Consider the following 144,179-nt stretch of genomic DNA (forward strand, 5'->3'; position numbering starts at 1 on the left):
TTGTTTTCTAGAACAGGTATTATTGAAGAGCTTTTTAAAAGCTATATATATATATATATATATACATATATATACACATACATATTTTTACTTTCAAAGGAAAATGTGTTCTGAGTGTGAATGTGTGATTGGATTTATTTAGGAGCCATTGACTGATGCCATAATTTGCATTTAAGGCTAATTTTTACATATTGAACAGCAAATTGACATCCTTTTCATTTTTCTTTAGTAGTAAGAACTAGGTCCTATTAAGAGAAATGTCCTCTCTTCTGTTTCTTAAATAATAAGAGTATACTAAGCAAAGGGAAAAGTCATATTTCAGGTTGTGAAGTTTTCTCTAGATACAAACCATGGAAAGGTCAAGCAGATGAGTGAAACATCTTTGACATCAAAGTATCCATCAAGGATTCTTGTTTCATTTGATAAAACTAATATTATAATAGATTTTTAAAAATCAGTTATCACTCCATTTATTCCCTGTTAACTTTCATTTTATCAGTGGTAGTGGAAATAATACTGATTTTCAATTCTCTAGGAGAGACATTTTCATCCAATTATACCATTAGTATCCAATTACATCATTAGTGGCCTCTTTCAAATTTTGCCTAATGACCTTATGATCTATACCTTGTTTTTAGGAAAATTGGGTCTCCTTTTATATTAGCATTCCTATTACCCTTTTAAAAGTGAATTAACATGCTGCCCAAAGAACATGAATCCAGTAAGTGGATTTTCTTACACAATGAAAAATTGATTGTAGGTTCAGACCAAGTGATCCTGAAGTTAACCTTGAGGTATTTTCAGAGAAAAATAAAAAGATGTCAGTTTACTGTCCTCAAAGTCAGTCATGTATCTCAGTTCTTAAATTGATGTGGGACAGAAATGTACTTGTCTGGGGTACAGCCAGGCTTCTTAACTTCTTTCAGGGGTAGAGGGCATTTTAATTTCAATTTTGCCTCTTTATCATACATGTTTTATTAAGTCCCTGAAATTCTATGCATCCATTTCCCATTTATAATGGGCAGGTATGTACTGTTTACAGGTTTAAGAAGCTTATTCACTTAACACCTTGCTAATTGGCTATTTTGAGCCAGAACTTCTCTGTGTGGCCGGCTACTTTTCCACACTTGAATATTAAATGAAAGCATCTGAATAAACTTAAATGTACTTTATTTTGTTATATCTTATATTTACATTACCATAAGTCAAAATTAAACAAATTGCTCATCAAGTCTCTGGAAATACTGACGGATGAGTTGAGAAAACGAACACATAATAAAGAGGAAAACCAGTGCCAAGCAGTGAAGTGGCTCTATCTCCCACCTCTTATAATCTGAGCCTAAACAAAGATAACCAAGAAAACAGTCTAGAGTGCCCTTTTAAAACTCTACATTGCTTTCAGACCTTAAAATTACTTAAATTAATGTAAGTGCAGACACGACTTATCTCGTGACCCATCAACAACGTTTGGGAATGGAAACACGAGTTGACTCGTGACCGGTCAGCAACGTTCGGACACAGAAACACGAGTACACTCGTGACTGGTCAGCAAGGCGTAAGTATTTGCTTGCTTACTATGTAAGCTAATGGAGGGGATACAAAGATGAATAAACGCTGATTATGAATTGCTTACTATCTGATATGTCACAACCATTCTCATAAGCCTTAAAGAATTAGACTTGAAGTTTGATCTTTTCTAAATAGGAAAATGATAAAAATTCCCACATCTTTCATTTGTTTCTTTAAACAGCATGATTCTTCATACTATTTACTCTTCAAACATTTAGAGTCCTTTGGTGAAATATGACACATCACCAGATTGATTTACACCTTGGTAAAATCCTTCCAAAGTGCAATCTGGCAACTACAGTTTAACTTTACTTGGTGCTATATATATAGAAAAAAACATGACCTTTAGTGAACTTAAAAAGAAAAAAAAAGAAAAAAAGGCAGTCTACGTAGAGTAGGGTAAGAACACTGCAACGCACACTGGCTTTTCCCAAAAGCTTTAAGCACAGCCAGACTTTATTTTGATTGTGTTTTAAATTTTTTAAACTCTAACTTCCAAAATCAGAATCTTAGATTGTGAAAACAGTAAAGCTATTTCTGCAGTTTACTAGCATCTGGGAATATTTTCTTATGTCAATGAGAAGACAATTTATAAACATGTTTTAAAATACAAATTTATTCTTGCTGTTGGTTGCAAGTATTACAACAATTTAATCTGAGGTCTGTAATTACCATAATTTGTTATTAACATAGGTAAGTTTTTTCTCAAACTATGAGTATCTAAAATATTTTTCTTTGCTGGAATGCCATTGTAAATAGCCGGAGGGAAAGTAGGTATGGGCTGGAGTTTAGAAATTTAAGCCAGTATTTAACATATTTCAAATGGAATTGAGGAATAAAATTTCTGATGGTACTAACTGCCGATTTCCATTTCCCACAACACTGCTTATGTAAGGTGCACCAAAATAACTATGGTATTTCAGAAAATAGGGTAATGGGGTTAAGTACTGTTCTCATTAGACTTACTAAGACAGAGTAGCTTCTAGCCATGGCATTCAGCTCCAGACATATTTCCATGTGGCACATAAACCATAATGTCATTACAGCATTATTACTATTATTTTTTTAGCAGACGCACATCTCAGCAATGAATAATCTTCATCAGAACTGTCTATGACATTAACTCAGCAGAAAACAAGTTCTTTTAGGTTGCTTTAATAAAGAAAAAAGCAACAGTGCAGGTGTTTCCCAAAGTAATGGATGGATGTGCAAACTTTGGGTTAAGTGTTTTTGGGGTGAGGAGAGAATGGTCACAGGGAAGAAGAGACTTAAATTTCACAGCCATGTTCTTCTACCTGTTTTTGATTCCAAACTTCCTAATGGTGTCAAAAAGGCCAGTATGGCTGCAATACTATAGCAGGAGATAAAGTATAACATGAAATGAAACCAGCCTGTGTATTGTTTTAAGACAGTTACTACAAACCAGTTACTAATTGAGAAGCCAGTGAGTCATCAGGGCATCAGAATGGAAGGTGGTGGGATGGAGTGAGCCCTGTGAACTATAAGAGGAAAAATGAATATCCACAGTTCTTAATGGAATTGTATTCTATATCTTAACACTAACATATGCCTGATAACCTAATGATAATTCATAAGTTTAGTATTTACAACATTTTTAGAAAGCACATAATATTAACATTCAAATAAGGCATTATAGAAAGTTTTATAAAGAATGGAATGTTTACTGTAACCGTTTTTAAAAGCCTTGGTCCATTTTGAAAAATCAAACAGTTTTTAAAACAAAAGAAAGGGAAAGACTTTTTTCTCCACAAGATACATAAGAACCACTTATTGGTAGTTGCATTTTAAGTGCCTAGAATGAAACGGAACAAATTTTCAAAGGCAGTTAATAACAGCTTGTACAAGGCCTTGTTTCATTTGATTTGGCACCAAGCGAAGTAAGAGTAAATATGCCGGTGGGGAGACAGTCAGGTTTCTCCACTTTGCATACTGCTCCACTCTTTCTGCCCGGCCACACAGTACATAAGCATGAGCATGCATCCCCCTGCCCCGCTACGGAATCCAGTCATACTGACTTTAAAACGCTGCTCAGGTTACGTTCACCAGCAGAGCTCTTTATACATAAGGTAGGACAGCAGTGAACGCCAGCAGGTGGCAACTGCTTTGATTAGGAATAAACTCCTTCAGCAAACTCCATGCGTCTCCTGGTCCTGGCTTGTAAATCCTTTTCATTGCCATACCTGTTTACTAATTATGACTGCTGTATTTGTTACGGGAATTTTCCGCAGGCAAACCTGATCTATTTCCTAATGACAAAGCATGCTTGCTTCACCTAGTGCCATGGGGTTTTTTAATTCTTTTTTTTTTTTCTACTTGAAGATGTTACTCATCAAGGCAGATCATACATTTTGATCAAAAAGAGAAACGCAAATAGATCCAAAAGCACATCTCTTAACCCAAGTAACATCTGAAAACATAGGTCTTTACATTTTTCTTTGAAAATTCAATTCCAGTCTTTTTGCAAGACTTATAATGTCAACTTCTAATGTAAATCATATAGGAAAGTACTTTCCTATATGCTAATTATACATTTTTATAGCAAACTGAAAATTCTGAGTAACCTGAAGATACATTTAACAATAAAATAAATACAACATATATGGCTAGCTTATAAATTTCTTAGAGTAGAGGCAGCACTGAATTTGCATCCTGCAACTAATCTGTAAATCCAGTTGTGTTATTTTTTTCCTGGAATTTTATAGACACTCTACCACAACACCGTGTACCATGGTGCTAGATATGGCTTTTGTTGGCATCAGTCTAAGCTAAAGCCTCTGATAAGATCCTTTTCCCAAATGACATGGAGTTTTTTTTTTACTTTTCCAGAAAAATAGGGAAACTTTGTCAACCACTTATTCTTCTGAACAAAAGTTAGATTACTATCAATTGCTCTTTTAATCATGCTCTAAACGATTTTTCAGAAGTTTCGTTAGACCTCTCTGATGTTTTTAAATTGCACACCCATAGAAGATAACTGGATAAAACATACTACATGATTTCAAAAGACGAATCTTAGTATCTGACTCATTTGGCACATCCTTAATTTCCAGAATAAAATCAGTAGAAATGAAACTAATATAATTTTCAAAGAATTTGTACATGCCCGAGTTAGGACAAGGAGCTTCCAAATGCACCGACCAGGAGCTTCTGCTCATCTTACTAGTTATGCATGCTTTTCTTCATGGAGTAACTGATGATTTCTGGTTTATTTGTGGAACTTTTGTTTGTAGGAAGGCATATACATGGGGCCAGATCTTGTTGGTTTCTGTTCCGGAGAATGTTTCCAACACCCCCTTTTTCCTAAAGGTGACAAAATAAAAACACAAGTCTGAGTCTTCCTCATAAGCTTTTCAAAGTGATTCTTCAAAGATGATCATGTGCACTGAGGGTTTCAGTAAGTATAGTTCCGTGTGATCCAGAGAGAAAGGCACTTGGCTGGGCACTGGAAAAACCTGGATTTTGGTTTCAGTTGTGTCCTCTGGCTTACGGGAGTTGTCACTTAAAAAATAATACCATCTATCATTTATCGAGCATGGAATGATGCTTTACATGTAATAGTTCACATAATCCTTTCTAAAGGTCAAGTTCCTTACTTTACTGATAAAACTGTGTGTTATAGATGTAACAGCCAAATCACGAAGGTTCTCAAACATAGGGCCTGCCAGACACCAGTATACCCCTTGGCTTTCTTTGTCTACTACCCATTTGCAAAACAGCTTCCTAACACTTGACTGTGTTTCCTTCCTTTCACCTACATTTATTTTTTCGTGTGAATTTTAGGGGAAGAGGAATACAAGTATTGTTTTTATTGTTTCCTATTGTGTTTCTCCATTTCTCTGCAGGCAGATTTGTCTGACTAGTCACCAGACCAGCAAACAAAGTCTATTTACTCCAGTTTTCTGGGTGGTAAAATGGTGAGAGGACACTCAGAATCCTGGGGTTGCCTTTCAAAACACACAGGTTCCCCCACAGAGACTGATGTTCCTCTGGCTTACCCTCCTCCTCCAAGCAACTCATACACACCGGCTTAGAGGCTGCATAAGAGCAACTGAGGAACTCGGGTTTTTTTCCAAAAAATGGGATCGGTCATGCCTCTGCAACCTTCTTAGTAAATTTTCAGAGGTTACGCTAGGGACAAAAGCATTCCTTTTAGATACCTCATAAAATTTGCCACAGTTAAGACTACTGTAAATAATCCCCACTGTGTTCTTGGTAAGAAACATCTGCTAAGGGGAGACATTATGCAAATACAGTACTTTGCATATTAGAGCCCTCCTGCTTCTAAATTCACAGGCATCTTGTAAAGCTTTCAGGAGAACAAGCTTCTTAACAGCCTTAAGCCTCTAGAAGAGCCACTTTAAAATCAAGCCAGTGTCACAAGTGTGTTCATTACTGAGGACACAACTACAAGCACCTATTCAATCCTAAAGCTGTACCCTGGATAAGCATTTTAACTTTTATGTCATAAAACCACTTCACCTATTGGTCCTCTAAAGAGTAAGAGCAACGCCCAGCCTGCGTGGCTCAGCGGAGCATCAACCTATAGGCCAGGAGATTGTGGTTGGATTCCTGGTCAGGGCACATGCCCAGGTTGCGGGGTTAATCCCTAGGAGGCAGCTGATCAATGACTCTCTCATTACTGATGTTTCTATCTTGTTTTCTACCTCTCTCTGAAATCAATAGATATATATATATATATTTTAAAGTGCAAGAGCATCATGTTGTTTGTAAACACAGATTTAATTACGCTATAAATGCCTGCAACTGAAAGAGTTTTAAGAACAGCAATATAGCTGTATTTTAAAATAATGATGTTGACTATCACTAAGGTTGTTGCAAATACCAACTGTGAATTTTTGGTTAAGTCCAGCCCTAGTTCTGTGTGCTGGAATTGGGAAGGGAAAGCTTCAAACAATGACAAGAGGTAGCAAAAGCCAGAGGCCTAGAAAGACTAGGGTACCTCCTAAGATAGGGACCCGGGTCGTATCCTTTATATCTACAGTCTTCCCCAGCTTCCTTTCCCACATTTTGACAGAATTAATCCCTACTTCCATTGCACCTAGTGATTACCTCTAATAGTCTTACAGTGTTATCAGCGCAACAGCAGTGCACTCTCCCTTCTGGTTACTTTTAAGTGAATAACTGCTTTTGGGAAACAACTTCTTCACCAGGAGAAACTGGGTCCACGAGATTCGGGTGGGACTGACCCCACTTCCCAGCTTCAAGGATGGACACAATGAGCTAATCAGTGCCAATTCCAGGACTTCTGCTGGCAAACAGGCTCTCTTTTCTGCTGGGGTAACTGAACTGGTAGGAGGTAAGCACGGTAAACTGGAGTGTTAAGGGACTTACACAGGGAGAGCCCACCTGAGATTGGAGCCAACATAGGACAAGGGAGCTGAGAATGAAGAGGCCTGAGGACACTAAATACCTGGGCCTAGCATCTACCTTTGGACATTTTAGTTACATGACCAATAAATTTCCTTTTGCTTAGACTAGTGTGAATTAGGTTCCTGATTGGTATAAGCACATTTTATGATACATATTGTTTACCCAGCTCTCTGACTCACCCACAGACAAGGCTAATATCTTGGGGTTAGGCAGGGACTGGGCCTACTTATCAATGTGGACCAAGCACAGTGTCAACAGGGTAAATAATAGCTAACACTGAGTGATTTAATAGTGCCAGGGCTGCTCTAAGTCTTTACATGGATTCTCTCACTCAATTCCCTTTATGACCCTATAAAGTAGGTACTATTCAGTATTGCTCTGATTTTACAAATGAAAAATTTGTGGCACAGAGGTTGAGTCCCTTGCCCAGGGCCAAGGTGCTGGCAATCTGCAGAGCCAGGCTCATCATATAAGTCACAAAATTATAGTAATAGCTACTGTAGAAAGTGAACCACCAACTCCCTTATAATTTTACCCTCCAGAAAATAACTATTAAAACAGTCGGCAGACTATTGCTTTAGTTTCACTGCATACTTGCCCTATTACAACAACAATAGCTGATAATTATAAAGTGCTAATTACGTGTCCGAAACAATTCTAAGAGTTACGCATATTAACTCAATCTTTCAATGCTCTATTCTAACCCCCATTTTGCAGAGAGAAAACAGGTTAAGGCCAGTTAATAAATGGTGAGCTGGGATTTGCACTTGGTCTGGCTCCAGAGTCTGTGCCCTAACCACACACTGTACTGTCCTAAATCTGTATCATTACTCAGTAAGTGAATGAACAGTGAATGAAGAAAAGGAAAGGGGTTGTGATCAAATCCTCTGTAAGGAGAAGGAAAAGGTAAGAAAACTGGATTGTTTCTTAGCCTGAGTCAAATATTAATTCAGTATAGATCCCATATTTTGTTGTGGAATTCCCTGAAGAGCAGAAAAAACTGTTAGAATATAAGCTTTTAAAGATGATTAGCCAAATAAATGATCTGAGGATTGGTTGCCATTTGAGTCTTCTGTCCTATCGGCAGGGTAGTAGGCATTACTAGGTTTGCCATGCTGGCATTCATTCTAGCCCTTCCTCCACCAGACAGCAGAGTTTGGGTGAAGCTGACCCACTCCCAGCTCCAGGTATGGACCTATCAGTGTACTCACTCCCATCCCAGTGACTGGCTCAGGAAAGGGCAGTAACCTAGGCCTGCAGCAGTTAGCACAGGGCATTCTCTGACCACAGAGCTGTTCCAGTAGGTTCCATCTGCATGATACTCAGGGCTCTTGTTCACTGGGGAAAGGTGACCCCTCAGCCCTTCATGAAAGGGCTGTTCCTGGCAACTGTCAAAGCCAATACAAAGTTGAGTATCAAAATTCTGATCAAACTGAGGGGTGACTGAAGCCCAGCCTACCCTCAGACTTCTCTATTACATGTGCTAATACATTTCCTTTATTGTCTAAACCAATCTGAATGGGATCTTGTGATGTTTTAGCATTTCAGCTGTAAAGCACGGACGATTGAAAAACACCTTAGTGCTTTAGCATGCAAGAGAAGGTCTGAAAAGCAACAAACTCACTGGTAGTATTCCAAGACTGGCTCTGTTTGAGCTTCATAAGCCTTCAGTCTCTTGGCAACTGTCTCTGGTTTGTCATCCTCACGCTGAATGAGAGGCTCCCCAGTCAGATCATCAATGCCCTAAATGGGAGTTAGAACAGATATCAAACATCTCATTTTTATGAGCAGTTCCATGATTTTTAAACAGATAACTTCTCTATGCAAACACCAAGCACACAAATGTGCTTTTAAATAAATGGAGCCAAATCCAAACCCAGATCATTGCAACACAGGGCCATGCAAGCCCAGGGTTGTTTCCACGGTGTCAGTTACTTTTTCCTTAGAGTAAAAGGTTTTCTAAGTAGCCTCTAAATAATTTCATATTGTGGATGAAAAAGGAGTCTTACAGAAAGCAACCTCACAAGGTAGCCTCATCATAAATTCCTAACTTGGCAAATCATAGTGGGTAGTCACGCCCCAGGCATATGGCTTCTTTAGTAAAAGGCTTCTCTTTGCCTGAAGCAAACCCTATCCATTGTTTCTGTGCATCTTGGTTAACACACCTTCGAAATGCCTTTCAGACCCCTCAGAAACCACCCTCAAGAGAGCACATAATCTTGTTACCTATCCTGTAATCCAATCCCTGCCTTGCCGCCTCCCACCTGCTTGTAATCATCCTTGTGTTCCCTCCTTAATTCCAAATGCATAAAAGAAGCTGCAAACTGCCATTCTAGGGAGCATTTTTCTCAGTCTGGTGGGATCTTGCTTCCAGGCATGTCCTCTGGCTCAAATAAATTTTTATAGAAATTCTCTACAGGTTTGGACATTCTTACGTCGACCTAAATAAACCAAGGTATCACTAGTCCCTATTGCCCCAACTCCTAACACACCCCCTGGCACACAGCAGAAAAATCAATAAACGCTTTTGAAGGGATAACAAACCCCCGTCAATCCTGGGGACACCTTTACTAACAAACCAACTACACCAAGTAACCTGAGAATGTACCCTTAGGAGTCTGGGTCAGGCAGGACTTCCAAGGTAATAAAATTTCTGTCTGTGAGAGCAAGAGGACTCGGAGGCTGCTGTATGTACGGCCAGTTCCACCACCACTCACCACAGTTTTGGGAGGGTTGAATTCGATGTTGTAGACTCTGCCACTGGCTGGATGGATCCAGCGAGCTGTGAGGCGTTGCTTAATGACCTCAAAGGGCACCTTCAGATTAATCACAGTGTCTATCTGGTAAGCTCTATCCAGGGCTTCTGCCTGAGGAAGAGTCCTTGGAAACCCTTTACAAAAAAAAAAAAAAGAGAGAGAGAAGGGAGAGAGAAAGGGAGGGAAGAAGGAAGAGAATTAATTAAAGTTGAGCAATCTGAACAGAAGCAGTACACCAGGAAGCAAATCCCAGCTGTAGGGCAACCGTGATAGTTAATTTCATGTGTCAACTTGATATTTGGTCAAACGTTCTTCTGGGTGTGTCTGTGAGGGTGTTTTTGGATGAATGAGAATTAGCATTGAAATCAGTAGACTGGGTAAAGCAGATTTTTCTCCCTAATGTGGGCAGCCCTCATCCAATCCACTGAAGGTCTGAATAGAAGAAAAGGGCTGACCCTCCCCTGAATAAAGGGAAACTCCTCCTGCCTGACTGCCTTGGAGCTGGGACTCTTTCCTGCCTTCAGACTCAAAGTGAAACAGCTCTTCATGGGGCTGGAGCCTGCTGGAAGTATGCCATCAGCTTTCCTGGATCCCCAGCTTACCAACTCACCCTGAAGACCTTGGGACTGGTCATTCGAGCCCATTCCTTAAAATAAATACCTCTCTCGCTCTTCAGAAACTAAAAGCAACCCATTCCGCCACACCTCTGCCAGCTTACAGCTGACTTTATGTTTCCCTCCAGCCTTCCTTCTTCCGTATATGGTAATCCTTCCTCGTCATAAAGTATTCTCAAAGGAGGGGAAGGAACTAAAATCACATCTCAAGGGACCTTAGGGATCATGCAGTCCCTCCTCCCATGCTGATGGAGAAGCAGGCCTAGGAAAGACAACTGGCCTAAGGTCTCAGGGTGAGCAGTGGCAGAACTTGGGCTCCCTGCCCACCATCCGTGATGTCTCTGTAGCCCGGGAATTGCTCATTCTCCTGCCCACACGCATTCTGGGCAGTAGAAATGCTGCTGATACTTCACTTACCATCCAATAGCCAGTTATACTGGGTGAGGTTTTTTAGTTCATGAAAGGCCAGCCGAGTCATGACATCATCTGGGATGAGCTTCCCTTGTTCAATGAAAGTCTTGGCTAATACACCAATTTCTACAACAGAATGAGGAGGGAAGCAAATCAGCAATTTACATTTGTTTTATCCCATTCCAGGCCCCTGGGAAACGGGTTGCCTGGACCTCTGGCTAGCACACTCATATGCAAACATGCATCATCAACTTTATGATAAGAACAGAGGTCACAAAATAATCTATGCCTATTTCAAATTCTCCATTATGTAAAAATATATAATTATGTCAACAGAAAAAAATAGAAAGCTATAGACCAATATGTTAACAGTAATCATCTCTGTGATAGAATTAAGTGATTTTTTTTACATATTTGTACTTTTCTGTATTTTCTTTAACATATAGACATTAATCTGAGAGATGAGTGTTTGTAACATATAAAAAGCCATTTTTAATTCTACACCTCCTTTTAAAGTTTGGCCCTTCTTATAATATTATCCAATCAACCACGCCTCATATCTGAATGAGCTCTAAACAATTTGTATGGAAAATAAAATAAAATAATAAAATAAAATAAAATAAAATAAATAAAATAAAATAAAATAAAAATAAATAATAAAATAAAATAAAATAAAAAAATTAATAAAATAATAAAATAAAATAAAATAAAATAAATAAACAATTTGACCAGCTATGAAGAACAAAAGAGAGCCTGGCCAACCTGTGGATAAGAGTTGTTTTTAACATATGCCAAGAGAAAGGGCTATAGAGAATTAACCTAGTTCCTGCCAAAATTACTTTTAGCAAAGTACATAAAACTTTACTCTAAAAACATGTCAAAAGAAAACAAAATAAAACTACCAGAATGACAGGGAAATGAGACAAATGATAGGTTTACACTCAGTCAAGGGCTTTTTATAAAAACTTTTCTCAAATAATACTCAAGTAAACATACTGGTTACCTCTGGGGGGGGGAACAGGAAGAAAATGATTGGGGGGTTAGAGTGGGTGGCCCCAAAAGTACTGGTTTTCTGCCTGGGGTAAACGGGCATTCATTTTATTCTTCTTCCAACCATACATAAAAACTATAATATCTTCATACATGGGATACTTCACAAGATTATATTGAAAATAAAAAGCTCTCTTGACCACTGGTCCTTCCTCCAGCCACCACCCAATCTCTCTCCTCTTCAGTGAAGCACACCTAGAAAGAATTCCCATCCCAGGTCTGTACTCCTCCCCTTCACACTCTGCTTCAAGATAGAATCTCAACTCAAGAACCGTATAAGGGCCCAGGGTCTGGCCTGACTGTATCTCTCCTCCACCTCCCTCCCCACCGTTAAAGGGACCTTCATAGTGAGAACCTTCAACCTCCTAGAAAATCGAAAGTTCCTCTTCTGGAATTCCATGCCGCAGACTTGTCTCTGTTGGCACACTTATCACACTGCTGAAACTAGCTTGTTTATGTATTATAGATTGAATTGTGCTCCCCCTCGCCCCAATCCGTATGTTGAAGACTTAACTCCCAATGTAGGTGCATTTAGAGGGGGCCTTTAAGGAGACAATTAAGGTTGAATGAGTTCATAAACATGGGACTCTAATCCAATCTGACTAGTGTCCTTATAAGAAGAGGAAGAGACACCAGGAATATATGCAACAGAGGAAAAGCCATATCAGGACAGTGAGAAGGTGGCCCTTTGCAAGCCAGGAGGAAAAGCTACACCAGAAACCAACCCTGTCAGCACTTTGATCTTGGACTTCTAGCCTCCAAAACTATGAGAAAATAAATTTCTGTTGTTGAAGTCATCTGGTCTGTAGTATTCTATTATGGCAAACTGAGCAGACTAATAACATGGCCACCTGCCCACCTGCCCTCCATGCCTACATTCCAAATGTGAGCACCCCCAGTGAAATATACTTGTCTCTGTATCTCCAGCACCTGGCACACATTTGGTGCTTGATGGATCCATGGATGGACGGATGGAGAAATGAGCTTCCTGGATTCCCCTGGATTCCACCAATGGAAATTTAAAAGGCCTAACTTATTTTGTTAAAAAAAAAAAAAAATCTAGCAAAACTCTACTTTTTTTGAGATGGTATTTATCATTAGGTTCATTTTTTAAAGTGCTCTTTAAACTATTTAAACAAACTTTAGCGACCCATAAAATAACAGAAAAGGGCGAAACAACCCAAATGCCCATAACTCAATGGATAAACAAAATTTAGTACCGTATATCCATTCAATGGAACATTATTCGGCAACAAAAAGGAATGAAGTACCAATACATACTACAACACAGTGAGCCAGGAAAACATTATATGTTAAGAGAAAAATGACAGACATGAAAGACCACATATTGTATGATGCTGTTGGCATGAAATGTTCTAGTAAGAAATGTTCAAGCATGAAATGTTCAAGACAGAAAGTAGATTAGTGTTGCCAGTGGCACAGATTGGGTAAGGTGAGGTGGGAATGTGAGTGACTGCTAACGGATGTGAGGTTTCTTTTGGAGGTGATGAGAATCTTCTAAAATCAATTGTGGTGATGGCTGTGCAACTCTCTGAATAGACTAAAGTCCATTGAATTATAAACCTTAAATGGATAAATTATATGTAAATTATATCTCAATAAAGCTGTTAGAAAAAAGAAATGGGTCAACCCTTATGGAAAGCAATACTGTTAAAGGCACAAAATAGTATGTACAGTTTGCTATCATTTGCGTGAAAAGGAAAAAAAAACGAAGGAAGATAGGGTAAACAGTTGTATGTGCATGAAATAGCTCTGGATGGTTTTTTTCACTAAATGTTGTTTTATATTTTTTGGAATTCCAAACCAGGTAATGTATTGCCTATTATAAATCAAAATTTTACCATTATAAAAATAATTTGCCTTACGGTCAATATCATTTAATTAGGCACACCTATGCTAGACTGGTGTATATAATAAAAGGTTAGACATACAGAATCTTGGGAGCTTAAGTTAAAATCTTGATTTTAACTTCCCCAATTTATAGATGAGAACATTCAAATAGGTTAGCCATCTAGTCCAGAGTTACAACTTTGAGAAGCACTAAGCTGCAGTACAGTCTCTCAAACTTCGGGCAATACACGTGGCAACCTTACAATTTCTGCCATAGCTAAACTATTATTTACAATATACTTTTCTTTAAAGGGGCTCGGCCTTTTAATTTAATAAGTCATCATATTCATGAAATTAAATTACTAGTGATTTTTCAAATACACTTTGAAATAAAATTTTTATTGGTTTTTAACTCTGAATTTTCTTTTTACTTAAGATAATATTTTGTTTACCTAAAATTATCTCATGAGTCCTTTTGGCCGGAACTGCCATCTTCCAGTAATTGGCCAAAATGACCAACACAAAGGGAAAGAGGAGAGACACCCACTATATGTTCTCTAGACCTTTTAGAAAACATGGAGTTGTTCCTCTGGCCACATACATGCACATCTACAAGCAAGGTGATATTGTAGACATCCAGGGAATGGGCACTGTTCAAAAAGGAATGCCCCACAAACTGTTCCCATGGCAAAACTGGAAGAGTCTACAATGTCACCCAGTACGTGGTGCGCATCGTTGTGAACAAACAAGTTGAGGGCAAGATTCTTGCCAAGAGAATTAATGCACGTATTGAGCATATTAAGCACTCTCAGAGCCACGGTAGCTTCCTGAAACGTGGGAAGGAAAATGATCAGAAAAAGAAGGAGCCAGAGAGAAAGGTACCTGGGTTCCCTGAAGCATCAGCCCGCTCCACCCAGGGAAGTGCACTGTGAGGACCGATGGGAAGGACCTTGAGCTGCGGAAACCATTTCCTATGAATTCATGGCCTGATAAGTGTTAAAAAAAAAGACCTCTGTACTGATAAAAATGTTTCTCTTAATTGGGTAGAAGTATGGTGTCCCCAAAAATAATTGAAGAAAACTTTGTGTCCTAAAACAATAAAATAATAAAAATTATCTCATGAACCTCAATTTGGGAAATGCTGCATGGGAAGCATAATTTAATTGGCACACAGGAGACCTGGGAGTTCACCTTTGTTCCCCAGTAACTGCTGTTTTTTATTGAGCAAGTTCTTTAACCTCTCCTGAACTCACTTCCCTCATCTTTAAAGGAGAGGGAAGGACTAATAATGCCCAAGGGTCAAACTTCAGTTTCCTGACTCCAGGGTAGGTGCTACTCTAAGCTACTCCAGGTTTGCTACTGTCAACAGGTTGCATGGTGTTTCCAGGGTCTAAATCACATCTGCTGAGATGACTTGAAACTTTAGCTATAAAATGCAGTCAAGGGTATAAAATACCCTCATGAAATGGTGTTTGGAGAGTTAATTGGCACCATCTTTTGTAGCACTATTTGATGGTACCACATTTATAGAAATTCCACACTAGGGAATTTGTTGGAAGGAAATACGCAGAGATGCTGCCAAATGTTCATGTACAAGGCTAGTCATTACAGTATTTATTATAGCAAAGAATGGTTAACAACATAAATGTCCAATAACAGGCAAATGTTTAAGTTAATAATTGTGCAGTCTTGATGAAACTAATAAATATTGCTTAATGATGTGTGAACATGCTCACAATAAGTGAGAAAAAAGGTACCTAAGGGATAATTTAGAATATAACAAAATTGCAAACACGTAAATGCAACAAGGAAGAAAAGAATATTAAAAAATTTAAAAAAGGTTCATTACAATTAAATCCAGGTAGTGAAATTACAGAGGATTCTCATTTTCTTTTTTCTAGTCTCATGACATGTTTTTCTTCCTTTATAATAAACACACTTTACTCTTAATATCAAGAAACACTAAGCAGTATTTTTTTTAAAAAATGTGTTTTTATTGAGAGAGGAAGAGGGAGAGAGAAAGAAAGAAACATCTATCAGCTGCCTCCTGCCCACCCCCTCCTGGGGATCGAGCCCAAAACCACGCACGTGCTCTGACCAGGAATCACACCGGCCACACCTCTCGGTGCATGGGATGGGATGACGCTCAACCAACTGAGCCACACTGGCAGGGCAAAGCAGTATTTTTTAAATAAAGGATAATATCTCTCTTTTGGCTCTGATCCTGTGGGAGATATCCAATTCATTCATAAATATTTACTGAGAGTATATTCTTAGCGCTGAAATACAAAACATCTGTAATAACAATCTCATGGCACCTCCCTAAACCCCACTTCTGTTTTCCTTCTTAAAGAATTGCCTGTAAAGACTCCAGAAAAAACAGATGCCTGAGGTAAGCTGACATCTTTCCCTGTGATCCTGTCCTCCATCCCCCTAGCCTCTCTTTTCATGGAGTGGAGGCTGAAAGAGGACAGCAAGCATGTTAGGGATGTTAAGGATAAACAAAGAGCACTGTTTCTGAATTTTTTCAAAAGTTTATTCACTTAAAATTTTTTTTTAACATTTTGTGCTTCACAAATTAACATATCTTTAACTCAGCTGAAGGTGTAGTCTAACCACATGGTTATGCACACTGCTGACTTACTTTTCAGAGAGTTGCTTAAGGATTCTCTTTACTCCTTTCCAACTGGGTGCAGTGCTGGAGACTGTTTGTTGTTACCTAACTACTTCAGTGTGTTGCATCAAGAACACTTAGCAAGTAAGCCAAACAATTTAACCTTTTGAAGAAGTAGAATTAACTACAAAATACTTTATGATTTTTTTTTAAAGATCAATGTTAGCCATTGCCTGCATGGCTCAGTAGAGTGTCTGCCCGAGGACCGAAGGGTCTCAGGTTCGATTCTGGTCAAGGGCATGCACCTTGGTTGAGGGCTCGATCCCCGGCCCCAGACACCAATCGATGTGTCTCTCACATTGATGTTCTCTCTCTCTCCCCCCCTTCCACTCTCTCTGAAAAGCAATGAAAAAAAGGTCTTCGGGTAAGGAGTAAATAAATAAATAAGTAAGATCAGTGTTAGAAGAGAAAAATAAAAGCAGTAATTCACCAAAGTAGGGGCTGAACCGAACTCTAAGACACAAACTAATAACACTGGGGTGGTTCTTTTCTTCATTTAAATGTCAGTATTTTGAAACAAACAAACAAAAAAACCCACCTGGAAGTAACCTACATGCTCATCAATAAGGGATCTGTTAAATAAATTATAGTAGATACAGCAAATAGATATTTATAGAAACATTAGAAGAATGAAAGGGATTTCTATGTTTTCATGTGGAAAGCTATCCCAGATATAAAGTGAAAACACACTGGTGCAGAACACATATACAGTAAGATTACATTTTACATAAAATAAGATATATACAAATGCGTGCTTGTACAAACATTTGCTAAAAGAAAACACAGGACACTGTTCCCCTGGGAAAACTGGGACCGAGGCGGGTCACGAGAGAGCTTTACTTTTATGTACTTCCCTCTTGTTTCCAATTCTTTTTTACCTTGTGCGGGCATTACTTCCGTGATTTTTTTCAATGAGCTTCAAAAGGAGTTCTATTTTGGAAAATAAAGTTCAGCACTTTTGAGGGAAAAAACCACCACTTCACCATGATGTTTACTTTTGGAAAACAGCTTTCCTAAGATACAATTTACATAAAATCGACCCATTGTCAAGTGTGCAGTTTGTTGACTGGATTTCGTGCTGAGTTATAAAAATTTACTTGGCATGAGAACAAAACGATCTTTCAGATAACCACGCACAAGAACAGCTTTTGTGTCTAAGAAATCTCTGGGGGCACCGGCGGGCTGAGGGCCCTGCGGCCAACTGTGTGACTGCGACGAGGGCAAACAAGGCCAGGCCTTCGGATCATGGGGGAAAGGTCAGAACCAGAAAACCCCACGGAGGTAACCAAAAAAGAAGCAAGCAATAAGAAAAAAAGGAAAAAGAAAAAGCGAGCTCACAATTCTTCAGGTGCCAGGGCACGTGGAGAATGAGCCGCAGCTCGATGGCCTCTTAGGAGCAGCTGCGACCGGGGCTGGACGTGCCTCTCGGAGCCAGAGGCTTTCCTTTAATCTCTGAACTTCGAAAGCGTCCGAACTTCGTAGTTCCCTCCCCGGATAACCCGCCAGAAGCTGTCCGCGGGGGTCAGAGGTTTCTGGGAGCAGCCGGGCGCTCGGCAGCGGGGAGCAGATGCTCCACCCGCATCCCCGGCCCCGAGTCCCCGAGACGCGCGCCCCCGCCCCCAAATCCCAGCTCGGCGACCGCGCACCACGCCCCTCCCGCCCGGGCTCCCACCTGTGCCCCGCAGGATGTTGCCTCGGAGCAGATCCCCGCTGGAGAGGTGCTTCAGCTCGAAGTGTTTGACAATGCGGGACGACACGGTGCCCTTGCCGGAGCCCGGCGCCCCCAAGATCACCGCGCGCAGCAGCCGCGTGGACGCCCCCATGGCCGCAGGGAGAAGCCGGGAGGCGCCGACAGAGGGGCTTCGGCCTGGCTGCGCGTCCGCCGGCTCCGCGGCCCCGCGGGCGGGCTGTGGGCAACTGCCGGCAGGCGGCGGCCGCAGGGCCCGAGCGCTCCCGGAAGTGAGGCGACGGCCGCCGGGGCCGCCCCCCCGCGCCCCGCCCGGCGCAGCGCCCGCCCCTCGGCGGCCCGAGCGCCTCTTCCCCACCGCCCCGCCCGCCGGCCGCGCCCCCGGCCGCCTCTTCCAGCCCGGGGCTGCCGGGCGCCCCCCTGCGCCCCCACGCGCCTTCCCCGCCTAATTGCTTCCGTCTGCTCTCCTCAGCCGCCCCTCCGAACCCACTTTGCTGTCCTCCGCCGCCTGCCCCCACCACCGATGCCCCCTGGGGGACCCCTGGTTGCCCCCCACCTTCCTCAGACACTCCCCCCCCCCCCCCGCGCCCTGTCAGTGCCCCGCCCTATCCTGCCGGGTACAAACCCGTCACTAAGAAAGAAAGAACGAAAATAAATGAATTGAACATTCAGTCCACAGAGTTAGAAAAAGAACATCAAAATAACCCAAGGAAAGCAAAGACAGGGATTAAGTAAAAAAGAAAAACAAAACAAAAAACAAAACCAAAAAAAACCCCTAAATGAAAGAATTAGAAAACTTAAGAAACAACTAAGGAATGAAAAGGTCTGGACAAGTCCCAGTTTCGAAACACTGGAAAACCTCACAGGCTGGAGGGAAAGTACTTCTAATCTCCAAAGGTGGGGACGTTTGTGGTTTTCGCCACAAAGGAGACCTGAAAGGAGATCCTGAGGAAATCTGGCGTAGAAAATAATGTTGCCACCAACACCACTAGCTGAGGAGTCACCCTGTCGTTGGAGGGGAAGGTGGAGTGTCGCGGTCGCATCGCCAGGCCGCACGAAGTGCCCACGAACTGCCGCTGGGCTGGAGTCTGCCGATGGCGAACGAGCGGGCAGCTGCCAGGCCGGGGCCCAGCCACTCCGCAGTCGCTTCCCCGCACGTAGGTGCGTGTTCGCGCGGGTTCTTAACCGCGTCGCTTGCTCCAGCGGTAAGGACGCTGGATTCAAACGCGCACGTTGAGAGAATGTGAGTCGGGAGGAGACTGACGCGCTGCGGGGCTCAGAAGAAGCCGGAGACAGGAGGCCGCGCGGAGCGGCCCGGCCGGCGCCTCACTCCAGCTGCTCCAGCTGAGCTGCCAGCTGTGGCCGCGCGAGTGAGCCCAGGGACCCGTGGGTTAGCGAGGAGAGAGGCCATTCTTCCCTGAGCTGCTAGAACAGAATCGGCCTTAACTGAGACTGGGAGGACGATAAGGAGAAACAGGATGGAAGAACATTAGAGCTGTTTTTGGAGTAAGTTGGAGATACCTTTGGGACATCCAGAGGGAGGTGATAAGGAAGCAGTTACATGTACACATTTTGTGTACATAGAGGTCCCTGCGAGAGATAGAAGGTTTGGGAGTTGTTGATATGTTTAAATTTATGAGCGTATGAGCTCACTCGAGTGAGTGTAGATGAGAGGAGAGGTCTGAAATCTGACTGCTGGGGTTCTCCAACGTTTAGACCATAACGAGGACACACTGAAGGAGCCTAGCAGGAGAGGCAAGTTATTCAGGAAGAAGAATGGGCGGGTGGGGTGTCATGGAAATCAGTTGAAATGTGTGTTTTAGGGCGGTGATTAAATCAGTCAAGTTCTGCTGATAGGTAGGACTAAGACCTGACTGACAATTTTTATTTATTTTTCTTTCTTTTCTTTCTTTCTTTCTTTCTCTTTCTTTCTTTCTTTCTTTCTTTCTTTCTTTCTTTCTTTCTTTCTTTCTTTCTTTCTTTCTTTCTTTCTTTCTCTCTCTCTCTCTCTCTCTCTCTTTCTTTCTTTCTTTCTTCTTTCTTTTCTCCCTCCCTCCCTCCCTCCCTCCCTCCCTCCCTCCCTCCCTCCCCCCCCTCTCTCTTTCTCTCTCTCTCTCTTTTTCTTTCTTTCTTTCTTTCTTTCTTTCTTTCTTTCTTTCTTTCTTTCTTTCTTTCTTTCTTTCTTTCTTTCTTTCTTCTTTTATAGTTTATTTGAACTGCAGCAATTTGGGTATAGAGGATGTTTGGAATTTGCAAACATCCTGCTGCAGTGGTAAACGCAAAGGACAATGATTTCTAACTGTAAAAATAACGACGACAAAAACCCCACAAAACCTATGAAATAGATTCTTTTCATTTACAATGTATAGATGAAGAAAATCTGAGGATAGTTTTGACCAAAATCCCATAGCTATTTAGCAACTGAATTAGTGATTCCAAAAAATGCCAACTGAAATATAGAAAATGTTTTCTCTAAGAGGAAGCTTCTGGGAGGGGGATTCAAACTGTCCAGAACAAGGCTATTAGGAGAAAAAGGAAGAGCAGGTCAAGACAAAAGTTGGAGAGCAGAACAGAGGAGGCTGAAGTCAGAAAATACAAGGCCTTTTTTTAAAAAACACTTTGCAAAAGCAACAGAAGAGGGAGCCTTAGAGTTAAGACAGTTTTATTACAACATTCATTTAAAAAGGATAAATAAACAAGAATGACTGGGAAAGCCCTGCAAAAGAAGAAAATGAGCTAGCCCTACCAGTTAATAAGACATTATAAATCCAGTATAATAACAAGATGGTATTGGCACGAAAATAGAAAGAACTGCAAAACAGAATAGAAAATCCAAATATAAACCTAATTGCACCTGGAAATTTAATATGTGATAAAGGTGGCATCTGAAATCAATGGAGGAAAAGACCTTCTTCATAAATAGTGTGGGAATGAAAGTATAGCCAGTGGAGAAAGACACAATCATATGTTTCTTCACACAAGATGAATTACAAATGGATTTAAGATTTAAAATTTTAAAAACTAAATAAATAGTAGGAGAAAGTATGAGCAGATTGCTCTATAACCAAGGAGCTGGGGAAACTTTTCTAACTCACAATCCAGAGGCAATAGAGGAAAAGACTGAAATTTGGATATGCAAAACAACAGCAGCAACAACAAAATATTTGCATAGCAAAATGCATCATAAGCAAAATAAAAAGACAAATTACAAACAGGGAAAAAATATTTCCAGCTTATATTGTAGAAAAGGGAGTAATGTCCAGTGGTGTATTCTGGTGAGGAGGATGAGGAGGAGCCCTGATTCATAGCATTTGCTAATTACCATGGTATAAATACTCCTGCCATAGCAAGTTTTTTAAAAATAAGTTTTTATTTTTCAAATACATTTGATTTACAATATTAGTGCACAACCCAATGATTAGACATTTATATAACAACCACAGCAACTTTTAAGTTGCCAAGAAGACACCAACTGTACCAATATGACATCCATTGGATGACAAAATTCCTAAAAATTTAACAATCGGCACTTGTAAGCTGGCACTAGCAAGCTTTAGCACACTATTGTAAATATCCCTCATATATATAAAGGACTTCAAAAGATGGAGAAGAAAAGGAAAACCTTCCTATGGAAAACAGGCAAGAGATAGAAACACAGTTCACAAAAAAAGAAATGAAAATAAAAGGCCCTTAAATATATGAAAAGATGTTCAATCACACTTATAATAAAACAAATGCAAATTACAACTACAGTGAGATATGATTTTTCAACTACTAGATTGGCAAAAATCTAAGTTTAACAACATAATGCATTAACAAGGAAGTGAGGAGACAGGCACTTATATTTTGCTAGTAGGAATGTAAAAGATGGTACAATCCATGGGGAGAGAAATTTGGCAATATCTAGCAAAATTTGTATACATGCATCTATTTATCCAGAAATCCCATTTCTAGGAATCTTTCATAAAGATACACTGGCAAAAATACAAAAAGACATATACATAAGGTTATTCAATGAACACTATTTGTAATAGCAATAGACTGGCAACAACCCCAGCAATAGACTGGCCACATCCCTCACAGAATGGTTGAATAAACAAAGATCTACAGGTACTGGAAAAACTACAGAGCTGTAAGACGAATGAGGAATATCTCTATATACTGCTAGGGCATGATCTCCAGTGAAAAAACTAGGTGGTAAAACTGATGGTAATACAGGGAGGGGGAAACGTAGGTTTACAGCTGTATGTGTTATTATTTATTTATATTACAACTGTAAACCTACTTTTGCTCCACTCTGTATATTATCATTTAACTAAAGGGGGAGGAGAATATGAATATATTTTTATGTTTTGGAAAAATAAAAGGATAGCCCTAGCCAGTTTGGCTAAGTGGTTAGAGCATAGGCCTTCGGACTGAAGAGTCCTGGGTTCGATTCCAGCAAAGGGCACATACCTCGTTTGCAGGCTTGATCCCTGGCCCCGGTCAGGGCTCATGTGGGGGGCAACCAATTGGTGTGTCTCTCTCACATTGATGTTTCTCTCTCTCTCCCCCTTCCCCTGGCTCTGAAAAGCAATGGAAAAAATATCCTCAGGTGATGATTAAAAAATAATAATAATAAAATAAAAGGATAAAATAAAAACAAAATTTAAAAAATACAAATATAAATTTTTGTTTATTTAAACAAAAGAAACTGATTACCTCTTCGGAGGAGGGCATGGGGCAGAGGGATAGGAATGGAGGTTAGACTTCTCTTTGTTTTACAGATTTGATTTTGTTAGTTGTGCAAAAAGATTTCAATTTTAAAAATGTTTTTGAAAGCAAGGCCTAAAAGTCAGAGGCGAAATGAAACCAATGAACCTGGTTGTATAATGACCTGGTTCTATTTTTATAAATTGTTACTGCTCATTAAATACTTTGTGGAAATCTGAGTAGCTTCCTTTCTTTGGTACTGAGGTAGCCCATGTTCTAAAGTTTTCTCCTGGGATTCTCCATACCATCTAATATATCTAACTTTGGCATTCCTGCCAGACAGCAAATACCATCACCTTGGCCATGGAACATACTTGCTTGCCTATTTTTTCTAGGTGGAGGCATCACTTGTCCTTTGAGACAGAATTACTCCCATTATAGCACTGACTCCCCTCCAGAAACAAGCCACCATGTTGCTTTTCCTAATAACCCCCGTTCAATTCTGAGCTGTGGTTCAGGGGGGCTTTTCTGTCCCAGGACCCAGGGACAGGGTCATCATATACCCCCGAGGGAACTCTTCCCCCTTGAAATGCAAGAGTTTTCTCTGTCACAGGACTTGGAGTTACACACAGCTAAGTTTTACCCTCACAAGCTGAATGAATTTGAGCAAAATAGTTAACCTCCCTTAGCTTCCATTGCCTCACGTATGAAAAAAGGGGGAGAGTAAAACCAAAGTTACAGGGTTGTTGTGAGATTTATATAAGACAATGTGTGTAAAATGCCTGGCATAGGCTCCTCTTCCCCTTGCTCTGCTTCCCTCCTCTTCTCGTCTCCCTACCTTCTTGTTCTTCAATCTTTCCTCCATCTCCTTTCACTAAACAAAATGAATTATCTATATATAGACATAGATATATTCATATATATGAACAAACAAACTTCTGCACAGCAAAGGAGACTATCAGCAAAATGAAATGACAACCTACTGGATGGGAGAAGATATTTGCAACCTATATATCTGATAGGCGGCTAATATCCAAAATATAAAAAGAATTCTTACAACTCAATGGCAAACAAACAAACAATCCAAGTTAAAAAATGGGCAGAAGATCTGAATAGACATTTTCCAAAGAAGACCGACAGATGGCCAGCAGGCACATGGAAAGGTGCTCAACATCACTAATCATCAGAGACATGCAAATCAAAACCACAATGAGATTTCGCCTCACAAGTGTTAGAATGGCTATTATAAAAAAGACAAGAAATCAAAAGTGTTGGTGAAGGTGTGGAGAAAAAGGAAATGTCAATTTGTGCAACCACTATGGAAAACAGTATGGAGGTTCCTCAAAACATTAAGAATGGAACTATCATGATCCAGTAATTCTACTCCGTATTATATATATTATGTAAATGTAAGGCTCTGTCTACAAATAATCTCTTCAGGCAAATCTTGTAATTTGAAATTGAAATTTTCTTTCTCTTTACCCTTCTCCCTCCACTTTGGCTCAAGATTTTAAGTATCTTTATTAAAAAACAGACATATTAGCAAATTAAGATACAATCACTGAAAAACTGTAAAGGCAGGCCTGAAACGGGTGGGAGGTTAAATGTGAGATGGAGGGGATCAATGGGGGAAAAAAGGGGACATCTGTAATACTATCAACAATAAAGATAATTTTTTTTAATCCTCCCCTGAGGATATTTTCTCCATTGCTTTTCAGAGTGGAAGGGAGAGAGAGAGATCGATACATCTGTGTGAGAGAGACACATCAGTTGGTTGCTTCCTCCATGTGCTCCGACCGGGGAATTGAGCCCTCAACTGAGGTACGTGCCCTTGGCCAGAATCGAACCAGGGACCCTTCAGTCTGGCGGGCTGACACTCTAACCACTGAGCCAAACCTGCTAGGGCAATAAAGATACATTAAATAAAACTGATAATATCACTGAGCAGATAACTTTTTAAAAAGTTAGTTACTCAAACTAGTCCTAGGACCTAGCAGATAACAGATAGTCTTGGGGCACAGTGAGGATTTGGATGTAATGGAAAGGGCTTCAAGGATAACCTGGGTCCAGGCTATTGGTGGTTTTAAAGAAACTCCCTGGCCCTGGCTGGTTTTGCTCAGTGGTTAGAGCATCGGCCCACAAACTGAAGGGTCCCGGGTTCCAGTCCAGCCAAGGGCATGTACTTTAGTTGCAGGCTCGATGCCCAACCCCAGTCGGGGCATGTGTGGGAGACAACCAATTGATGTGCCTCTCTTGCGTTGGTGTTTCTCTCTCCCTCCCTTTCACTCTCTGAAAAAGCAATGGAAAAAAAAACATCCTCTGGGGAGAATTAAAAAAAGAAACTCCCTGTACAGAAAGCTGGGTGGACTAACCCTGCCCATCGTTACAGTTTGACCTTGGGCGTGTACGTCACTAGTCCTGAGAGAGACACAGAATATGTGGATAAACAAATGAAGAATATTTCTCAACGAGCACTAATTGATAAGCAAAAAAGGAAAACGATTAATGCTGTTAGAATCTAATCTGTTCGAAACATCTCACAAGTTTTCTCCAGGAAAGGCCCACGGTGATGAATGGCCCTGCTATGAGATAAGAAACTATCACAGGTCACGGGGAGAATTCTAAGCTGCTGTGAAGAGCCCATGCCCAGACTGATATCAAGTTGAAGGAAGGGAGAGTGGTGCAAATGCAATCAGGAGGAGAGTGAATCCCAGAGCAACTGACAGAGGGAACCTGAAATAGGACAAAACCCAGTGATGCCTGAGACTCTGGCTACCTAATTCTGGATTAAAACTGCCCCTCAGTGGTGTGTTGCAGTTCTTGAAATGAACAGAAGGGGCGCCATTCCTGTATTCTTCCTGCTCATTAATGAAGCGCCTAGTAATAGGACTTATCACCTATATTTCATTTCACAGCTTTGAGAGTGTTTCTCATTTGATCTTTACAACAGCCAGGTAATGATTGGGGTCAGGTCCTATTCTCTTCATTTCACAGACAGAAAACTGAGAGGCAGCCAGTTTAAATGACTTACTCATCAGCTCCCTTCTCTTCATTTTCTGCCATTGCCCTGCCACTTCATTTTTAATTTAAAAAAGTATATATGTCTTTATCGATTTCAGAGAGAGGAAGGGAGAGGAAGAGAGAGAGATAGAAACATCATTGGTGAGAGAGTCACTGATTGGCTGCCTCCTGCACTTCCCCTACTGGAGAGGTCAAGTCCACATTCCGGGCATGTGCACTGACCAGGAATCCAACCATGATCTCCTGGATCCTAGGTCAATGCTCAACTGCTGAGCCATGCTGGCCGGGCACCACTTTGTTTTTTAAACATTTTTTAATTGAATTTATTGGTATGACATTGGTTAATAAAATTATATAGGTTTCAGGTGTACAATTCTATAATACATCATCTGTATATTGTACTCTGTGTTCACCTCCCAAAGTCTAGTCTCCTCTTGTCGCCATTTATCGTCCCTTTACCCTTTCCTACCTGCCCTGCCACTTCTTTCCAAAAAAATCCCCTGTCCTTAGTCCTGCCCATTGCAGATCTGGGCAAGTCAATCTCCTGCTTAAAAGCTTCTGCATTTCCTGGAGCTTTCAGGATGAAGTTAGCTTAGTATTCCAGGCCTTCATTTTCTGACACTCGTTCACACTTCTCTCTAGTTTTCCACACTACCTGCCATTCCTGTGCCGTTTCATACCCTCTTGTCTTTGCATAGGCTATACTCTCTGTCTGCACCCCTGCTCCCCTTCTTCATTTCATCAACTCCCATTTATCTAGAGTCTCACCTCTGGGAAGTCTTCTCCAATTTTCCCCTGGTCTGATTAGATGTCCCTTCTCTGTGCCTCCAGCAGAGAGAAGTCCTCACTTTGTGGCATTTACATTGCAATAATGGATTCCACTGTCTGCTTCTCCATCACTGGCTTTTCTCAAAATGTGATTCATGAACTCCCTATTTCAGAATAACTTGTGATGTTTATTTATAATACAGCCTCCTGGGTCTTATCCCAGACCCACCAACTCAGAATCTTTGCAGGGCAGAGCCTAGGAATCTGAGTTTTAAACATTTCTCAAGATGATTCTGACTTGTATAAAGTGTAAGAACCACCACACTAGACAGGGCAGTGGCCATACTTTCTTGTACCCTTAGCATCTAGCACAGTGTCTGGCACAAAGTAAGCGCACAATGAATGTGTCCTGAATGAAATGAGTTAAATGAGCAGCACTGGTCAAGGGCAACCCAAACAGGCTGCGAATATATTCAGCTGCAGAGATTCCAGATGCCAGCAGACGGCGCTGTGTCAACATAAATGCTTTTCCGTGAAGGGGAGGCGGAAGACAGGAAGTTTTGTTTTACTGGAATTCAAGCCTCAAATGCTGCATAATTGAACTTATTTTTTCCTATCCAGTTTGTCTACCATTGTCCTACTTGCATAAATAAATTTATTTCTGAAGGCATGAAGACTTCTAGAAGAAACATAAGTGGAAGGAGACTGGTTACAGAGGAGAGCTGAGCAGGTAATGAAAGAGACGGGAAGGATACTCTAATTACTCCTATTTCCAGAAAGCTGCTGCCAGTCAGCACTAAATGTTGTAAAATTACCCAAAGCATTCAAAAGTCTATGTCATTTCAGCCAGAGGGTGGAGCCATCCTGTAATTTCGGTTAGTCATCCACTGTTACATTTATGCACTGTCAGTGTCTGAGTGACTAACCTTTTAAAATTATTTCCCTTACATAACAAAGTCTGAAAGCCCAAGTCTTCCTCCAGGGGTGAGTACTTTTTTCTCCTGAGGTGTTGGAAGTGAGCTCACAGTCTAAAAGCCAGGGGCCCCATAGACAACTCTCCCTCCCCCTTCCAGCCTCCCATCTCACCCCTCTCCCCATGGGCCCTGTGCAAATAACTGATAGGGCTGGCGTGGGGCATTGGGAAGACTATCGGGCAAGGCCAGAGCTAAGGCTGAGCTGTTTTCCTCCCAAGGCGGAGCTTTCAGCCAGAGGCCTTGTGAAGGGAACCCAGGGAAGGGCTTGCAGCCTTACCACCTCTAGGCAAAAGGCAAAGAGTGGTAGACACAAAGAAGGAGGGGGCAAAATGCCTGCTCTCAGCCCAGTGCCACTCTTATTGGGAAGGCATAATTTAAAGGCATTATAAAAATTAAGGACAATACATGGTAGAAATTACTGTCAAGTTCTGAATGACCATAAAGTAGATGGAAGAACATAAAAGTAATGAGAGAAGACACAGGATACAGTTCCCTTTCCTTTTATTTCTTGAACAATCAAATTCAAAAGTCATTAGGTGGGGACCAAACAAGGCTGGGACTTCATGGCCTGCTCCTGGTCACAGATGCAAGTGAGGGCATCCTCCCAGGTTCGTACATGGGGTTTGATTGTCCTCATGATGAGGGAGTGGCCCACAGCTACCTCTGAATGGGGTCAGCGGCCAGGGGTTTGGGGAGCACCAAGCAGGAGTGTGCCAAGTTGCAGATGTTCCTGTCTTTGTCCAATGTTCCTTCTCTCAACTTGGGAAGAAGGGCTGCCTTGGGTCCGAAAGAGCTGTCCCTGGAAGCAAGAGAGCCGAGCCTGCCCCAGCTGCGGACAGCACCCATGGTCTCTGGCCAGACTGAGCACAGAGAGAAGGCATTTTGCACGTTCTGGGCAGCCAGCAGTAATATCTCTCCAAGAAGTCGAGAGAGAGCCTCACATGGGTGTCTGAGGTGAGAGAAGCTAGCTGGGAGCAGGTTACAGGGGCCATAGAGCACATGTTGCATGACCAAGGAGGCAGATCAGGTTCAGCTTGTCCAGGAAGGGCAACGTGGAGGGGAGTGGGGAGCAATCCAGCCAGAGGCCCCACTCCCCATGAGACCAGCTCTGGCCCACAGTGCTGGACTGGACAGGATGCCAGGACCCAGCCTCAGAATGGTGGTGGAGGTCGGGGGCTGATTTTGCCTCTCTGCTCACAGTAGGGAGAACACACCCTCCAGAGCAGAGAAAGGCAGGTCTGTTTCCTCCTGACCGGCAGAGAATTGTGGGGGGCAGTGTGTTTTTTTGGAAGGGATCCCACTGTTGGAGGGATGGAAGAGAGGCACTCCCCTACTTTCAGGCTGTCTAGAGAGGGTGGCCCTGCAAGATGGGGAAGTGCTCAGGAGAAATCCCCTTCTCTCTGTCCCTTCTGCTCAAGCCAGGGGAGGTTTAGGAGTGGGTGCTGCTGGGGAAAAGCTGTGGCCAGACTTTTGCTGCCCTGGAGGCTGTAGAAGATAATTCAACAGGCCAAGGTCAAAGGTGCTCTGGGCTGGATCCCCAGCTAGGATTAGGAGGGGCCACGGGTGCCGGGAGGGTTCAGTTCTCTCTGGGGGAGCTGGGTTTAAGGGGAGGGTCAAGGGAGCCTGCTCTCTGGCTTTGTTACTATTGCTGTGAGCCCAGGGCTGGTTCCTCCTCCTTAGATGTTCGGTTAGATCCAACATAGAACTGTTTTCAATTCCTCAAATATACTCTTCTCTCATACTCATTTCAGAACTGGTCCCACCATCTACCAATTTGTTTAAACCAGGAAGTTGCATATGATCACAGATTCAGCCCTATCCCCACCCTTTCATACCAAATCCATTAGCAAGTCCTGCCATTTCTACTGCTCAAGTATATCTCTAATATGACCACTTCCCTCTCTACTGCCACCACAGTAATCCAAACCATCTTCATCCACTGCCCAAAGGGGAGAAGTCTTTTTATTGCTCTCCCCACTTCCTCTTTTAGCTCTCTCCCTCCAATTTACACGTCACCCACCAACCAGTAGACCCTCCTTGTGATTCTTCGGTGAAGCACCCTGGTTATTTCCTTCATCGTACTTGTCACAAGTTACATGTTTATTTTGTTCATCTTATTGTCTGTCCCCCCCACTAGATTGTGGCACTGTGGGGCAGGGAATCTTAAGTGCATCATTGCATACTTCCTGCCTAGCACAGTGCCTGGCAAGAGCAGATAACTAAATAGTTTTTAGATGAATGGCATTACACAGAGTTTGGGTTTGAGCGAATAAGCAATGAGGATTCTCACCCATTTAATAAAAAGGTCTGATAAAACATAAGGACATGTTGGGGGAGGGGGGAAATGGAGGCAGCTGGATGGATATTTATTAAAGTCTTCCTTTATTAGTAGCTTCCCAGTTGACGAGTCATAAGGTAGTGTCATAAAATTCAAGTGGAAGGGGTGGGATCCTAGAGAGAGTTTAAAGGAGCAATTGATATCTTCACAAATATATCAGGAAGAGGTACTGATGTCCTATGTCTGGTGAACCAGAAAAGTAACATTACTTCATCTCTTTAAAAAAGAATTGCTTCACCCTGGGCAGTGTGGCTCAGTTGGTTGGGAGTAGTTGCATGTGTTGAGAGGTTGCCTGGTTCGATTCCTGATCAGGAAACATGCCCAATCAATGTTCTGCTCTCACATCGATGTTTCTCTCTCTAAAAATAAATAAAGATTTTTTTTAAAAAATCTCGACTAGAAAAAAACTTCAGGTTTGAGTGGAAAATGAGTTCAGTTTTTAGACACGTTGAGTTTAAAATGATAAATATTTCCTATGAGCCACTGAAAACAGCCAAACTGGGAAACTTCTTTGACAATTTGATCAGCCATGAAATAGTCATGAGGTTTAGTATTCTTGATTTCCTTATCTGTAAAGTCAAGGACTTGAAATAAATTCTATAATTGTAGCAGAAAAGAGAGAGCTAAAGCTTTAAAACTCTGAATCCTGTTAAACAAATTTTAATGACACAGCCAAATAATTTTGAACTACAATTATGTTACATCATACATGACCATTAATAGGTATGCCATTACCTATTGAATATGCAAATATTTTAATTGAACTAGTACCTGTCAGAGCTGACTTAATTTCTACTTACGTATATTTTTCCGTGTTTTCCAAATTTTCTGTGGCAGCATGTAGTATTTTTACAAATGAAAAAAAAGTAGGACACATTTTTTTAAAACAAGAAAATGAAAGACTCACTGTCAACTTTTGAATGAATACCTTTGGGGTAAGCACTTGCCTTTACACACCAAACATATGTAAGGACAGAAGTTACTAAATGTTCCCAGAAATCACTGGAAATTTCCCTCCAAGAAGTACACACATGTTGATGTTTCTTGGAATTTCGTGCAGCTGGTTTCCCTTCTCTGGTTTCAGACTGTCTTCGTCCCAAAAATCACTGGCCCACAATTATACAATAAGCCCATTGTTCCAATACTTCTCCCTGAAGGCAAAACTAGGGGACTTGTCCTTTTTTGTTGTTATTATAGTCCCAGACTAACTGTTGGCTGTTCTCCTCTAGGTTTTGATCTCTTGGAGGATTGTCACATCAAAAGTGTCTTTTGTGGGTTTATTTTTACTGTGGCAAGGCTTTCATTCCAGCAGGAAACAGCTTGGGAAGGTAGTGGTGGTGGGTGGGGAGAGTATGGCAGGGGGAGGGGAGTAGAAAATAGTGCATGCCAAATTCAGAGTCCTCTTGGTTATTAGACTGGCCCAAAGGTGAGTGACTGGGAAAGAGAATGGTCTGGAAATAATGACATTGAGGAATAGGGCAAAAACTGGGTTTATTTCACCACAAGAAGAAGGTGGTATGCTAGGTCCTTGTAGCAAGAGAGATTAAATTTACTCATAGAACCAATGCATTTCAATAGGAGAGAGAAAGAAGTCAACCTGGTATACAAAGAACTTTTAAATGATTAGAGTGATCGGGAAATGGAGCATGCTGCTTTCATTTGACATATGCCATCTCTCTGTGTGGGTTTTCAAGAAGATCCTGGAAGACTACTTTCTGGGAATGGTACAGGGGGCTGTGTGTTGGCTAGAGCATTGGACTTGGTCATCTCGAAAATCCTATCAAGCTCTGAAAACCAGTGATTCCAAGAATAATTAATTACTTAATTAGTCTGTAAAGTGATATTGATCCTGAAGATGATATACATTGTTCTTTTAGTTATGTAATCATTTGGTACTTCTGTGTGATTTCAAAGGTACATTTTTCCAATGTCTTCAACTGCATTGAAACCTCAGGTCTCCAGAATATAGAGCCACCTTACATTCTTTGACGTAATAGTCAGGTCAGACTGGGTTATGTTACAATAAAAAGCAATCCCCAAATCTCAGTAGCTTAAAACAACCAACTATTTCTCACTCAGGCTACGTGTCCGTGGTGGATTGACTGCTGCATCATATTTGTCTTCACTACAGGATCCAAGCTGATGCAGCACCTACAGCTGGAAAAATACTGGTCACCATGGCAAAGGGAAAGGAGCTTCAACTTGAAAGTGACACAGGTAACTTCTGCTCACATTTCACTGGCCAAAGCAAAATGCATGTTCACACCTAAAATCAGGTGGACAGTGAAATGCATATACCTTGTTTTAAAGGGCAAATCAGAATGATTTATAATATAAAGAGCATATAATTTATAATTTTAAAAAACTTAGATGTGGGTAGAACTTTTGAAATGCTTCACTGGAATTGGGAACAGTTTGTTCAACAGTAGTTTCAACATTATTTCATGTAGAGGACAGAAGGCTATAGGCCCCAGAGTACGATCTAGTTCTGACTCAATGGTTAGGGAAAGGTAACCTTCTGAGATGAAAACTAACAAGAATCCATGTATCATTACAAGGCTAGTTTTCCAATACAGGTATGGTTTTCAAGTGTATGGAGATACTAAAGACCTCGTCCTTGAGGTAGCTGGACAGAGTCTTGGGGTGGTGAAACTCCTGAGCCTGTTGCCTTTGGTAATGACCAGCATCACTCTTCTATTCCTGAGTGCTATTTGCAATAATAATTACAAATATTATTTTATATGTGCTGGCAAGAAACACTGGCTAGAGCAATGGTTACTATATTCTGGAGACGAATACTGGTTTATGAGAAAGTCTTTCCCCACCTAGAGAAAGTATGAAAAAGAAGTAATATTTAATGAGCACAATGGACTGAATGTTTATATTCCCTCAAAATGCATATATTGAAATCTTGATCCAGTGTAATGGTATTTGGAGATGGTGACTTTGGAGGATAATTAGGTCAAGAGTGTGCAGCCCTGTCCTGGCCAGTGTGGCTAAGTGGTTAGAGCATCTGCCTGTGCACCAAAGGGTCACAATTTAGATCCCTGGCCCAAGTAGGGCCACGTGGGAGGCAACCAATTGATGTGTCTCTCTCACACTGATGTTTCTCTCTCTATACTCCCCCCCCCCAAAAAAAAAGAGTATGCAGCCCTCAGGAGTTAGATCAGTACCCTTATAAGAAGAGGCCAGAGAGCTAGCTAGCTGTCTTTTCTACCATGTGAAGACAGAACAAAAAGACGGCCGTCTGTAAACCAAGAAGAATGCACTTACCAAGAACCCAACCATGCTGGCATCCTGATCCCAGACTCCCAGACCCAGAACTGTGAGAAATGAATGTTTTTTGCTTAAGCCACTCAATTTGTGGATTTTTTTGTTTGTTTGTTTTAAATTTTTTTATTGATTTCAGAGAGAGGAAGGAAGAGGGAAAGAGAGATAGAAACATCAATGATGAGAGAGAGTCATTGATCGGCTGCTTCCTGCACTCCACCTACTGGGGATTGAGCCTGAAACCTGGGCATGTGCCCTGACCAGGAGTTGAACCATGATCTCCTGGTTCATAAGTCAACACTCAAACACTGAGCCACGCTGGCCAGTCAATTTGTTATAATTTGTTAGAGCAGCCTGAACTAAGGACAGTAAGATTTGCATAAAACTTTTTAATTCAAAGGGCTGAACCTTATTTCAAAATTATGTCCTTACTGTTTCTGAGAGAAAAGAGATTTTTTGTAAATTAAAAATACACCGAAATACTGCTTGTTACCTATCAAACTGGCAAAAATTCAAAAGTTTAACAATATACTCTTTTGGTGAGGCTGTGGAGTGTCAGGTACTTTTATATGTTGCAGGTGGGAATGTAAAATAATAGGATTTGCATGAAAGGGAATTTGGCAATATCTAGAAAAATTACGTATGTATTTACACTTGAAGAAAATTGTGTGTGGTATGCTACTAATCTAAGAAAGCTGAAGGGAGAGGGGATAAAATTACAGATACATGCTTATTTTTTAAAAATAAGATTAACCCAAAACTTTTAAAAAAAACAGTCCTCTATAGGGGGAGAGAATGACAGGGTAGAGAGCACAGGGATAGTAGCTACATTTTTTTCTCTATATACTATGTTTTGTAAATATGTCTTGTTTTGTAAATGTTACATAATTATCAAATAAAGTTAAATTGAAAATAAATCCTTAAAAATTGGAAGCAAAATGAAACAAATGAGTCTAACTCTACGTTGAGTAGATGACATAACCACACAGATAGGAACTATTTCAATTACTTTTAAAAAACATGCCCTAGTAGGTTTGACTCAATGGTTAGAGCATCATCCCTCAGACTGAAGGGTCTTGTGTTCTATGCTGGGTTTCGAATTCAATTCCAGTCAAGGGCATGTACCTTGATTGCAGGCTTCATCCCGTCATCCCTTGCGGCAGGCAACCAATCAATGTGTCTCTCTCACATCGATGTTTCTCTCTCTCTCTTTCTCTTTCTCTCTCTCTCCCCTCCCTTCCACTTTCTCTGAAAAGCATTGGAAAAAATATCCTTGGGTGAGAATTTAAAAAAACCACATGCACACACACACATATACACACACAAAACTAGTAATTTCCCTATATATCCCTTTTGGAGTATATCCTAAGGATAAAAAAATACTGTAAACTCTTTTCTGTAATCATATTGTTGGTGGTAGTGTCAGTATTATTGATCTAAAACTATTTTTTGTATATGTGTGTTTTATGGGATAAAGCAATTGAGCAATTATATTGGGGTATTTGGGAACCAACATCTTTTGCTATGAGAAAAAAGAGATACAAATGTAAGAACAATGAAGTTAAATACCTTGAATTCTGAGTTTGAATTGGAAGTACCACTATGAACTCACAGTGTATTTTATCTTAAAAAAGAAGAAAGTATTTTCCTGCTCTGTGTACTGAAAAAGCCTCGAAACAAGAACAAAATAGCAAAGAGTGCCCAGATTATGGCCTCTAATTACCACTTACCACTAAAAGAAATCAGAGCTTCTTGGAAAAATGATTGATTCCAGATTAGAAACAGAAAACATACAAGTTGAGCCTGGAACATCGTGACATCCAAGAAAGCAAGAAAGTTATCAGGGAATCCTTGAGTCATGCAGAAAGGCTCAGCAATCCAAGAGAAAGACTGAGCAGGAGGCTGCGTTGCCTTTTGTGACCTAGTCTCAGAAGTCATACTTTTACTTCTGCCATATTTTATTCATTAGAAGTGAGTCACTAAGTCCAACCCACACTCAAGGGAAGGGAAATTAGGACCCACCCATTGACTGGAGTTTCAAAGATATGGTGGACATAGTCTAAAACCACCACAATAAGTCTCCTTTATTTTTTCTTTTAACTTTACCAGTTTGTCCTAAAGTGATAGAAAGTCTAGTCTCAGAAACTCATTCTAGTATAAAAAAGCCTGCAGAGTCAGTTTTCAATATATTGAGGGACTGTACCTACATTTTACTCAAGAGATTAAGGTGCCTCCTTATTATCAGGAGAGTCAAACTAAATGGAACACTAATGGTATATGAAATAAATTATTTTAAAATATTTTTTATTGATTTTTAGAGAGAAAGTAAGAGTGAGAGAGTGAAACATTGATCTGAGAGCGCAACATTGATCAGCTGCCTCCTGCACACCCCACTGGGGGATCTAGCCTGCAACCGGCATGAGCCCTGACCAGTAATCGAATCAAACTCTCAACCTCTTGGTGCATGGGACAACCCCACACGGACCAGGGCTAAAATAAATTATTTTTAAAGGTGAAAATGATATATTGAAACAATTTGAAAGAAACAAGGATGAAGATTTTTGGTAAGAAAATACTGAAGAGTAGGATAAATTCTGAAGGGTAAATTCATTTTCAGTATCACTAAGGATTCTCAGTGGGATTAAAGGAGAGCAAAATATGTAAGATTGTTAAGGGCAAATGAACAAAGGCCAACTCTTGCTTCTTATGTCCCAAATGTCCCCAGGCTCATCGTAATCAGAAATATTCATAGTGGGCTGGATATAATCCTGCAGTTTCCTTTACTGGAAATCATCTCTTGTGCAAAATGCATGATATAAGCTAAACAACAATACTTTTCCCTCCTCACCTCCCAGACAATCACACTGGTCTTATAGCAACTCCCAGATGCACTGTGTCTTCCCTTTTTTGCAAGTGTTTCTTCTCCATCATATCAGAGAATCTCAGAGTAATTGTCGGACCCCTTGCAGCATGGTCCTCTCGGGTGTTTACTTAAAGACACATTTCTAGGGCCAACCACACACGTACCAAATCAGAAAGCCTTGGATTGTGGCCCAGGGATACGTATCTTTAAAAAGATCCCCCAGGTGAATTTTTTGTATGATAAAGCTTAAGAACCACTGGATCAGGCTGTGAACAAACTGAGATCAGGGTCTGAGTCGTACTCATCTCTGCATTGTTAGTCTCTCACTTTGTATCCTTGTACTTTTACTGACACAGCCAACCCTAGCACTCTCATCAGTGTTAGATAAATGTTTATGGAATTGAATTGAGTTGGAAAAGCATTCACATATTAAGGTTTAACTCCACAAAAGTCATGATGTGATGAGACTCTTTGGGTTTGGTGAGTGGTCGTGTATTGTTTTTGCCTACCTCGCATCTGCTATCTCTAGTAATAATTAATAAATATTTATTTTCCTTGGAAGAGCCACTCCTCTCTCATACTCCATTCTTGTAGTTTGAGAAGCTCTGATACTACTTTCTCTGCAAAGGAGGTGAATATGTGACACACGTCTGGCCAAGTCGAGCACATATTCTTCCAGGCTATTGCCATTAGTTCAGAAATTGGTACGTGATCCAATGAGAGCTCAATTCCAGATTTATTGGTGCTGGGTTTGCTAAGCTTGTAGAACATGACTCTGGATTTTCTAGTAACCAACTTTGACTCCACCTGATGCACTTTCTGTCTCTATTGATTTGCGTATTTTGGACACTTCATATAAATGGAATCATACAATATGTGGATATTTTCAGATGGCTTCTTTCACTTAGCATGATGTTTTCAAGGTTTATTCATCATGTAGCATGTACCAGTGCTTCGTTTCTTTTTATTGCCGAATAATATTCCACTGTACAGATGTACTCCATATTGTTATCCATTCATCAGTTAGTGGACATTTGGATACCTTTTGACTTTCAATGCATCAATAAATTCCTTTTTATGGTTTAGTATTTTAAAACAGTGAAAGAGTTGTAATAAAGATGGTTCTAAATCAAATATTGGAACATGTGATTTGATGAGTGATGAGTGTGACTTGATGGAGACAGTTAATAAACTATGGGAACTTAAGACAGTACCAGAAATCAGAAATGTAACATTTATATAACAATTAGGCTTCAACTCACATTTGAAGTTTCATGATTATAAATCATAGTGTTTCATAACTATGATATGATGGCCGGGCGTGGCTCAGTGGTTGAGCATCGACCTAGGATCCAGGCGATCGGGGTTCAATTCCTGGTCCAGGCACATGCCTGGGTTGTGGGCTAGGCAGCCGATCAATGACTCTCTCATCATTGATGTTTCTATCTCTCTCTCTCCCCCTCCTTTCCCCTCTCTGAAATCAATAAAGATATGTTTAAAAAAAAAAAAAAAGGAAGTATCTGTGGAAGTGATTACAAGGCAAGGTATATGTCATTTACCACTCACTATGAAAGAACATGAGGAGATTAAAAATATTTGTAATGGATAATTTCAAATATAAACAAAAGTAGAACGAATTACATAAAAATTCCTATGTACTCATAATCCAACTTTTGAGCTAGTTGGCGTGAAGATCAAATGGGATCATGTATAGAAAGCCTTTAGCATAGAGCCTTAATCTCAGTTGGCTTTCAGGAATGACTTCTGCACCAGTCAAGGTTCAATAGAAGCAGAACCACTAACTAGAGATTTATGATAGGGATTTGATCTTATGCAATTGTGGGGGCTGGTTTCACAGCCTGTGAGGCTGTCATCGTTGTGCCTGGTGATGAAGCGCAAAGTCAGTAGGATGAGCTGGAACCTGCATGTCTATCACTGCATCCAAGCCTCCAACTTCAATGATGTGAGTGACCAGCAGAAGATGGTGTTCTTTGTCATGGGGATAAATGCATAGCTGGCCCAGCAGTTGGAGTTGCTAAAGTAGAATCGGGAGTTGGAGGAGCTATGGGCCTGGCTGCTTCCCTATGCTAATAAGATCAGCGTGAGATAAGTATGTGAGCTACAAGAGAGCCTGGTACCTTGTAGTGACTTTTCAACATAAAAAAATGTGGCTGTGACTTCACTTTTGCCTTTCAAATCTCATGCAAGATGTTTCTTGTGGCTTGCTAACCCAGAATTATGCAGGGAAAGGAGTTCAGGGATATGTAGTTTCTGTTATCTATTACTGTGTAACAAACTCCCTCCAAAACCATAGGTAAAACAGTAACAATCATTTATTTAGCTCAGGAATATGCAATTTGGGCAGGGCTCAGTTAGGACAGCTCATCTATGCTCACTTGGCATCAACTAGGGTGGCTCCAAAGACTAGTCAGAGGCTGGCATCTGAAGGCTTGCTACTTCCATGTCTGGTGGTTCATGCTAGCTGTCAGCCGGGACAGCTGGCACTCTTCGTGTGGTCTCTCTGACATGGCAGCTGCATGGTAAGCAGACTTTTTATTGGAGGTTCAGGACTCCAAAGATATATGACCTGAGAGACAGAATGAGTGATAGAGGGAGAAGGAGAGGGAGGAGAGAGAGGGAGATAGACTTTCTATTCTGGTTCTGCCATTTATTAGCTATGTCACTTTGAGCAGGCCATTTATTCTCTCTGAACCTTAGTTCTCAAATTTTAAAAATCAGGACTTATTTTGGGTTGCCCGGAAGAAGACTGTAGGGTAATAATTTGGGAGTTAACCCCAGGAATTATCAGAAGGAGCTGCAGAGGATACAGGGGAGGAAAGGAAGCCAGTAAAAGGTACTTAATCAAGCAAGTTACCTCTGCTGGCAACTGGAGCTAAAACCTCCGAGGAACCCCTGGAAAACACCATGAATCCCAGAGCTGTCTCACCGAAGGGTTGAGGGAACTGGGATCCTTATACATCAACTGCCATCAGTTATTGGTTACGGACTTGGGAGGGGGGCATTAATTCCTCAGTCCTTTTGTCCTGCTAAGTTCCATGCAAGTGGGAAAAACTCTCAAAGGGATATAGGTACTGTTAGGGAAAACTACGCAGATTCGTACTGAAAATAGTAAGAGCTGAAGGGATATGAATGGAGCACTGACTGGCTTTGCTACAAAGGATATTAGTTGCTTTTTTTAAGGTGGTTGAATAATTAAAATGAGGTGATATACCAAAAAAAAAAAAAAAAAATCCTCTCCTAGCGGGATGGCTCCTCTGCTTGCTTTGGCATTGCCCCACAGAGGGATTCAAGGGAGGCCCTCAGAGGTCCTGGAGCTTTCAACATCCCCACATGACCACCGCCAACTTCCTAAAAGGCAGTCTGAAGAAATGGCAATAATAGACACGGATTACCTCCCTTCCTCAGTGGACTTCAGGGCTAATTCTCTTAAATGCTGCCTATAGCTCTATTAACCTGTCACCCTGTAGGAGCTCAGACCTCCCGTTGGTTCCTCATTACTGAGACTTACCCACGTAAGGCTGGCTACGTTCCTCAGCCTTACTCAAGCTCCCAGCCATTCTAGATCCCCCCCAAATGCGTTCTGGAACCTGTGATCTGGTGACTTTGTCCAAGAATGGCTGCAAACGCACGATATTGGACTCCTTACATTTGTGGTCATTTGATAGTTAACTGCGCATCTTTGAAGGTTCTGAACAATGGCCTGACATAAGCCAGTCTTTGGTGAGGCTTTGGTGCGTAGGATTAGACGAGGACAGGAAAGAGGGAAGAGCAGAGTGTGGGTATGTGCGTGTGCAGTTATTACAACCACCCGTTTTGCGGTACGTGAGATGGGAGCGCCGACGTGGTGCTGTGGCTATAAAGGAAGGGACCGATGTGAAAGGGGCAAAACTTGGTGCCTCACAATAAGCTAAGCAATGGCCTGGTGTCCGAACACTGGAGATTCCAGGGCATGCTGCCCCTGCAGCTTTGCCCCACCTGTAAGGTGGGAATGGCAGTACCCCGCAGGGTTACGGGGAGCGAAGGGCCGCGCCAGCAGCGCGCTCAGAACGGTGTCTGCAACAGGGTAAGCGCGCCAACGCTGTTTTCGCCTCTATTAAGAAAAAAGCGGGAGAGATAATACCGTCTATATCCCAGTGGTTGCCAGTGCGTAGTGAGGCTAAGTAGCCGGCATGCAGTAAGCACTGAACCCGACCGTCACCTCCCCTGGCTCCTGCTCAGAGAGACCCGCGCAGGCCGCCGGGGAGCGGGAGCTCTCCCTCCTCTGCTCCCAGGGCACCCCCACCCCGCATTCCCCCAGCAGAGGCAGCGCACTGTTGCCGGGGCTCGGGCACCGCCCAACTCCAGTGCGGGCCAATGGCAAGGCGGCCCTAGCTCCGCCCTGCTCGAGAATCGACCAATGGCGAAACGGCGCGGGCACCGCCCTGATCAGGCGCCGGCCAATAGCGGCATGGCCCGGTACGAGGCCGCCCTCAGGCCGGCGGGGAGGCGGGGAGGCGGTCACCGGCTCCGCCCCGCTCCCCTCTGACCCGGTGTCTCGTTTCTCCGTCTTCCTGTTCCAAACCACGTGGACGCGCGGGGGGCTGCGGGGCTGCGGGAGGGAACCCCGGTCGCTACTGCCGCTGTCGCCGCCGCCACCGGGGTTGCGATCCCGCGCCTGTCTGAAGTAGCCGCACCCCGGCCGCCCACGCCTTGCGCAGAGCGCGCACATGGCGACTTCGGCGCACTCGCTCAGCTACGCGGGCTGCAACTTCTTGCGCCAGCGTCTGATTCTGTCGACTCTGAGCGGTCGCCCGGTCAAAATCCGAAAGATCCGGGCCAGAGACGACAACCCGGGCCTCCGAGGTAATTTGGGACTGGCAGCGCGCGGGGTGGGCGCGGGAGCCAGGGGGAGACTGCGCTGATGTCCTGGGGGCTGGCGCGCGGGAGCCGCCGGTTTCCGCGGGCGCTCCGGGGAGGGCCGGTGGCACGTCGCCCCCCTGCCCGAAGGCGCCCGAGGCGGTGGCGGAGGCGGGGTCTGCCCGGAGGGGTGAGCTCGGCTGCGCGCCGCGCTTCGCGTCTCCAGGGCGCTGGTAGTAAACAGCTACACGTTTTCCAGCGTTACGTGTTGCAGCAAATCCCAGGGTTCACCCCCTCGCTTGTCTTCCGACCCTCTTGCTCTCTCCATACACCTCTCAAAGGAGAAAAACAGTTTGTAGGACCGAAATGCGGTGAATGGGCAGATGTAAAGATGGAGGGAGATTTGGAGAGAAAAGTACCACTGGTTGGTACCGTGCCCTGTCCCAAAACAGGTCTCGGACGCAGCCGCCCCCTTGGACAGCGGCTGTTCCTGTCGCCATGATTTCTCGGCTGTCCTCACACCTCCCCTTGGCTGTGGATTAAAGAATCTTTAAAAATTCTATCTGTTTTCAGCCGTGACTGTGATTGATGTGCACAGGACAGGAGCTTTGAGATAAATTTTAAGCAGTCATGGGCCTAATTGCCTTAACTTGAGTAAAGTGTTGGTGACAAGCGCTAAACTACAGGCTTCCAAGCTCCCTTTTTGCCTTACCAAGGTAGATAGATTAAAAGTAGGCCCCATTTAAACACACATAGATTAAATGGCTCCGATTTTCAGCTGGTCCCCTGGAATAAGACACGTGCACTTAAAAGCTTCTGTATGGTTATCCCAAATTGGGAGACTCAGTTAAAGAAAAAAAGGAAGAAGAAAGAAACACCTATCTGCAGATTGAAGGAGACAGTTTGTGGTTGGCCCTGGAAGCTTTCTGGGTCGTGTTAATGTGTTTTATTTTGCACTGGCTTGTGTACTAGGTGGCCAGCTGGTTTCATCATCTGTCTGCATATTCTGGACAGTTATATTTGTATCTCTTGGATGGCGATTGGTTGCACATTAAGGGGAAAATGCCATGTCATTGATGGAGATACAAGGTTAGGAAAGAAAGAACCCGAAGACCTCCATACCATGGAGAGGAACCTGGTAACAGTACGAAAGGCTTGTGTTGGTACATGATTCTTGCTCTTACTGTAACGGAAGAAGTTAAGAAGAGACTGCTAGCCTGGTTTATGTCAGGTACTCTTCCCCTCAACATCCCTTGCCCTTATTTTGAGCCTCACCCTTGGGCAAAACAATTTCTTGATTGCTCTACTCTGGTATTCCCAGCCGGCTCTCCCCTCCCTTTCACGCTCCAAATTAGCCTAGAGAACTCACCACTAGCTGGATATGGTAAGAAGACAGGCTTCTACTTCTATGAATACTGGGCATAGTTTTTTTTAGAAAAGGAATATTAGTGCTTTATCCTGGAGATTGCGCTTTCTAATGGAAATATAGTGCCCATAAGATAAAATTTAGTGTTTGTCTCTTGACAGGTGGCCTCCAAACTAATGTTTAATGTTCCGAAGGATGCTTTTCTGCCTCCCTTCTCCACTGTTTGTGAGCATCTCCTCACTGCCACGCACACAAACGGGGCTTGGCCACTTGGCATTTCCCAGAGAGGATGCCAAATTCTGGTACCTGCAAGACGTAGTACTGGTTGGCAAATGTGCTCGTATTTTTTGAGGAACACTATGTATAGCATTATTTGCCCTATCTTATTAATATACTAGGGGAAGAGACCCCTAATTTAGACCTTGTGCTGGCTTTAAGGTCTCAAAAATCTTATAGGCATTGCTTAATTTCTTATAGAGGGAACTGAGATATAGGCATATACAGTTGGCCTTCCGTATCCATCCATGGTTTTTGCATCTGCATATTTAACCAACTGTAGGTCGAAAATATTCAGGAAAAAAATCTCAAAGTTTCAAAAAGCAAAACTTGAATTTGCCATTCACCAATTACTGTGCTGAATCAACGCAAATGAAGTGATGTGTAGGCATACCCTGCTGTAGCTTACTTGCAAATACTGCAGCATTTTATGTGGACTTGGGCATCCACAGAGTTTTGTATTTGCAGGGTCCTGGAACCACTCCCCCATGGATGCCAGGGGATGACTGTACATGCATTCATAGATATACACAGATATGTGTGTATCTATATATGCTCATGTAAGTGCATATGCATACACATAAATACATGTAGCCCCTGACACATGTTATCTGATCATAGTCAAGCAAGTCCTTGTGAGCTTGATTGAAGATGTAGCCAGTGGGCTGTGTTACCAGTCATCTTTCCCTTTCTGACTCTTCCTGAACTCAGACTGAGAGTTGGAAAAAACTCAGAGCATTTCCAATAAAATCTGCAGCTTGCATGTAAGAATTACATCTCAAAAGTGCTTGCTTAAAACATTCCTGCTGGTGTGGGCTTTGGAGGGTGGAGGTGACACAGTCATTCAGAAAAGGTTTATTGAGCCCCAGTATGTGCAAGGCTTTGTGGGGGTGTAAATGTGAGAAGCAGGTTGCCCCACTCTCAAGGAGTCTTCTAAGGAAGAGCCTGACAGAGTAGCTTGAGTAACTTGAAGTAGGAAGAGCTGAATGTTGTAAAGGGGCTCATTGGAGTAAGAGCGAGACTTCCCTGGAGATTATGAAGGAAGGCTTTCTGGATCTGCTTCTGATCTGGACAGATAGGATTGACATGGTGGCTGCAAGGAACATTATAGGTGAAAGACAAGCTTTTAAGTCAAAGAGTTCTTTTTTAAAAAAAATTATTCTGTTGAGGTAATTTGTCATAGTTGGAGTAGCTTGGTGGTTAAGAGCTTGGGCTTAGAATTAGACCTCAGTTGGAGTCCTTGTCCTGCTTTTGCTATTAGCTCTTGGACCTTGGGCAAAATCTTTAACATTTCTGATCCTGTTTTTTCATCTGTAAAGTGGAGCCAGTACTACACACTGCATAGGGTTGTCGTGAGGATTAGATGAAATAACACTTCAGAGTGCACTGAACAGTGCCTGGCATATAGGAAGAATAAGTGTTAGCTGGTTTTATTATGCATACTTCTACACACTGTGAATAGTTCTGCTCTCCAGCATCCTTAATCTTTTACCTATCTATATGAAAACTTTTCAGATATTTAAAGAGAATTATGACTTCTTTGTTTTCTCTTTTTGGTCTAAAGGTTTCCTTTTTGGTGATGGCTTCCAAATATTTGTGTGTTATGTGCATAATGTAATGGTTCTTTACCAGGAGCAATTTTGCTCCCCAGGAGACTTTTGGCAGTGTTTGGAAACATTTTTTGTTGTCACAACAGCATCTAGAGGGTAGAGCCCAGGGATGCTGCTAAATATCCTAAAATGCACCAGATAGCTCCCTACACAAAGAACTATTCTATCCAAAATATCAATAGCACTGGTGTTGAATAACCCTGACCTTCTAGACTTAATTATTAAACCTTTTCTTTTCTCTAGTCCCCAGTGGTTGGGAATAGCAGTATGTGGTCCTAAGAAAACTGTACAAGGGTTCAGAAGAGGGTGAGACACAGCTCACACTCTGTGACTTCCAGCAGATCAATTAGTCTTTTAAATAAAACTGCCTTCTTCCAATGCAGAGGGATTATAAATAAAGAGAAGAATTTGAATCCTAAAGAAAGATGATCCTGGAATGGTTTTTATTATATAGCCACGTGTAATTTTTTTCTTCACTCTTGAGGAACATAAATAATTATTGTCTCATTAGACTCTTCCTATCAGTGAGGAGGAAAAAAAGGTTTTTTTGTTGCTGTTTTACTAAAAGTAAAAAAGTCAAGATGGTTAAATAAAATAGCTGGTGAAGCTGAACATCCCAAGTGACAGAACTGGAAAGAGTGTGTAGCCAGTTCCAGCTTGGAGGGTGTGTTCTCCCATCAAACTGTGTGATGGACTTGGGTGTTCCTCATGTTGTAAAGCAGCTGTCCAAATGACTCTGTCTCTGGATTTCTCAAGGGCTGTGTCTTGCAGAGTTCAGATGAGTTAACATTTTCTTGGTAAGGTGAGGTCTAAATGGGGAAAAAATTCCCCAGAATGATAATTGTTTAACGTGAGAATACAGAAATGATGGACTTGGGCAAGAGTGCTGGTTTAGTGTTAGGGCTGCTACCACCCAAGTTCCTGACCAGGTCATGTGACCAAGCCTCACTGTCTTCCCCAGGGAAATTAGAGGAGTCTTTTGGTCCCATAGGAGTGCTATACTTGGCTTAACCAGACGAGATTCTGAAAAAGGAGGGGTAAGTGAAGTTTTAATCAAAAGAATTCTTTAAAATATGCTGAGGAAACATGCTACATAGAGGTTCTTTGAAAAGTAAAACATCTTTTGGTTAAACTGACGCATTGTTTTAGGGATCAATGTGGCTGTTCATAAATTGGATCTTCTAAAAGTAGAATTGTAAGGAAAAACTCTGTTTTTCTCCTCTACTCTCAATACTTTTGACACCAGGTAGTGGCTCTCCCCGCTCCTCCGCCCATCATGCAGTTCTCTAGTTCTCAGCAGATACCAACTGGGTGTCCACAAATTTAACTCAGCTCTTACACTTTCTGTATGGTAATAGCATCAGATCCCAAAAGTTAAGGACTCAGTCCCAGAAGACGGCCCCCTACTTCAAATGCCAGTCACAAGTCCTGATTGAAAGTCTGGGTCACTTGTACTTCTGACCAACCAGCTGTAAATTGGGGAATTCCACAATTCCCTCCTTGGGTCTGATAATTTGCTAGAATGACTCACAAAGCTCAGGGAAACATTTACTTACATTTATTTGCCAGTTTATTATAAAGGATATTAAAAGGGATACTGATGAACAGCCAGATGAAGAGTTATATAGGGCCAGGTCTGGAAGGCTCCTGAAACAGGGCATGCTGCCTTCCCAGAACTTGGATTCCTTCCCTAACCTGCAAGTTCTCTCTTTGTTCAAGAGTTTTTATAGGCCTTAATCTCTGTGTTTGACACCCTGCCACCCTCTACTCCGGTATCCACGCAGGTCAGTGGGTGAGCCTGAAAGTTTCAACCTTCTATCACTTGGTCTTTCCAGTAACCAGCCCCATGCTCCATTTTGAGGCTGTCTAGGGCTCTATCCTAAGTCACCTCATCAGCGTAAACTCAATTTCCAAAGAGACTCCTTATGAATAACTTTTAAGTCTTTTTTTTAAAACTATATCTTTATTGATTTAAGAGAGAGGAAGGGAGAGGGAAAGAGAGATAGAAACATCAATGATGAGGGAGTCATCATTGATTGACTGCCTCCTGCATGTCCCTGACTGGGGATCGAGCCTGCAACTAGGGCATGTGCCCTGACAGGGAATCGCCTGGATCCTAGGTCGATGTTCAACCTCTGAGCCACGCCCGGCCGGGCCTTATGAGTAACTTTTAAACGACACTCTACCACTCTGGAATTTCCAAGGACTTTCTGAGATGTATGTCAGGAACTGGGATACAGACTAAATATATTTCTTGTTATACCACAAGGCTGTACCAGTATGATCCACAACTCAGAGTTATTGATAGATAAGTGGATTTGAGGAAGGCCTGTCACTATACTTATGATAATTGTAGATTGAATATTGTCTTGTTACTTAGGAAACTGCCCTTTGTGTCTTTATTGACTAAAAGTTTGCTCCCTTGTGATGATTATTAGCTGCCCAAAACAAGATGCTCATCTTTTAAAGACAGATGCCAAGAATCTTAATGGACTATGTTCAGATCTGCTGTTGCTTGGAAGTGGTAAAATGCTGTTCCAGATAGAACTATGCAGCATCTTTTTTTTTTTTTAACTAAACTTTTTATTTTCAGATAATTGTACATTGTCACGCAGTTGTAATAAATAATACAGAGAGATCTGTCTGCACTTTACCCGGTTTCCCCCAGTGGTCACATCTGGAAAAACTATAATAATGATATTATAACCAGGATATTGACATTGATAAGAGTGAAGATATTGAGCATTTCCATCACCACAAGTATTCCTCAGGTTGCCCTTTTGTAGCCACACTCACTTCCCTCCTGTCCCCACCCACTCCTTAACCCTTGACAATCATTAATCTCTTCTCCATTAGTATAATTTTGTCATTCTTTAAATAGACTCATACAGTAAGCAAACATTTGTGTTTGACTTTTTTCTTTCAGCATGATTCTCTGGAGATTTATCCAAGTTGTTTTTTTAACCAAGTTTGTTCCTTTTTATTGCTGAATAGCATTCCATGGTATGAAAGTACCACAGTTGTTGTTTTTAAAACCATTCACTTGTTGAAGGACATCTGGATTATTTCCAGGTTGTTTTTTTTTTTTGTTTTTTTTTCTATTCTGAAAAAGGCTGCTATAAAAATTTGTGTATAGGTTTTTATATGGGCATAAGTCCTTCTTTCTCTGGGATAAATGTCCAGGAATCGAATTGCTGGGTTGTATGATAGTATGCTTAGGAAACTGCCAAACTGTTTTTCAGTGTGGCCTTACCATTTTATATTTCCACCAGCAATATATGAATGAGTCAGTTTCTCTACATGCTTGCCAACACATAGTGTTGTTACTATTTTTATTTTTTGAATTTTTAGGAGTTTATCTGAGCCAAGCTGACAACAACTGCTAGGAAGGAAAATCTGAATGGATTGAGAAAATGCTCCTATGTTGTCACTGTTTTTAATTTTAGCCATTTTGATAGGTGTGTGGTGATGTTTTGTAGCTTAACGCCTTGCTGATGAGCTATTTTGAGCCAGAACTCGCCTGTGCAGCCTGCTATTTTTCTGCACTCAAATGCTTGTGACCTGTCAGCAAGGTGTTTAAAATTTCTTAAATTAATGTAAGTGCAGACACGAGTTAACTCGTGACCAGTGGGCTATACATATTCCTAATGGCTAATGATGTTGAACATCTTTCCATGAGCTTATTTGCCATCAATATAGCCTCTGTGGTGAAATGTCTTTTCATATCTTTTGTCCATTTTCTAGTAGGACTGTTTGTTTTTATTGTTAAGTTTTGAGATTTCTTTACATATTCTAGTCCTTTGTCAGATATGTGATTTGCTAATACTTTATCAAACTCCATAAGTTATTTTTTCATTCTCTTAACAGGGTCTTTTGCAGAGAAAAATATTTTAATTTTAATGAAATGGAATTTATTAAAATTTTCTTTTATTGCTTGTGCTTTTGGAGTCAAGTCTAGGAACTCCTTGCCTCATCCTAGATCCTGATGATTTTCTATGTTGTCTTTTCCCCTAAAGATTTTATAATTTTATATTTTACACTTAAGTTTTGTATGAGGTTTAAAACTTAGGGGGAAGTTCATTTTTTTTTGCTATATGTATATGTGTCCAACTGCCCTAGTACCATTTATAGAAACGGCTATCTTCCGTTTAATCACTTTTGCGTGTTTGTAAAAAAACCTGTTGGACGTATTTGTGTGGGTCTCTTGCTGGTTTCTCTATTCTCTACAACTGATCTATATGTATATCCATTTGCCAACACCCTACAGTTTTGATTACTGTACCTATAAGTCTTGCAATTGGACAGGCTAATCCCTCCAACTTTATTCTTATTTTCCCGTTATTGCTTTAACTATTCTAGTTTCTTTGCCTTTCCATATAAATTTTAGAATAATCTTGTCTATATCTAAAAAAATCTTGCTAGGATTTTGACAGGAGTTGTATTAAACCTATAGGTCAATTTGGGGAGACTTGTCATCTTTACTATATTGAGTCCTATAATCCATAAGCATAGTACATCTTTCCATTTATTTAGATCTTTGATTTCTTTCACCAGCATTGTGTAGTTTTCAGCATACAAGCCCTCTTTATATTTTGTTAGATTTAAACCTAAATATTTCACTTTTTTGAGCCATTATAAATGGTATAGTATTTTAAATTTTGTTTTCCATGTGTTCATTGCTAGTATATAAAAATACAATTCAAAATTTTTGGATGTTTTTCTTGTAACCTGCAACTTTGCTGAATTTACTTATTAGTTCTAGGTGCTTTTTTTTGTGTGTGTGTTTTTTTTTGTGGACTCTGGATTTTCTATGTAGGCAATCATGTCATCTGCAAATAGGAACAGTTTTATTTATTTCTTTTCTGAACTTCATGCCTTTTATTTCCTTGTTGCACTCTCTAGAACTTCTAGCACTATGTTAAATAAGAGTGATGAGAGCAAACCTCCTTGTCTTGTTCCCTATCTTAGAGGGAAAGCGTCCAGTATTTTTCTACTAATTATTTGTTAACTGTATGTTTTTTTTAGATGCTTTTTAGATGCTTTATTGTCAAGTTGAGGAAGTGCTCTTCTATTCCTATTTTTTGAAGAGTTTTTAAAAAAAATTGTGATTGAGTATTGTATTTTGCCATATGCTTCTTCTGCACCAATTGATATCTTTTCACACTCTTATGGTGTCCTTTGATGAGCAGTAGTTACTACTTTTAATGTAGTCCAATTTATAAATCTTTCTGTGCCCTTTTAAAAAATTCTTAGCCTACCATGAGGTAGGCTAAGAGACATTCTCCTTGAACTTTTAAGGCTTCTATTTTTATATGTAAATGTTACATTAAATCAGTTTATTTTTAAACTTTTAAAATAGAATTTTACTGGAAAATAGATGTTGAATTTTAACAGATGCCTTTTCAGTAGCAACTAAGCTAGTTACTTGATTTTTTTTCCTGTTTATGTATTTAACCATGTATTTAATTATGTTGTAGTTTTCCTTGCGCTTTATCTGCAGCCCATTATTGGGATGCGCCCTTCTGAATTATAGTGGATAATCAAAAAATGTGTTCTGATTTCTTTCTAAGATTTTATTTAGGAGTTTTTATTTAGGAGTTTTGTTCTCATTAAATGAGGTTAATTTGTAATTTAACTTTTTGTGTGTGGTGCTTTTAACTGTTCTATAATTGAAGCCATCTCTACACATTTTTGTTCTTTGGCATGTGTACTGTAAGAATTTTTTTTTTTTAAATGTTGGAAAAAATTTTCCAGTAACTTCATCAGTGCTCTTTCTGTTTATTACTTCATGAATTTTCTCATTTATTTTGTTTTGGGCTTATCTTTTTTTGACTTTTTTGTTTATCTATTTTGATTTGTCATTGTTTTACATAGCTATCTTAATTCCAAATGTATCTGAAAATAATAGAGAATAATTTACCACAAAAGCTTGTAATATTTTATATTGATTATATTATTTTTGTTTCTGATTTTATTAATTCACTTTTTTTCTTTTAAAAATGAATAAGGCTGTTGAATTGTGTTGTATTTTTTCAACGAATTAGCTAATTTTTTTCTTTACCACTGTATTTCTCCTTTTGAGATTTTTTTTTTTTTTTTAAATACATCTTTATTGATTTCAGAGAGAGGAAAGGAGGGGGAGAGAGAGAGATAGAAACATCAGTGATGAGAGAGTCATTGATCGGCTCCCTAGCCCGCAACTCGGGCATGTGCCCTGACCAGGAATCGAACCCCGATCTCCTGGATCCTAGGACGATGCTCAACCGCTGAGGCACGCTCGGCTGGGCATCCTTTTGAGATTTTTTAATTTAATTTTTGTTTTGTAATTTTGCTGCATTTCTAAAATCTCAGTTCATTTCCTCATGCTTTTCTTTTAATTACTAAGGAACTTAGAGTGGTAAATTTTTCTGTGTTAGATTCCCATATATTTTGATAAAATTGATATTTTTGTTTAAGATTTTATGTTCTGCACTTTTTTTCTTGACTTGGTCGTAATTTAAGAAAGATGTATTTCTTTAAGTTAAAATATAATCTGTTGTTGATCTCATTATGTGTAATTACATATTATACACAAAATATGTACATATTTTATATGTACATTATTTCCAAGTGAGTTGTCATCTTTTAATTTATTCTGAGAATTGGGTATATGTTTGTAATTTCTACCTTTTTGATTCAATGAGGAAAATAATGATTCATAATTTCACATGTTAATATATAGTATGTTTTCTCATCTTTTAGTTAACTTCTCTAAATAAATTGAAATAACATTTTATATATTACTTTTTAATTGTTTTCCTTAGTATAATATGAGCATTTCCTTATGTAATTACATAATTTTTAAAAAATATTTTTAATGGCTGCATAGTATTATAAAGATCTTTTATAGACTTTTTTTTAACCCTCACCTGAGGATATGTTTTTCTTTTTTTAAAAAATTTTTAAAATATATTTTTTAAATTGATTTCAGAGAGTTCAGGAAGGGAGAGAGAGAGAGATAGAAACATCAATGATGAGAGAATCATTGGTCGGCTGCCTCCAGCACTCCCCCTATTGGGGATCAAGCCCGCAGCCTAGGCATGTGCCCTGACTGGAAATAGAACTGTGACCTCCTGGTTCATAGGTTGATGTCCAACCACTGAACCATGCCTACTGGGCTGTTTTTCCTTTTTTCAATTCTTACCCAAGGATATTTTTTTTCCATTGATTTTTAGAGAGAATGGAAGGGAGGGGGAGAGAGAGAAACATCAGTGTGAGAGAGACACATTGAGTGGTTGCCTCCTGCAGGAGCCCTGACCAGGCTTAGGGATTGAACCTGCAACCAAAGTATGTGCCCTTGACTGGGAATCGAACCTGAGACCCTTCGGTCCACAGGCCGACACTGTAACCACTGAGCCAAACTGGCTAGGGTCTGAGGATATTTTTACTGATTTTTTTTTTTTTTTTAGAGTGAGAAAGAGAGAGAAGAACATCAATGTGAGAGAGAAACATTGATTGGTTGCATCCCATACATGCCCCAACCGGGGACTGAACCCACAATCTAGGACTGTGTCCTGACTGGGAATTGAACCCGAAACCTTTTTGTGAATGGGACAATGCTCCAACCACCTGAGCCACACTAGCTAGGACTTTTCTAGACTTTAATGAGAGCAATTTTGTTGGCTCTTTAAATTGTGTTATAGTACCTTTATTTGTATCTTTAATTTAAATTTTATGTATTTAAAATGTTTAAATTTACTTACTGATTTTTAGAAAGAGAGAAGAAGAGAAAGAGAGAAACATCAATTTGTTGTTCCACTTATTTGTGCATTTATTGGTTGATTCTTGTATGTGCCCTGACCTGGGATCAACCTAAAACCTCGGTGTATCAGACAGCACTCTTAACCAACTGAGCTACTTGGCTAGGGCTTATGTACTGTATTTTTAAAAACACATACACATGGCATGAAATTCAAAGGGAACAAAAGGGTTTATATAGTCTGTCTCTGTCTGTCTGTTTCCCAATCTTCCTTCCCTGTGAACCAACTAATGTTACTGGTTTGTTGTGTTTCTTTTCAGGGTTTCTTCTTTTTTTTTTATTAATCAACAAATACATATACACTCTTTCCTTTTTCACACAAATGACCATCTGTATCTTACATTTTTCCCCCACTCAATATACCATGGAGATGATTCACATCAGTATATAAAAAACCCTCATTAATTTTAAGGCTGCAAAGTGTTCTGATATATAGATGTATCGTAATTTATTTAAGCAGGCTAGTATTTCTAGATATTTAAGTTGTTACAATACTTTTAAATTAAAGCTGTAATATATTGAGATTTTTTTCCTTGTTTTTAAAGTACAGGTCTCTAGATTGTATTCTTTCCTTTGCTCCCTTTCTTTGACATGTGGTTCTGCTTTTCTTAGTGAGGAATGGGTCAGGCTGATGACTGCCACCGTCTTATAGGAGTCACCAGCCCCTTTAAAGAAATGACCTCACTTCCTTAGGGGATTGAGGAGGGGGGGATATTAGACATTAGAGTTGGTATCTAAGGAATCCTAAGATTGAAGGTTCTAACAGTACAGATTGTTTAAAATGTGAAATATAGCCCTGGCCAGTTTTGCTCAGTGGTTAGAGCGTTGTCCCTCAGACTGAAGGGTCCTGGGTTCGATTCTTGCCAAGGGCACATACCTCAGTTGCAGGCTTGATCCCAGGCCTCGGTTGGGGTGCATGTGGGAGGCAACCAATTGATGTGTCTCTCTCACATTGATGTTTCTCTCTCTCCCTTTCACTCTCTCTGAAAAGCAATGGAAAAAATATCCTTGGTGAGGATTAAAAAAAAAACAAACTAAAATGTGAAATATAATAACATGAGAAATTCATAAGACATGAAAGTAGTACTTAAAGGTTTATAAAGTGAACACCTGCGTGACCCCATCCAGATCAAGAAATAGAACATTGCCTGCACCTCTGCTGCCTTTTTCATTTACAACTCCTTCCATACCCCCAGTGGTGGCCACTTTCCTGACCATTATGGCATTCATGTTAATTGTCTTCATAACTTTATAACCTAATTATGTGTTCTTAAACAATGTAGTAAACTTGTGCTTATTTTTTGGAACTCTCCTCTAATGTTTTTAGATATCTGAAATTTTGTACCCCCAGGAGCAGCCCTGAAGAGGAGGAGTCACAGAGGGGTTGTGGGGAGTGAAGGGGCAAGGAGTTCTACACATCTTTTCTTAATGAAGCTTGGGGAACTTCAGTCTTACTGTTATTAGGTGAACTTGAGATCTTCTTTGTACCAGGTGATGGAGCTATATCTTCACTGTTGCTAGGATTCTGGAACTAGCTCTGTGTTTGGTTCTTTGAAGCATTACTTCCTAAACACTTATTGCTTTGACCAGAGCATAGTCTTGCCTGGAGATCTCCTTATGTGCCCATTCTGTTTCTATTCGTGTTCTCTAATGGACATTTTATACTGTGTTCATGCTTAAGAGCTCCTGTGGATTGCCAAAAAAAGAAAAGAAAAGAAAAAAGAATTTTTTTCTAAAGTCATGCTTTTTTTTTTCTTTCCTAATCTGTAAAAGCTTTGAAGTTCACTATAGGGCTTCATTCATAAATGCTTGCTCCTTTCTCCTATTTAGGGACCTTGGAAGCTTGAGCAAATCAAGGGTTTTTCTTTTTTATGCCAAGTACCCTGTGTTTTCTATAAACATAAGTAGAAAGTGGTATTATGACATATAGATCATGCTTGATTTTAAAAAAAATAATTATTCTGTATAAAAAGACCATGGAAATAATTTCTAGTTAATTTTTCTTGTTAACTTTTGTAGTTGAGTTATTTTCAAAATTTGTGATGCTACTTACACCACAACCTAATACACATACAAATATATATATGTATGGTAAAGTTTCACAAACAGTACCTTCACTATGTACAGTTACTCTGATCGTTTATTCTGTTCTAATTTCATTAAAAATAAATGGTGGCTGCAGGATCCCTCAGTTGGTCACTGCTTGCAGTTGAAAAGGTGCCCTGATTTTCTAGAGGAAAAGGTTGGCTCCAAGGGATTAAACTGAGTTAGGTAAACTAGAGTCATGGTGTGCTTAAGAGCCTCAACTTTGGAGAAGAATGAACTTGGGCTCAGCTCCTGGCTCTGCCCCTTGCCAGTCACAAGCTAATAGGCATTCTTCAGCTTAAGCCTTCTATAAAATGGGAATGGCATCTCCTGCCTTGGGGTTTTGAGGATTAAATGAGAGAATGTATGGCTGGCTGTAAGGTAAGCATTAATAATACAGCTGCTGTTATTGGCCATTATTACTTGTTTCAAGAGAAATAGGAGTTTCTCTGATTTTAGCTCAGTGGTCTTTGTACAGATTGCAGAATCTACTATGACAGGAGTTATGGAACAATGTTAAGTAGCAGAACGGGTGGGAATTGCTTAGTTGATTTGCTGACTCTCTGGGATTGAGTTCAGGTGACTGCTGGGGTCTGTGCTCCCAAACTCTGCTAGTTCTTTATAGGAGTGGGAGCTGCATGAAGGTGTCAGACAGTCACAATGCCTTCAGTGCAGAAAAGTTGGACTTCTTGTTCATGGGCAGGAGGTCGAAGCTAAAGGGGTGTGTGTGTGTGTGTGTGTGTGTGTGTGTGTGTGTGTGTAAACATATTCTCCTGAGTTTTCACTCTACATCCTTCCATATTTCACATTTAAAATCAGTTCCTGCCCTTCTCCCTTTTTAAAAGAATGACCAGCTTCTATATTTTAGATAATCTGTTCTTAAAAGGAATTGAAGTCAATTTGAATGTTAAAATTTAAACAAGAAACTTAAATTTGTATAAAGTCCTACCCTGAAGAGATACCCATTTATTAACATTTGGTGTTTTTCCTTTCAGTCTTCTCATGCATTTAAAAAAAAAGGTGGCAGTGGTACTGTATATCAAGCACCTTTATAATGAAATTAAAAACTGAACTTGTTAGATAGCTCCAGATCAGTAAGATGGTAGAGGAAGGAAGAAGGGACACTTTGTTGACTGGGAGAGACAGTGACCTTGATTTAATCTGCCCTCTCAGGTATTCTGTAACAAGTAAGAATTTGACTTTAAAACTCTTCCCTTCTTATGGCTATTTCTCCTTATTTGGCATGTGCTCCTAGGTGAGAAGAATGTGTCTTATGGTTGTTATGCTGCTAAAATTAATATCCCATTGGATTGCTGGTAGAATTTCTATTTTTTGTGGAATATGAAAGCTGAACTCTTTCTGTTAGTTCTACTAAACATATATATGCTAGTCAGTGCTTTTCAACTGCTTCAGGTTCCTCAACCAGTGATCCCACCCAGGTCCTGAGAAAAGCCCAGCTGTGATGCAGGAAGTAACCTACCCTCCATGGCAGTACTTGAATGGGACGTTTTGTCTGGAAAGGGTGACTTAACATGAGGCCTGTCTGTTTTCTCTTTTTCCCACAGATTTTGAAGCCAGCTTCATAAGGCTGTTGGACAAAATAACAAACGGTTCTCGAATTGAAATAAACCAAACAGGTAAGCTCCTTTTCTTCCCATTCTGGAAAGCACCCACATATGCACTACTTAAACATTCTTCTGTTTCTCACTCCTTTTGATGGTATAAATATTCTATTCAGATGGGAAAATCCAGTTTCCTGTCTATGGTAACAATTGTTTAGAGATATGTGTGAACTCTGCCAATTTAAGGGACATAAACTTGATTTAAGGAAGTTAGAACACTGAAAATTTCAGATCAACAAACAAGCTTCTCCTCTTTTTTAACAGTAAAATATTTTATGCCTAACATTTGCATACAACTTTTCAAAGTCCATTCACTTATATTGTCACAGTGAAACCTTAACAACACTCTATGAGGTAGTTATATGTGCTGAATTTTTTATTTTTGTTTTGTCTTTGAAAAGAAATTTAAATAAGTAAATACAGAAATCATAAAGGTCCCTTCACCTATTTCCTGTTCCATTCCCTCCCCAGCTGCAGCCATGGCCACAGCTTGGGGGGGTGCCCTTATCTCCTCTGCAAGCATTTGCTTACATGGGCACTTCTGTGTCTTAGACGAGTGATTTTCAACCAGTGTGCTGCAAGAATTTTTAGAACATGCAATACTTGACCATTTAGTCAGGGCACTGACCTCTTTTCCCTTAGATGGTCAGATAGAAAAATGACAACAGCCAATACAATAGCTGTCTGGTGTGAATGAATCAAAGTTATACCTTTTTTTTTTGTCAGATTAGCAAAACTTTAATATATTTTTCAGTGTGCCTCAGAATTTTAGTAATTAGTTTATGTGTGCCATGAGATGGAAAAGGTTGAAAATTGCTGTCTTAGACCATCAACAGGGTTGTGCTCTTTGTGTGTTCTACAGCCAGCTTTTTTCTTCACTAGCACAGATGTCACAGGTTAATCTCATTTATTTCACTGGGCCTAATAAAATAGTCTGTTGTATGGATGCATGATAATGTGTTTAACTGCTCCCTACTGATAAACCTTTGGTTGTTTCTAGCTTTTTTGTTGTTTTGCTATTAGCAACACTTTTATTTACGTTGTATAGGAGACCAGGCAAACGTCTTTTGGCAGGCTCCGTGAATGAACTATGTACCTTTTCATATGTGCTCAACAGAAGAAACTCTGAACTTTTCCATATGTTGACTCTTTGTTTTTAATCCTCACTAGAGGATATGTTTATTGATTTTAGAGAGGAAGGGAGAGAGAGAGAGAAACATGGATTGGTTCCCTCTTGTACATGCCCCAACTGGAGACTGAACCCAAAACACAGGTTTGTGTCCTAACCAGGAATTGAACCTATGACCCTTCGGTGTATGGGGGGACACTCCAACCGAGTGAGTCATACCAGCTAGGGCCCATATGTTGATTCTTTAAGAAAGAAGGCAAGCTTGGATTCATAAGTGGCAACACATGAAACTTATGGATCTGTAGCTGCATTCAGCCATACCTTTCAGATGCCCTTTGCAAGCTATGATTCCATTATCTTTGGCTTGTTTACTTTGAAATTGCTGGAGATTTTTTTCAGCAGTTTATATTGGTGATTCAGAGGGCAGGTAATTCTGTTCTAGTCACACCTGGAGCTTAGGTTAAGAAGTAGACATTTACACGATCCTGCTTCTACCTCATATCTCTCCTGTCCCAACACAAAAGTGTCATGTCGCCCCCCCCCCCCCCCCCCAGAATAGAATACTTCATTCCGATGATCTGGTCAATTTCTGATTTGGTTAATTCTCAGACCTAAGCAGATTTGCAGCGTTTAGTGGTTATATAGCTTTTTTTATGGCTTTTTGACCTACAGGATTGGTTTTGTGACTTTTGTGCAGTGTTTAGAATAACTGATATAAAATCTTTCCCTTTGAGAAGTGTGGGAGGGATATGGTTCTGATTTTGATTGATTCTGATTGTGATTTGGGGATTTTGGTTTTTAATATAGTAAAACCTAAATTTATTCTATGAAATTTCCAAGAACTGCTTTTCTTTTGAATGACTGAACATATTCCCTTCCTCTGTTGCTAAATTAGTTTATTGGTAAATTGTGCCAGAAGACATTGCAAATCATTTGAGCAGCAAAAAGACCTTGTTCATCCATTTATATCCCCCAGATCATGCAGAGTACCTTACTTTGTTTTTTCTCCAATATGTTAATCTAGTAAGAAACTTTTTGGATAAATACGAATATGTGAAAAGTGAATAAAGATAAAAAAAGTTTCTAATAAAGCTATTAAGTAAATTTAGATATTTTCACTAACTATTATAATAGATACTATCAGTGGAATTGCCATGAAGTACTTGCCTCTTCTAGGCATCTTGTTAAGTGTGGTATTTGGAAAATCTCATTTCAAGGGCCTCGAAGAGGCTGATTGCTTGTGTGATGGTTTCACAGCATCGTTTGTGAACCCCTTCTTCAGCACCATCCTTGGGAGACTCAGATGCCTGATAGGATTTTTTTCTCTGTGTCCTGCCATGACTTTGGCAATTCAGATGGCTTAGGGAGAGGATTAATTTATTACTGTTTATTAAATAACACTCACCGTTTATTATTATTACTGGGGCTTGACAGTAATGAGTCAATTTTTGGACTGAGTGTGGGCTCTTAGGAATGGTATTTTGAACTCTCTTGGATGCTTGTGTCAGACTTTCCCTTTGGGACTTCACTGCCTTTGTTGCTTTTGTAACACTGTTTTTTTTCCTGCTGAATGTGGCTCTCTTTCCTCTTGTGTAAGGAACGACTTTATATTACCAACCTGGCCTCCTGTATGGTGGATCCGTGGAGCATGACTGCAGTGTCCTTCGCGGCATTGGCTATTACCTGGAGAGTCTCCTTTGCCTGGCTCCATTTATGAAGCACCCTTTAAGAATAGTTCTGCGAGGAGTGACCAATGACCAGGTTGACCCTTCGGTGAGTAGTGACGCCAAACCGTGGTGTGATTTTTGTTTTGTCTTTTGTTACAACCCAACTTTTGAGAAACAGGTTCCTGATAAAGCACAGGTTTATTGTTGAGTGTGTTTGTTTTGTTATTTACCTTGAGATGTAGAGATTAATCACTCCAGGATGCAGATGAACCAGGATTCGTAATCGATCAAATTCAGTGACGATTGTTACCATTCATCAAGGTGCCTTGCATTGTCGTGTCTAAGAACCTTCAGAACAGATGCTTGTAGTCTCATCACGGTTTACATGAAATATGGCTCTGTTAGCTGAAGTGTATGAGTGTGGAACTTTCATAAGGTCATGTGATAGCTGAGGCTGGAAAGCGCAGACCAAAATTTTAGACAGAAAATAGTATCTCCTTGGCATTTTTGCAGCATAATCTTGACTTATTCAAACTTTAGGACATTCTTCTTCTGAGAAGAGTTTGCAAATTTAGAAAAAGAACATAGGGACAGGAACCATATATATGAGCTTTGATAGTTTGAGGGTAATTTTTCTACATGTATAGGGAGGATAGTTTAATATATGGGTGGAATTTTTATTGTGGCCACCACAGCTGTCTTAGTGCCAGTCTAGGATGGGTTTTGGTGTGTGTGTGTGTGTGAGAGAGAGAGAGATTAGAACAGTACTGTCCAGACCTGCCTTAGACCTCTCATACAGAGGAAAACATCCTCATCTTTGGATGCTTTGTTGTCCAGAGAGAATATCAACTCCTATGGCCATAATGTGAAGTTCTGACTGAGAATTCTTACCTTCACCTCTACAGACATGGAACCAAGACCAATGAGTGGTCAGTAATATTGTAATAACTATGTATGGTGCCAGTTGGGTCATGGACATATCAGGGGGAACACTTTGTAAAGTATGTGATTGTCCAGCCACTGTGCCGTACACTTGAAACCAATACAAAATAATGTTGAATGTAAAATATAATTGAAAAAAAAAAAATAAATTTTTTTTAACCTGAAAAAAACTACAACAACAAACCATTGAAGGGGCGGCTTCCAAGGCAGAATGTGAAGTATCTAACCTTTCTAACCAGGGAAGACCAGTTAGGTGGTTCAGCGAGCCACACGGTGGAGACTGCTGGTATTCACCTATACACTTAGTAGAGTATAAACCTGGTTAATGTGTTCTTAGGCAGTAAAAGACTTATTTCCCAATTCTTGGGAACTTGGTTAATAAACTCTTTTCCTAGAATCTGAGTACAGTCTATGGTCTGAAATTCTTAGCTGTAAAGGAATGTTGAATAAACTGTGTAGAATTTTAAACTAATTTCAAAGGATTGCCTTCTTCCTGCATTTTTCTGGAAGATTCTAGGAAGTGAGACCTTCAGTTGAAAGTGCTCCCAAGAGGAGGCCTCTGCACTTTTAGGTGGAAGGTGAGGAAGGTTCCTTGAGTAATGGGAATGTTCCCGAAGTATATGGGAGACCTTGGCACTGTGTGTCCCAGTTTTGTATTCTTTTCTATAATTGCTAATGATCTTAAAAGCTGTTATCACTGGCAGTATTTTTAAAAGTTTTACATATTAGCAGTCACAGATTAGTTGATGAATTCCCCAGAAATAGCACTTAACTCTTTAATGCAGAGCATTATAAAAGAAATCTGTTTTCATATGCTACAGGACTGTCTGCTTTTGCTCCCTGCAAGACTAAAATGACCTTGGGTAGTACTTGGCTCCAACCCATGATAAAATAAATATACCTAATCTTGGATAAAGAGTGATTTCTTCAACTTGTGGCTTCTTCATTTTGAGCTTTCTCTTTAATATGTGGTTTCCTCATCAGTTCATGTCCACATTTACTCCCTGCACCAGGATGAATATGATGAGTTCTGCCCTTAGGGAACTTGTTTTCATGGGGTGGACAGCTGTGAACACATCTAGGGAGACAACAAGGCTGAGGTCTTCAGGGCTCTGATAGAATTACAGGCAAAGTGCTGAGGGTTGGGGAGGGTCTTCCAGAGGAAGGGAAACCTCAGAATCTGTCTGGTTTTTAGGAAGAGAACTGTGGAGACTGAGAGCAGGATGCATTGGAGGGGTGTCAATTAGTTTGAACATAGTGGAGGTGGAACAAGAAAGGAAGGGACAGATATAAAGGACAGTGGAGGGGAGACTTCATAATTTGACAGTTAATTGGAGATGGGATAGGAGAAAGTGTTCATAAAATAGCTCCACAATTTCTCTCCTGGTTGACTTGAAGGATAGTGATCAGAAAGAGTTTGACACAGGGAAGAGGAAATTTGTGGTTGGATGATGGGTGATGTGTTTGATTTTGATATTTTGGGAGGATATCCACATACAGTTGTACAGTTGGCAGCCGGAAATTACTGTCTGGAGCCTCAGAGATAGGTCAGCGTCATCTTACCTATTGATAGTCAAATCCCTTGGAGAACAAGATGGACTAGTCCTGAAGTTGGACACTGGCAGCTTTCTGGCTGAGTTAATCCTACAGTGTGGCAAGAATAGAAGAGGAGGAAATGAATGTTTAAGGTGTGAGGAGGGAAGAGGAGCTGCAGACGGCGACTGTGTAAGTAGAAGTGTTTGGAGAAGCCAGGGAAGGACCCAGGGAATTCGTCTTTGCAGGAGATGATTGAGGCCTGGGTAGGGAGATTCAGCAATGAGAAGTTTCATTGACCTTTGAGAGAGCAGTGTCTTTGGAGCGTAAGGACAGTCACAGGCTGAGTAATGAGCAGGAAAGAGAACTCTGGCAAGTAGGAGATCCAGAAGGTTAGATAGGATGATTCCTGGGGAACTGAGGGAACTATTCCTGGGGAAATAGTTTTTTGAATGAGAGACCTGAGCTTGCTTGTAGGCTGAGGAGATGCTGTAACATAGAAGGAAAGAATGAAAGGGCTGGGGGATTTAACAAGGGCAACTCCTGCAGAAGGCCAGAGGGGATGAGCATGGAAAGCAGAAGTGGTGGGATGAGCCCTATAAGTGGGTAGGGATGTTTTCCCCCTTCAGAGGCAAAAGGATAGAAATTGGGGGAGAAATGTTGAGGAGAAGCAGAGTTCCAGGATGTTTCCTCTGAAGCTCAGTGATTTGGCACCAGAACCCGCAATAGGTATTTACTGGTGCCAGCATCCTCGTCATGTGGTGAGTGAAGATTCCATTCTTTTCCATTACCGTCCTGGAAGGGGAATGAAGTACATTCAAGTCTGCTGTGCACTGGGCACTGTACTAATAGATAAAATATATCCTTATTTATTTAATTCTTGTATAAACCCTGTGAGGTGGGTGTTCTTGTCACTGTTTCAGACAAGGTAATCGAGAGCAGTTTCTTCCCTCTTCTATTTGACATGGACCCGATGACATTTTTACCTGTTGATTGATTGACTGAACTTGTCAGGATGACTAACAGCTTGGCCCTGACTCAGGTTGAACTTCTGTGTTTTCTTCCTAATCACAGAGTGACTGCTCAGTTTCCCTTAAGTAGAACTTGCAGAGCACGCCTCCCCCTCCCCCGAAACTACTGTGCAGAGCCAGAGGAGGCTGGACCATGTCCAGTCCCACCCCTCATTATACACAACAGGAAGCCAAGGCCCTGGGGAGATAGGGAAGCGTAGGTCTCACAGCTAGTAAGAGGCAGAGTGGGATTCAAGCCCACATGTGCTCTTCCAGCCCTCCTTCCACCACACAGAGTCACCTGCCCTTTGTGTCAGATGGAGAGTGATTTAGGAGACAGGACCACACCTAGAGTTATACTTGGGCTTCTGGCTAACCCTCAGAGTAAATCTGACTTCATCCTGTATGACTCCAGGTACAGGTAGGATGAGCCAGAAGAGCTGTTCTGTTTTCTTGCCTTTCATGTCCCCAGGAGAGCTGGTGGCTGCCGAGTTCCAGAGAGTCATGTGGGCAGAGTAACCCACATCCTGTATCCCCTGGTTTTTCCAGAATCTGGCTTGGTCTTCTCCCCAGCTGCCATTAATGCTAGCCTAGACTGAATTCTCCTTGGTGCTGGCAATCCCAAATGCGTATTTGAAGTATTTGAGTGTGTTTGACTTTAATATTTAGGTTGAAATTAGGCAATCTTCAGTGGGTTTTTCTAGTAACCGCTTCTGTGCCACCTGGTCCATTCTCAACATGTTCCTTGGCTTCATAGGTCATTTCTACCTCAGGTTAATTTTGTGATAGCAGAATATTTAGGTGGGGCCTGTTCTCTGCTGTAAAGTCTTACTGGAGTATCACTCTGTTGAATCTTAGCATGTTGGAGTGGGTAGCACCTTGAAGACAAATAGGCTGAGAACCCTTACCTTAGAGACAAGGAAATTCAGACAGTTGGGATTTCCTTGTCTGAGGCCATGCAGCTCACTAGAGGCAGAGCTGAACCAGGACCAGCGCTTTCCCCACACCTTCTGCTCTATTTGCCTGCCTTCACTTCTTCCCGATAGGGTCAGCTCCCACAGTGCTGAGGAATGGCTCTTTTCCCACTGGGAACAAGGAAGGGTGTGATTTTCTTTCCCATGTTGCAGTTAAGGCAGGATTCACGGACTTGTTAGATCAATGTAATTTGAATGTCATCTTTATACTCCCACAAATGAGCAGGAAAGGACCCTAGGCCTCCTATGAGTTAGAATAGGGAGGAGATAGCAGTCATACTTGTCACAACCTTGCCATTAACTGTGCAGTTGTGGGTTTGTGCTGCTTCAGGTAGCTTGAGGTAGTCATTCCCCCACTGCCTTCACTTTCTTGTAGAACAACCACGTCCCCTTTCTCTGCCTGTGTGGTGGGCATCAGCAAGATTCTTAAGTAGCTGTAGAATAATGTTTTTGGTTTGCTTTGGCTTGGGAGTGCCACAAGCTTTAAAGATTAAACAACTGTGTTGGGAAAAGATTAATTAAAAAATTTTTGGTGTTTTTTCCATAGTGTTTGTACCTAAACGAATGAGCAGTTCCCCATGTGTTCTCTGTATGAGCCTGGAAGTTTCTCATGCTTTTTGCATGTGATAATGCAAAAAGTCATGAACTTTTGCATTATCACAAAAAGTTCATGATAATGACTTGCAAGGTAGGTGTAAGTCTCCATGTTGTAAATGAGGAAAGGGGCTCAGAGGAGCTAGTGGCTTATAAAATCTCAGTTTACTCAGGAGAAGAGTCGTCCCATGCCCTGCATTGTAAGCTAGCATTTTTTGTCTTTACCAGACTGCACATCTACCTGGTTGCTATGCCTTCACCTGCTTCATGGATCTTCTTTCCATCTGCTCAAGGTTTAATGAAACCTTTTTTTTTAATTCTGAAATAATTCTACAGGTTGATGTTCTTAGGACAACAGCTCTCCCTCTTTTGAAACAATTTGGAATTGATGGTGAATCACTTGAGCTAAAGGTAAGAATGTGTGAATTGTTGCCTGTACATATTGTGTAAAACATTTCCTTACCAACTCATTGGAAGAGCTGTATGATTGTGTGTGTGTGTGTGTGTGTGAATGTGACATTTAAAGCCACCATTTATGAGAAGACTCACAGGGCATGAACCAAACCTGACAGATTTTGAGCTGAAAGGGACCCTTTAATAATGACAATAGTAGCCAACAGTTATATTGCAATTTTTTTGTGGTAAACATTCTACATGTATTAATTCTTTACTCCTCATAGCAACTGCATTTGTGTCGCTCAGCTAATAAGTAGTGTGGCCAGGATTCTAGCCATAATGCTTCTCTAATCTAATCTCGATCATCTAGATATAACTTATTTCCAGCGCCTTCCAACTTGGATGCCCCTGAGAATTTTCAATATATTCAAAACCTAGTAGAAGTAATGTAAACATTTGATTATTTGCTATTGAAAGGAATTGCATCAAGTTAGTGTGATGACTGGATATCATAAGCTGGTTAGCGTCTCTACTTTTTCAACGGGAAATGACTTCATTTTTAATACAGTCATGCATCACATAATGACATTTTGGTCAAAGACAGACTGCATATATATTGTTGGCCCAATTCGATAATGGAGCTAAAAAATTCTTATCACCCAGTGATGTAACTGTCGTAACATCATAGCACAACACATTACTCACATATTTATGGTGAGGCTGGTGTAAATGAACCCACTGCTCTGCCAGTCATATAAAAGTATAACATACAGTTATGTGCAATACGTATTACTTGATACTGATGGTAAATGTGTTATAGTTTATGTATTTACTATACTATGTTTTTTATCATATTTTACAGTGTACTCTTTCTACTTATAAAAAAAAAAGTTAGCTATAAAACATCACGTTTACCACTCTCTCAATTGCATCATTTTCTCTTGTGCTTGATTGAATCTTGTGTTGTTTTGTTCATCATGGCCCCTAAGTATACAAAATCCACTGTTAACGTTGCCAGCTAAGAGGTCACGTTGAGTGATTGACCTGGAAAGAAAATTAAAAATTGATTAAGGTCTACAAAGGTTGAAAATCAGTGATGGTTATAGCTCACCAGTCAGGCATGTCATATTCCACCATAACTATGATCTTGACGAACAAAAACAAAGTGATGGAAGCTATTCAAGCGTTCGCTTCATTAAAGGCAATGAGACTAACAAAAATTCGAGAAGGGCCTATATCGGACGTGGAGAAACTTAAGACCTAGATTGAAGACCAGACACAGAAGCATATCCCTCTCAGCACTATGAAAATCATGACCAGAGCAAAATGTTTGTTTGTGATGTTGAAAGAAGAGGCTGAACTCCATTATGATGTTGAATTTACTGCTAACTGGGTGGCTTACACGACTTAAGAATGGTTATTCATCACATAATGTGAAATTGAGTGGTGAGTCTGTGAGTGCTGATGCTATATTGTAATTTCTTTGTGGTAAACATCCTACATGTATTAATTCTTCTCATAACTCCATTTGTGTCACTGGAGCTGAAGAATTTTGGGACACTCTAGATAAGCTGATTGTGGAGGAAAATTATGTGCCAGTACAAATACTCAATGTGGATGAAACCTCCCTATTCTGGAAAGAGGTCCCTGAAAGGATGTTCGTCTATAAGGAGGCCAAGTTAATGCCAAATTTCAAGGCTTTTCAGGACAGTCTGGCTTGGGGGCAATGTTTCAGGCTAAAAACTGAAACCTTTTGTGAGCTGGCACAGTGAGAACCCAAAGGCCTTTAGGCATATCAGCAAGCACACACTGCCAGTGTACTACAAGATCAGCAAGAAGTCATGGATGACCCAGGATGCTTTTCCAGGATGCATTCTTGAATTACTGTCAGTGAAATGGAGAAGTACTATTTGGAGAATTGTGTACCTTTTAAGATTTTGCTTATTGTTGACCATGCTTCTGGACATTCTCCTTTTATTGGTGATCTTTATCTCAATATCAAAGTGGTGCTTCTTCCTCCAAACACCACCTCTTTGATTGAAGTAATGGATCAGGGAGTTATGGTAGCCTTTAAGGCTTTCTACCTGAGCAGGACCTTTGCCTGGGCTATTGCTGCAACTGAGGAAGACACTGAGAAGACACTGGTGCAATTCTGGAAGGATTACAATATCCATGACTGCATCAAGAACCTTGCTTGGGCTTGGGGTGATGTCACTAAGGAGTGTATGAATGGCATTTGGAAGAAGACACTCAAGAGGTTTGTCTATAACTTGAAAGGATTTTTCAAGCCTGAGGAGGTTGTAAAAATCAACAAGGCTGTGGTTGAGATGGCAAACAACTTTAACCTGAGTGTGGATAAGGCTCACACTGAGGAACTCTTAGAGGTGGTTCCTGAGAAGTTGACTAATGAGTTGTTGGAACCAGGACAGGAGTGCATAGCTGAAGAAGAGGCAAGAGAAAAGGAAACTGCAGAGGGAAAGAAAATTCACAGTGAAGGGTTTGGCAGAAGCTTTCGCAGAACTCAAAAAGCTCCTTAAAAGGTTTGAAAACATGCCCCCCCGACACTGAAAGGTTTTTATTAGTAGAGAGTAATCTTCATGGTACATTATCGCTTACAAGCAAATCTGTGATGAAAAAAAAGAAATGAACCAAGAAAACCACCATGGACACATTTCCTCCAGGTGAGCCTCAAGCAGGTCCTTCAGGAGGTGTTCCAGAAGACATAGTTATCATGAGATGACAGCTCCATTTGTGTTATTGCCCCTAAAGACCCAGTGGGACAAGATGTGAAGTTGAAAGACAGTGATATTGATGATCCTGATCTTGTGTAGGCCTAGGCTAATGTGTGTGTTTTTGTGTCTTAATTTTTAACAAAAAAGGTAAAAAGAAGAAAAAATTAAAAATAGAAAAAAGCTTACAGAATAAGGATATAAAGAAGGTGCCCGGCCGGGCATGGCTCAGCGGTTGAGCATCGACCTAGGATCCAGGCGATCGAGGTTCGATTCCCCGTCAGGGCACATGCCTGGGTTGTGGGCTTGATCCCCAGTCGGGGGCGTGTAGGAGGCAGCCGATCAATGACAACTCTCCCATCACTGATGTTTCTGTCTCTCTCCCTCTCCTTTGCTCTCTCTGAAATCAATAAAGATATATTTTTAAAAAAAGGAAAATACTTTTGTACAGCTATACACTGTGTTTTAAGCTGTTACTACAAAAGAGTTGGAAATTAAAAATTTATAAAGTAAAAATGTTATAGTAAGCCAAGGTTAATTTATTATTGAAAAAAGAAAATGTTTTAAAATAGCCTAAGTATACAGTGTTTATAAAGTCTATAGTAGTGCATAGTAATGTCCTAGACCTTCATGTTTGCTCACCACTCACTGATTCACACAAAGCAACTTCCAGTTCTGTAAGCTTCAGGGCAAGTGGCTGATAAAGGTATACCAGTATACCATTTTTTATTTATATTGCATTTTTACTGTACCTTTTGTATGTTTAGATATGCTTAGATGTACAAATACTTACCATTGTGTTGCAATTCCCTACAGTATTCAGGACAGTAACATGCTGTGCAGTGTTGTAGCCTAGGAACAATGGACTATATCATATGTAGTAGCCATACCATGTAGGTTTGTGTAAGTACACTCTATGATGTTCACATAGTGGTCCAAATCACCTAACGTATTTCTCAGAACGTATCCCCTGTCATTAAGTGGTGCATGACTGTAATATAGGGTTTTGATAGATCAGTTAATTGTATAGGAGAAAAGGGTTGCCCCAGTTTGGCGTGGCTCAGCAGTTGAGTGTCGACCTAGGATCCAGGCGGTGGGGGTTTGATTCCTGGTCAGGGCACATGCCCGGGTTACGGGCTCGATCCCCAGTTGGGGCCATGCAGGAGGCAGCCGATTAATGACTCTCTCATCATTGATGTTCTGTCTCCTTTCCTCTCTCTGAAATCAATAAAGATATATTAAAAAAAAAAAAAATTTAAAAGAAAAAGAGAGAAAAGTGTTAAGAAATGGGATTAACTCATGAACTAGGCCTCTCATTTTAATGATGAAGACCTACTTGACTTTGGGACACGTTGGCTCTGTGTCTGCTGCTGTTTCTCACACCATGGGGCGTCCTTGCTCATCATGTGCCCTCTTCGAGCTAACATCAGGTACTGCTGACCTTGAAGGGATTGCCAACTTGAATGTGAAAGACCTGTCTCCCTTCTAAGGAAGAGCCCCTTGGTGTAAACCTTACTGGGTTGGGTGTCCGGGTCATCACTCCTTCTTTCTCACCATGTGTGCAGGTTGTTCGACGGGGAATGCCTCCTGGAGGAGGAGGTGAAGTGTTTTTCTCATGTCCCATAAGGAAGGTCCTGAAGCCAATTCAGCTTACTGATCCGGGAAAAATCAAACGAATCAGAGGAATGGCGTATCCTTTGCATTTGGTTCAGATTTCTCATTTTTTTCTCACCTCAGGAAGATAAGAGTGAATCACAAAAACTTTTTCCCAGGGTTATTTACATTTTAGATAACAATCATGGAAAAGCCTTAACAGTGAAATTGTTGGCTGAGATATGATGCTTTATCATCTGCCTTACCATGACTAGATTGATTGATTCATTAATTCTCTTTTTTAGTTAACACTTAAATGGCTCCCATGTATGTAATACTCTCTCTCCTGAGGACTTTGATTTGGGGACCACCAATGCACTTGCAATCTCTCCCACACAAGAGCTCATCTGATGAAGGAAACAAATATGTAAACACATAGTTCTGATACAATGTGTGAAATGATAGGGACATATATGTGTAGTGGGCTGGGGGAGCTAAAAGTAGAGAGTGGCTAATTTTGCGTAGAGGATGTAGAATCTACTGTTTATTAAGTACTTTACTTAATCGATAATTGCTTTATATATTTAACTTATTTTTAAAAACTACTTTATTGAGGTGTGATTGACATCCAAAAGCCTGTACATATTTCATGTATACAACTTGATGAAAATTTGGAAATAAGTGTATGCTTATGGAACAGAGTGCCAAAAAATATGCCCAGTCCTGGCTGGTTTTGCTCAGTGGTTAGAGTGTCGTCCTGTGGACTGAAAGGTCCCGGGTTGGATTCTGGCTAAGGGCACGTACCTTGGTTGCAAGCTCCATCCCTGGCCCTGGTCAAGGGGACTTCAGGGGACAACCAATCGATGTGTTTCTCTCACATCGATGTTTCTCTGTCTTCCACTCTCTCTGAAAAAGTAATGGAAAAAATACTTCGGGTGAGGATTAAAAAATAAATTTTAAAAAAGTCTTAAAAAAATGTCCATTGCCTCTAAAAGTTTCCTCTTGTCCTCTTTATTTTTAATTAATTATTTATTTATTTTTGGAGAACACTTAAGATCCATCCTCTTAGCAAATTTTTAAGTACAGCACACAATTCTTAGTATATAGAAATGCAACTGATTTTTGTATGTTGACTTTGTATCCTGCAACTTTATTGAATTTATTTTTTAGGTCTAGTGGTTTTTTGATGTGAGATCTTAGGGTTTTCTATATATAAAATTAATTTGCAAACAGACAGTTTTACTTTATAGTTTTGATGCCTTTTATTTATTTCTCTTGCCTAATTGCTCTGGTTAGGATTTGCAGTACTTTGTTGAATAGAAGTGAGAGAGGGCATCCTTGCCTTGTTTCAGTTCTTAGAGGAGAAGTTTTCAGTTTTTCACCACTGAATGTGATGTTAGCTGTTCCATCTATGATCTTGATTGGGTTGATGTAAGCTCCTTCTGTGTTTAATTTGTGGAGAATTTTTATCATGCAAGAATGTTGAATTTTGTCAAATGCCTTTTCTGTATCTGTTGAGACGATCATGTGATTTTTATCCTTCAACCTGTTAGGTAGTGTGTCTCATTGGTTGATTTGTCCTGTTGAACCAACCTTGTATCCCAGGGATAAATCCCACTTGGTCATGGTATATGATCCTTGTATTCTGCTATTAAATTTGGGTTGCTAATGCTTTGTTGAGGATGGTTGCATCCATATTCATCAGGGTTATTGGCCTGTAGTTATCTTGTAGTGTTTTTGTCTGGCTTTGGTATCAGGGTGAGGTTGGCCTCATAAAATGAGTTCAGAAGTGTTCCCTTTTTAATGTTTTGGAAGTTTAAGGATTGGTATTAATTCTTTAGATGTTTGGTGGAATTTGCCAGTGAAGCAATCTGGTCCTGGGCTTTTGTTGTTGTTAGGAGGTTTTTGATTACTGATTCAATCTGGTACATGTTACTGTTCTGTTGGCTCTCTATTCTTGATTATCTTGGTGTAGCAGGTTGTGTGTTTCTAGGAATTTATCCATTTCTCTAGGTTGTTTGTTTATTTAAATATATCTTTATTTATCTCAGAGAGAGGAAAGGAGAGGGAGAGAGAGAGAAATAGAAATATCAATGATGTGAGAGTCGTTATTGATTGGCTGCCTCCTGCACACTCCCAACTGGGGATCGAGCCCGCAACCTGGGTATGTGCTCTGACCGGGAATTGAACCCTGATCGCCTGGATCCTAGGTCAACACTCAGCCGCTGAGCCATGCCCGGCTGGGCATGTTTGATATTTTTTGTCTACTCTCTTTTGATTACTGTTTGCACGGAATATCTCTTTCCCTTCACTTTGCTCTACATGTTCTTAGATCTGAAGTGAGTCTTATAGATAGCATATAGTTGGGTCTTGTTGTTTTATCCATTCAGCTACTTTTTGTCTTTGATTGGGAAGTTTAATCTATTTACATTTATATACTTTATTTTTAAGCCTCCAAGTTACTCAGTTTACTTACATCCTGTTTTGTAAATGGGAAACTGAGGCTTCAAAGGCTTAAGGAATTTGCTCCCAAGTCACACTGCTCATAATGGGAAAGCTGGGGTTTGAACCCCATCTCTCTGACTCTACAGCCCTGGCTTTTAACCTCTGCTTTTTCCTATAGAAAAAAACAGGACATTTGGACTGAGCCTTGAAGAATAGGGGCTTGTCAAGTGGAGCAAGGAAGGAAAAGTGCTTCAGACAGAGAAGTAGGCCTGAGTAGAGGTAACAAGTGCAGAGTGGTTCTGGGGAGCAGCAAGCAGTGTGTGACCCTAGTGCAGGTCAGCCAGTGGTGTTTGGCAGTAGAAGGTGGGAGACGAAAGGGACAGGAGCCAGTGAAGGTGGAAGGTCATGCTCAGGCATTTGTTCTTATTCCAAAGTCAGCATTTTTCTTCTGTAGAATGAATTTGCATATTAGGACAACCCTGGTGGAACTGAAAGCACTTTTGGTACATGATAGAAATTTTGGAAGGTACAAGTTTTGAAAAAAATTACCTAATGATGAGCACTTGGAGGGAAAGAGAATTATTGTGCCCTAAAGAGAAACAGTGAGGGTAATGGCAGTGGCTCGAGGACAGGTGAGGGCTCCTAATTTATAAGACCCTAGAGGCAGGATGAATAGGACACGATGATTACCTGCATCTGTAACAGAGGAACAGGGTGTCATGAGGATGATTTTGATGGTTCTCACTTAGGCACCTGGGTGGAGAGGTTTGTTCTGATAGTGGCTACAAACGTGGGGTGATGTGTGGTAGGTTGGGGGAAGTGAAGAAAAGTTCAGGGTTTTTTTGTTTTGTTTTTTGAATACTTTATATGGTAAAAATACAGCAAAAATGTTTTTTGTTCAAAGAAGAAAAATTATACTGCTCTGGTTATGGTTCTAAGGGTGATGTAAATAGTCTCTGGCTCCACAACTGTACACTGTAGTGTAGATTGACTTCACCCATGGCTTCTCCAGCGTCAGTCATTTGTCAAAGCTAAAATCATGCTATAAAGATACATGAAGAAACAGAGCAAGTGGAAACCACACTTGATCATGGCTTCTTTCATGTGTGACTTCAGCTGCCCTCGATTGTGTATTTCTGTTGCATCAAACACTTCCATGTTACCACTTGGCATCGTAATGAACCTACATATAGTCCAAGTGGCAACAGGCAGGTTGAGAAGGAAGATGAACCAGTACAATGAAACGAGCATTGATGCAGTGTCAGTGGTGTGGCCATCAATCTGGAATTACCCACTGATCACATTGTCTTCATTACCTGCCCAGCCAGCTACACCTTTCAAAAGAGCTCCACAGAAGCAGGAGTCTTTCTGTTTCTTCGTAGTTGTACCCAGTGCCGACAGACATCAGTGACAGAGCCCCAGCGGGAAGCTCCCTGCAGCCACTGCACACATGTGTTTGCAAAGTTGGGAACCGATACGTTCAGCTTTAATTAATGTCAGGGTTGAGGGTCCTTCAAGATGGTTACAGGGACACAGGTCTAGAAAGGAAGTTAGAAATGTATGTCTGTAACTTAAGGGCAAGGTGAGGTCTAGAAATGAATGATTTGGAGTCAGCTACTCTGGAATCAAAGAAAGGAGGGTGGAACCCTGAGGGGCCACTAAGGCTTGACAGTAAAAGCTAAGGAAGTGCTCCCAGGAAGGGAGACTGGAAAGTCAGAGATGGGAGGAGAATAAAGAACCTGTGGCTTTTGGAAGCCCCGGGGCAGTGCCCGAAAGAGCTCAGAGGAGTCAGCAGTAGAATGGGGAATAGCTGAGGTACTCACAGCAGGCTGCCATTGATGCCCTGGGAGGAGCTCTTTCTAGACGGTGGTGGAGACAGAGACCAGATAGTCAGTTCTGGGGAGTGGAGTGACTGGGAGGGAAATGATGAAGTGTGGAGGCCATGCTTTCAAGAATCTTGACAGCGAAGAGAAGTAGGAAGAAACATAAGGTGGTAACAAAAAGAAGTGATAAAATTTCCTCCTTAAAAAAATGGTGGTAATGATTTGGGTATTTCTGTAGGCTGGGTAAAGTAGATTTAAGTAAGAGAGAGGGTGTGTGATGAAGCAGTGTAACAGGGCGATTAAGGTACAAGAGCTGGAATCAGACAGGTGTGGGTGCTGACCCTGGCTTTGCCACTCACCGATGGTAGGATTTTGGCCCCAAGCCTTGTTGACTCACTTATTGAGCCTATTATACCTACTGTACCCGCAGTGAAGGTTCAGTGAGGTCATAGATGTATAGAACAAGGCACTAGACTTGTATATAAGTAAGCATTCAGTAAATGGCAGCTGCTATAATTTTTATTATTGTTTGAGAAAGGATGAATTGAGAATCGCAGGCATGTGGTAAGGATGGCTCTAGATTGATTTGTCTGGAGGTGAGTGGAAGGAAGTTGGGAGGAGTTTTCAGTGAGTTAGGATGGGGTCAAGGATAAGGGAATTGGCAGGGCTATGATAAGGGAGTGTGACAGGGTGGTAAAGATGTACTGTCACAGTGGCGCTTGGTGACTAGAGATAAGAAAAAGGCTGCAGGACAGCAGAGCGGGCTTAGCCGAAGCTGGAATCGTGTCATGGTGCCAGCTGCGTGGCTGCATGGCGGCTGCATCCCAAAGCCGTTGGCGGTCTAGGGGAGAAGCAGAGAAAATGGGGCCAGTTTCATCGGGGACAGGTGTGGATTACAGGGTGAGTGAGTAGTGCAGAAGGGTGGGTTATAATGGGCGTTTGTGAGCCTGTCATTGAAGCGATGGTACATTTCTAGGTGCGGATGAGATCTGGGTAAGGGCGGGTGTTGGCCAGGGGGGCTGGATGGGGTTAGCAGATGACTTTTCTGTAAGGAGTTTGACAGAGTGGGGTCGACCAGGATGTCTCCTTCTCAGGGATGGGGTGGGTGCTTAAGAGTCGAAGTTTTGTATTTCTCAGGAGGCTTTAGGGTGGGCTTACTTGGAGGAAAAGAGGTGTGTAGTGGACTAACTTTTCAGAGGTCTTGATTAGCTTGAGCAGTAAGTGGTGAGGCACATGGAATAGGGCAGGCTGCGTATCCATCCGTTGTTGAGATGAAAGATCAAACTTGGTGCTCCCCTGGGTTCTTTGTAAGGATCATCAAGAACAGAGGAATTTATAGCAAAGCTTCTCTGGATTATAGTCTGTTGTCTGCATGGCTCTCTTGGGTCCACCTGGGGCCCACACTCTTGTATGTGTGAGGAGAAAGTGGGCAGGTTGGGGAGAAATAGTTCCTGTCCTGGGAGCCCCCAGGAGGATGGATAGTTAAATTGACTTCACTGTTGCCAAAAAATGCTGCAGTTAATGAAATTCTATACACTTCAGGTCTATTTCAGTTTTTTTCTGATATTTGTCTCCTACTGTGGCAGTTAACTCTGCTTGGAATCCATTCTCTAGTCTGGAAATGTGATTTCCGGAATGTGCTGTGTGTTTTGACACAGTCTTGTGGTAACAACATGGGTTTCATGGAGGCTCACACTGGGGTCCTGCCTGGTATTCTCTCTACTGGGTGTGCGAAAGCCTCATGAGTAGGCCTTTGATGTCCTGGGAAAGGGGTGAGCATCCTGGGTTGTGCAGAGAACATGAAAGCTGAAAGCTGTGGCGCCCCAGGCACCTGGGGTTGACTTTGTTCCTCCCTGACTTCTCTCTACAGAATCTGAGCCAGAGAGAAACTGGTGAGGGCCCAAACCCCTCCCCTTGCTTGAGGCAGGGGCTGTGACCCCTGAGTCCTCCTCAGTCTTCCTCTTAACTCCCTGGGAAAGTCAGAAGCAGCACCCTTGCTTAGATCCCTGCCTGCAAACCAAACATTCCAGCTGCTGGTCTGCAGAGCAGCCCATTTCAAACACCTCCGAGGAATGTGGGTTTGAATTGAGATCACCTTCTTGGCCAGTATTGGAGCCTGGGAAGAAAAGAGCTGCCTTTGGAAAAACTTTTAGCTGGGTTTGGGGTTTTTGCTTACAAGGCTGGTTGGATGTTGAGCTGAGCTTGAAGGTTATGTTCCCCACAGGAGGGCTCAAGTTGGAAGAACTAGTCCCATCTCATCTGTGCATTTGTGGTTTTAATGAGCTACCACCCAAAGTGCATCTTTTCCCTTTCTGATTGACTGGCCAGGGCCTGGGAGGGAGCTGGTGTTGGTTCCTGCCAGCAGCTGTGACTAGACAGTGGGTGTGGTTACAGTTTATTTAATGCCACCCACTCTCATCCCCCCACCCCCACCCCCCCGCCTGATGTGGGACAAGAGAGAAGGGAGCATTGTGATTCAGTTTTATAGTGGTGGTCTGGTAGCTCATGATCTGGTACATAAGAGTTAAAGGAATAAACTGGCATAGACGCAAGAGTTGGGTGTGAGTTGGAATTTGTGGGACAATCTGGTTTTCTTTCTCTGACTATAGGGCAGGTACCTAGAGAATCAATCTTTCTCTCTCTCCACCTGTGCGCGCGCGCGCACACACACACACACACACACACACACGTGTGCATGCACACTCCTGACCTGCAATCCTGGGGAGGGTGAAGGGTGGGAGTTCATATGGACTATAGCTATGAACTTGTCTCTCTTGGATGTGAGTTTTTAATATGATATTCATGAATGAGTTAGGACATTGATAAACCCCAATTATCTGTCATAGTGTGTGTTCATGTGTTTCTTGAGAGTGTCATACCTTTCATCAGGTTCTTAGAGGACTCTCTGAGAACTTCTTTGAGATTTGAATCTTGGACTAGGAAATGGTGAGAAAAGCAGTAGTTGACATATATTGGGTTCCGACCATTTACCAGGCACCACTAATTGCGTTACACGCATTATTTCATTTGAGCCTCCAAACCCTGTGGGAAGAGCATTATGATTACCCTTCTCCTACTGATGAGGAAGTAAAGGCACAGAGAATAACACATTGTTTGTATGATGCTGTTTGCTGGAGCTCGGACTCTAGCAGTCTGTTTCTAGAACCTTATCTGTTCCTTGGTGTAGGGTCTCCGTGCCAAGCCAGGTGGCTCCATAGTGACTGGGATGTGGCCAGTTTAAAGCTCCTTTCCCTTCATTGTACTGCCTTAATCCTAGCATAGATTTCCACTGGCCCTGAACTGGCACTGTTACTTCACTGGTTTCCACATCTCTGGAGGGGCGGGGGAAGAGGTCGTCTTTGGGAAGTGGATCTGTTTAATTTTGAATCTTGGTTCTGTGACCCATTTGTCCTCATTGTAAGCCCTAGAACTGGGGATCCATAGCCCTTGCCAATGGGTTATCATGAACATAAAGTAAGTTGATAATGTACCTAGAATCTTGGGAACCACGAACCCTGTGGGATTATGTGTCAGGATAATGACATCTGTGCTCTCCTAGAGAGAGCAAGCAGCCTCAGGCCACAGAAGGACAGCACCCACCTGGTCCAAAGGGTATGAGACCTGGGACTGTTTGTCTGAGCTGCCTGTGTTCAAAAGTACGTTCTGGGCAGAAGAGGTGGTGATGTAACTGGGTTCTGTGTGTGTATTGAAAAATCCCTCTTTGCTCTTTCCTCATTTCAGGTTTGTCCTTTGAGTCAAGTCAAATATTTATCGAATATTTCTGAGTACAAAAGTAGTGTACTAGAGAGTTGTGAGGGATACAACAGCATAGCCGCTTTCCTTATGGTTTGTGCAGTCTCATTGATGAGCAAGAACATGTGCCTATATGAAGGGAGATGTGTGGTAAGTTTAAGTGCAGACCACAGTTGGGTGCTGGCTGGAGGGTTTCAGAAGAAAGAGAGAACTCTGGACTTGAATGAAGGAAGGGCAGTTCAGGATGAAGAATTTGGAGAATTTGGATGGGTGGAGGGGGTGAGGTTGCTGGCCAGAGGGTCTGACAGCAGAACCTGGCAGGGTCCAGAATTACTGGGAGATTCTCAATAGTGTGAGGAAGATTGATCTTTGAGTGGAATGTTCAGGATAGATCAAAAAGGGAACTAGAGGCTAGTCAGGTTTTTGTACAGACTCAGCATATCTTTCTGCAGCACAAAGAAAAATTAAATGTGTTATTGATAGTAGTTTTTGAAGAGTTGAGCTGAAATGGGCAGACCACACACCTTGTTTTCCCTGTTGGACTTGCCCTGTGAGGTTTGTATAAGGGGAGTGGGAAGATGGCGTGTTATTTACTTCTCTCTTCTTTTAGCCCCTTGTCCCGCATGTGCAGCTGGCTTATGTCTGCGCATTGCACATTGAAAGTGCTCAGTACATGCTTATTTTTCATTTGATTCGTGGGCTTGTGAGCACTAGTCTGTTTTCCACTTCCTCAAGCACCAGCCTTTTTACTTGAGTTGCTAATATCTTCCTTCTCTCCTTTCTGGGGTGTCCTGTTTTAAAAGTGTTAATTACCAGTATTTGGACTATGCAGTGGCAGTCGTGAGGAGCCTGAATCATCCACAAATGGAGTGATCGATACTTAAATAATTGAAAATAGGTTCTGTAAATTTAAAAAACACACCCAAAAACCCATTTAGACCTTTAAACATGCAGCAGCCACCATGCTCTTTCTCTATTTTTTTTTTCTGTTTTCCTGTCCGCAGACCAGGAGGTAGATTGGTCTGCCCTAGTATGGTGTCTGTTCTGGTCTTGGGTTCTAAGAGAGACTCATTGGTGACAGCAGTGGGGATAATCAGAGAGTGCTTCAAAGGGACCTTGGCTCATGCCATACGAGGCAGTTGCCTTCATTTGTTCCAGAATTGAATTGAATCATTTCTAAGGGTGGGGTATGGGTAGGAAGTCTAGATCAGGGTTGAGAGGTTTTACTTTCCAACTCTTTGTATTGTTGTTGTTGTTTTTCCCACCATGAGCATTTAAACCTTTTATAACTGTAATATAAAAATTATATAATAAATAAAAATAATATAAAAATTGATGATTGTATAGTTAAGAAATGGAATACTTTTAGGAAATTAAATGCAATTAGAAATCCCAGTTTCTTACTACAGTTTCACAAATATTTGCTAGGTTTTGATGTTTCTTTGCTCTGAAGTCCAAATAGAAAGGCACCCTTAACTCTAGGTCATAGGTACTCCGTCCGTGTGTCACCTCAGATGGCCAACCGGGTTGTGGATTCTGCAAGGAGCATTCTCAACAAGTTTATACCCGACATCTACATTTACACCGACCACATGAAAGGAATCAACTCTGGGAAGTATGTGTCTTCATTTTTGAAGCTTAATTCTGCAGCTACCCTAGCCTTTTTCATACTCCTATTCCGTTTGAAGTTAAAGCTGTCAGCTCTGAGGTTGGGCAGCCAGAGGAAAAACAATTTCAGATTTAATTTCCTTCTGACTTATTGCCCTTTGTCACCAATAACTCCTGTCACGTGGAAAGCATCACAGTGGCCAGTGCTGGGAGATGAGGGGTCCAGTCCCTGACTTGGGGGGAAAAAACCCTAGCTATTTATAGACAGTACTTTAAGCTTTAAATCCCATCTGCCCTCTGTTCCCACAAAAAGTTAAACAACTTCTTCCACCCTGAGCAAATAGCAGTTTAGGGAAAAAATCCTTTGTTGGCCAAAGTGCCAGTCGGATTTTCTCCCCATCAAGGGGAACAACACCCCTAGAGCCAAAGAAAGTTGTTATTGCAGATGTGAATTTGGTTTAGTGAAAGCCTTTGCAGAAAACCTCACTTTAGAAAATAAAAAGTTAACGATCTATGTTTTAGTCTTTCGTTGTATATTTAGAAACCAGTAAGTTAGGGAAGCAATTAAAACCTCTTTTTTTACTCTGAAAATATTAAACATAAAAGTTGACCTGAAACTAATACAAAGTAATATCAAATGTAAACTTGTAATTGGAAAAATGAAAGTTGAAAGGATAGTATAGTGAACACCTCTATATTGCTGCTACCTGTAGTTAACAATGAATATTTTGCCAAATTTGCTCTACCTGTGTGGCTTTGTTTGTTTTTGTTGAAACCTTTTGGTGTGAATGATTGCATCATTGTACTCTGAATCTGAAGTTTTCAGGTTGCGTCTCCTAAAAATAAGAATATCAGGGTCTGAGATTGACAGTGGTGGGTTAAGAAGTTAGTTTTTTCCTAAGTGGTGATACAGTGAACCCTTTTCATGATGTTTCATCTTAGGTTCCTTTTAGTTTCAGCAAAAGAAGGAAAAAGAGTAAGGGAGGGTGAGTGTGTTATGGGATCTCTGACCTTTATGAGGCCCAAGGGAAAGATGAAGGTGATTTCAGAAACACCATAGTGGATCATAGTCCAAAACAACAGAGGTGGTGGTGTCAGAGGTTAGAGTTGGGAAAGGATTTGTGTGCAAAGCTGGCCCTTTCTTCTTGGGGTTTAAAAGGTCAATAATGGTCCCAAACCCGTGTGCATTGCTCAAGTATCATCATACCATGGGAGAGGTAACGCCTGCATCCCTGGGTAGCTGTAAAGATGGAAAGATCTCATATGTAAGCCACTAGGGCAACGCCTGGCACATAGTAGGTGCTACAGAAATGGTAGCTGCTAAGGCTGTGCTTTCTTTTCTTTTCCCTTCTTGGCCACAGGTTTAGAATTGTGTCAGCAGTTCTTTGGGGAGAGGGGATTACAGGGATGGGGTAAGATAAGTGGCAGCAGCAGCTGCCTGAGTGGCCTTTTCTGTCTGGCCTCAGTCTCCACCAAAGGGTGGCCAGGGATGAAGCAGAGCAGGCTTGAAGGCCATACTGCCACCAGCTATAGTGTGGCTTTTTATAATGACTGACTCAGCTCCCCCCAGTGTGTGGTCACACTGTAGGAAGCTCACACATGGATCAGGATGTGGGTGTATGTAGACTCGTGGGTCAATTCCAAGCTCCCCTTAAAAAATTAAAATCAGTGCATGATAAGTTTGTGTTTAGTTTTCTAAATCTTAGTTACAGATAACATGGTGATCTTCCTTCTCTTTTATGAAATTATAAAGTCTTGGGTGGGTACTTTCCTCTTCTGAGTTGGTGAAGTATGCATGTCAGTTAGGCCAACTGAAATCCAGGGGTGAGAGTTTACGTTGTGACCAGGGCCTAGAACCTTGGGGGCCAGCAGTTCTTGGTGGCCTGTGTCAGTTGGCCTTTGACCAACATGTGCATCTGTCCAGTGTGGTACCATTTTGACTCTCACAGTCATGACTTAAAAAAAACACACAAACTAGTCCTTTACCAGTTGGAAAGTTTGGGAGGCTATCACTTGTAAACTGTACCAATGTGCATCTTCAGTGAGGTCACCTGGTGACCAGCTGCCTAACTTGAAATAGGACTGATAGAACACACCCCAAATTGGGGAGGGAGAGGAGGAGAAGAGTTTGGCATAGTATACATAAAACTTGATGTGTTATCTTGTTTTCTATAAAACAAAAATAATATTAAATGGAACGATCTTGATCAACTATAAAGCTTATTGTAATAACAAGTACACATACCTCACAAAATTCACATGGATAGGAAATTTGGAAGTTCTTGGGAAATTCAGGTAAATAGGTTAAAGCAGTGATGGTAGCTTATCTTCTGGTTTTCCCTCCTTTCATTCCTACTCTTTAATTTTACATAACACTGCCTCTCTTGCAGAGCTGGATGTCCCCTCCTTCCTCCTGGTCAAGCAGCTCCAAAGCATCTTGAGACTGTGTTAAAAGTCCCATCATGATGGATGGGTAGCATGGTGTTAGATTGTTAAGTATTACAGAGAGTACCCCAGAACCTTTGATTACATAGGTGACTCACTGCACCCCTTCCCTTGGCAGATGTCATTAACCCTGGGCTGCATAGATTGTTGATTTTTTTTTAAAAAGAAATTAACAACTGACCATTATAGTTCCTGCCTATAGTGGGCTCATAATAGTGCATTTGAAACATCATTAATTTTACACATAGTTTTTCTGAAATAAATATCTTGGCTAGTTTTGTGGTGAGCGCATAGAAAGTGCTTCATGAACATGTGTTGAACTGTGTCAGAGGAGGCAGGTCTGTATTGTGTTGTGTGTGTACTATAGCTGCTGTTCCTCTCCTGGTGACAGGTTTACTGAAAAGGCAAGGGGCAAAGTAAACTTGAGGGGTCAGATCTGCAAATTTTGTGGAGAGGTGCTTGTATTTTATTGTTTATGGGCTGATTTTGTTTTGTGTGAAACTGGTTATCCCTAAAGTCTGTGAGGGCAGGAACTCCTGTGTTTACCACAGTGCCCCCAGTGCCTGGCCCATGGGAGCTCTCTCCCAAATGTTTGTTGGATTCCCAAGTGATTGAATGAATCAGCTGTGGTCCTGGACCTGAAGGGTGTTAGGTTCTGGCTTTTGGGTGGTAGAAACACAATGGGAGAGAACATGTGCCAGCTCTTAGATTATATTAATTGAATTCTGAGTTGGAGATGTCCCTTGAGGACAAAAACAGGGCTGAGCCTTGTCTAGGCTCTTTCTTACTTTTCATTTTTGGGGGAAACACTTGATGTATTCCAAGAGGAGCTGTAATGAGGTGATCTCCGGGCCACTCACGCCTTTTGGGTTGGTTGTAAGTGAGGGCTGTGGTGCAAACCTGCATAGGCTTTGGAGTCTGGGAGACCTGCATTTGAAACACATCTCAGTCCCTTTCTAACTGTGTGGACATGGTGCAGGTTGCTTAATTTCCTCATTTGTAAAATGGGCACGTAATATCTACTCTGTAGAATTGTAGTGTCAAAGCCCCTAGCTCAGAAGCTGGCAGAAAGTAGGCGCTCAATATCTAGTAACCCTTGTTAATGTTATTATAAACTCTCACCGCAGGATCTTTCACAGTGTGGGAGGGGTGGGAGAAGGCAGGCAGGCATGAGAGGGCTAATAGGAAAAGCAATGCAAACTTGCACCTTCCTTAGTTCTGCTGAGTGCGCCCTCCCGAAGTCACGTGTATTTCCAGTGTAAGCTAGTGGGAACTCCAGTAAGGCTGGATGTGACAACACAGAATGCCATCAGAAAGATGTTTGTTTTCTCTTTCCTTTTGCTAGTGACTGTGACCCCCACTTCATTAACCCTACTCAGTGTCTATGCCTTTGCATCCCCAGGTCTCCAGGCTTCGGTTTGTCGCTGGTTGCCGAGACCACCAATGGCACCTTCCTCAGTGCTGAACTGGCTTCCAACCCCCAGGGCCAGGGAGCAGCGGTGCTTCCAGAGGACCTGGGCAGGAACTGTGCCAAGCTGCTGCTTGAAGAGATCTATAGGGTATGTCCTCAGCCTCTGCCAGTTGGGAGAGGAGCCATTAGGAAGCAGTTCATTGTTTCATTCTTACTCCTTAGCAACTTTCTTCCTCTTCCAAGGGCTAAAGCCAAGGAGTTAACCTTTTCCTACCCACTAAACAGCTTAACATGAACTAGTTTAATGGATTAGCTAAACTAGTCAGTGAACAGAGATCCAGCCCCCCTGGTTTGGTTTGGGACATAGGGCAGGTAAGTTTTAACAGTATAGACACTGTTAAAGAGCTGGAACAGAGTTATACAGGAAAGAGAAGGTATAAAAGTTAAACAGGTTAGGTGGTGACTGGCCAGTTGAAGAGCATACATTGCTGTGACCAAAGCAGGCACTGTCTCTCAGCTCCCCCAGCTGTTGCCATGTGAGGGTGGGGCTCGTTTTCAGTTTATTCAAGAGAAGTTGGAAATCTGGGTTTGTATGTGACAGTTGATTCAGATACAAAATAGGTGTCAACAGGCTAGAATTTGCAGTGTGTTCTAGAGCATGGAAGAATGTTTAGGGAAGGCAGGCCTGTGGCAGAGCATGGCAGGGGCTTTGGAAAGATGAGAGCACAGGACGGAGAAAGGACGACATGAAGCTGAAGGCAAGACTTCATCGACTGCCATTTGCTTCTACAGTTCTTGTTGGGACACAACTCAGACCAACCTGGACCAACCTGTCTTCTCAGTTGCCACAGTTTTTTCTGCATCAGTTCATACAAGCAACATGCACATAGGCATATATACACTTTTACTGTTTCCCCAAAATAGTTGAGGTGACCTAAATAAGCAAGGAAGAAATTGGGAGGGAAGGAATGATGATGGCAGGAGATAGAAGATGAAGCTGCCTGAAAATACATTCTTTAAGATCCCATATACTTGGTTAGAGGAGAGTCACAGACCTGCCTCAGGATTTCTGGTTATCTTTACTATCTTTGCCTTGGATCCATGTCAGGTGAAATCTTTTCCTTGACATACAGAATTCAGGACAGGCTCCCAGGAATAGTAATTTCTCTGCTGTGTGTGTGAGGCCCCACATTCTTGAGCTCAGCACTAGCAAAACCTATAGTCTGGGTGCGTTGCAATTGGATGGTGTATAGTATTTGAAAATTGTCATTTTTCTTAAGCTGAAGAGCCTCTCATGTCTGTATTTGTGTACTTATTCTTAGTTATTCGACATTTCTGTGGTTCTTTCCTGAGTCTCCAAGGAAGCCTTGTCCTGTTTAAAGTAGCAGAAATCATACGTGAGCCCAGTGAAATAAAACCAGTAAGGCAGGGGTCCAGTGGCGATTTTGTTTTACTTTTTAATTCTTCTTTTTGTCACTGTAATTTATTAATCATTGTGGTAGAGCAATGCCTGGTTCATGGGTATTGATCCCTGCATGGGCCTTCCTAAGGAAAACAGCTCACAGCCACAGTCTTCTCTCCTGATCCAGGCACCGTTCTCAACAATATCTCATTGGTCATAAGGTGGAACAAGTAAGAATGAACTGTTTCAGAGTTCATTAAAATGTCCAGGTCTTAAGTGGCTTTATTTAATGTTCATCTAATTAAAATGGAAGACAAAGGACCAATAATTGTGTCTTCAGTAGAGTGAGTGACTCCACTCCCTCTACTCACCATTCAGCTAGCAGATAGTGGCAGAAAGAAATGTCCTATTAGATGAAATCCTCCTGAAGGAGGAAGTTTCTTTTCAAAATTTTTTTGTAGCTAAGGTCTGGCCTTAGCTTTTTTGATGCTAAATCAGCCCAGTGTTTGATGCTTAATTTAGTGATTTACTTGAAAATCTAAAAGTTGGGAGTACATGCACAATCTAGAGGTTATAGTGTCACTTAGTTCAGGAAGTTAGTCATCTAGACATCTGTGAAGACAGAATGCGTGTGTGATACATGCCTCCCTAAGCCCCTGGTGACTTGTTCAGGTTTCCCTTCCTTGAGGCTGGCAGGCCCTCTCTGACCGTCGGGACCCTTCCATCTCTTTCCAGTAGACCTGGGGGAATTGGAAACATCCCATTACAGAGTCGCCCAGCTGGAGGGTGGGTCTTATATCCCCAAGAATAGCACGTTACAGGCCTCAGGGTGAAAGCACAGTCTGCAGGTCCACAGAGAGAAAACATGCAGTCTGGATTAGGTTATTTTATTTTTTCTCTAGTTAAGTTCTATTTAAAACCATTTCATTGTGCCTGCAACTGAATCTTTTTTTTTTAATCATTAAGAAAACTTCCTTGCCTGGCCAGGCATGGCTCAGGGGTTGAGCATCAACCTAGGATCAAGGAGATCCCGGTTCAGTTCCCGGTCATGGCACATGTCCTGGTTGTGGACTCGATCCCCAGTCAGGGGTGTGCAGGAGACAGCCGGTGGTCAATGACTCTCTCATCATTGATGTTTCTGTCTCTCTCTTCCCCTCTCCCTTCCTCTCTCTGAAATCAATAAAGATATATTTTTTAAAAAAACAAAAAAACTTCCTTTTTGTGTATCTATGATCTTCAGTTATTAAAAGGATGAAAATGCTTCATGTTTTTATGAATAATTCTTTATAGGTCTGTGAAGTGATGATTTAAGTGAGTAATAAAAATTTATCCCCTTTGAAGGTGCTGTTTATTATTTTTTAATCCTCACCGGAGGATATATTTATTGACTTTAGAAAGAGAGGAGGAGTGGGGGAGAGAAACATTGATGTGAGAGAGGGATATCAATTGTTGCCTCCCATATGTGCCCAACCTGAAATTGAACTCAAAATCTTTCGGTGTACAGGACGACACACCAACCAACTGAGCCACCCGGCCAGGGCAGTGCTGTTTATTTTTATCAAAGTTTTAATCCTCTGATCTAATCCCTCTTGTTTTATTTATGTCTCATCAGTTACCAAGTCCTCTTGATTCTGTTCCAGGCTTTCTGTACTGCCTTTCCTGTTCATCTTTTTTGCTGCCTCCATCTCCTGCCCTCCTCTCCCCACCCCCATTCTGTGTGCTGCTCTCCTCACTTGCAGGGGCTGGACCCCTTTCCAGATCCTCTCCAATATCCCCTTCAGTCCAGATCTCCTAAAACACTCTTGATCTTTTCACTGCTGTACTCAGAGGCCTTCACTTAGCTTCTCACTTTCCCAGGATAAAGTCAGACCCTTGTTGGACTCAGAAAAGCCCTCACAGTGCCCGTTCCACCTTCTCCCTGCAGTTTTACATACTTCTCTACAGAGAGCGTGCAGCCACTTTTAGGTGGGCCTCCTGGTTGTTCCTTGCTGGCCCTGGGTCATATTCCTCTCATCCCCCTGCTCTTCCTTCCCCTCCAAATCCTACTCATCCCTCCAGGGCCAGTTCAAGTGTTTTCCCCCCCTCCCCCCAATCCCCAAAGCCTCCTTCTGGTGCCAGGTGAGTGACAGCCCCTCCCCTGCCTACCTTGGCAGTCCCAGTGCCCACAGCCCTCAACTACTGCATAGCTTTGGCTTCACATTGAATTATTTCTGGTTCCTGCTCATATCTCATGTTTTCAATGAGATTGAAGCCACTTGGCACAAGAGTTGCATCCTCTGTTGTGGGGTGGCCCCACCACTCCCTCCATGGTGTCCTGTACACAGACCCCAATTACTTACTGCACTAAAATACTAGTTTAGTACATAAAAATCAATAAAATCCCATTGAGAATGGTGGAATAGCAACAGTGATAGGGAGCAGAAGCTGAAGAGGACAGTTTAATTTTAAACAATCATACGAAGGGAGCAAGTTTTGTAAAACACTTTTGTTGGTCTTCATATTCTCCGTGGGCCAGGTTTTCTTTTTGTATGGAAATGTATATGCCATATCTCTTATCCAAACATTTGCTTAGTGAAGTAAATATTGTTCCTTAAGGTAGTTTAGAAAGAGCAATAGATTTCATGAAGGCTAGCAGTAGGATAAGCCCCCCTTTTCCTACTCCATTGTTGTAAATGAAGTCTGGCAGCAAGAAGTGAGTGTTTGTGCCTGAGAATCAGTTTATTCCCAGCACTACATACATTTAAAAAGGAGAGAGGTATAGTCAGCAGTCACCTGTTCTGTTTGAAGTCTGGGAGTCTTGCCTGGCCGGTGTCGCTCAGTGGTTGAGCATCGACCTGTGATCCAGGAGATCTCGGTTCAGTTCCTGGTCAGGGCACATGCCCTTGTTGCGGGCTCCATCCCCAGGAGGGGTGTGCAGGAGGCAGCCAATCAGTGATTCTCTCTCATCATTGATGTTTCTATCTCTCTCTCCCTTCCTCTTTCTGAAATCAATAAAAAATATATTTTAAAAAAATAAAGTCTAGGAGTCTAGACTCAGACAGTGATGTCCCATTGTCAGAAACTGGGCTCTTATTGTGTCGTACAAAATATGCAGAAATTCAAGGTCATCCTACTTTCACTGTGTACAGTATAAGTTTGAGTTGTTTTAAATAAAGTTATCTCAGAAATAATGATCAGAAATAAAGACATTTTAAAGGCATATGTAAACAGCAGTCACCTACGCATCTAGTAGAAGCAGAATGGCTGAAGTGGTCGAGAAATCCAAGAATGAAAGAAGAAAGGCAACCAAGACAGTTGTTCCTCAGGAGAAAGTTTGTGAGAAGAATTCTGTTCTGCATATTGATTTGGACGGAAAAGTGGGGAAAATAGTGCATAAGTAATATGAATGGAGGAATCAACAGTTCTGTTTTAAGGCGCACAGGAAGAATTGAGAGGAAAACTAATGTAACATGTCAAGCAGTGTTTGTGGTTGGATAAGTGTTATAGGTTAAGGCCCTTTCATGTTAGATCGACTGCTGTTCTATGACAGATTAAATAAAAAAACTGCCTTCACTTCACCCTTGTTAATTACCTGTACATTTCCTAGAACTGATTGTGCTTTTTTACTTATATGTCCTGGTGTTGCTTTAATTACAAAGGGAAAGTTTTCTTTTTCTCTTGATACACCTCAGTAAATTTGAATGTCTATTCTGATAGTCTCAGCTAATACAATTGTTTAGACGAACTGTTAGTTTAACCCCCCCAAAGTTAATTGATACAAGCATTACTCTTAAAAGACCCATATTCTGTTTTATTATTGCTTGAACACTGCAATCTGCTCTTGTGTTTCTGATATTCTGGGTATTTGTGACTGTTTTCTTGGTTTTTCATTTTCTGGTTGGTGTAACGATTAATCTTTCAAGTGTTTGTATTATAGGGTGGATGTGTCGACTCAACCAACCAAAGCCTGGCTCTATTGTTCATGACCCTTGGACAACAGGACGTTTCCAAAGTCCTTCTAGGACCGCTCTCTCCCTACACGTGAGTTGTGTTCTTTTAGCCTCACTGTGCTGTCCAATCTGTGCTGTGTGTTGCCTGTCACTATGGACACCTGCTTGTACTGACCCTGGAATGAGCTGGAAGTTGTCACTCTTAACCTGGTGTTTAACAAGGATCTTGCCTTTCTTTCTCTCCTATAGTTTCATCATTCTCATCTATCATTTCCATGGCATTAGAGTCGTGTGGTATATTCTTTGGTCTATGCTTTAGATTTTTCTCATTTTGGAGGTAAACTGGTTCCATTATAGCTTAGATTTTGTTAGTTTTTTTAATCCCTCTTTTTCCTAGCTCTGGAAATAGAGCTGTCTTTTTGTCTAAGATGATAGGATATGAATGGCTGGAAGGATGAAGAAAGAGGCAAAGTCTATAGTGTTGCCACTGGACTAGTATGGAAATTGTGAAGGTGAGTTTCAGGCCATTGGGTGTTATCAGAAGTCAACTGCTGAGGCATTAAAGCCAGCATGCTACAAAAAGAGCCACTGATGAGAAGACTTGAATTGTTAACAGCAGAGTGAAAGCAGCACTTCCCATAGGTAGCAGATGAGTTTTCTGTAAGCATCCTGCGTGAGCCCTGACATCTGGGTGTGTATACATGTGCTTGAGATCATTATTACATGGCCATCTGCGGATGGGGAGTGGGCCTTGTGTGGGAGGAGATACTCAGGTAGATATGAGATTGAACTGCCCTTTTTCGGTTATCATGGTACCGATGCTGTATATCTGAAAGGTACAGTACTGTGATAACTGAAGAATGGTGGTGCCATCACATTGAGTAAGGGGCCAGCACTGCTGGGGGCCATTGGACCATTGGACCGTCGCTTGGGGTGCATGGAGAACAGGAGCTTGAAAGAGATTCTTTTGGAGCTTTTTTTAAAAATTTTGAGTTGGTGGTGGGAAGTTCTTTGGGGAAGTGGAAATGAGAGAATACACTGTGCTAGCAGTGGGGGAAGATTGATAAGCAGGAAATTGGTGAGGACTACATTATTTGCTGATACCTTTTTTAAAGTGTTTCATGGACAGGAAACCTGAAATTGAGTAATCCTCAGTGGAACACTAACACCAGGAATCAACATTGCTGAAACAGACTGTAGTTCAGGCATTTGGAGAGGAGGCAAGGGCTGGGAGTACAGCACCCTGAGTGCAGAGATTTGCTTCCTGTGGAGAGTCTGCTGGAAGTGCTGACAGGTGTGTGTGTGTGTGTGTGTGTGTGTGTGTGAGAGAGAGAGAGAGAGAATGTGTGTGTGTGTGGTCATGGGGCATGGGGTTTGGCAGAACATTATGTGCAAAATGGAATCTATATTTTTAGTTTTCCTTGACACTTTCTCTTTTTTTGCTCTTTGAGATTTTTTTTCAGTTTGGCTACAGAGCCTTTATAATTCTTTCAAGTCAGCAGCCCCTGTGGAGATGGTCAAGATGTGGCTGGATATTTTTTTCAAGTTCCTGAGCCCTCCTCAACACACCCACTCACCAGACATTAATTGCAGTCTTGTCTTCCAGAAACCTCATCTAAAATTACTACATCTCCCGGGAAAACAGACTGGTCTGCTCTGAATGGAGCTTCACAGGACTGGGACAAGTTACAGAACTATGTTTGAGACTTGGGGCTTTCTTTCTCTGGGTTTCCTGCTTCCCAGTGTTTCATACAAGAAGGGGCAGCTGTGGGTGGGAGAGCATAGCCTACTTTCTTTTTGGTGAGCTGGCACAAGGTGCGGATGTGGGGGTTGTAAGGAATTTATTTTTGAAAGCCGTATCTGTTTGGGACTCTTGTTGCCCTTTATCATTGTGGAAGGCTCCAGTGGTCCAGAGTGGTGAAGGGCAAAGGTGGGAAGAAATATACATCCTTCAGGGATACAACAGACGAAGTTAACATTATATTGGTGGGCATAGCCTAGGGTAAAAAAGGCACAGAATCTATAGTCAGTGTAATCATGGTGAGGGGTTCAGGTTGTTTTAATTGGATTCAAGAGTTTTGGAGACCAAACTGTCACATTTTTATGTACAGTTAGACTCATAAAAATCTATTTTTTGAAATCTCAAATTTCTCAGGAAAACTAGAAGCAAGACCCTCCTTGGTTTAAAGAAATATATTTTTTGTAGCAGTTTTCAGGTTCTGATTTGTATAAATAGCTTTCTTAATTTTTTTTTACAGAGCACTGGGATTAGGTGGATGTTTTTCTTGCAGTATTGCTTTCAAACTCTTTCTGGAAAATAAGGTCTCTGTTCTTTCTTTTGTTCTCCCCTCTGTCATCTTCTGCTGGTGGTTTTCTGTGTTACCTGAGAAAGCAAGTCTATATGTGTGAAATTCTTCAGGAAGGCCAGAGAGATGTTTTTCAGTAGAATAAAATAGTATTGGATAACATGCTGGTATGTGGAAAATCTATTTCTGTTCATTTTGTTGAGTTTTAGGTGATTTATAATTGATGTCAGTGGGTCTACCTTCCCCTGAAAAAGCTTAATATTATAGTTTAGGGAGGATTTATACTTTATTTAAAAGTAGGATTAACAGCAAGAAATAGCACTTTCACAAATTATCAGTGATTGGAGGCTGCGGTCACCAGAGATTTCTACATTTTGTTGGTCATGGGCATTGAAGTGCAGCCTTCAACACCCATGACTTCAGTTTTGGCTCCAACTTCAGTTCTGGCTCTATCCTGGAGCATCAGGAGACCATGGAGAGGCATTTAGCATCTCTGAGCCTCGATCTCATCTGTGGAGAAGGTGAATGGTCATGAAGTCATGGGCTTGTGGAAATGGAGTGAGGCTTAAATAAGGTCAGGTACGTAGTGCTCCCAGCAATGCAGTGCTCCTGGCAGAGCCCAGTCAGTGCTGGCACGGCGGTCTCCTCCCAGACACCCCCTTGCCCTGCCCCAGTCTGGGAAATCCAGTCTCCTGTTAAGGTAACTTTGAAAACTAGGAGGCCCAGTAAACTTGCTTTAGGTAATCTCAGGCCTAAAGTCAGCTGTAAATTGTTTGCTCAGATATCTATAAATCTGTATCCAGTAATTTTTAAATTTATGACTAACTCCTGTAGTCAGATTGCTAAACAAACTATACACATCTTATTTACTGTTTCCAAGAATTCTGTAAGGTAGGTGTTTATTTAACAAACAAATATAGTATTTACTGTTAGCTGATGTTGTTTTAGGTGCTTTACAAATATGAACTCATTTATTTCTCATTATAACCCTAGGAGGGTGACAAAAGCAGGCACTGTTGCACGCTTCATTTTGCAGGTGAGGGGATTGAGGCACAGAGAGGTAGAGTCATGTGCCCAGGGTCACAAAGTCAGCAGGTGGAGTTCAGATCCAGACAGTCTCGTCTAGAGTCCATGCTTCCCTGACCCATTGCTCTTATGTAAGTGCTGGGATCTCGTCCCTGTTGTTAGACTCCAGACACCTCCCTGCCCGAGACAGGGTGCCATGCCAATCTTTTCAGAGTCCTCATTGCAAATTCTGCTGTGAAATGCTCTTCCATCTTTACTTGGAGTCTAAAATGAACCATGCTACTTTGTTTTTTCCTAAGTTTAACTAATGACCTCTCTGCTACTTGTGAAGTGCTAGGGAGTGAGAGCCCAGTGTCCTTGTTAAACACTGTCCTACTGGAGATTCTTGGCTCACCCCACCGAAGCACAGGAGTGTGAAGATCAAATGAGATAATGCAGGGGAAACTGGACGTGCTGGCCAAGCCTGCAGCTATTTGGGTTCAGTTGTTTAACTGCTCTCCTGAGAGGGCAGAATACCACTCCACCTTACATTTGTGATTTAATTGTGTTTAAATGCAGCAAAGCCCTGTCATCTTTATTAAGCTGTTTGAACTCCAAACCATATTTGGCATTTGGTAAAAGCAAGTGATACCTTTTACTTTTCGGATGAGAGAGGCCAGTGACCTGCTCATAGTGAATTTTTAGCCAAACTTTTCCTGGGACCCACCTCTCCCAACCATGCAACCAGCCTGTCTCTGTCTTCTGCCTTTATAGCTGAGTTTAATAACTTTGTTCTTAGAGCGGAGGCCAGCTGGGCTTTGGGAAAGCCATTGTCTGGCAGAACAAGCACCACCAATATGTTTAAAAGCTGTCGTATAATGACTACAGGGGGCCCCATTCAGCCAATTCTCTTCTCACACCCAGATGTCCCACCCCCTCCTTATACCTGAGAAGCAGGTAACCTCAATACCCGAGTGGCTTGATGGAGCAGGAATCAGGACCCTCCGTTGTGGTTTGTGTTTGTGGAGCTTCCAGAAAGAGGGAGGGGGGCTTCCCATAATTGCTTTCACCCGTACTCTCTAGCAGGCATCAGAAGAGTGACCTGGTGAGAGGGGCTGGATTTTAAGGGGCAGGGCCTGGCACCTGGTCAGTCCTGGGCAGTTGGGATTCAACAGAGAGATGACTTTGAGGCCAGTGGCTGTCACCCATTGACCAACAGTGCTGGTGGGAACAGCCTACTCTTGGGAGATACATAAGAAAAATTATCTCTGTGTTCTAGGATCCTTGAAACCTGCTGTCAGATGGCCTGGAGGCTTTCATGCTTTAAGTCACTTTGTATTAGAAAAAAAGAGTTTACTACAGATTTAGTTTAAGTCCTTCACATGGGAGTCGCACAGTCCCACCTGCCTAATGTGGTTAGTCTGAAAAGCTGCCAGTTGCACCGCGCAGGTGGTCGGTCCTCTGACAAGGAGCAGAGCTGCTCTCAGCATGTGCGGCGCGCTCTGCCTGGCTGTGCAGCCATGTGGGTGAGTCTAGGATGTGGAGAACAGCACGGTGTTTGGAAGAGAAGGAAAGGGAAGCGGTGGGGCCTGTGCGTGGCTGCAGCCATGCAGAGCTGTGCGCCTGTGAAGGATGTGGATCAGCACCGGACGTGACTTTGTTCAACTGCATGTAGAGATACAGGGCGAGTGTATGCTCTGTTTGTTTTTCATTTTCTTAAAGAGACTGTTAGGATTTAATGTTGTCTATGGTTATTTCTCAGCTTCTGAGCATGCTTGTTCTTTGATAGCCCAGCTACAGGAGACACAGGGAAACATACAGGAGGACATTCTGAAACATACCTTAATCCAGTCCCTTATAGAGTCTTCCTCAGACAGACTGAGGGGTTGGCAGAACATTATGTAAAAAGTGGAACCGACTTTGCTTTTTATAACCATTCCAAAGGCTACAAATACCTCAAAGCTACAAATATGTAGACTTGCACACTCAAACCTGTGTTTCTCCTGCCCCTCTCCAAGAGATCAGAAGCAAGCTGAGGCCTCTTAGGAGTTCTGCCAGCTGGAGACGGTGCCTGGTTTTTCCAGCACAGTTGAACGATTCAGAGTGAGGAGGCTGGGGAGGCTCTGGGAGCAGCAGGCCTGTGTTAGAGCAGCGCGCGAGAGCAAGCTGTTCCCCTTAGAATGCAGATGAGCGGTGAGATGGCTGGCTTTGTCTGCACTGCTGCCAGCTGGATGCTTTGCCCGCAGATGTGGACTGTTTATCTGTGGGTTTGGTATGTTTTTCTTCTTTTCCTAGGACAGGGTGGGGTGGAGAGCAAAAAACTGAAAATTGATAAGACAGGAAAACCAGCAGGGGAAGAACTGACTTCCTTTAATTGCTAAGAATGTTGAAGTCATTTCTCAAAATTAGTCCCAACTCCTAAATTCTTTTTCATGTCTCATTATTGAATGTGTTACATAATGCCCAGCAGGTATAATGGGCTTCAGTGGAAGAGGGAGTAAGAAGTGAGGAATTTGCCCTGGCCAGGTAGCTCAGTTGGTTAGAGCGTTTTCCCAGTATGCCAAGGTTTCGGGTTCTGTTGCCAATCAGGGCACATAAGAAGCAACCAATAAATGCATAAATAAGTGGGACAACAAATCTCTCTCTCCCTCCCCACTTCCTCTCTCTCTCTCTCTCAAAAAAATTAAATAAAAAAATCAATAAATAAAAATTTAAAAAAAAAGAAGTGGAACTTTTCTGTGAGCATACAGCGCTTACCAGAACCACTCTCCAGGGCAGTTCCTGTTTCATGTCTTAACTAATCCCTGACATGCTGGTCATGTCAGCCAGACAGGGTGAGGAATTGTTCGGGCCCCTTTTCTCCTTTTGCCTTTTCCTCCTTTGACTAGATCGAATAGGACAGAGGAACAGGAAGGGGTGGAAAATTCATTGCAGTAAGCTTTGTGGGTGGGAGCCAGGATCAGTACTTTGTTTTAACTTCACAAATATATATTATTTATTTTAAATAGCTTTATTGAGAGATAATTCATATGCCACATGAAAGTGTATAGTTCATTGGTTTTTAGTATATTCTCAAAGTTCACAAAGTAAATATAACTACAATCTAATTTTAGAATATTTTCACCACCCCAGAAAAAAACCCTTTGCCCATTCATGGTTATTCCCCATTCCTCCCACTACCCCCAGCCTCAGGCAGCCACTAATCTGCTTTCTGCCTCTATAATAGATTTGACTATTCTGTCCATTTTATATAAATAGACTCATACAATTTGAGTTCCTTGGTGACTCGCTTTGTTCACTTAGCATATGTTTTCAAAGTTCACCCATATTGTAGCATGTGTCAGTATTTTGTGCCTTTTAATGGCTGAATAATATTCCATTGTATGGATATACCACATTTTGTTTATCCATTCATCAGTTGATGGGATTTGGGTTGTTTCCATTTTTTTAAGTGTTAGGAATAATGCTCTTTTGAACATTTGTGTAAAAGTTTTTATGTGGGTGTATATTTTCATTTCTCTTGTGTATATATCTAAAAGTAGAATTCCCAGATCATATGATAACTCCTTGTTTAACATTTTGAGGAACTGTCATACTGTTTTCCACGGTGGTGACAATTTTTTATCTGACCCACACATTGGTTATTATCTGTCTTTTTTATTGTAACCATTCTATTGGGTGTGAAATGGTATCTCATAGTGGTTTTGATTTTCACTTCCCTAATGACTAATGATGTTGAACATACTTTCATGTGCTTATTGGCTATGTGTCTATCTTCTTTAGAGAAATACCTATTCAGATTCTTTACCCATTTTTAAATTAAGTTGTTTTTTATTATTGAATTGTAAGAGTTCTTTATATATTCTATATATTAGATATATACCCTTATCTATATGATTTGCAAATATTCTCTCCCATCCTGGGGATTGTATTTTCACTTTCCTGGTAGTGTCCACAAAAGGTTTTAATTTTTATGAAGTCCAGTTTATTCATTTTTTCTGTTATCACTCTGCTTTTCCTGTTGCATCTAAGAAACCATTGCCTAGCCCAAGATCATGAAAATTCACTCCTGTTTTCTTCTGTGAGTTTCATAGTCTTAGCTCTTATGTGCAGGTCTTTGGTCCATGTTGAGTTATTTTTTGTGCATGATGTGAAGAAAGGGCCTGTGTGAAGTTGTTCCATCACCATTTCTTTGAGAAGGTTATTCTTTCCCTGTTGAATTATCTTGGCACCCTTTTTGAAAATCAGTTGAATATAAATGAGATAGTTTATTTCTTGACTCTCAATTCCGTTCTATTGATCTCCATGTCAGGGTCAGTATTTTGAAAGCTCCCCAGGTGATTCTATGTACATGTGGGGCTGAGAACCACCTGGCTAGGGTAGGGAGTTTGGATGGTTTGATTGGCAGGGAGCACAACGCAAGGTTGCAGGAATAACTATTACAGATATGCAGACCATCTGTTCTTAACTAAGCCAGTGTTTTTCAGACTTGCCTGATAAAAATCACCAAGGGTGCTTGTGAATAATAGATTTCTGGGCCTCTCTGCACTGGGGAGCCAGGGCCTGGGAAAGGGTGGGGAGGGGGACGTCTTTGCATGTGGCCTGTGATTCTGGGCTCTTCCACATGGACATGTCTTCCCAATTTGTTGCCAGTTGGTCAGAGTCTTCAGGAACTTTTATGTCTAATGAATGTTCCTGGTGAGTCTTATGGTCAGGGTAGCTGGGACAATGCTAAATCTGCCAAGTCAGACCAGTAGAAGCCTACATACTTGTACTGTGGTCCTTCCACAGAACGCTATTCCCAAGGTACTCTTGGGGTAAAGCCATAGCTCCGTCTTAAGGGAGATGACAAGAAAGCCCCATGCAACTTCCTGCCATATTTACTGTGAACTCTTTCCTGGCTACCTTATTCAATATTGCCTCCTGCCATATACACAGATATTGTTACACCTGCATTTCCTCCCCATCTGCCTTGTTTATGTTACTTAAATTTCCCTTTTCAAGAACATTTAACTTATGTCTGCCCCACTAGATTGAAAACTTCATGTGAGAAGGTATTTTTAGTTGACTGCAACATCTCCAGTAGTTGACTGCAACATCTCCAAGAACAGAGCTTGGCACACTATAGACATTCAACAGATATTTGCTAAATGAGTGGAAGAATGTTGATGAGGTTGAGGAATGAAGAGAGAGACTTCTCTGTTTTGGTATCAGCAGTAGTCATTCTGCTTGGTTTTACCACAAGACGCTGTGAATCACAACAGTATGTATTTCTCTCTGCAGGAGCCACTCAGAGATTAGTGCCACATTCATGTGCCCTGTAACATGTGTGTAGGGCAGGACTTACCTGTCATGTACTAACCTCTAACCTTATTTAAGTCATCTGGTTGTATTGTGTGCATCTTTACACAAATACAAACCGTCTTTGGAAACTGGTACGCTATAAAGAAATTATTTAATCCGCTTGATGAGAATTTCTTAATTTTGGTCATTCCTATTCATCTGGGAAATTAAAAGCTTGGGTTCTAGGTGGGAGGAGAAATTTTTAAAAAATCAAATTCCTACCCTAGCCGGCTTGGTTCAGTGGTTAGAGCGTTGGCCGAGGATTCAAGGGTCCCAAGTTAGATTCGAGCCAAGGGCACATACTTTGGTTGCAGGCTTGATCCCTGGCCCTGGCTGGGGTGCATGAAGGAGGCAACACATTGATGTCCCTCCCTCCCTCCCTCCCTCCCTGAAAAGCAATGTAAATATCCTTGGGTAAGAATTAAAAAAATAAAATAAAATTCCTCTTTCATTCCCTCCCTTTTTTTTTTTTAGGATAGAATTTTTGCGGCATTTGAAGAGCTTTTTCCAGATTATGTTTAAAATCGAAACCAAGCCGTGTGGTGAAGAACGTAAGGGTGGGGATAAGATACTGATGACCTGTGTTGGCATTGGCTTCTCCAACCTTAGCAAGACCCTCAAGTGATACTGTCACAGGATAAGAGGCCTCAACGCCTGAGGACCAAGCAGAAGCTGCCAAGGACCCAAAGGGACCAAGTCCAAATTCCTCCAGGACAGGATCACCTGATATTAAGGCCTTTCTTCGTTTTCTATTTAAAAATAATCAGAACATGCAAATAAAAGACATCCTTATACCATGTGGTTTCTGGCATTTCTGCAGTGGTATTGACATTCCTCAGGAGGCCCTGTCACAAAGAGCTCCCGTGGCTTACCTGAAGAACAGGCCTTCAGGACACAGTCATGCCACCGGACCAACATCACAGCTGCCTTTCAGCAGAGCTTCCTCAGCCTGTGTCCCCATGTGCCTGTCATGTGGCATCTGTTCTTGTTCTTTCTTCAAGGACTGACCTTTTTGAACCTTGGTTTCTGTATAGGGATTAAATGAGATAATAATGGTGGAAACTCTTTATGAGTAGTGCGGTGTTATGCAAATTTCAAAGAATGGTGTATTAGACCATTTCTTTCCTCGTCTTCGAAATGGGCTCTGTTATCTTGGAGACAGATTCAGCTCCCTGTCTGGTTCATTGTGTGGGGTGGGCAGAGGGGGATGAGTGCCTAGGGAGGGCAGGACCCTCCAATTAAAGTTATTGGATATTTTCTCTATCTCAAGTGTGCTATATGTTTCTTATTTTATTCTCTCAATAACCCTGTGATGTAGATTTTTATTCTCTTGGCAAGATTAAAAAAGGATATTTTGTTCCTTTGAAATTTATAATGTAAAGATATTACCTCTCCCAATTTAAAGGTCTAAGTGTAATAGTGTCAGAGTCTGGAATTTTGCTTACTTATAAGCTACTAAGTTAGATTATTACTGTTTCATGGATGCTAAAGGAAAACCTGAGAGTCTTCGGTCAGAGGTGAAGAACTTGGTCACTCAGAGCACAGTGAGCAGCATGAGCTTCATGTTTGTATTGGTTTCTCCTGTCTCCCAAGTCCCACAGTGGTGGTGTGGAGGGGCCCAGGAGGACGCCGTGCACGCAGTGGGCTGCATCACAGCCAAGGCACATGCGCGCTTGGGAGTTCTGCGCCCTATAGCCCACCTGCTATTGTTCCAGGTGTGGGCATTACTTCATCCCTCCAGACTGCTTGCTGTGAACAGTTATGAGAAGGGGTCCAGGTAAGGACCTCCCCAGCAAGAATGTGCAGGAACACTCAGGGTTGTGTGTATGGGGTTGGAGTTGATAGAAGTTGGGGAGATCTGATTCTACTAGGATTCCAAATGGTATTCTTCTGCGGTGGGCTTTTGGAGTATGAAAAATCTTTGCCTGCCCAGTCGCCTTGATACCCTTTTCTTTTTCAGTGGAAGGGGCCCGAGGAAGTCTGCTCTATTACTGGGGTGTGGGCGGATGTGGAGGTGGAGGGCCAACATTGAGGACAGCCAGACAGACCACTTTGAACTGTGCGCTCTATGTGCCCAGAGCTTTCCATGCTGCATTTGTTTCTGTTGCTGCATAACAAGTCACCACAAACTTAGCAACTTAAAACAACCCATTTATCATCCACCGTTGTGTAGGTCAGAGGTCCTGGTGGGCTTGGTTGGGTTCTCTGCTTAGGGTCCCAAGGCTGATGTCAGGGTGTCAGCCGGTGCTGGATCTGGTAAAGAATGTGCTTCCGGTTCATTCAGCCAGCAGAATTCAGGTTGTAGGACCGAGTCCATTTCTGGCTGGCTGGGGATGACTCTCAGCTTACAGAGGCTGCACACATTTCTCATAACTTGCTTCCCTCCGTCTTCAAGCCAGCAGTGGTGCATCCAATCCTTCTGTTGCTTCAGATCGTTCATGTGCTCTGAATCCGACCTCCTCTTGTACCGGCTGAGGACAACATTGCTTTTAGATGACTCATATCACAGTCCCACCCGGATAACCTCCCTATCTTAAGGTCATCTGGTCACAGTAGTACCTGGATTAGTGTTTGAATAGCCAGGGGCTGGGAATCTCGGTCATCTGAGAATTTTGCATACCACACATGCTGCAGTCTCGTTTAGTGCTGCTGACGTTTGAACCCGGATCTCCCCGTGCGCGGATACAGGACTAAGGGGCCGTGTGACAAGTACTATCCTACAGGATCTTTCTATCCCTTAGAACAAGCTGTGGGGATGGTACTGTTGGTCAGTTCAGGGTGGCTGTAGACTCCGGGCAGGTCATTGGCAGCAGACGGAATGTGTGCCCCTATCTGCTGTAAATACGGAAGGGTCTGTTGGTTTCCAGCCTTCCATCTGTCCCAGCTGCTTTTGGAGTGGGAACATCTGGCAGTAGTGATGGTATTGCCAAAAAGAGGACAAATTTAGCATTTCTTTAAACAGTCTACTCCCAGCCGTTTTTCTCAAATGCCCCAAAGAGGCAACAGCACTTCTTGGGAAGAAGCGGTCCCCTGCAGGTTGCTGGTACAGCTTAGTGACACGCAGCCCCCGGTCTCTGCCTCGTTCTTAGCTTAGCCCCGATTGGTCCGGCTTCCCCGCGGCAGTTCGATGAGAGATTCCAGCATTTGGGGCTTGGTTTTCTGCCTTGGCTTGTCTGCTCCCCTCGACAGAGACAGGCCACTCTGGAATATACCACTCAATGAGATAACTGATTTTTTTTTTTTTTAAAGCATGACCTTATTGGCATCATTGCAGAAGCATTGCCTTTGCCTTCCTGTCATTTACCAGGCTCCACTTTGGCCTTTCAACACCCTCCAACTACATCTATGTAAACACCAGCCAGCCCCCTCCATCATGATTATTTTACCGTATTCGTCAAGACGGTTGAGAAGGGGTGGGAGAAAGCGAGGGTATTGCAACATGACATGCTGATGGGGAAAGCGACGGGAGGCTCTGCGGAAATCCAAATTACCCTCATAGAGCAGCTAAACCTCATGGGGTTGTGTTTTGTTTTGTTTTTTTGTTTTATCTTTTCTGATAAAAAGTGAAGGACATCACTGATTACAGACCCAACAACCCCCCCCCCCCCCCCCCATCTTAAGTTGTACCATGGCCTGTCCTCTCACTGACATTCTACAACTAAAGACCACAAGGTGATCATTTCCAGTTAGGCTGTTTGTGTTGGGAGGCTCCTAGGAGAGGCCAGTGCTGGCAGCTGATTGTATGGTGACTGAAGGGAAGAGCTGAGGATGCTAAAGGCAGGGAAGGAAGCAGGCAGGAGGGAGTAGAGGAGGCTTGAAGAAGTGCATAAAATCAAAGGTACATGGAGAAAAAGAAACACCAGGGAAATAAAGAATTACCACAGTTTTGACTGTGCCCATGGGATTCACCTGGTGAGGTGAGAGGACCAAGGCTGGGTGAAGAAATGGATTTACTGGGGGCCTTGGTCATGGTGAACAGATTAGAATATGGGATTCCATTGAGTTTTCCTGCTGGTACTTTGTTGGAGACCTGTGGAGGTGCCCGTGGGCAGTTTTAGGCGCTCTGTGATGAGTGGAAGGCCACCACAGGCCGTATGCCCAGCCTGGACCTCCATTGTCCTTACCTGGCTCCAGAGTGGGTGAGAAGTAGTAGCCTGTGCTTAGGGTGCCCATGTGCAGACCACGCTGGCCAGTTTTGGGAAGTGACTAATAGTTCATGGGAATGCCAGTAGGCAAGCAGGTCTTTCATACTCTGGTTGGCTACCTCTAAGAAGCCGTTTAAAGTGGAACAATTTATCAATATTTGGCATCTCATGGAGGCCAAGCCACATCATTCCTTTACTTTTAAGCAAATAAAAGCTGGCCTTTTGTCAGGGTCTGCTTTACTTCTTGGTCACATTTGGCCCATACCTGTCAGACAGTCTGACCCCAAGCCTGGGGCACGGGCCTGGGACAGCACCTGCTGATGGGCCAGGTCAATGTGTTTACACTTCTTCCTGGTCCTGAGGCTAGTTGCTCTGGGTGTGCATCCTGCTCTGCTGAGACCCTCCTGGGGGCCTGCAGAGAGGTGATGGTGATCTCAGGGGTAAGTGAGGCACAGCTTGGTTTCTGGCCCAGCTCCGCTTCTAACCAGCCCTTATGACCTTAAATAATTCACTTTTCCTCACTTGGGTTTCCTCTGAGTAATTGGGGTAGATGTGTGAGATAGTGCCAGAAAAATTGGGAAGATGCCCTTCTACCCATCCCCAATTCTTACATGTTTATTTGGGGTGGCAGAAAGGTTAGTGGCATGAGTATTTTTTTTAAACATTGAGATGTTCTCTTTGAGGTCTCGGGACACTCTTTATTTCTGTGCCCCCTCCCCTTCCTAACCCTCTAAAGAGCTTTACATCCAAAAATATTGATATTGATTTTAATACTTTCTGCTTCGATTTTGGAAATGTATATTCAAATTGATGAAAAGTAGGTGAATTTCTAGAAATCAGAAGCCAACTTAAAGATGAAGGAAAATGAACCATCCCAGCAATAATAGACGTGGCAACTCCATGTGTCTACTCTGTGAGTACCCTGTCACCACAGCTGTGAGAGCAGTGGGACTGCTGCTGGGCTCTCTGGTGGCCATTGGGCAACTCGTCTCCATCTTAGGAGTAGAGGGTGTCCCCAAGGAAGGGAAATGGTAGGGCAGCTGCCCCTTCCTGCTGCATCTGAGGATGGCTGGGCATTCTGAAGCTTTCTTGTCTTTAAGGAAAGATATTGGTGGGGACCATATATCTTGAAATGGTGCCTGGCTTGCTTCATGTAGGGATCCAGTATCAGTTAGAGACAACCGACCTCGGGCTACTTTAAGTGCTGATATGCTTGGTTCCTGGACCTTCCTGCACACTCTTCTGTTTTGACCTCTGCTATTTTACCTGTTAGGCAATTAAAGGCATCATGCCTAAGATCTGTAAACTTTGAAAAACCAATGGAAATGTTTGCAGAAAACAAACAAAAAAACAACAGGGAAACAAAACTAGCTCCAAATTATGCAAAGAAAAGAGCAAAAATAATGAAATATTCTCGAAATGCTTCCCACCTTAATTGTTAGAACATAGAAAACTGTAGGTGAGAATTTTTTCTTCATAAGCATTTCTAAGCTCACACGATGCCAATGAATCATAGTTAATCATCTATTAAATGAGTTGCTGGTTAAGCAATTTAAAAGGGAAAGTTATAAAAAGCACTTGAGAACTTTGGGATGTGGCTGCATTTTAATACGTGTGGTTTGATACTGCTCCCATAAGGCAGAGAGAGTGCAACCGTGTGAGCCTCCCCTCACTGGGCCACCTTGTCAGTCTTAAGGCCTCGGCAGCTGCCCAGGTAGCCCCCACAGTGTCCTCATTGACCCCTGGGGGCCTCCCCTGTCTAGCTCTCACCACACTCTGTTGTTTCATAATTCTCCTTCCTGTTAACCTATGATGGTATGGACTGAGCTTATCTTTTTTTAGGTTTGGTGTGGCTATGATTTTAAAGCTGTTTTTGAAAGTCTTTATTTTTTAAAAAAAAGATTAATTCATCCGGCCGGGCGTGGCTGAGCGGTTGAGCGTCGACCTAGGATCCAGGCGATCAGGGTTCGATTCCCGGTCAGGGCACGTGCCCGGGTTGCGGGCTCGATCAATGACTCTCTCATCATTGATGTTTCTGTCTCTCTCCCCCTCCTTTCCTCTCTCTGAAATCAATAAAGATATATTAAAAAAAAAAAAAGATTAATTCAGTCATTTATGAGGAAAGCTTTTGGTTTCTTGAGTTTTAGTAGAGTATTGGAGTAACACAGGGTTAGGAATGAGACTGTGTTTGAATTCTGGCTGTGTCAGTGGATACATGGCGTTGGGCAGGTCCTCCACCTGAGATTAGTTTCCTCATCTGCAAAATGGGAAACATCTACTGGCTACCCTGATATTGAGAGGATTTATTAAACATAATGGTTATGTATTAAGTGCTTAGGATTCTTCTTAGCTGTTCAGTCCCTGGTGGGGATTCAAAGCAGTCTCTTACCTAACAGGTTAACGTCAGCATGAGTTACAGGGTGTATCTTTACATCTGGACTTGTATATACTCAGTTAGAAGACCAGGGACAAGCCCTGGCCGGGTAGTTCAGTTGGTTAAAGCGTCATCCCAATATGCCAAGGTTACAGGTTCTATCCCCGGTCAGGGCACATACAAGAATCAACCAATGAATGCATAAATAAGTGGAACAAGAAATCAGTGCTTCTCTGTCTCTCTCCTTTCCGCCTTCTCTCTAAAATCAATTAATAAAACATCAATATAAAAAAGAAGACCGCCCGGCCGGGCGTGGCTCAATGGTTAAGCATCAACCTAGGATCCAGGGGATCAGGGTTCGATTCCCGGCCAGGGCACATGCCCGGGTTGCCGGCTTGATCGGTGACTCTCTCATCATTGATGTTTCTACCTCTCTCTCTCCCTCTCCTTTCCTCTCTCTGAAATCAATAAAGATATATTTTTTAAAAATAAAAATAAAATAAAATAAAATAATAAAAAAGAAGACCATGCCCGGCCGGGCGTGGCTCAGCGGTTGAGTGTCGACCTGGGATCCAGGCAATCAGGGTTCGATTCCCAGTCAGGGCACATGCCCGGGTTGCGGGCTTGATCGGTGACTCTCTCATCATTGATGTTTTCACCTCTCTCTCTCCCTCTCCTTTCCTCTCTCTGAAATCAATAAAGATATATTAAAAAAAAAAAAAAAGACCAGAGACACCTGCATGTGTATTGAGTCACCTGCATGCATGCGTGTTGGGGTCAGTTGCCCCATGTTGAATGTTACTGAGCTAAAAATAGGGCCAACAGGCATCTCTGCAGTTCACCGGGTCCCAAGAGGAGCCACCCAGTCAGGATGAAGTAAGAAGGCAGGGCTACCTCAGGGCGCTCAGATCCCAGAGCTCCTGTGTGCACCAAACCAAGCTGCGGAGCTACCGTATCATCAGCTGAAATGCAGTCTACCAGTACAATGTAAAGAACGTCATTGTCGCCAGAAAGCTTCCTCTCTCAGCTCTGCTGTTCTCAGTGTTCTCTTCCTTCTCCAGCAGGCATTCTCTAATATTTTATTCTCGCAGCAACCATAGTGGACAGATTCCCATTACCAAAAGAATTCCCAGAATTGTGTCTCCCTCTGCTGACTCCAGCATGCTTTGACTGACCAGATCCTGGCTTGTCTTCTCATCCCTGGAGTGGTGGCGATGTCAGCCTCACCCAAATTGCGTGGATGAAGAGGTGGTTCCCAGAGAAGAGAGCAGGCACTGGGAAGGCAGAAACAACAGGGGTGCAGTGTAGGTTGCATGACCTAATCCCCTGAATAATCTTGACAGGATGGCCCCCTAATTCTGCTTGCCCACCACCGTCATCCACCACCCAGAATCTCCCAGCGTTACAGTATAGAATTGGGTGGACGACGATGGATTCACGTCAGCAAATGGCCCCTGCAAAGGCAAGATCTTCGTACCCAGAAGGCCAAGGTTAATATGGACACTGGGCGGAAGTTCATCCTTTTAGCCAGTGGTCTTGGTGAGCTCACAGTGGGAGCACACCAGCGCGATATCATGGGGAGAAGCAGCAGTGACGCCCCGCGTGGGACAGCGCGTGGGCTGTGGGCCCGGAGGAAGGGTGGGGGCCGCCCTGAAGGAAGGGGAGTCTCCACCCCGTGTCGCTTGGTGCTCTCCGTTGCTTCTGCTTTTCCCAGCCTCTGGAAAGGCAGACTCAGGTGGAGAACGAAGATCAGACCTCTTTCTCCATTCCCAGGAATATAAGAATTAAAATGATAATGTGAAGAGCTACCTGTGGAAGACCAACGAAGACAATTGTAAGTGATGACAGGATACTAATTAGAATGGGGATGTGATAGATGTTTCTTATTTTCAAATTACTTGCACTACTTCGTTTTTATAGTTTTACATAGTATATGTGCACATATATGCACACCTGTTAATGGGTGTATGCATGTATGTTTAGTTAAATATTAAGAATTTCGGGGACAACTCGTGATTTTTCCATCAACTCCAAGGTAAATAAAGATCAGGCATCCCCTTTGTCCCACTCTTCTGCATCTTCCCTTAAAGAAAGAAAAAACAAAACAAAAAACACACAAGTGACTTGTGATGTGACTGGGGCTTGGGGAAGGAGGTACCACAGATGGAGGCAGTCTCAAGGGGAGGCCTGCCTATAGTGCTGGTTAAGTGCCCTGGGCTCCTGCACCTTGGTCCTCTTTCAGGGCCAGCAGCAGAAATAAGGGTCAGAGAACTGTGCTCACCTCCAATTTAGAGCCCATTTGGTCCACTGTCGTGCTTCCCAGGGCATGTTCCATGGTGCACTGGCATCATGGGACTCTCTCCCTGTAAAGGGCTCAATAGAGGTGTTGGCAACACTGCAATCCGCAGCCCAGGCTCAGAGAGTCACAATGTATATTAGCATAGTTCCGAGAAGCACTGCAGTTGAAACCGTCTTTGTTTTAACCCACCACTTTTCAAGCTTACTTGACCATGGAACTTTCCATACCCTGCTTCCCCCCTCCCTAGACCCCCCCCCCATCCTAAAGGTATTGCAAGTAGTGCTCTTATTCTGCAGATCATACTTTAGGGATTCCTGGTCCGGCAGGCTTTTTAGGAAAAGATAAACTGTTTCATTACTGATTAGACTATTTGTGAGAAGCTGAGCAGTTGTAGGGAAATGGGTGGAAAATCCAGGCCTCATGCCTAACCCTTGCCCCAGCCCTATAGCATCAACCACCCACACACATAAGCTTCAAATCAATGGCCACCAGCCCCACCCAGCCCTTTACCATCTTCCCTTCTGGACTTTTAGGAATTAGAGGGGTCAGGTATGTGGATAGGCTGGGACTTTTTCTCCCTCTGTCATGTGATAATTATAACATCTTCAGTTTCTTGAGAGTCAAATTGTTCTTTTCTTTTTGGCTCAGAGCCTTAACATGGCAGTGGAGCCCACCTGAGCTCTCAGCAAGAAGAGTTCAGAAGATGTGTGTAGGAGTTCTACTGACTGGGGGTAGGGGGTGGGTCCAGGGAAAGTACCAGAATGTTGTGGAAGCCTAGCCCAAGTCTTGGTAATGGGTCAGGGAGAAACCCCTGGAGAGGGGGGACCATGGAGAAATGGTTGGCCATTCTTCTTAGGCTAAGCCTGAGCCCAAAAATACCTGGGTTTTCAGAGAGCTCCAGCTGGGGCACCCACCACCTGCCAGCCGTTACCACCAAGATGCAAAGACAGGGTCCTTGAGGCAGAGGACCTGGGAATGGGCTTTTAAATGTACTTTTTAAAAGAGTTGCACTTAAAACATGCCCTTGTCACTCCTACTTCTCTGCTGACGGGCTTTCTAGGAAACAGCCTGCCCAGGTACTCTCTGAGTGTCTTCTTTAAAAGTGTAGAACTTAACTCGGGTGCTTTTTTTTTTTTTTAATTCTCACCTGAGGATATTTTTTCTATCACGTTTCAGAGAAAGTGGAAGGAGGAAAGAGAGAGTGAGAGAGAAATATCAATTGGTTGCCTCCTACGTGTGCCCTGACCAGGGCCGGGGAGAGCAACCAAGGTAGGTGCTCTTGGCTGGAATCAAACCTGGGACCCTCCAGTCCATGGACAAACACTAATCACTGAGCCAAACCAGCCAAGGCAATGTGGGTGCTTTTTAAAGCTGTAGATTCTGAATGTCAGCGATTTTCAACCACTGTGCCGTAAGAATTTTTAAAACATGCAATACCTGACTAGTCAGGGGCACTGACCTCGTTTCTCTTACTTTGTCAAATAAAAAAATGACAACAGCTAACACAATAGCTGTCTGGTGTGAATGAATCAATATTATGCCTAGTTTTTTTGTCAGATTGGCAAAACATATATTTTTTGATGTGCCACAGAATTTTAGCATTTGGTTTATGTGTGCCATGAGATGAAAAAGGTTGAAAATTGCTGCTGCATGTCAAGGATAAACTTTTCCAGTTTTTTACAATAGGAGTAGGTGCTATTTGCAGTCCTGAGCTTTGTCTTTTGGGAATTCAGAAGGTAAAATAGCAGCAAAGGTTCAGAGACCTTAATTTGTGACCCAGGTTAGGAAATAGTGAAGAGAACTTGAACTCTCTGACCACCTACCTGAAAGGAGGAAGAGTGCCAAAGAAAGTGGAAAACAACTTAACCTCAGAGCAAAAGAGCTTGTGGTGAGCTCCTTTGTTAATAATACCGAGAAAACAGCTTTGGCAAAACAAGGGAGGCTGCCCCCAGAATAGCAGTTGGTCAGCTGCTCCAGTCCCTCAGGGGCTGTCCTACGTGTCTTATCTGTTTGCCAGGGAACTCGCGTGCCCTGGAAGGACTGTGAGCACTGCACACATAACACGACTTGTACATTCTTTTGTGGCTCTCTTTCCCGATGTTAAGAACTACTGCTATTATGAATAATCCATGGATTAATTTTAAAGCATTACTGAATTCATACTCTTTCCATTACATACTTTCTCAATCAATAGATTCTATCATGTAGAAAATAGGTCTATGAAAATTTTAGTTGTTTAAAAGAGGTCCCCGTGCTTTCCTGAAAAGGTTGGAGTAACTGTTATATTGTATAATTATTTTCTCCCTGGCAGTGGTCTCCTGTTGGGTACCTACTTTGGTCATGTGATTATTCTGGAATGGGGTGGAAGGTTTGAACTTCTTGGCACAAACCTTGACTGTCTGCTTGTGTGGTGGGGGGGGGAGAAGATAGGTTAGGAGAGAGAAGAAGGGGAAAGACGAGGTCGGTTCAGTTAGTGAGTGATTCTCAGTCGTCATTCAAAGAGATGGAGTTCCATTTGGCGTCACTGATCTGTTGTTACTAAAATGTTGTCTGAACGGAGCCTCTCCCTTTGACATAGAGCGCTGCTTTCTCCCCTCGAGATGTCTTCCTCTGCAGAGCAGCAGCCTTCAAGGCATCAAGTATTCCGAGGGGCCCTGGCTGCTTTATGGATTTTGAAACACTTCCATGAGCATTAACTCATTTCATCCTTACAGACCCATATATTTAGGGTTAGAGAAGCCATGAAACTTACCCAAAGTCACATGATTAGTGGAGAAACTGGAGTGTGAACTCAAAACGTCGGCTCTGAACGATGACATGTCTCCAGCAGGTCATACCTTGGTGCTCTTTCAAATGGGAGTCTTTAAATATCTGTTCAGTACTGATTGAGAGTTTGAGAGGATGAGCACTTTGTGAGGGAAAGGGAGATGCTAGACGTGGAGGATGCTAGAGGTAGCACCCTAGTTTTTTGTCTTCTCAGGAGAAGACCTACTTTGTCATCTTTTGTTGCCCAAGCATTCCCCCTTGACAGTTATATTAGTCAAGACTGTTTTTATTAGTCAAGATTATTTTAGTGTGACTGAAAACAAATAGGCTTAAGCAAAAATGGGAATGTATTGACTCATTTAAAGGAAAAGTCCAAGGATGCATCTATTTGGGGCCTAGCTGGATCCAAAGGCTTAAATGATGTCATTGAGACCATCACTTTTGCTCCATATCTCTGGTCTTCTTTCTCTTGCTTTGTTCTCTAGCAGGGTCTTCCTACTGATGATGTCAAGACCATCAGAAGTTCTCGGCTTACATCATGTCTTCTCGGAAGCCCCGACAGAAGTCTCTCTAATAGTTCCCAACAATATCCCCAAAGAGCTGAGAAATGTGGAATTGATCTGAGTCATTTGCCCAACCAGGAATCAATTACTGTAACCAGAGGGATTGGCTGCTCTCACTGGCCATGCCTGGGTCACATGCCAACTCAGAGCCTGGAGGAATCACACCATGTGGGAATCCAACTCCCAAACCACATGCACTGAAAGCAGGGTAAGTGGTCTCCCAAGGAAAATATGGCTTCTGGTGCCAAAAGATAGGGAAATGAATGCTGGACAGGCCAAGGCAGCAAATATGTAACAGAAATGTTCTGTTGTCCCTTTAACACCCAGCAGCTTGTCAAACTATTCCTTTAAACAACATTCAGAATGCTTCTTGAGCAGAATGCTGACCAATCCAATTTTCTCTATTCCATGACAGTACAGATTGGCTCCCTAGGTGTTTTCCCAACTGGCTTCCTCTTATTCCAACTCACCAGGTAAGGAAATTGAAGGACAGAGGGACTTGGCCCAGATGGCACAGCCAGGACAGGGCAGAGTCCAGACCAGATCCTGGCCCTAGAACCAGTAAGCACTGCTGACTTTGCCACTTGGACAAGCCCAGAAACGCAGCCTTGCTTGTCCCAGAACACACCCTGGCTGTGGCTGTACCAAGAGATCTCCAGACTTAGAAATTAAGCCAGCTTGGCCCAAAGTAATCACAACCTACTTAAGGCTTTGCAGAGGATGTGTCGTTGGAGCCACTGCAGTGGACTCTGTCTAGCATGCAAAATATGGGCATTGATTTAGGTAAAAGAGCATGCTTAAGAGTCTCGAGAGAAAATAAATGGAAGAGTACAGTCTAGGTTGTTAATAGGAGTTGCCCAGGTATGTGAGATTGGGGAGGAATGTTCACTTTTTGCTTTAGGTATTATTCCCTGTTGTTGGAGTGATTTAGAAGGACACACTGAGCTGCAGTTGGGTATCTGGAGGAATCACTCTTGGCCTTGAACACTAAGTTTATGAAAGACTGGCAAAGGACCTCTAATGGGGAGCTAAGGGTTGGAGACAAGACTCAGGACTCATACACTAGAATACCACAGACCCAGAAAAGTTGCCTTCAAAGGATAAGGACTTTTCTCTCAGTGGCACTGACCCTACTAGACAATGCACTTGGTACACTGGACCTAACACTGTCAAGACCCTGTTGACTGGTGGGCATGATGACCATTGCCGCACAAGCCTGGCCTCCTCCCTTCTGGGCAGTTTTACAGGGCATAAGAGAACATCGCTAAGCCAGCCACGCCTAGAGTTTGACCTGAAATAGAATTGTCCAGCTTATTGGCTAATCACTCCAAGTGACTTTAGACTTGTTTGTCATCAAATGTGTCCTGAAAAGATTTGCCATTGCTGAGGACATTGAGAATATTAAAGTGTAAAACCTGAAGGCTACAGAGGGTTTTCTAGATATTTATAACAAAGGGCTTCTCTTCTGAAATAAGGCTTGCGTCTTCCCAGGTGATTACTCTGAAGAAGATGCTATTTATTAGCATGAGCAGGGACGCCCTTCACATCACTGACGTGAGAATGCATGGCACCCCAGCTGTACTTGGCCCCTTCTTGCTCTTTTCTCTTTGATGATTGCTTCCCAGAGGAGTCTGGATCTATCCCCACCTGAGCTTCATCCCTTCTCTTGCGCTAAGTGAAATGTACAGTGGCCAGACTGGCGGTTGCCATGGATGTGTCCTTTTGCATCATTGGTACGTGGACACTAGAGTTCTCCGTCACTAAGGACCTGATGGTTTTGGGCCATTGGGTTTTTTCTTAAAGAATCTATAAGAAAGAAAGATGGTGAAGGGGGATGAAATGGAGTCATTCCTTTCTGTTTCCCTTTATCAACAAAAGCAAAGCCTTTTGGAACTGCAAAAGAGATGTGTCTGGAGCAAGATGAAACTCTAAACCTTCAAGAGATGGGCACTAGAAGGGGATGCCCAGAGGGGTAAGGGTGAGGCACATGAGTGTGGAAGCCAGCTGGGGACAGAGCAACTGGCAAAGAGCTCTATTGTGTGTCCCCTCGGGGACTTTTGGCTGAATTTCCACTGGACTGACAGCAGTGCTGGCACATGGTATGGTGTGAAAGTAGGTTGTCCTTAAGGATAATTCCAGCTTCAGGATTTGACTCATTTAAGTGGTATATCAAAAACCAAATGCAGTGCCAGAATAAAATAAAATAAAAATCCCAGACCCAGGATTTCTCTCCTCCATGACAATCTTCACTGAACAGCTATCTCAGTGGCCTTAAAGATATCAACCTTTCTCAAGCTGGTGATGAATTTGGTGTGGTGCGAGCCTATCCCATAGCCTTCTCATCTTCCAAAGGCTGAGGGCTCAGGTTGGGCTCTGAGGTGAATGAAGAGAAGAGTGAGGGCCGGACAAGGCCCCGAGGCATGGGCAGTTATGGGGTGGGCAAGGGAAGGAGAGCCAAGGCAGCCTTCACTGGCGGTGCCTGGGGGAGGCTCTCATCTTACACAGAAGCCTGACTTGGATTCATTTGCTGCTGTGGGATGTCGGTCACCGAAACCTTTGTGGACTAAAGGACAAGAACAGTTTGATCTACTTGGTGCTGACCTCACTTGAACATTAAATTAATAAACCCAACTGAATGGAGCCTTTGCTGGGAATCAAGTATCTGACATCTAGGAGATATTTTTTCTAAAGCTACAACTTGCATTTTCTTACTCTTTAGGTTATTCTTTTTCAGTAGAAAAGGGGCTCCCCCCCCCATGCTTCTACTCTTTGGTGAGGCTTGAAAATGTCCTCAGCAGCTGCTCTCACAATCAGCTGGAGGGTCAGGAGAGTCCAGAGTGGGAGGTCCTCCCAACAAGTAGAGTGAGGAGTTAGCTCATGAAGAAGATTATGGTCTTTTCAGGAGAAAAACTCGAGGAAAACCATTGGAGTGAAAATTACCGCCTCATCTTCTGAATCTCGTGCAGCTCTTGAGGCTGCACTTCCAACAGAGCCACGTAGCCGTGGGCGCAGGCGCCTCTTCCCTGCCCGGTGAAGTGTCAGGGCCTCTTCACCTCCTGTTGGTTGGCCGTGGAGAACAGGCAGCCAGGCTGGGGCCTCCTCTCCTGCTTCGCAGGGGCAGAGACCCCAGGTTTTGCGCTTGCTTCATCTCTTGGTCTGCCCTCTCCTGCCCTCCCTCCCTTGTGTCCCAGGCTGGCTGTCCAGCAGTAGGATCGGGCATGGGGCTGGCTATTGGGGAACCAGAAGGAAAATTTCTGTGTTTTCCAGGATGGTACCACACACACTGCCCAGACAGGCTGAGAACGGGGCCTTGGATGCCAGCTGTTGGGTACCTGTCGTGCTGAGGGCTCTGCCAAGGCCTGTGGCTCTCCTGCCTCCATCTCCCTGCCTCCACCTTGCAGCCAGTCACAAATGCCAGTCGCCTCAGATGTTCGAATCCCTTGGAAACTGGCCTCTGAGCTCAACTACACTGGGGCTGACTAAGGGCCAGCCTATCAGAAGGTCCATCTAGGCCTCCAGCTTCCCTGAAGAAAAGGAAAACAAGCTGCGAAAGGGAAGTAGAGGAGTAGGAAGGTGGTACAAGGACGGCTGTCCTGACCTAAATAAAACCCTGTGCCTGCCATCATCACCCAAACAGCGCTTCCTGGTTTGGCCATGTATTAGTTTCCTAGGGCAGCTGTAACAAAGTACCAGAAACTGGGTGGCTTAAATAACAGAAAGTCATTGTCTCAAAGTTCTGGGGCTGGAACTCCAAAATTAAGGTGTCGGTCGAATTTGTGCCATGTGAGGGAGAACCCCTCCAAGCCTGTCTCCTAGCCCTGGTGGCCCTCAGCGTTCCTTGGCTTGTAGTTGTATCACTGAGCCTTCGTCTTCACATGGTTTTCTCCCTGGGTCTCTGTGTTCCCATGGCTGTCTTCTTATAAGGACACCAGTTATATCAGATTAGGGACCCATCCTACTACAGCATGACCTCGTCTTAACTAAGTACATCTTCAATGACCGTATTTCCAAATAAGGTCACGTTCTGAGTACTGGAGTAGGACTTCAACATATCTTTTTTCTTTTTTATGGTAGGGGTGGGGGTCGAGTGAGCATACAGTTCAACAGGTAACAAAGACCAAAGGCTGACAGACCTGCAGCAGTGGACCTGGAAGGAATTAATGAGGGTAATTTGGAAACCCCCGCCAACAGAGTGGTCTTGTTAAATCTACTGAGACAGTTGTCTAACCTCCAAGACTTCATAAAACCCTGTATCTCTATATATTGTTCTATAAACTTAATGAGTCAGGGCTGTTTGGGTTGTAAGTGATGAAAACCCCCAATTCTAGCTGGCTTAAACAAAGAAATAAAAAGAATATTATTGGCTTGCATAATCAGAACATCTAGGATGGATCTAACTTTAGGCAGGATAGAATCCAAGGCTCAAATGATATCTTCAGAGGTCCTCTGTCTCTCTCCATCTCTTGGGTTGGCTTGTCTCTGCTTGGTTTCAGACAGTGTCTCTTCACAAAGACGGTAAAATGGTGCTGAGTGTCCCAAACTTACATCATCTCAGCTTAGCCATTCCAGCAGAAAACGGCCTTTTCTTTCCAACTCCCTAGATCAAGCTAGGGAAGGCATTGATTGGCCTTGTTTGGGTGATGTACCTGAACACAAACCAATCATTGTGGCCAGGGGGATAGGGTACCATGATCGGTCTGCCTGAATCATGTGCCCATCCTTTGGGGGAGCATCCATGATGGTTTGTCCTACTATAACCTTATGCAACTTGGGGGAGGAATTCCCCAATTCACAAGAAGGGGGTGGGGAAACACATTGTTAGACAAATAGTATCGCTGCTGTGATTCACTATATACTTCAAGCTAGCTTTTAAAAAAGGAATTTATTATGAGGATACAGGGTTGTCTCATGGAATGCCAGGGCTGGCATGCAGCTGAGCCTTAGGAAAGAACTTGAAAGCTATCAGGGCCTAGGCAGCTTCTTTCTGCTGATATGCTTCATTCTTCTCTCTCTGAAATTCTTTCTTTGCTTCTCAGTCTACCTAGTGGGAAGAAAGTGGTTCCCCTACAGCCTCCCAGTTTTTACCTTCTTCATTCAAAGAACAGCCTACTTTAAAATCCCCAAGGAAGAATCTGATGGATCCAGCTTGTGTCAGTTCCCATCCCCAAACCAGTTATGCTCAGGAGGGTGGAGGGTCACACACCAGAAACATGGTATCTGCACAGAAGAAATAAATACCCAACATATATCAGTTAATCTCTTAAAAACATAGGAAGTCCCTAGGATTATCCAAAACATCATTTATTCTAAGACCTTAATTTTGCAGATGAAGAAACGGAAGCTCAAAAAGGTTCAAGACTGGCTCAAGATGTCATATACACACACAGAGGCCAGAAAATGACTCAGCTAGAACTAGGACCCAAGTCCCAGAATTTCCATATCAGTTTTTTCTACAAGACCATGTTTGCACCAGACACCTAGACTTTCATGGATTCCTACATTTTGTCCAGTAATAATCTCAATAATTTAACCCAATAATCCTAATACTTAGTAGATGTTTAATGTATTGAGCATCTACTGTATGCCAAGTGCTTTTTTTTTTTAAACTGTAGTATCTCATATGAGCCTCACAGTCACCCGCTGAACTAGGTGTTATCATTACCCCATTTTGTCTGGAGCGGATCTCTGTCTTAGGGTTTAGTGCAGGAAACAGCAATTACTCCAAGTATTTAGTTTGGGGCAATTATAAAGCAGAAAGGGGTTTACAACAAAGAATGAGGTACTTACAAAATCGCTGGAAGGACTGGAGGAGAGGAAGGCACTGGTCTTTTGGTCTTAAGGTCATTCCACCACAGCTGAGATCTGGAGGCTTGGTGACCTTCCATTCTGTCACTGTTGTCTGTTGGGTTGTCACTGTTGTCACCCCACCACCCATTCAGTAGCGAAGCTTGGAGTCTGGCCCCTCCCTGCCAGCACTCCCATTTGCCAGAGCCCACTGTTTACCTGAAATTCCATGGAAAAATGGGAAAGCAGAACTGCCTTCTTTCCACTTTCCAAATCTTTCATGAACACACCTAACTGGCAGAACCCGTTCGCATCCAGAAGCTTCCTGACTTCTCCACATAGGAGATGAAATAATTTGAGAGAGCCAATTGCAGTATCCAGCCCACCCAAATCTGCGTGTTTTCTGCAATCTCTCTTTTTTTAATGAAGTATAATTTTCATATAAAAATGCACACATTTTAAGTGTACAGTTTGATGTTTTGACAAATGCATGTACTCATGTACCTACAAATATAAAACATTTCCATACTGCCAGTAACTTCCCTCCTATCTCCTTCTAGTCAGTCCTCCCACCTCCCATTCAGAGGTGTTCACTGTTCTGATTTCATCAGTTTATTTTGCCTGATAATCACAAATCAGTATTGCCTACTCTAGGACTTAAAATAACTAGAACAATACAATATGTATTCTTCTGTGTCTGGCTTCTTTTGCTCAAAATAATATCTGAGACTTGATCATGTTAAGTGTATCAATAGTTCCATCCTTTGAAAAGTATTCCATTGTGTAAATATCACACAATCTTTCACCAGTTAATGGGTATTAACATTATTCCCAGTTTTGGGCTATTATAAAAATAGCTGCTTAAGTCTGTTTTTTTGTTATTGTTTTGTTTTTTAAATATCTTTACTGATTTCAGAGAGAGGAAGGGAGAGGGAGAGAGAGAGATAGAAATATCAATGATGAGAGAGTTGTCATCGATCAGCTGCCTCCTGCATGCCCCCTACTAGGGATTGAGCCCACAACTCAGGCATGTGCCCCGACAGGGAATTGAACTGCGATCTCCTGGATTCTAGATCGATGCTCAACCGCCGAGCCATGCCCTGCCGGGCAAGTCTGTTTTTTAACAAGCACTCCTGGTAATTCTGATGCAAGTGGATCACATTTTGAACAATGCTGCTCTAATGCAGAAAAGTGAATTTCAGGAAGGTTAAGTAAATTGTCCAAAGCCACATAGCCAAGAAGGCATTGATATCAGAAGTGAATTCACGAGCCCATGTTCCTCCTTGCAGACCAGACCTAAGCATAGCAACTTGATGAGTTGGCAGACCTTCAGGACTAAACAGAGCTCTTTCACGACAGAGACAGAGAAAGGCCTTGAAAAGAAGGCATATGTATCAGTTACCGATTGCTTCATAGCAAAACTGGCTTAAACAGCAATGATTTCTTATGATGCTGTGGCAGGGTTGGGTGGTTCTGTTGGTCTCTCCTGGGCTCTCTCATGGGGCTGCTTTCAGTGGACATATCCACTGGATTGTGGGACAGATCTATTGGATGCTGGGACAGATAGGCCTCTTTCTCCTTGGTCTTTTATCCTCAAGGAGCTGGGGCCATGGCCCTGGCAGTATTCCAACAGAGAAAGCTGCAGTGTCCATGCACTTATCAAGCCTCTGCTTGAGTTGTATTTACTGATGTGCACTGGCCAAAGCCAAGTCACATAGCCAAGCTCTGACTCGAGGTGGGAAGGGGCTCCCCAAGGAACAGTGTGAGTTGTTAGATCTCTGATTTATTTGTGACCATGAATCTATCAGAGCCTGGAAGTTTATGTGACAGAGGTAATGGGGAGAGAGAGAGAGCCAGGGAGTTAGTAATAGAGGATTAAAGAACATTTCAATGGAGACAGAAAGGGTCAGAAGAAATATCCTTTGAAAGAAGGACCTATGTTCTTCCTACTCATCTCCGTGGCCTTCACAGCATTCAAGGCAGAGTTTTGCAAACAAGAACATTTTCTAAACTGAATCAAAGTGTCAGTGATAACATTGGGATTTTAGGACCTAGAGGAAAGATGGCTGAGTGATAACACACTAAAAGAAGCCAGACTTCTTAAGCATGGAAGGACAAGTACTAACAGGACAAACAATTAAAACTGAAACCAAGACAAACATCATGGGGAACATGATCACATGCTTGTTACACAAACAAGTTGTATGCCCACTCTTTCAACCCATGTTTATTATTTGCTTGATGGGAGCTGTGTTTCTCAAACTGTGGGTCCCGAGAGCATGTGGAATACCCAGGCTTATGGTTAGTAATGGCTGAGAGAGTTGTCTAAGTGGATGGGCCTAAGGCAATTGCCCTGGTCCCATGTTCTTCCCATGACCTGTAGGGTGATTTAGAAGTCACTGCCTGCCCCAGTTGAGGGGTAGCAAGTATGTATGCCATAACCATAACGTCTTGCAAGACAGAATACCCATCTGCCAGCACCATTATGTTCTCCAGAGGGCTTTCTGTGACCACTCCCACTGTGGAGAGAGCAGTCCTTAACCAAAGACTGACAGGTGTTGGTATAGAATATTAAAACCAAATCAATTGTTTACTGTCAAACTAGAGGCAAAGAATGCCCTTCATTCCACTAATCCAAATATAAGTTTTGACAAAACTATGAAAGACTACAGTCTTGTTCATATCCTTCTACTCAGAAATGTTCAGTAAGGATTAACACCCAAGTCCTTCCTTGCATTTCTGCAGCTGCCTCCTACTTGTTTTTCTGACTCCAACCTTGTTTCACTTTAACCCACTTTCTGCACTCCTGAGTGACCTTTGAAATGCAAATATGATCTTTAAGCTTTGTGAGAGCCGGGGTGAGGTCTCTGAGTCTCCATTGTGTCTTCAGCACCTAGCAATGCCTACACATAGTAGATACTCAGTAAGTGTTCATTGACTGGATATTATCTAAAACCCCCAGCTCATGAGCAGATTCTATCCCAAAAGATTTCTCTTGTAAGGAGGTCTTTAGGATACATTTGGCCATCACGATGATAGTTGATTTTTAGCTTATCAGCTTATAAAAACCAAGTTTACCCGTGCTGTAGCCTATCTGTAGTCCTAACTTTCCTGGTTCTCTTGAGCAGGAGAACATAAGATGAAGGAAGGAGGAGGAAATGGGATCATTTGTCATTAGCATCTTCTGTTTTCACACTTTTTTGCACTTCTCTGTCACTGTGTGAATGCCTTCTCTGCAGCTGTTTCCCACCATGTCTTCCCTCAACTACAGCATCCCCGCCCCTCTTACCTCCCCCACACTGCGGATCACAGTCTTATTCCCTGAGTGCAAGTAATTTTAAATATTAAGAGGAAAGTGGCCTGATTGAGCAAATTTATACCCCAGATGTATGTTTAATAGCTCTTTAACCTTCCTAGAGATATTTACAATTTTTAAAAAAACCCACATACATTAAATGAATCATTAATTAGTAGAATTCACTGTTAACAATATAAAATGAAGAAAACATACATCTAGTGAAAGATATCTGGGGGCAGGTACTCTCATCAACTCTTCAGCCTTTTTTTCAGATTCTCCCTCTGGAGCTAATCATTTGGATCATCCTGAATTTTTATAACTTTAGTGTTTTTTGAAAATAATATATTTATTTATTTTAAAATTTTTCATTGAATTTATTGGGGTGACATTGGCTAATAATACTATATAGATTTCAGGTGTACAACTCTATAGTACATCATCTATATACTGTATTGTGTGTTCACCACCCCAAGTCAAGGCTCCTTCCATCACCATTTATCCCCCCTTTACCTTCTTCCACCTCCCCAAACCCCTTTTCCTCTGGTCATCACCAGACTGTTGTCTGTGTCTATGAATTTATGGTTGTTGGTTTGTTTTTGCTTAATCCCTTCACCTTTTTCACCCAGTTCCCCAACCCCTCTCTCCCCTAACAGCTGTCAGTCTGTTTCCTGTATCTATGAATCTATTTCAATTTTGTTTGTTTTGTTCTTTAGACTCCACATATAAGTGAAATCATATGGTATTTGTCTTTCTCTGCCTGGCTTGTTTCACTTAGCATTATACTCTCCAGGTCCATTCATGCTATTGCAAAGGGTAAGATTTCCTTCTTTTTTTTTTTATGGCCTAGTAATAGTATTCCTTTGTGTAAATGTACCAAGCTTTTTTATCCACTCATCTACTGATGGGCACTTGGGCTGCTTCCAAATCTTGGCTCTGGTAAATAACACTGCATATAACTTTGGGTTCCTAAAGATCCCTCCCTGCCTCTTTTTCCCCAGAGGCCTGGTTGACAAGGAGACATTTGAATGAGCACTGTTGTGAGTGGGAAGGTCTACAAAGTGGGCCCTTCTTCATTGCCTTTGCTGATTTGCCCCATCCTTAGTGGCTTTGCCCCAGCAATATGCACCCTTTGACCTTGCTTTGCCTGTGGGGACACTAGAAGGATGTCCAACATCAAACTGCGGTCAGTAATCAAAGAGCAAGAATCAGGACAATTGGAGGGAATTTCTAACTGGATAGTCTGGGGATTTCCATTCTAACATTTGTATTCTTTTTAATTCTGTGTTATTTAAATTCATTTACATTCTGCTACCACAAAGCACTCTGTGACCAGGGGATTTCTGCTTTTGCAGCTGTGGGAAAGAAATAGGATTAGAAAGGATTAAAGTGATACTTCCCCAAGGTCACACAGATACTTAGAAGAGAGCACATCTCCTAGCTCCTAATCCTATTCTTTTTTTGATAAAAAATAGATGCTTCATATCACTTAAACTATAAGGTTTACCTTAGTAAGCTTGAAGATTAGCTCTTCCCTCTTGAGTCAAAGAAAAATAATAAATTTGTATTTGCAGTATTTCCCCATTGTCCAGAGATAGCATTTCTCAAAGTATGTTATTCCATTGAACATGAGTCATTTTTGGAAGGGTTTCAAACACAAAAGTCTACTCTCTATCATCTTGGAGACTTATGGTGTACATCAGCATATTAAAAGTCCTGAGAGGTCCTGCTACGATAAAATTAAAGTTTGTTGAACTCAGAGATCCCCAATCTTACTTGGTTAAGACATTCCTCCTTCTCTTCCTCACTTTCTCCTTCCCTCCTTCCTTTCTTCTTTCCTTCCTTTTTGTGAAACCCCATTACCAAGTAAAACACTTTGAGAAGTACTGGATTAAGGTAAATAAAATTGAAAATGACTCTACGGTAGGTCAACATTTCTTAAATTGGTGGTTCTAAGTATAGAAATCTTGCACATTTTTCATAAAACGTATCTCCATTATTTGATATTTAATAATGCAACTTTCCTTCCTTTTCATTTCCTGGAATTCCCATTCCCCTTACTCTGTTAACTTTTTCTTTTTTCACAGTGCTTATACCTCCTAACATATTATATAATTTTATAGTTTATTGTTTATGTTTAATTCTAATATATTTATTATTATTGTGTTTAATGCTTATAGTCTGTCTTTCTACACAGGAATTTAAGTTCCATGAGAGCAGGGATATTTGTTTCTTTCATAAATGGACCCCAAGCTCCTAAAACAGTCTATGGCACATATCAATAAATATTAATTCAATAAATATTAATAAATATTAATTCAATGGGTTAATGAATATAAGAAAGTAAAGGAGCTAGCTAAATGGGGGTTGAAGTGGGGGGCTTGATGAGCCAATCTGAAGTAAGCACCACAATGAAGCCTGACATTTTTCCTATTCTCTCCTCTCAGTTTCCAACCTCAGAGAAGTTAGATGCCTGTTTTCTTCTCTCTTATTCACTGCTCACTGTGTTTCAATCATACTTTCACTCCACCATGCCAGTGCATGGTGTTCTCACCAAAGCTACCAAAGAGCTTCTTATTTCCCGGGGACAAAAATGACATAGATTCTGCACCTGAAAGATGGAAGAGAACACACACAGTAGCTCTTGATTACTTGGCATTTGCCATTTCTTCTTTCTCTCCCATTCTTTTTTCCACAGGCAGACAAACATGGTTAGCCCACACGGCTTGAATAGAGCTGGGTGTAGAGACAGATGTTGAGATAATTGCTAATGTAAGCCAACTTTTAGTTTAAAATTTACGGGAAGGAAACAGTTGTAAAGACAGTATTGCTATTGCCAAAGAATTTGTGGAGCACCCCATTTGGTGGTGTAATGCCGGAAGCCATCCCTCTGTCACCTGCCACCCATAGTCATTCTCTCAGAATTTGTTTGGACTTACTGCTTCCTACACATGTGAAGGGAAAAGAAGCCCTCCCCGTTTCTGCAGCCCTGGCACATGCCAGCGACTGCGGTTAAGAAATGGATCCCAGATGAGAGTGGAGGCCGGGAATTCCCGAACCTGCCGCATGCCAGCGGGGGGACCAATAGCAGACGTTACCGCTGGTTCCCCAGTGGGAAGTAAACCATTGGGATTACTGACCACAAAAAGAAAAAACTCAAAATTTCCAGTTATGTTACTTTAGATTGCTTTTTTTTATCTCTGGGAAGTCCACTCTTACCAACACAAAAGGCAGTTTCTACAGAAAAAAGAAAAAAAGAAGATGCCACTTTGGAAGACGTCATTGCTCCACCCTTCGAATAGCCACGTGGGGGGTGTGCAGCGGTTCCCTGTTAGGAAATCCTGTCCAAGCTCCCCGTGCGCCTCCCCGCAGACGGCCGGAGAGCCGGGCCGACACCCCGAGGGAAGATGCTGGCCTCAGAGGTCAGCGCATCACGTGGGTACTTCGGACTGAGCTTTGAGCCCTGAGGCAAAGCAGGTACCTATTTGAGGCACAAACTATTTGTTTTCTTTTTCTTTACATTTCTCTGCCGGTAGTTTTCATAACATGATGCGATTATTTAGTTAATGCCTATGCTATACATCTCTTGGGGAAAGTAGTCTATTTATATATAGGACATTATGACTGCTGGTGTTGGGATTAAGGCTCATTACTTAATGAAATTTAGCAAATTAGGAAAAAGTGTGCAATTCACACCATAGGCATAATGTAATAGTCATTTGAAAAATCTCTAATTTGAATAATATTTGAAAAGACTGCTAAGTTAAGGCTAGATTTACTTTATTAGTGTAACCTGGATAGCTGAGAGATGGTATGCCAGTTTTTATAAACCAAGAATCATGTAACCTAAGAATCTCTAAATGATCATGTATTTTAAATAGCCTATTGTAAGTGAAATGTCATTGCAAATTACTAAAAATCACTAGTCATTTCTAAAGGTAGATGCTTTCTCTGAATATACTTAATTTCCAGGCTTTTGACAATGAAGCTGTTGGGTTTATTTTATTAAAAAATAATATTTATTCTGTCTCATAACTAAAACATAAATGGATGTTTATCCAAGAGCATTAGAGAAAAACATTAAAAAACATGAGCAGGAGGCAGGGGAGGGATCACCTATAGTTCTTTAGAGATAATTCCTATTAATATTTAGCTGTTAACATTAGTCTTTTAGTCACTTTTTTCCTATCTTTTTATTGTTTTTAAAATTAGAAAACAAATATATGCTCATTATAAAAAATTGAGACAATATAGACAAAATGTGGAAGACACCCTATTATGGGCTGAATTGTGTCCCACAAATTCATGTGCTGACTCATAATCCCAATACCTCAGAATGTGACTATTTGGAGACAGGGCCTTTACAATGTGATTAAGTTAAAATGAGGCTGTTAGGCTGGACCCTAATCTAATCTGACTGATGTCCTTATAAGAAGAGGAAATTTGGACATATTGAGAGACACCAGGGATACATACACCAGGAAAAAGCCATCTGAGGACACAGCAAGAATGCTATCTGCAAGCCAAGGAGAGGCCTTAGAAGAAACCTGTGGACACCTTGGTCTTGGATTCTAGCCTCCAAAACTGTGAGAAAATAAGTTTCTGTGGCTTAAGCTGCCCAGTCTATGGCATTTTGCTATGGCAGCCCTAGCAAACTAATACATACTCTTTACCCTTTCTCTCACCATTTTCCCAGGGGTAACCATGACCAACACTATTCTTCCAGGTTTATTTCCTAAGCTGTGGCACTCAGAATCATATATAGGAAACTTCTTTGTTTACACCTATGAGATTGTACTATAAATATTGCTCTGTGACTTGCTTTTTTTCATTTAACAGTGTATCATAGACTTTCCGTTCCAATATAGAAAACTACCTACCACATTCTTCCTACACAGTTTTCCACCATATGACTGTGTCATGATTTATTTTCACTCCATTACTGATGAGCATTTGGATTGTTTCCCTTTTTCTGTATTACCAGCAATGCTGCAGTAAACATCTTTTTACTTTTGTAGTTAGGCTCGTATGTTAATATATCTGTAAGAATAATCTCAGAATTTGAATTACTGGGTCAAAGAGCACATTCATTTAAAATCTGAGTGCTGTTTGTCAAATTCCTTTCTATAAAGGCTTAACCAATTTCCAGTTCTATTGATGTATATGAGACTTTCTGTTTCCCCATTTAGGCTTTTATTTTATTTTCCTGTTTATAGGTATAAGTATATGGATATACATAGATAGATAGACTTTTAAAAACTAACATTGGGATTGTAAGTATTGTTTTGAAATCTCCCTTTAGTATTTTAGTAATAAGCATGCTTAGTCTTCAATTTCAGTCTTTCTGTATAGAACTATTCTCTGGGGGAAGCTCTTGCTTCCCAATCATCAAATGCTGTTATTGCCAATTCTGGGTATTGGAACTTATGGATTTGAACCAATCTATACATACCTCTGAAGGGTTTGTCTCCTAGATGGAGGCAGAAATGAGAATGCTCTTTCCTTGGAAATCAGTGAGCAAATGCTTTGAAGTGGTTTACTGAAGTGTCCCTCTGAAAGTTAACTTCCAGTTTTCTTTTGGAACCTAGTTAAATGACTAAAATGGAATTCAAATCCAATAAGCTCAATAAATGCTTGTTAAATTGCATTGGAGTGGCCTGCTTGGGCTGCCATAATAAAATAACACAAACGGGGGGGTTAAACAACAGAAATTTATTTTCTCACAGTTCCAGAGGCTGGAAGTCTGAGATCAGGGTGCCAACATGGTTGATGTCTGGTGAGAGCTGCCTCCCCCACCACCCCAACCACCAGGTTACAGATGGCCCCTTCTTGCTGTGACCTCTCAGGATCTCTTTGTGATTCTGAATGTGTGAGCGGGTGGGGCAGTGAGGAGGGAGCTCTTGGTATCTCTTCTTATATGGACACTAATCTTATCAGGTCAGGGCTCTACCCTTATGACCTCATTTAACCTTAATTACTTTCTTAGAGGACCCTTCTCCAAATACAGCCACACGAGGGGTTACAGCTTCAACATATGGATTTTAGAGGCACACATTCAGTTCATATAGAATATGTCTGTAGTTAAGCCATGACTAGTCCTAAGGAATGGATATTGTGAGGCTAGTTATATTACTTTGGTCCATTATCATTCATGGAATCAGGCTGAGTGAAGAAGGGAACAGATGTCACTTTTGTGAATATGTTAAAGGACAGAAAATATGGAAATAGCCATGAATAAAGAGGAGGAACTGACAATCACAGTGTGTTTACTTCCAAGTTGTCGGGGAAAGAACCCTGGGTGTGAAGAGCACTGAACTTTACTAGATTCTGTTTGACTCTCTTTTCCTCTTTCTTCTCTTTTCTTTCTTTTTTTTTCTTTCTGCTGGAGTTTGCCAATAAGATGGTCACTGACAAATTATCGAGAATTACAGTCTTCAAATTTGAGTGTGACTGAAGTATCATAACTATTGGGCAGAGTCCTTCAATTTAAGGTAGAGAGAACTATAGCCAAGTGCTATTCAAATTTTTTTTACTATGATCCTTCATAAGGAATATATTTTATGGCCCTGGCCAGTTTGGCTCAGTGGTTAGAGCGTTGGCCCGTGGACTGAAGGGTCCCAGGTTTGATTCCAGCAAAGGGCATGTACCTTGGCTGCAGGCTCCATTCGTGGCCCCAGTCAGAGCACCTGCTGGAGGCAACCAGTCGATGTGTCTCTCTCGCATTGATGTCTCTCTCTCCCTCCCACTCTCTCTGAAAAGCAATGGAAAAAATATTCTTGGGTGGGGATTAAAAAAAAGAAAAATATATTTTATGTTGTGACCTATTACACATCGACACCCACACCTGAAACAAAATATTGATCGAAAATACTTATCCACATGTGAGTAAGTATATTTTTTATTCTCTACTATTCTAATAATATACATAGCATAGCACTAATGCTATAAATATGTATATGCTCCACTATTCTATTCTATTTAATTTCTTAAAATAAAATGGCTCACTAAATTGATTTCATAACCCACTCAACTGTACCCAGTCCAACTCCAATAACTGAGGCACAGAGAAGCAAAGTGACTTATCTAATGGCACATAGAATAGAGAAAAAGGAGAGACCTATCACATCCACTGCTTTCCCTCACAGTACTTCTCAGTTACTTCTGGAACTGATTAATTTAGACAATTGCATGGACTCACCACACTCAGGTAGCTGTCATTCACTTTGGACTGAATTCGTGTTTTTATAATTTGGTAAATAGTCTGTCACCTGCACCCAGAGAGAGCCATTCATTGGGCCAGTTTTAGCAAAACCGGTGGAAGCAAAGGTGTTTTTTTCAGGTTTTAGTCAGGGAGGAGTGTATATTGTGGAACTGTTCAGGGCTCAGGATTTAAAGTCACACAGACAAGGTTATAAGTCCCAGCCCCAAGCCTCTCTAGTTTGGTGATCTGTGGGCAAGAAGCTTCTCTGTTACTCAACTTCCTCAACTGTAAAATGGAGTTAATAATAATGATGATGATAATGACAAAAACCACCTTACAGGACTGGGTGAGGTCATTCATGTGAAATATCTGTGCATTAGTTACACAACATTTCAAGCATGGTAAGTACTCAGTATATGTTGACATTTTAATGGTGACAGCCATTAGGTAAGTCTAGTCCAAGGTAATATGAGGCAATCCTGTGGCTAGAACCCTGAAAATCCAGGAGAGACCAATGGAAACTACCTACAATTAAACCTGAAAAGAGGCAACTCTGCTTGAGTTCTCTTGATTTCCAGGTCATGGGGCATACTTAAGATACTAATAGACTTATGTTGATTTACAACAGAAATGACAATAGCAAACAATGAACAAATGATAGATTTAAATATAGAACTGGGCCCGGCCAGGCATGGCTCAGCGGTTGAGTGTCGACCTAGGATCCAGGAGATCGGGGTTCGATTCCCAGCCAGGGCACATGCCTGGGTTGCGGGCTTGATCCCCAGTTGGGGGCGTGCAGGAGGCAGCCGATCAATGACTCTCTCATCATTGATGTTTCTATCTCTCTCCCTCTCTTTCCTCTCTCTAAAATCAATAAAGATATATTAAAATAAATAAATAAATAAATAAATAAATAAATAAGAACTGGGATATAGAGACTCAGTGTATAAGTGCTCAATCCAGAATGAACTGGATTTGGAGAGAGATTTGGCTTTCTTAAACTGGCTGGTTCTGCCTGGCCGGTGTGGCTCAGCAGTTGAGCATTAACCTAGAATGCAGGAGATCATGGTTTGATTCCCAGTCAGGGCACATGCCTGGGTTGCAGGCTAGATCCCCAGTCGGGGGCGTGCAGGAGGCAGCCGATCAGTGACTCTTATCATTGATGTTTCTATCTCTCTCTCTCCCTTTCCCTTCCTCTCTCTGAAATCAATAAAGACATATTTTAAATAAATAATAAATAGTAAATAAATAAATAAATAAATAAATAAATAAATAAATAAAGCTGGCAGGTTGTAACAGGTGCCTTGCTTCTGTTGCAGTCACCTTTCAGGGCAATTGATGCCAGGACATCAGCTGGCTGGAAGGCTCCTTCCTCTTGCTAAGGGCTCAACCCCTTCCCCTCTCCCATCTATGCAGGCGTGGTGGGTCCGTGTCCAGTTGCCTGTATAGATGGAGAACCTAATAACAAATCTTTGTAACTGTAAGAATTTCAACTGAGGATAGAATAGGTATTTCATAGACCAGCTGTATTTTTATCATTTAAAGGAGAACACAAGCCTTAGAAAAGAGACTCCTGTATAGGCCCGGGGGCTCTGAGCTTTGGTGCTCTGACACACTGTGCATGAGTCCATCTGGAGAAAATACTCAGCTTTGACCGCTGAAACAAATTTCACGCCGATAAAAGAAGCAAATAATTCCAGGGCTCCCAGTAATAACACTCACCTGAAGATATTTTTTCCAGAGTGAGTGGAAGGGGGAGAGAGAGAGAAAAAACAAACAAACGATGTGAGAGAGACATCAATTGGTTGCCTCCTGTAGGTGCCGCAACCGGGGCCGGGGATTGAGTCTGCAACCGAGGTACGTGCGCTTGGCCGGAATTGAACCCAGGACCCTTCAGTCCATAGGCTGACGCTCTAACCACTGAGCCAAGCTGGCTAAGGCATGGGTGGGGTATTTTCTTAATTTCAGTTTTCCTGTGTTTAGGATGGAGGTCCTCAAAGTGGCTCCCTCACACATGGGAGACAATGCATGTAAATCAGTTAGCACGGTGTTTGGCACACAGAAACTGCCCGGTAACCTTCACCTGTCCTGCTCCTCCATCTTTCTGCGGCTTTGGAAACAACTGCGTCCACATCTCTATCCTCAGTCTCTAAGATCTCTTGAGCAGATCATTTCAGGTGTATTGCTGCTTGTGTTTTGCTTCTGGGCATGTAATATTCTGAAATAAAATATTTTAATCTTTTTGAGAAAAGATGCATGTAAAACATGAAATCTTGCAGACTTCATATGAATCTACCTAGTGCTGGTTGCTTTAAATAGCCTTCTAATTACATACAACCGCACTGCCCCCTTGAACTGGGTAACTGATAGGTGAAAATACCGATTTGCACCGAGAAGGCTTTTTTCATTTTCAGCATGCTTACTGTTACTCTGGTCCGTCATTTATGATCACTCACTTGGGAGCAATGTTCCCAACATTGGAGTAACAGAGCTCAGGTGATTCTGATGAGGGGGCCAGGCACTGATTCGCAAAGGGCCAAGAACCCTCCTGGAATGGAAAACTTGGATCCTGACCACTATTGGCTTCAGACAGCATGCCTGATGGACTGGGATAGCTCCCACAGAGGCCACACAACAGGCAGACACAACTGGGGTACTTGACAGCTAACTCACCACAAGGGAACAATGACGCTGCCATGGCCAGCCAAACCCAGCAGCAAAGCCATAGCGTTCTGCGGAGGGGTTCCCCGGGTGCAGCACAGCCACTGCCACCAGAACTCCTGGCCTTCCCAGCCTGGTGCCCCAAGGGAAGCGGCTGGGAGTGAGCTGTGCAGGGCAAGTTGGGGACTAGCTTTACTGTGGGACATCCCTAACTCCCTCTCATTTTTCAAGATCATGTTTAGGTGACTAGGTGTCCAGCATTGGCAGGATGGTGTGACCCCTGGGTGAACTGCTAATGAGGTGGCCAGTGAAAGAGTTTGCTGGACTAACCACTTAAAATTTTGAGACTCAAGCAACTTGGCTATAGCCCGTTTCCCTCCTGAGTCTGTAGCTCAGTTTGTGAATGTTCGCAGGCACCTTTTCAGGCTCCAGGAAATAACTGAAAGGTTGGACTTTCTGTGATCAAGCAAATGAGAGGCTTGGGGCTGGTGAAATTGGGGTATTAATGTTATTATTCTTGTTTTAAAGGTGAATGAAGACTGGGCTCTTTAGACTGAGTTTTGAAGTCTCGCTTCAGAGCACTTCTAAAAGGAATGCTGATTTCTTATAAAGAAAATTTCAGATTAAACACTCCTTAAGTTTAGACAGTATGTCCTGTTTGTGTGTGTGTGTGTGCGTGTTTAGTGTACTCAGAAATCCTGGAACAGTGCTTGTCCACAGTAGGCACTCAAAGAAAATTTCAGAGCAGCATTTGCTGCTGATTTCATTCTCGTGCTTCTCAGTGGACTGTGGTATCTTCTTGCAAATCATCAGATTCTCCTCTGCTATGACTCACACTAACAGGAAAGCTGATGAAATAACTTGTCAGCAGTAACCGAAATGTGTTCTTGTCTGTTTTTCTTAAAAGTGCAGCGAACTCACTAACACTGAAATCAGATAGAGCCAAGGCTGAATGATGGTGGGGAGAAGGGAAGCGTTTTCGTAGAGGACTGTCCCTTAGATGAAGAGAAGAGGATTTGCTCCTTCCCTTTTTCTTTACCAGGGCAAGGGCTACAAGCAAAGCAACAATTATAGAGTGGACCAGTGTTCTGGAAAATGCATCTACCTGCTTGGAAAACACTTTTCAAATGAGTTACAATTACTTACCACTAGCCATAAATGATCTACAACAGGCATTCACATTTTAATTTTTATTTATTTACTTATTTATTTCTTAAAATCTGTCTTTATTGATTTCAGAGAGAGGAAGGGAGAGGGAGAGAGAGAGAGAGGAACATCAGTGGTTAGAGTGATTGATCGGCTGCCTCCTGCATGCCCCATGCTGGGGATCGAGCCCACAACCTGGGCATGTGTCCTGACCAGGAATCGAACCTTGACCTCCAGGATCATAGGTCGATGCTCAACCACTGAGCAACACCAGCCGGGCGAAGCGTTCACATTTTTAAAGCAGAATGAATATAAAATATCTGGAAAATTCACTAATTAGATGAAACGGCACCCCTCTTTCTCAACCATGATACTTCTGTGAGTTTTGGCGGTTACTCTGTTTATTTATTGTGTGAAAGACAGGAACTTTTACTATCTTCTGCAAATTTGAAACTATTGATACTGGAATGGGCAAGCAGAGAAATGACATCATCAGATTTTATTTCTCTTAGAAGCCAGTAAGTTATCTGGGTATGTCAGTTTTGCTGGAGTTTTGATCTAAGAGAATTTTCCTCTTTGAGATTTTTATTCCAAATACGATAAGTATTGCTTAGATAATTTCTCTGAAATGAACTATAAAATCAGATATATAAAATAAAAACTGTCTTGTCAATATCTTTGACTTTGATCCAGCAGTAAGTTGGGGATTAAGATTTAAGATTTAGTATTGCTTTGCCCACACTTTCACCTCCTGCCTTCTTTCCTCTCCCCGCTCCTATGATTTTAGGCTAGAAGGGAGGAAAGAGGGAGGAAAAACTGCAGTATGGCCTTTCTGCTCCCTCCCTTGTTTTTCAGCCATAGTTCCCTAATAGCTGTTATTTGCTGAGTGCCTGCTTTGAAGTAGGCATTGGACAAACCGTATCTTATTTAATCCACACAACTCTCCATGGGAGCTGCTATCATGTCCTTACTTTCCTGATGAGAACACTGAGGCACAGAGATTATAAGATTGAATGGAGACTGATTTCAACCCGGTTCTATTTAATTCCCATATGTTCGCTCTTTCCAAGCATAGAATGCACTGCGTAAATATTTGATCATTTTTGATTCCTTCGTTCCCACACCACAGAGGACACGGCTGAGTTAGACTCAAAACACAGGGCCTCCTCAGTTCCCTCTGAAACCAGGCTTAGCTGAAGAGAAGGGAAGACCTAGTGTTAGAAGAGAGGAAAGGCAGGAGGGGAGGAAAGCAGGAAAGAAGAAAGGCACAGTAGACATGAGGCCACGGAGAGAAAGAAAGAAAAAAAGGATATTTGGGAGACTTTGTGCAGAATGGGAAAGGAAGGATTAAATTCAAGTCCTGCAAAATATCAGGAATGTCCTTCTCACTTGGGCTATTTTATATGGAATATTTCTTAGTCTTTTCACTGGAAGTTCCCCAAATACTGAATATTTTGCTCTAGAATTTTTACCATTTTGAAATTTAAGGCATTCAGATAATGATGATTTGGCCATAGAAAGAAGTTAATAGAAGAGCTTCAAATTACTATGTCAACCAGGTACTTATGGATATTTATTTTATACTTTGGGTTATAATTCAATACTACTTTAGTTATTTTGCTGCTTAAATTGTTCCAGTTTTGGCCATTGGGACATCTTTTCCTTGGCTCCAGTGTCCCTTCAACATACCCCTATTTTTGTGGCTTTGTCGAGAGAGTGGGGTGGGTAACATTTCCTTACTTTCTGCTGCTATAAGATGCTCCAGGCTCATCCTGTAAATTTCTTGTTCAGGTCCTAGAATGAGTCATTTCTCTAAGGACCCCTGTTTCATTTGATTGGAAAACAGTGTTAGAAACCAACACGTGGTTGCTAGAAGTTCTCGTTGCTACTGAAGAGTCATTATTTCTAGGCCCCCTCAGCTGATGGAACAAGGAAATATAGGTGTTTAGTTAATCTGTGTATACACACATATAAAGAAATATTTCTGTTTGTAACCATTTATATTAAACTACACATAAGCTCGTATTAATATCTCTAATCTATTACCACATGGATCACTCTAGCTTGCTCCCCTTGTTTATCTGCCTGGCCTTCCACCACCTGCCATCCATTTCCTTAACTTCAATCCCAGTGTACAGGTATAACAGTATCAGAATTGTTAACCCATCCCCCATGGAGTATAATTTTCACATCTGGAGTCCAGTGCTTATATATAGTTTCCTTTCCTTTTATTTTTACAAACTCTACTTATTTTCGAAGTTGCTTAGGTCAGTACCTTTTCTCCCGTCTGCTTCAGTGAAGTTGTTTCACAGACTTGGACGACAGCAGATGGTTTTGCCACATGCTGCGTAATGTCCTGGGACTCCCTTGACCTCCTAAATGCTTTTTGTAATTGGCACATGTTAAGATTCACTCTTTGTGCTGCATAATTCAACGACCTTTGATGAATGTATAATGTCTTATATCACAGTTGTAATATCATACAGAATAATTTCATGGTCCTCCAAATTCCCCTGTGCTTCATCTATTCAAATATCCCTCTACTCCTCTGGAACTCCTGTGAACCACTGATAATTTTCATTGTCCAGTTTTGCCTTTTCCAGGATGTCATATAAGGAGTCATGTATGTAGCCTTTGCAGACTGGCTCCTTTAATTTAGCAATATGTGTTTAAGAATAATCTATGTCTTTTCATGTTTGATAGCTTATTTCTTTTTATTGCCAAATAATTTTCCATTGTATTGGTGTACCACAATTTGTTTATCCAGTCATCTCTTGAAGGACATCTTGACTGTTTCCAATTTTTGGCTATTATGAATAAAACTGCTGTAAATATTCATGCTTACATTTTGTGTCGATATAGTTTTCACATATTTGTAAATAACTAGGAACATGGCTGCTAGATTGAATGATTAGACTATGTTAATCTTTTTAAGATGCTGCCCAACTGTGTTCCAAAGTACCACTTTGTGTTCCCACCAACAATGAGTGTGTTCCTGTTACTTTGCATTCTCATCAGCACTTCATATTATCAGTTCTTTGGATTTCGACCATTCTAGTAGTGTGTAGTATATGTCATTACTGTTTTAGTTTGCAACTCACTAATGACAAATAATGCTGAGCATCTTTTCATATGCATTTTTCCCCATCTGTGTATCTTCTTTGGTGAGGTGCCTGTGCAGGTCTTTTGCCCATTTTTAATTAGGTTGTTTATGTTCTTACTGCTGAGTTGTTGTTGTTTTTAATCCTTACCTGAGGATATTTTTTCTGTTGCTTTTCAGAGAGAGTGGAAGGGGGAGAGAGAGAGAGAGAGAAAGACAAAGTCAGAAAGAGAAACACCGATGTGAGAGAGACACATTGACTGGTTGCCTCCTGCACGTGCCCCAACCAGGGCCAGGGAAAGAGCCTGCAACCTAGGTATGTGCCCTTGGCCGGAATCGAACCTGAGACCCTTCAGTCCACAGGCCGATGCTCTAGCCACTGAGCCAAAACGGCTACGGCAGCTTTTATTTCTCTTGAGTAAATAGTTAGAAGTGGAATTGGGTAGATATATATTTAGCACTTTAAGAAAATATTATTTTATTTTTTCATTTTAATTCCTTTACTGGCTTTTTAGCTCTATCTCTTTGTATCATTCTTTAAATGGTTGCTCTAGGCATTACAGTATACATTATTAATTTATCACTGTCAGCTGAGAAGTAATATTGTATGACTTCACATAAAAAGAATCCCACAACAATTCTCTCTTTCCTTGAGCTATTGTTACCATTTATTTTACATCTATGTATGTAATAATTTCCACAATGCAATGTCACTATTTTTGCTTTAAATTGTCAGTTGTCTTTCACAGAAATTGCGAAGGAAAAAAATGACTTTTTATTTGCACCTGCATATTTCTCATATCAGGCACTCTTGATTCCTTCCTGCTGATTCATGCTTCATCTGATACCATTTTCTCCAATCCTAGGAACCCCAGTTAGCATCTTGTGTAGCGCCAGTCTTCTGGCAATGGATTCTTTAAGGTTGTTTTTATCATAGTTACATTGCTTGAAAGAAAAGAATTCTTCTGGTAGTGAGTATCTTTTCTTGTAGTTACTGGCTATACATATGTCTTTGGGGAAATATCTATTAAAAACGTTTGTCCATCTAAAAAAATATATAAAAATAAAAATAATAAAAGAAGGGAAGCCAGAAAACAATGTTATAATATTTTTGAAGTGCTGTAAAAGAAAAAAAGGGGGGAGGGAACTCCACTCAAAATTTGATATCCAGGCATGGCTCAGTGGTTGAGCGTCGACCTGGGATCCAGGAGATCAGGATTTGATTCCCGGTCAGGGCACATGCCCGGGTTGCGGGCTGCAGCCAATCAATGACTCTCTCATCATTGATGTTTCTATCTCTCTCTCCCCCTCTCCCTTCCTCTCTCTGAAGTCAATAAAAGATATATTTAAAAACAAACAAACAAACAAACAAACAAACAAAACTTGATGTGGGGTCCTTTCTCACACTTGGCAGCAGCATTAGGCCTCCCTTCTTTTAGAAAAGAAGTCAGCCATTTGTATCATTGTATGTCTGTATGCAACATATTGTATTTTTCTGGCTGTTCTTAAGATTTTTTTTCTTTATTTTTAAATATTTTGTGTTATTTTTATGTGCCTCAGAGTGATTATTTTCATATTTAACCCTGCTTGAGTTTACTGCTCTTCTTAGTGCTGTAAGTTTATGTATTACACCAAATTTAGAAAATTACCAACCATTATTACTTCAAATATTTTCCTGTCCCATTCTCTTCCTAACCCCTCTGAGAATTTAATTTCATTAATATTATTCTGCACATAACTGAGGCTCTATTAAATTTTTTAGCTCTGTGTGTGTGTGTGTGTCTTTCTTCACATCGAATAATTTCTATTGACTTCTAATTTCTTTTTTTTTCTCAATTATAGATCATATTTCCTGCTTATTTGCTTGTTTAGTATTTTTTTCTTTAATTGTGCTGGACTTGTAGATTATATGCTGTAAGGGAGACTGCATTATTTCATCACACTTTAAAGGATGTTGAAAAAACAACAACGATGTTGAATTTGGTTGTGTTAGGCAGTTAAATTACTCACGGAACTTTTTAGTCCTGTCTGATTGGTTTTACTTTCAGTTAGGGTGGGTCTATGTCAGTTTTGAAATAAGTCTGAGGTCATGACTCTTACTTGACTCTAGGGTGTCCTCCTCACTTCTAAGGCATGGCCTTTCTGGAGTCTCAGGAGAATTTTAGTTACTAAGTACAGTCTCTTAATGCTGGATGGGCTGGAAGCCAAGTATCTTCAAGCACTTCAACTCTCAGTCCCACAACAGGTTATCTCTGCTAGACTTTGTGGAGTCACTTCTTGCTTTTGTGCATCTAAGCTGTTTGCCAAGGACTCATGCTAAAGCCCCGTTTAAATTTATATCTTCTCTCATGCCCCAGGCAGCTTTTTCTTCTCCAGTATACTGGACTGAATATTCCAACTCCTCACAGAAAATTTGAGAACACTATCTATACAATGTAAATATTCAAAATTTGGTAAACAAATTAACTTACCCTGCTCATATGTACCATGGCTATATTTTTCTCATCTATTAGGTACACCGAGGACTTCTAATCCTTTTTCCGTGAATTATTTTTTCCCTAAATGTTTTCTAGCCCAGTTATGTCACCTCAATGAAATGAAATGCCTTAATGTAAAAACTGTTAGGGCCTCAGAGTGATTAGAGTTTGGTGCTTTCAATAGCAGAAAGTTGACTGCCTCAGGAGGAACAATTTTCCTTCAGGGAAGCTGTTAATGTGCCTTTCCTGAGATTTCTGAATTGGACTCCTAAGACCTGACTTGCCTTATCTGGCCATCGTCTTTGGTTTCTGCTTTTAGCTTCCAACTTGAAGCTCCAACTCTTCAGCTCGTATGTTTCTACAATCCTTTTTTCCAATCTGCCTTCCTATCTCTTTTTCAAGGTTACCTGGAATCAACACAGAATTTTCAATTTGTTTCAAATTATTCCCTTGGAATCTTCAACTAATGCCTTTTCCCCTCTTGGGAACATTGCTTCTTTGTCTTTTTCTGGACCACAAGTATAGCAACTTATTCTCTCACTTTGTTCCAGGCAGCTTAAAAATAACATTTGTTAATATTTGTTGTAAAATTTCTATGTGCAAATCTGTATGCTATTGGTTTGACACACATCTCACTGAGAGGTAGGCTTGTTGTGATCTTCACAGGCTCACTCACGCAGGATCATACAGCTGACAAGTGGCAGAGCCAGGATCTGAACGTAGACAGGAGGACTCAAACCCAGGTAGCTGGAGAGTCCAGCTGTGAAGTCCTTTCCATTCAGGTTTGGCAACTGCATCATGTTTTTATGAAAAAGTAAGGTTTTGCTCTCGGTTTTGTTTTCAATACCCGTATGAAAATATCTAATAATCGTCTTTTGGTGGGGGGATAATTTGGTGGTTTTAGCCTCAGAAGCAAAATGGCTATAAAGTTTCAGCTGAATTTTTTAAGAATCATGAGGCAGATTCTTTTTCTATGAGGTTATAATTCACACCTTTCAGGCTCCCATCTTAAACATTCTTTGATTCATTGCTTTGAGACCACTTTCTGTAGTTTATCCCCACCCAGTCAGCACTTCATCACCTGGAAGTTATACATAACTAATACGTAAGATGTTAAGTAATCAGCCTTGGTACTGATCCCTAGGATATAGACAGTATTAAAACTTCTTAATTTTCTACAATAAAATAACCATTTAGCACACTTATTTCATGTTTAATATAAATTCTTTGTCCTTGATGTAACCTGTTTGAAAATCCTAAGTGCTGGTTTTAAAAAATAGCTTCTGATAGAGAATCTTATTAAAGTTTTGTTAAAACAGATAAATGTTCATTTGTGCTCTCTACTTTACTTTTTTTTGCTTTGCTAATCCTCACCCAAAGATATTTTTTCCATTAAGTTTTAGAGAGAGTGGAAGGGAGGGAGGGGGAAGGGAGTGGGAGAGAGAAAGATCAGTTGGGTGCGGGCCAACGCTCTAACCACTGAGCACACTCGCCAAAGCTAATTTACATTATCTTTAATAAGATGACTTTTCTTGTGTTGCTTTGAAAGAAAATCGATGACATCAGATTTCTGTCCCTGTTTAGCATTTATTTCTGCGAATTGCCAGAGGCTTTAAAATGTTAAAGTTCTTTCATCTGGGGGAAGGGGATATTAATTTGTGGTATTTCTTTGGATATTGCCACCCCCCTCTGACATGACAACACAATCCTTTACATATCTATTAAATAGCAAAAAGATAGAAATCTAAGGAAGAAAAATAGCAAGAAAAAATACCCAAAAGATATTCTTAGTAAATTTTCCACTACATTATCATGGACTGTATCTATTCCTTGGCCTTATGTAACTAACACCATGTGGCTTCCCTGTTTCGAAGAAAAAGTCAAGGTAATTTTGGATCCAATTAACCAAAGAGATTAGTTTAATCCTAAAATACATATGACCCAGACATCTGAACTCCTTTCTTATACCAATTTGGTAACTCAAAGAGAAAATTATCTAGAATCTAAGTTTACAGGGAAAAACAAACCTTGAAGGACTGATTATTGGGAGATACTTCAGTCTGGGAAGTATAATTAGTTCTAAATGAACTTGGATTTGAGAAATGAAACTAAGAGAAATAAAATGATCTTCAGATATGTCATCCTAAAAAGACTAGCTATTTAGAATTTTTTACCTAAAACTCTCTTTTTCGAAGAAAAATACAAAGGAGATGGATATCTAACATAGATTGTGAGAAACTTGGCATGGGTTGTATCAATTTAAAAGATGTGTAAGGATGAGAGGAAATAGGAAAATATCAAGCTGTTGGCTATCTAGAACCAAACTGAGTTGGTATGGGGGCAAAGTCAGAGAATTACAGTCCAATGAAGTATCATTGCTATAAATTGCTCTCAAAGAGCTGGTTCACAAAATTCCAGGCCAGAGGACGGCTTTAACGGGAAATTTGAAAACAGTCTTATTCTCTACAATTGATGCAGCCAGCTCATTCTCTGAGTAAGTGTGGCAATATTTGTTTTTAAGTGAAATAAAAAATACATAGGACAGTGCCTGGCACAGAATCAGTACTCAAATTCCTTTCCCTTTTCAGTGGCAAGTGGACAATTAGGCCACTTTTACTCTTATTGAAAGCTATTAAATGGTGATGGAAGGAGACTTGACTTGGGATGGTGAACACACAGTACAATGTACAGATGGTGTATTGTAGAATTGTAGCCCTGAAACCTTCCTTCCTGGTAATCCCAATAATCTGGAATGAAATAAAGTGAGTAATACTGAGAAGGAGGGAAAACCAATAAAAGCAGGATCTGACTAGTGCAGTGGGTATAGGATCAGTACTAGGGAGCAATGTCACGAAGACTCTAACCACGTAGATGCACCTCAGAATTAGGACGGGAGGCATCGCCCATTTGTTAAGGGTTGCCTCAAGAGGTTAATTCCCCTGTACTCCTGGTCTGCTCTGGAAGGGCTGAGAAAGCTCTGGGGTAGAGAAGCTGAGAGACTGCAGCTGGTACTTGAGCTGGGAAGCGTTCAGCATGCATGGGGACCATCCACCATAGCCACAGTTCAGGTTACGACTGAGGGTGTGTGGCTTGGGGCACCATTAACATCTATTACTGATATCTTCCCATATTAGCATTCATAGATCTCTGTCCTTCTTAAGGACTGCGTAGCATTGTCTGGATGAACCATAATTCAGTTAACCAGAACCCAAAGACAGACACTGGGCCTATTTCTCTCTTTTTTTTTTTTTTTCCTGTTAAAATTGATGCTTTTCTATCATATTCTCATCAACTGGGCCAGCTGAAAGCCTGAGTTGAAATACCATGAAGCAGCAGAAAAGGGGGCCTGGAATATTTGGCATCCTTCCCGAAGGAAGAGTCAAATCCTGTTTTGGGCTGACCTGAGTCGCTGCAAGGCAACTGGGAAAATGTACTGGAGTTTAGATCAAATTATACCAATAGGAATACAAGTCATTCCACTATGGTAATGTCTACACCAACAAAGCTTCCCATTGGATCTGTCTATTCCTTTGTGCTTGCTTGGATCACTCTGCCCCAGCTCCTTTGACTGAAGTTACTGGTCATGCCCTTTTACAAGAAAGGCATCCAAGTCTCCTGGCTGATGCCCCAGCTTCCCCAGGCGGACCCACACCCACATTCAGTCCAGCTCTCCACTTGCAGGCTCATGACATAGCTGAGCCCCTACTTACGCAGTCTCGTTTGAGAAGGCCCCAGTGCCTTTCTTCTTACAACAGACTGCAAGAACCTGAGCTCACATCTTGCCCAAGATCCAGGTAAATTAAACCTATGGAGCCCTGGGGATGCCTTCAGATCAGAACTGCAATTCAAGTGCCAAGTTCCAAAAAGCAAATGAGGTCAGCTTCTCCAGTGCTCAGGGCTCCTCGAACCGTATTTCCGAAGGACTAAAATAACCCAAAGATTGGCAGTATGGAGAATGAAAAGAAACCTTTTTGAAAGTCCCATTTTCTCTGACTTTTATTATAATACATTGTATTATAGAAAACGTAAAAATGTGTGAAAAAGAAAAAAATTCTCATAATCACATGACCCAGAATGTGTGTATTTCCTTATATTTGATAGACTTGAATTTTTCTTGACATGGTTTAGAACTTTCTAAGCACTCATTTGCTGGCTTGATACTTTTAGGAGACATAATTGCTTTGGTTTAGCAAGGTTCTACTGAGCATGAGGCTGTAAGATAGAGCGGAAAGAGTATTTCCTGGCTGCCAGTTCTGCGTCTCAATCAAAGGCCACAGACAAAGTTTGTGAGAAGGAATTTCAAGGGGGAACTCATTTAAATCTACATGCAATTGTATTAAATTTAAATTTTCTGAAATTTAGCAGAAATTGTATTAGAGTTATTAGTCGTCTCGGTGTTAACCATTCTGTTGTTCTGGAAGGGGGTCTGCTCAATTTGTGCAATGTGGTAACCCCATTCACTACCTTGAGGGAAATAAAGGGCAAGAGAAGATTAAAAACTGTCTACATTCCTGTTCTGGATAAACTCCAGTCTGAATGAATTCTAATCCTGCTGAGTCATTTAACTCTCTCCATTTAGTTCTCACAGAGTTAACTCAGGAATGTAGATTATAATAAGTTATAATCTACATCTCTCCCCAATTACATAGTCATTCATATGCACTGCACTTTAATGTCTGTCCCCAGCTTTTGTCTCAAAGTGCTAATATTTTGTCTCCAATGCCTTTTAGCTTTTAGGCATGTCGTCATAAGAACATACAAACGTGTAGAGAACGTTTGTAAAAATTTGAGCCGAAATGAGGATACACTTAGAAGCAAGGTCTACTAGATAAGTGCTTCCTACAATAACAGTTTGCAGGTTTTGTTTTCTTTTTATGCATTTAGGATTAAGGAGGGATGTAAGGAAGATTACATGAAGGTGGGAGGAAGCTAAAGCAGGGATGAGATTACAGAGTAGTTAAGATTTTGTGCTCTCTTGAGGGTGGTTCTTTCTTTCTAAATAAAGTCTACATTATTTATTTATTTCTTCATTAAACTCCGCGTCCACAACTATATCGAGGGGTGGTTATTTCAAAGGTGTGCTAACCTCGATGCACAGAAACAATGGACAGGGTTTACTTAAGACAAAAATAAACCTTTTACTAGAAAAGTTATAGGCCTGGGGTGTGACTCCCACCATGACCTGCTCAGTTGTGAATTTCTGATCAGCTCACCCTGTGAGGTTTCTTTCCATAGACTTCCATTTTTGGTCCACAGGCATAAGAAGTCCACTATTGGGCATAAATCTATTCTGCCCCACTCTCACGAAAAATGCAATTTAGAAAAAAGCCCAGTACCTTTTACAACATTAATTTGTATATCATGAACCAATATTAATCACTGGAGTTATGCCAGGCGCTGGGCTGGGCCCAAAGTCACAAATGTCTTTTTCACGTTAGGCCAAGTCAACATTCAAATCTGGGCCTTTGTGACCTCAAAGCTTCTACAGTTTATAATTTACAGATGTGTCATCTGTAAAACAAGTGACATTATTAAATTGAGATTAACTATATTTAGAATAAGAAATTTGGCTTAAGAATGGATACAGAATCAACCATCCTATATTTCCTCTGAAGAGTGGAAATTACTCCAGCTCTGAGATCAACTTCACTTTCTTGGGTCAGGCACTTAATCTCTCTGGTTCTAACTTTATTCATTTGTAAAATAAGGGTGTTGGACTAGACAACCTATCTTATGATTTTATTACCCTTTTTAATAACTTTATTCAGAACTGAGTATATCTTAAAACTGGTAAATAGAGATACTCCCAAGACCATAATGCTCATTAAGAGTCTAGGACTTTTTTTGCCCTGGCCAGTGTTGCTCAGTGGCTATAGCATCGGCCTGCACCCAAAGGGTTGCAGGTTCGATCCCCCATCCTGGTCGGGGGTCTCTCTCACATGGATGCTTCTCTTTCTCTCTCTCCCCCTCGGTCCCTTCCACTCTATCTAAAATCAATGGAAAAATATCCTCAGGTGAGGATTAATAACAACAACAAAAAGAGTCTAGGACTTTTAAAACCCAATGTATGTTCAGAAGACATTATAACAAAGTTCTTAGATACAGGGATCAAAAACGCTTGCTATGGGTTCCATGCCATTCCCTAAAAAATGTCCATTATCTCGTTTACCCTTCATAAAACAGTTCTGAGTAAAATTCTATTATTGCTACCTGAAATTTTTAGTGATGGAAACTGACACCTTAAGAGATTAAGTCACTTGCCCAAGGTCACGCAGTTAGTAGTTGCCAGAACTGGCACTCCACCCTGGCAGCGGGATTCCAGAGCCCAAATTCTTAACCCACATGCTAAACTGTATTCCAAAGAATAATTTAGATTAAAATCTCTCGCCTCTAAAGATAATTATATTCCAACAGAGAGACTCCGGAAGATGCAAATGATTTAACCAGAGTGATGGGCTATCAGACTGGTAGAGATTTTTCCTGTTCCTTAAATTATGCCAGCTTTGACTATTTTCTCCCTTTTTTCACTCTTCTCTACTTTGCAATACTTTTGTACTGTGTATGTATTATTTAAAATTTTTTAAATGGAATTTATTCTTTAGAGCCGTTTCAGGTTCACAACCAAATTGAGCAGAAGATACAGAGATTTCTCAGATACTCCTGGCCCCCACTCGTGCACAGCCTCGCCCACTATCAACGTCCTTCACTGGAATTGGATGAACCTACATTGACACTGTGGATGAAAAAGGGGTTCTATGGAAAAAAGGGTTCTATGGAAAAAAGGGTTCTATGGAAAGTAACCTCACAGGGTGATCTGATCATAAATCCCTAACAGGACAGGTCACGGTGGGTAGTCAGGCCCCAGGCCTATAACTTCTTTAGTGAAAGGTTTTAAGCCAGCCCTGTCCATTGTTCCTGTGCATCTAGGTTAATACACCTAAGAAATGTCCAGACCTACAGAGAATTTTTATGAGCTTATTTGAGCCAAACTGACGACAATTCTCAACGGATTGAGAAAATGCTCTGGAAAATGGCAGTTTTACTACATCAGAATCAAAGGGGAAGGCGTAAGGGGGTTACATGAAATCCACTGGTGATTGATAGATTAGGGAGGTGGGAGAAAGCAAAATTGAGAAATCTCTGAGATTGGATAAAGAGTGAAATGAAGAGACAAATACTTATTTTTACATTGATGGGTACAAGTAGGTAACAATGAACATTTATAGCACATAGAGATGGTATTTGGGCAACAAGGTAACAATGAGGGGCTCTGTGGTCTCATATTCTGGTGGGAGATTGTGCCTTGAGGGTCTGGAAAAGGGGAATTACTCTGACCTTCCAAAGGTATGTCATCCTAGATGCAAAAAGACAATAGACAGGCTCAGTTTAGTTTAGTAAAGACTGACCTTCGCTAAGGAAGATACTCGCTTTTAGTTAAGAGGTTTTTTTATGTGGTTACTTTAGGTCTCTGAGTCTGTGAGGCCTGCCATGCAGACCTCCCCTGAGCTTGTCAGGCTTAGTATGTGGCCCCTTTTTTGTCTACACTAGTATCATACCAAGTAATTTTACTGCCCTAAAAAATCTTCCTTGCTCCAGCTATTTATCCCTTCCTCCCCTCTCCCCCTGGGGCAACCACTCATCTTTTTACTGCCTTTTCTGGAATGTCATATTGCTGGAATCACAGAAGTATGTACTCTTTTCAGATTGGCTTCTTTCATTTAACAATATACTTTTGAGTTTCTTCCATGTATGTATTATTTTAAATGGGAAAATATGTGATAATTAAAAAAAAAAAAAGATACTACCTTGGGTGGCTGTTCTCCCTGTAACATGGGCACTGCTCTGATTTTGCCAAAAGATGAGAGAGGTGACAAGCTACAACTATTTGAACTATCAGGCCAAGCCCCCTTTATAAGGAATTTTTAATTTAATTTAATTATTTTTGTTAATCCCCACCCAAGGATTTTTTCCCATTGATTTTTAAGATAAAGTTGGGGGTGGGGGGAGAGAAAGAGAGAGACACATCCATGTGAGAGAGACACATCAGTTGGTTGCCCGGGCTGGGCATGGAACCTGGAGCACTGGTACATGCCCTTGAGCGGGAATCAAACCCGAGACCCTTTGGTGCTCAGGCCAACGCTCTAACCACTGAGTCACACGGGCCAGGGCAAATTATTTTAAAAAATATGTTTTTATTGATATCAGAGGGAGAAAGGGAGAGGGAGAGAGAAATGGAAACACCGATGAGAGAGAAACATTCATCGGCTGCCTCCGGGATGCCCTCCACTGAAAGGAATTGCAATATGTTGTCAGAAAATAAGGAAGCCAGAGGAAAAAATCAAGCCTTCTGGTAAGTGAGAAGTGGTGTGTAATCAAAGCTGACTTTAGAAGACTTATTTTTAGAAGAGTTCATGGATCTTATGAAGACTGAGTGAATGGAGATATTTTACTGAGAATAATAACAGAGCCAGCATGACAGGATCCTGGAGAGATTTATGGAACTTTTAGACCCTCTGGAAAACCAGACGGTATACCCTGAGAACACATTATAGTAGTTTTAAACTGTGATACTCTGTGGCATTTGCAACATGATATCTTGGGCTCCCTCACAAGGTCACAAGTGGGGAGAAGTTGTTCATGCCCTTGACACGGCTCCTCAGCAGGGGCAGTTGGGTTAGGCCAGGTAAAAGCAGCCGGAAGCCTAGGTATTCCTCCATATCCCCTGCAGTCCCCTCCAGGAAAGACGTGACCTTGGGTCTCCCCGTAGCTGGAATCCTTTTTAGTTTCTGGAACTAATTTCCAGCTCAGTGTCCCACATCTCAGACTACTTGGCCTGCCTGCCAATTCCCTGGCTCTTCTGTGTTATCTTTTTTCTCTTCAGATCTTTCTTCAGCCTTCGGTCTTGTCTTTCTCCCTACTCTCCCCTTGTCCCACACACAGGGGTTGTGGGGCCAAGCTGCCAGCTTGTGTCTTTATCTTATCACCACCCTACAGGAGCTCAGAAGAATTTAGATGTGCCCTCTGCTGGTTGTCGGCAACGCAACATCAAAATTAAAAATTTGGAGTGGAGGCACTAGCAGATAGGATAAAACACAAAAGAAAATATTGTTGTATATTATAAAAGCTCCTAAAAGCTTTTAAATTCCACTGAATTGTTTTTGGTTTACTGTGGCATGCAGTAGGGCAGTGATTCTCAACTAGGGGGTGATTTTGCCCTCAAGGGAACATTTGGCAATATCTGGAGACATTTTTGGTTGTCACAACTTGGAGTAGGGGTGTGCTATTGGCACAGAGTGGGTGGAATCAAAGAATGCTGTTCAGCATTCCACAATACATGAGAGCCCTCTTCCCCACCCCCAGTGAAGAATTATCTGGCTCCAGGAGAGTGAACCTAACAAAGAGGCCTGAGAAAGCTGAAATTAGACTAATAGAATTTTGGGGTTTACAGCAATTTAGATATTAGTTGAGGAGTTGTTAACTTTGGTTGCCCATGGGATCACCTGGGATGCTTTAAAATACTGACATTTGTGTCCCAACCCTGGAGATTCTGATTTAATTTAATTGTAGTCAAACCCTCATTTTTTGGGATGAGGAATCTGGCCCTGGGGGATGAAGTCTCGATGTTACAAAGTTAAAGAGCTGGGACTAACAATTTCTTGGAAAAAAGAAGATAAGGTGGCACTAGCCTGACTACACACTACACTTCAAAAAGCAAAAACTGAAAATATCTTAGCACTTTTTTAAAAATTCAAAAATATTTTTTTATGTTCTATTCTTTCTTCAAGTAACAGTTTCAGTTTTTTGGGTTTTTTTTCCTAAAAAAAAAAAAAAAGACCCATTTCTTTCTTTTTAAAATTAAAGCTTTGGGAAATGCATGAGATACCATTGCACACTTATTAGTAAAGCCTAAAAAATTTAAAAAACCCAGATGCTTTAAGCACTAATAATACTAAGTGGTGATATGAACACAGAGCAACTGGAACCCTCCCACATTGCTAGTGAGAATGCAAAACGGCACGGCCACTTTGGGAAATAGTTAGGCAGTTTCTTATCAAATTAAACCTGTATGTAACACTCCACTTTTAGGTATTTGCTCAAGAGAAATGAAATCATATTCACCCAAAAACTGGTACACAAATGTTAAGTGTCTTAATTTGTAATCACGAAACAGGAACAACCCCAAAGTCCTTGAACTGGTGAATGGATTAGCAGCCCGTGGCCCATCCACACAATGAAATGCCACTGGCGGTAAAGGTGACTGCACAGCACGGCGTGGATGCATTTCAGGTGGAGCATGCTAGGTGAAAGGAGCCAGGCTCAAAAGACTGCATACTGTGCTATTCCATTTATAGGAAATTCTGGAAAAGGCAAAATTATAGGAAGAGTAAGTGGGCTTGTAGTTCGAGGGGCTGGGAGTGGGGAGAGGTGTGGAATCCAAAGGAGTACGTAACATGAGGGCAGTTTGTGGGGCGATAAAACGGTTCCACGTCTTGATTTTGGTGATAGTTGCATGACTATGCATTTGTCTAAACTGAAAGAACTATATACCAAAAAGAGTGTTTCACTGTATGTAAATTTAAAAGTGACTAAAACAATACATAAAAACTCAAGAAGTATAGAAAAATAAGGAAAGCCTGGCCGGGCGTGGCTCAGCGGTTAAGCGTCGACCTAGGATCCAGGCGATCAGGGTTCGATTCCCGGTCAGGGCACATGCCCGGGTTGCGGGCTGCAGCTGATCAGTGACTCTCTCATCATTGATGTTTCTAT

At 41.7% G+C, this 144,179-nt stretch overlaps 2 protein-coding genes and 2 pseudogenes across 7 annotated transcripts; 2 read left to right on the plus strand and 2 right to left on the minus strand.

The window, feature by feature from the left end:
- Positions 1-2,167: 2,167 nt before the first annotated feature.
- On the minus strand, positions 2,168-18,328 carry AK3 (adenylate kinase 3). The gene is made up of 5 exons (XM_081150689.1): positions 18,010-18,328; positions 10,769-10,888; positions 9,699-9,871; positions 8,606-8,724; positions 2,168-4,890 (listed from the first exon to the last, which is right to left on the minus strand). Exons 1-5 carry the CDS (start codon positions 18,158-18,160, stop codon positions 4,770-4,772), a joined length of 684 nt encoding a protein of 227 aa, XP_081006815.1. The 5' UTR covers positions 18,161-18,328; the 3' UTR covers positions 2,168-4,769.
- Positions 14,175-14,653, plus strand: LOC308563507 (large ribosomal subunit protein eL21 pseudogene; annotated as a pseudogene). The gene has a single exon. The product of its transcript is annotated as a large ribosomal subunit protein eL21 pseudogene (transcript).
- A 22,108-nt stretch (positions 18,329-40,436) lies between the features above and the next one.
- On the plus strand, positions 40,437-96,864 carry RCL1 (RNA terminal phosphate cyclase like 1). Of its 4 annotated transcripts, none has more exons than XR_013999825.1 (10): positions 40,437-40,813; positions 55,508-55,579; positions 58,291-58,466; positions 63,750-63,824; positions 68,104-68,228; positions 77,642-77,767; positions 81,608-81,764; positions 86,935-87,038; positions 92,277-92,530; positions 96,076-96,163. XR_013999825.1 is itself a non-coding variant. In XM_081151022.1 (9 exons), exons 1-9 carry the CDS (start codon positions 40,678-40,680, stop codon positions 96,224-96,226), a joined length of 1,122 nt encoding a protein of 373 aa, XP_081007148.1. In that variant the 5' UTR covers positions 40,437-40,677; the 3' UTR covers positions 96,227-96,864. The 4 variants fall into 4 exon arrangements, 2 of the variants coding, with proteins under 2 accessions (XP_081007148.1, XP_081007149.1); XR_013999826.1 differs by lacking the exon at positions 92,277-92,530 and adding an exon at positions 95,291-95,521; XM_081151022.1 differs by lacking the exon at positions 92,277-92,530 and having other exon boundaries at positions 96,076-96,864.
- On the minus strand, positions 71,591-71,827 carry LOC308564015 (protein cornichon homolog 4 pseudogene; annotated as a pseudogene). Its single transcript has one exon. The product of its transcript is annotated as a protein cornichon homolog 4 pseudogene (transcript).
- Positions 96,865-144,179: the final 47,315 nt, after the last annotated feature.

Source organism: Miniopterus schreibersii, assembly GCF_964146895.1.
Source record: "Miniopterus schreibersii genome assembly, chromosome: 11".
NCBI classification, from domain to species: Eukaryota; Metazoa; Chordata; class Mammalia; order Chiroptera; family Miniopteridae; genus Miniopterus; species Miniopterus schreibersii.

What these genes read in the sequence shown, in the direction of transcription:
- AK3 (XM_081150689.1), bottom strand. Translation starts at nt 18,160, where the DNA reads ATGGGGGCGTCCACGCGGCTGCTGCGCGCGGTGATCTTGGGGGCGCCG. An exon ending in GTATAACTGGCTATTGGATG is followed by an intron (nt 9,872 to 10,768) that starts GTAAGTGAAGTA and finishes TTTTTTGTAAAG; the next exon opens with GGTTTCCAAGGACTCTTCCT. An exon ending in CCAGTCTTGGAATACTACCA is followed by an intron (nt 4,891 to 8,605) that starts GTGAGTTTGTTG and finishes TGTCACCTTTAG; the next exon opens with GAAAAAGGGGGTGTTGGAAA.
- RCL1 (XM_081151022.1), top strand. Translation starts at nt 40,678, where the DNA reads ATGGCGACTTCGGCGCACTCGCTCAGCTACGCGGGCTGCAACTTCTTG. An exon ending in ATGACCAGGTTGACCCTTCG is followed by an intron (nt 58,467 to 63,749) that starts GTGAGTAGTGAC and finishes ATAATTCTACAG; the next exon opens with GTTGATGTTCTTAGGACAAC. An exon ending in AAAGGAATCAACTCTGGGAA is followed by an intron (nt 77,768 to 81,607) that starts GTATGTGTCTTC and finishes TTGCATCCCCAG; the next exon opens with GTCTCCAGGCTTCGGTTTGT.